A 144,179-nucleotide genomic window follows, 5' to 3' on the forward strand; every position below is an offset into this window, starting at 1 on the left:
GAAAGGGACAGAGTCTTGGTCACTAGCCAGTGACGGTGCTGGAACCAGGAGGGAACCAGGAGCTGTCGCCGAGTTCAGGTGAAGGAGGGGTCGCTTCTCTCTGTAGCTGCGAGGACCAGGAGCTGCTCTTCACAACCAGGCTGGAGGCACGAGCTGTCCCACGTAGTCTGCTGCTGTTGGCAGTGTTGGATCGTCGATCTGGACAACAGGCCTTGGCTAATGCAAGCCACGCGGTGGAACAAAGATGGCGTCTTGTGTGGACCAGGAGGGTCAGGGGTGCTCCTCTTTTACAAGGAAGCAAGGGCCAGTCTGGGGGACCTGACTAGCAGAGTCGAATTCTTTGGGTCGTCGTCTCAGAGGTCACTAGCCAGCCGGCAAGTGACCAGACAACAGGACAAGCAGCAACCAGGCAAAAGGGCCCCACGCAGATCACGTGGATGCTGGGGGGGCTGGTCTTTGGTGCAGGAGCTGCGTCGGTGTAGTGCTTCTCAAACCCTGATGCACTTACACGAGGGTCACTCGGGGGTCGTGCTGGAAGCGCTGTGCAGGTTTCTTCAAGATGGCCGTCTCCACATTGCTCGTCGCACCCACGGGTCTCAGCTGTGCTGTGGATGTGGGTAGAGGTCAGAGAGGTCTGGAGGTCCGGGTCTTGTCGAGCTGGGTCGTCGGATTCCTGGAAGGAAGGACTTTGCAGCAAACCGCACAGAAGCTTGATGGTGCCTACGAAGCAGGATGGTCACTCCCTGACCATAGGGGAGATTCTTCAGTCTTCTGATGATCAGGAGGTCGAAGGTCAAAAGTTCTTCGTGGAAGTTGTCAAGAGTAATCTAATCTGGAATGGGACCAGCTCCTACCTTTATTCTCCTAAAGGGGGCTGCACTACGGACTAGGTCCCTCCCCTGGGTGGGACCAGGAAGGGGGGTGGCTACACCCCCAATCCTTTGTCCAGTTTCCCACCAGAGCTGGGGCTGGAGTGTCCCTGCAACTGGTTGGAACCGGTGTATGCACAGGGCACCTTGTGTGCCCCAGGCATGTCTCATTCCTTTCAGCCTGGGCCTACCCAATACACAAAATCCTGTCTGGGGTGGTGCTAGCACCTCCCAAGGCAGGAAACCCTTTGTCCAAGCCTCCCTCGCTGGAAGGACTCCCAGCAGCAGGAGGTCAGACTTGTGTCTGTGGTGGCAGCATCCATTTTGTGATGCTGAGGCTTGAGTTAACTTTAACCGGGGTTCACAGTTACATACATGTCGTGTCCCTCTAGAAGGGTGGAATGCTACCCCCGTCGCCAGAATTGGCGAGGGGGTAGTATTCCAAATCGTATGACACCTTACTCGACATGTTTTGATAATGCTATGCCAAAGTTAGCATTTAACTGCGAGGATTATAATGCACTTAAGAGTATATGGTATAGCGTTATCATGGAACAGCTATTAGGACTTGGTTCCGCAAGCTGCAAACGGGCTCAGCTCATGCCAGAGCACCATCTCACATAATTCCAAGCACTCTGCCTTCAGGATTGATAAGGCCTGCCATAGAAGTGACTGATAGGAATATATGTGTCCATTTTAGGTTTAGATATAGGGAACTATATCTAAAGCAAAGGGTGTTTACACCACCTTGCCCCAGCTGTCGTGCAGCCAGTTGTGTCTGTTTAGTTGGCCAGCCAGGGGTGGCATAATACATGCTTCAACCCCTGGTAGGCCCTGGGTACACCTATGCCCTGGATACCTAAGGTATACTGTACAGGGACTGATAAGGTGGCCCAGTGCCAATTGGTAAAATGCACCTAGGGTACATGGTTGTAATTTAGAGAGAGAACGGCTAGGCTGTGGGTCTGATTAGCAGGCCCACAGCCAGGGAAAGTCGTAAATCAGTGAAGCAAAAAGCAAAAATCTGGGGTGGCCATGGGATTGCAGACCCCACTCTCCTACACCAGGGACCTGAGAGGTGAGGTTTTTGCCCATGCTCCCGGAGGTTCAAGTGTGAGCGGTCGGCCCCGGGTGGAGGGGGGGCACACAGCCCAGCTGTGGTCCCACTGCCAGGTGTGACAGTCGATCTCCCTTCCACTCCACGGATAATGGAAGGCGGGCATCACAAGGATATTAAACCGTGCCAGGTGTCGTCGGCTCCACAAGTGACTCCAGCAGGCCCAGGGCCTCAGGAGCCCCCCACCAGCTCAAAGAGCTCGAGTCTCCAGGCGAAAGGGGTTCAGGCACCCACGCGCGCCACCCGACTCAGCGGCCGATCTGCCTCCCATCAAGCCAGGGTGCTCCTCTCAACACACATTGGAAGGAAGGGGTCCTAAGACTTAGCACAAAGAAATTTACAAATTCATTCCATTATATTAAATTAATTCAAAAAAGCAAAGCTATTCGATGCAAAAGGAATTTAATTCAAAATTGCATATATCCTGTTCAATGGATTAGAACTTATATTACAATAAACACATTTTCATACATGTTTGTGCCCACATTCACAACAGGGAGGGGTGAAGTGAAGGAAGTGTCGGGGATAGGATAAATGTGATCTGAGTCATTCAGTGACAAATCTTATTCTTGTTCGAAAAAGTACATATAAGTGGTCCCTTAGGATAAAGGCCACATCACGAGGCTCATGGAGAGTCCAAATTAATACAAGCAAAACGAGCCTAACTCCGTTAGAACGATCAGTGTCTATTTTGGGACCGGAGTTGCTCGATGGTGTGTAGTCGTCTACGTTTCGACCAGAAAGAGCAGTAGGAATCTTTTCCTTACGAAAGGGTCTTCATCAGGACAAAGAAGTTGTGGGCGGGCAACCTCCTAGGGGACAATTGAAAAATTTATTAGAAACACACCCATCCAGTTATGATTTCAATGGAGGGTGGAACATATTAAGCAATTAAAACCGTGTTGTCTATCGGTGTCTAAATCCCACATTGTTAAATCTAACATTAAGCACAAGACTAGGTCTCACCTATCGCCGAGGGCGAGAGGAGTTTGATCTACTTAGAGATGGATTATCTGGTCCGGAGTAAAGATTTGTAGCTGTAGATGATCGGGTTGTTTCTACAGCTTATTTGATATCCGCTAATACAAACGGGAAATGAAGAGTAAATTAAGATAGTTAGATCATCTCTTGCCTTAGGTCGCGAAAGATATCTTGGCCAATTGGAACATGTGCGCACAAGTTGAAAAATGACACAATATAGTTTTACCTATTGGCCTCTACAAGTTCAGGTCTTAGCTGATTCTAACAAAGTTTCTTATCAGTAGGTTTAGCAGCCTACAAAGCAAAAGAAGTTGATTATTGTTTCATAGGCGTCATTATTATAACACCACATTATATTTAGCATGTCCGTACCAAAGAAAGGGCTCCGAAAAGACATCCAATGAGGCTTACCACTATTATGTAGTTTAATTTGGCAGTCCAAAAGGATTCTGCATAGAGTTATTTATTCCAGTGTATTCTATTCCAAAACGATTGTCAAGTGAAGAGTAGGCGAAACCCTAATCATAAAATGATAAACGAAATTGTTCATTAATTTTCATTGCATGCGTGATCACTTAAAAAAACACAACGGGGCTATTATTGTCCTTACTTATGGAAGTCACCGCTTCTCCTTGAGAAATGGTGGCTTCTGTCAGGTTGGAAGAATAATAGATTACTTATGGAAGGCACCGCTTCTCTCAGCGGTGCCTTCCATAAGTAATCTATTATTCTTCCAACCTGACAGAAGCCACCATTTCTCAAGGAGAAGCGGTGACTTCCATAAGTAAGGACAATAATAGCCCCGTTGTGTTTTTTTAAGTGATCACGCATGCAATGAAAATTAATGAACAATTTCGTTTATCATTTTATGATTAGGGTTTCGCCTACTCTTCACTTGACAATCGTTTTGGAATAGAATACACTGGAATAAATAACTCTATGCAGAATCCTTTTGGACTGCCAAATTAAACTACATAATAGTGGTAAGCCTCATTGGATGTCTTTTCGGAGCCCTTTCTTTGGTACGGACATGCTAAATATAATGTGGTGTTATAATAATGACGCCTATGAAACAATAATCAACTTCTTTTGCTTTGTAGGCTGCTAAACCTACTGATAAGAAACTTTGTTAGAATCAGCTAAGACCTGAACTTGTAGAGGCCAATAGGTAAAACTATATTGTGTCATTTTTCAACTTGTGCGCACATGTTCCAATTGGCCAAGATATCTTTCGCGACCTAAGGCAAGAGATGATCTAACTATCTTAATTTACTCTTCATTTCCCGTTTGTATTAGCGGATATCAAATAAGCTGTAGAAACAACCCGATCATCTACAGCTACAAATCTTTACTCCGGACCAGATAATCCATCTCTAAGTAGATCAAACTCCTCTCGCCCTCGGCGATAGGTGAGACCTAGTCTTGTGCTTAATGTTAGATTTAACAATGTGGGATTTAGACACCGATAGACAACACGGTTTTAATTGCTTAATATGTTCCACCTTCCATTGAAATCATAACTGGATGGGTGTGTTTCTAATTAATTTTTCAATTGTCCCCTAGGAGGTTGCCCGCCCACAACTTCTTTGTCCTGATGAAGACCCTTTCGTAAGGAAAAGATTCCTACTGCTCTTTCGGGTCGAAACGTAGACGACTACACACCATCGACCAACTCCGGTCCCAATATAGACACTGATCGTTCTAACGGAGTTAGGCTCGTTTTGCTTGTATTAATTTGGACTCTCCATGAGCCTCGTGATGTGGCCTTTATCCTAAGGGACCACTTATATGTACTTTTTCGAACAAGAATAAGATTTGTCACTGAATGACTCAGATCACATTTATCCTATCCCCGACACTTCCTTCACTTCACCCCTCCCTGTTGTGAATGTGGGCACAAACATGTATGAAAATGTGTTTATTGTAATATAAGTTCTAATCCATTGAACAGGATATATGCAATTTTGAATTAAATTCCTTTTGCATCGAATAGCTTTGCTTTTTTGAATTAATTTAATATAATGGAATGAATTTGTAAATTTCTTTGTGCTAAGTCTTAGGACCCCTTCCTTCCAATGCCATTGTTACCCAGGTCCTCAATGACTGTAATTTGGGTCTAACCCGTTTTTCATAAACACCTCTAAACACACAGGCAGCAAGAAGGCAGGGGGGGGGGGGCCCATCAGCCTGTAGGTCGAGGCCGGCCAGGAGACCCAGCGGGCCCTCAGAGTCGGGCACTCCCCCACCCCAGGACCTCGCTGTACACAGGCAGCCTCCTTCAATGCAGGTCTTGTCATCCGCCGCCCCCCAGCTCCATCGCAGGGGAAGAACATCCACAGACTCCGCTGACAGCCCCTCCGTCGCCCCGCTCCTCCACCCCCTTCAACTGGCAGGACGGCAACGGCCGCGGATCCAAGGCAGGTTGATGGGGGATGGAGGGGCGCCCCAACAGGGGACCACACCGAAGGCGCAATGGGGCCCGCACCAGCAGTACAGCGACTTCGAGCCTCAGTGGCAGCCCATTCGGCCCCCCAGCACCACCACACCTCGTCTACCACAGCCCATGCACCGGAGCTCGAAGCAGCACGGCTCGACACAGCCGCCGAAGGGTGCAGGGGGAGAGGAGGCCCACAGCGCGTTCCCCCGCCTACTCACCTCCTCCAGAGCGCCAGCTGCCAGCACCTCCACCGCCTCCTCGCTGGATCCACGCCAAGGGACAGGCCACAATCCGATCCCGCAGCAGGATACTGGGTATACTCCTCAGCCGCCGGCGAGCACAGAGGCGACACCACTCCTCCGCCGCCCGGGTTCCAGGCGCGCTCCGTTGACGAGTCCCGCCACTCGCTCCGGAGATGATCCAGCAACTCCACAGGCTCCAGGACGGGAGGGCACCCCTCAGTCTCCAGCCGCTGCTCGGCCGCACACCACAAGGATAGGTCAGCGCCCGCGGCGGAGTGCAGGTAAGCCGGGCAGGAAGGGGCGGCCAGGCGGGGACCCAGGCCACAGGAGCGGGAGCTACAGGGCCGCCATCTTAGGGTAGAAGAGGCCGTAAGGAGCCGAGAGCCCGCAGGAGATCACAGGCATCAGATCGACCCGCGAGGGGTCAGAGCGCTGCAGGTCGGGTACGGGAATCGTTCCCAGGACTCTGAGGCACCAATGGTCGCCAGCAGTGGGCTAAGATGAGGCGGATGACGGAGGGGGTCCGGAGCACTCTTAGAGTGCGACCGCCATCTTGATGCCTCAAGCCACGCCCCCCTTTCAGATTTATTGCCACTTTATGCAACAAAAGTATTTTGGAGGTTCGCCTTCATCATTGATGAAGACGGACTGCCAAAAAGCGTTTGTTGTGTAAAGTGCAGATAAATATGTAAGAGGATTAAACACTCCCATTAGTACTGGTCTGTTTGAAATTTGAGCATAGAGATATATGCTAGCCTTTCCACACACGATGGTGCACCCGCTAGTGAGTGCAGAGTAATAATAATAATCTTTATTTAGATATAAAACATATCTTTAAAAGAATTTACAAATTCACAGCCTGACCAAATATTAGGATAAAAACTTCTAGGAAATAACAACACAAATATAGATATAAAAGCACAATCCACTAACAATCATTATAAAAACAGGGATTTTTTCTCATAATATATTTTAAAATGTGAGTGCAGAGTAACCCTGGGTGGTGAACTTCGCTCCACTCAAGGAGTTTGCGGAGTTTCCTGCACTCTGCGTTAAGCGAAGATCACTGAATTCCGAAAAACTCCACTTTGCGTTCCGTAGCGGAGTTTTTTACCTAGTTTGCGATCTTTAACACCAAGTTGGCGAGCGCGAACTTGGAAAATCAACATCCTGGCGAGATTTCTCAATGCAGAGGGCATCAGGTTTCACTTGCAAGTTGTCGCAAATACTCATGACAGCTCACGTTGAGAAACTGTCTTTTCACGTTGAGAAAGCTGGTGCTCGAGTCAAAATCTACTTGAGCGGCACAAAAGGAATGCAGGGACCGCTTGCACTGTGCATGATGCCATTTGCAATGATTGCACAGTGCGGACAAGCATCCGGCACTGTGAAATCACTGCAAACGGCATTTTTCTATCATACTCCCCCTCTCACGTTGCTCTGCGTAATGTGGCTGAGATTTGTTTGCAGTTCGCATAGTGCCGTGTAGTGCAACTCCGCAAACTCCGCACAGGGTTAGTGCAGAGGCATTATCCAGGAAATAAAGCAAAGATATATCAAACAATGTTGGTATCAAAAATACTTCATAATAAAAGCAGCACTCCCTGTAAGCACCAGAAAATAGAGGCCAAAAATTATAACAACATGCAAAAAGCGTGCAAATTGATAGCCACTGTTTTCCAAATGGTTTAAAAAATGTTTTAAAAAAGTAGCAATACTCCACAAGAATTGACAACAAATATAACTGGAAATTAGGAAACCCTTCCCATGATGTACATGGTAAATAAACAATGTCTGCTTTTTCATTAAAGTGTACAGAAAAGTGATGCATGGAATGTTTGAATTAATCTCATTCATTGGTAATTACTCGGCCGCATCCCAATCCATAATTATTTTCCATACCATGCCACTTCAGTTTGGATCCAACCATACGCAAATCACTCTTGACTCTGCTCCAATGAGAAAAGGCTAAGTTCTCCCTTATCGGAACCAAGTAACACAGGACTGATTTTGCCCTGGTTAGAGCTCATAAAATAGGTATAGCTTCGTTCCTGTAACACAGTGTATGTCCAGACGTGGTTTCAGTGACTCTGTGCCACTGGAACAAAGCTTTACTTGAATTCGAAAGCTTGTGGGCATTCCAATATTGAGGAACGATGACCTTTTCTGCATTTTACTTAAGGATAATCCTGCTTCTTTTGATTGTTGGAATTTCCCACACACCAGGATTCTCAAATCATCTTCCAACCTCTCCAGATTCTGTGTGTGTGACATCATCAGACATTGCCAAGGAGCAGAAATAGAAACATAACAAACATATGGTTGCTGGTAGTGTCATAAGGGCTCCATTAGTGCTGCCTAGGAAACTGAGGCTGAGAGTTCTAGATCTCTGGCGCAGTGGTCACTTTCCTTGGAGACTTGGAAGGAGGCAGTTGGAGCTGTGTTAGCTTGTGAGAGCTGCAATTTCTTTAAACACTGACATTTATTAGTGAGCTTGAATACTGCTACAACTGGTAAGGTTATTTATGTGTTAGAATGCTTGACTGAGGATCTTATTTAGAGGTTTGTGGATGGGATACTTAGTCAAAATGTGACCGATACTTCTCCTATGTTACAAGTGCTTTAGATTATAATACACTTGGAATTTGATGGATGGGATATCTGTGATGTTTTGAATCTAAAACATTATGTTAATATTAAACTTAAATAGAATAAAGACATTGTGCTACCTCCAAAGGCCTGTGTATTTTCAGAATCCATGCGCACTTACATAAACACACACACATACTGGGGACAAATGCTGAAACTTTACGTTAAAGTTCAGGGACTAGTGTTTATGCATTAGGGGAATAGATGTGAGGTAATGTGGTTTTAGGCTAGAGGTTTAGGGGATAATAGTTAAGATTTTGAGGTACAGATTTAAGTGTTAAGGATTTTGGGTATAATGTTAAGGAGTGAAAAGGTTAGGAGTTAGGGTTATGACGGTTATAGGTGCTAGGGTTTAACATTGTGAGACATATGATATTAGGATTGACACTTCTCTGTGTAGGGTTAATGGATTAGGGGAATAGAGATTAACACATTGAGTATAAGGTATAGGGCTTAAGGGTATGAGTTAAGTATTTCAGGAATCTTCTAAAGGTTGTGGTGAAGAGGGTTAACATTGTGGATTTAGGATTAAAGAAACCCTGCTGTTACATTTCTTTAATAATATAGAGGAACATGTTTTACATATGCTAATGAGTATTTCTAGAAATTATATTTATCTGTATGAAAAATATGCAGGTTTACTTTTCATAGTAACATTGCACTCAATTTATTTCAATGGAACACACATGACTTTCCAGGCATGTATTTCTCAGTAAACAATATGAATTATCTAGGGACACAAACACATACACTCAAACACTCACCTCTTGAGTATGTAGTTTGATTGTTATCTATAATAATTCCTATGACAATCATAGATGTCTCGCTGATCCTCTTCTTTTTTAGCTTTAAACTAAGTACCCATAGAATTTTGTTCACTAAGCACCAGTTTAGATGATTTCTCATTTCAAAAAAAGTATATTATTTATGTTTGCATGTTTAATTTTTTTGTGATTGGTTGTGTTTGCTTGTGTATTTTCAAAACATCTATAAAGGTGGTAATTGAGCTTGAAGTGTTTTAATTGTTAGGGGCTGAAGTCTGTATATATTACAACATACCTAATTTATGGAATTCTTTCATTGTCAAACATTTCCTTAGTGGTTCAGAGGTGATGTTCTGAAGTGAAAACTACTTTTGTTGATTTATTGTCCTCAAAAGTTTACAGGCATCTCTAGTTTTTGCTAAGCTATTTTGTTTTCTGGTAAGTTGTGTTTGCTGCTGCACTGTTGGGCTGGTATTGTTGTTATTAAACTCTGCTCTTCCTTCTGTCTGTTCATGTGAGTCTTGTGTTTGAGGGCTGTCAGGCTGTACACCTGTGTTATGAACTTGGGTATTGGTATGGTATAGGAGAAAAAGGTACAGGCTGTGGGGAAAAGAAGAAGGATTATTTGTGTTCTGTTCAAACACTATTTACCATCTAGAGATATCTCATATGTGTTGACATTAAGGCTGGGCTTGTCGACCTTTCAATTAGAACAAGCATTTGCAATGCAATAGGTCTCGCATTAGGAAAGTTTGAGCTATTGGTATCGTAAATGACGATTTTTTTTATTTATGTTTTGTTTTTGAAAATAGCTAAATCAATAGCTGTGTCATTTACAATGCCAATAGTTATAACTTTTGCAAATGTGACACCTATAGCATTTGTAATGCAATATGTGTTGTATTTACGTGACTTACATGTATTGATATTTCAAATAACAATGGCTTTTAATTTTTTTTCAATAATTAATACTTAAATGAAAGTTATTGTAACTTATAATGGCAGTAGCTTAAAGTTTTGTAAATAACTTTTGTGAAGATTATGTTCAGTGCATTTTATTGTGGCGAAAATCCAAGAACAGAAGTGAAATATTAACATCTTGTTGTTACAATTGTAATAAAGCTTGAAACATTGAGCAAACATATTTGAACCAGGTGTTGTTGAATGGTTGCACAGATTCATGCTGTGGTGGCGCTGAGTGATGTTGTGATGGCGAACGAGTGATGCTGTGGCATTCAATGATGCTGTGGTAGCGCATAGTGATGTTGTGGTGCCCCTGAGTGATGCGGTGGTGGTGCGGAGTGATGCTGTATGCTATGCTATGTTTTGTTTTGCTATCCAATGTTTTGTTTTGTCATGCTATGCTATGTTTTGCTATCCTATGCTTTGATTTGTTATGCTATGCTAGGCTGTGTTTTTTATGCTATGCTATGTTTTGTTATGCTATGCTATGTTTTGCTATGCAATGCTTTGTTATGCTATGCTATGTTTTGTTATGCTATGCTATGTTTTGTTGTGTTTTATTATGCTATGCTTTGTTTTGCTATGCTATGTTTCGTTATACTATGCTATGCAGTGTTTTTTTGTGTTTGGTAAGCTATGTTTTGCTATGCTATTATATGTTTTGTTTTGCTATGCTATGTTTTGTTGTGTTTTGTTAAGCTATGCTATGTTTTGTTGTGTTTTGCTATGTTTTGTTATGCTATGTTTTGTTATGTTATGCTATGTTTTGTTATGCTACGCTATGTTTTGTTTTGCTATCCTATGCTTTGTTTTGTTATGCTATGCTGTTTAGTTTTGCTATCCTATGCTTTGTTTTGTTATGCTATGCGATGTTTAGTTTTGCTATCCTCTGCTTTCTTTTATTATGCTATGCTGTTTTGTTGTGTTTTGTTTTGTTGTGCTATGCTATGTTGTGTTATACTATGCTATGTTTTGTTGCGTTTTGTTATGCTATGCTATGCTATGTTTTGCTATGCTTTGCAATGCTATGTTTTGTTATGTATGCTATGTTTTGTGGTGTTTTGTTATGCTATGGTATGTTTTGTTGTGTTTTGCTATGTTTTGTTGTTATGCTATGTTTTGTTCTGCTATGATTTGTTGTGTTTTGTTATGCTATGCTATGTTTTGTTATACTATACTATGTTTTGTTGTGTTTTGCTATGCTATGTTTTGTTATGCTATGTTTTGTTATGCTATGCTACGTTTGTTGTGTTTTTCTATGCTATGTTTTGTTTTGTTATGCTATGCTTTGTTTTGCTATCCTATGATTTGTTTTGTTATGCTATGCTATGTTTTGGTATGCTGTGCTGGTGAGGGTGTGTGAGTGTGTGTGAAGGTGAGTGAGGGTGAAAGGGTGTGATGGTGAGGGTGTATGAGGGTGAGAGGGTGTGAGGGTGAGGGTGTGTGAGTGAGGGTGTGTGAGGGTGATGGGGTGTGAGGGTGTGAGGGTTAGGGGGTGTAAGGGTGAGGGGGTGAGGTTGTGTGAGGGTGAGGGTCTGAGAGTGAGTGAGGGTGTGTGAGGGTGAGAGGGGGTGAGGTGGTGTGAGGATATGTGAGAGTGAGCGGGTGAGGGTGTGAGGTTGAGGTGGTGTGAGGGTGAGTGAGGGGATGTGAGGGTGAGGGGTGTGAGGGTGAGTGAGGGTGTGTGCAGGTGTGTGAGGGTGTGTGAGGGTGAGAGTGTGTGTGGGTGAGGGGGTGTGAGGATGAGGGGGTGTGGGGGTATGAAGGTGAGGGGGTGTGAAGGGGTGTGGGGGTGTGAGGGTGAGGGGGTGTGAGGGTGAGGGGGTGTGAGGGTGAGGGTGTGTGTGAGGGTGAGGGGTGCGAGGGTGTGGGGATGTGGGGGTGAGAAGGTTAGGGGGTGAGGGTGGGGGTGAGGGGGTGAGGGGATGGGGTTGTGAGGGTGAGGGTGTGGGGTTTTGAGGGTGAGGGGGTGTGAGGGTTTGAGGGTGAGGGGGTGTGAGGGTGAGGGGGTGTGAGGGTGAGGAGGTGTGAGGGTGAGGGAGGGTGAGGATGACAGTCGTGAGGGGGTGTGAGGGTCAGGATGTGTGAGGGTGTGTGAGGGTGAGAGCGTTCGTAAGGGTGTGTGAGGGTGAGAGTTTGAGGGGTGTCAGGGTGAGGAGGTGTGAGGGTGAGGGGTGAGAGGGTGTGTGAGGGTGAGAGAGTGAGTGAGGGTGTGTGAGGGTGAGAGGGGGTGAGGTGGTGTGAGGATATGTGAGAGTGAGGGGATGAGGGTGTGAGGTTGAGGTGGTGTGAGGGTGAGTGAGGGGATGTGAGGGTGAGAGGGTGAGGGGTATGAGGGTGAGTGAGGGTGTGTGCAGGTGTGTGAGGGTGATGGTGTATGAGGGTGAGAGTGTGTGAGGGTGAGGGGGTGTGAGGGGGTGTGAGGGTGAGGGGGTGTGGGGGTATGAAGGTGAGGGGGTGTGAAGGGGTATGGGGGTGTGAGGGTGAGGGTGAGGGGGAGTGAGGGTGAGGGGGTGTGAGGGTGAGGGTGTGTGTGAGGGTGAGGGGTGCGAGGGTGTGGGGATGTGGGGGTGAGAAGGTTAGGGGGTGAGGGTGAGGGGGTGGGTTTGTGAGGGTGATGGTGTGGGGTTTTGAGGGTGAGGGGGTGTGAGGGTTTGAGGGTGAGGGGGTGTGAGGGTGAGGGGGTGTAAGGGTGAGGAGGTGTGAGGGTGAGGGAGGGTGAGGATGACAGGCGTGAGGGGGTGTGAGGGTCAGGATGTGTGAGGGTGAGGGTGTGTGAGGGTGAGAGCGTTCGTAAGGGTGTGTGAGGGTGAGAGTTTGAGGGGTGTCAGGGTGAGGAGGTGTGAGGGTGAGGGGTGAGAGGGTGTGTGAGGGTGAGGGTCTGGGGGTGTGAGGGTGAGATGTTGTGTGAGGGTGAGAGGGTGTGTGAGGGTGTGTGAGGGTGAGTGAAGGTGAGGGTGTGTGATGGTGAGGGTGTGTGAGGGTGAGGGGGTGTGAGGGTGAGGAGGGTGAGGGAGGGAGAGGGTGAAGGGGTGTGAGGGTGAGAAGGGGTGTGAGGGTGTGAGGGTGTGTGAGGGTGAGGGGTGTGAGGGTGAGAGGGTGTGTGAAGGTGAGAGGGTGTGTGAGGATGAGAGGGTGAATGAGGGTGTTTGAGGGTGTGGGTGTGTGAGGGTGAGGGTGTGTGAGGGTGAGGGGTGTGAGGGTGAGGGGATGTGAGGGTGAGGGTGTGAGGGAGGGTGAGGGGATGTGAGGCTGAGGGGATGTGAGGGTGAGAGGGTGTGAGGGTGAGAGGGTGTGTGAGGGTGAGAGGGTGTGTGAGGGTGAGGATGAGGGGGTGTGAGGGTGAGGGGGTGTGAGATTGAGGGGGTATGAGGGTGAGGAGGTGTGAGGGTGAGGGGGTGTGAGGGTGAGGGGGTGTGAGGGGTGAGGGTGAGTGAGGGTGAGAGTGTTAGGGTGAGGGCATGTGAGTGTGAGGGTGAGTCAGGGTGAGTGAGGGTGTGTGAGGGTGGGTGAGGGTGAGTGACGGTGTTTGAGGGTGAGAGAGTGTGAGGAGGTGTATGAGGGTGAGGGGGTGTGAGGGTGAGAGGGTTTGGGGGTCTGAGGGGGTGAGGGTGAGTGAAGGTGAGAGGGTTGTGAGGGTGAGGGGGTGAGGGTATGAGGGTGAGTGAGGGTGAGTGACAGTGTGTGAGGGTGCGTGAGGGTGAGGGTGTGTGAGGGTGAGGGTGTGTGAGGGTGTGTGATGGTGTGAGAGTGAGGGTGTGAGGGTGAGGGAGTGAGGGTGAGGGCGTGTGAGGGTGAGGATGAGGGTGTGTGAGGGGGTGAGGGTGTGTGAGGGTGAGGGTGTGAGGGTGAGGGGGTGTGAGGGTGAGGGAGGGTGAGGGTGAGGCTGATGGGGTGAGGGTGAGGGGGTATGAGGGTGAGGGGGTATGAGTGTGAGGGGGTGTGAGGGTGACTGGGTGTGGGGTTGAGGGGGGTGAGGGTGTGTGAGGGTGAGAGGGTGTTTGAGGGTGTGTGTGAGGGTGAGGGTGTGAGGGTGCGGGGGTGAGGGTGAGAGGGTGTGTGAGGGTGAGATGGTGTGTGAGAGGGTGTGTGAGGGTCATTAGGTATGTGAGGGTGAGTGAGGGTATGTGAGGGTGAGGGTTTGGGGTAAGAGGGTGTGGGGTTGTGAGTGGGAGGGTGAGGGGTTGTGAGGGGGAGGGGGTCTGAGGGGGAGGGTGTGAGGGTGAGTGGATGTGAGGGTGAGGGTGTGAGGGTGAGGGGCTGTGAGGGTGAGGCTGTATGAGGGTGAGGGAGGGTGAGGGTGACGGGGTAAGGGTGTTTGAGGGTGAGTCGGTGTGAGGGTGAGGGAGTGTGAGGGTGTGCAGGTTTGGGACGGGATGTGGGAGGTTGAGGGTATGAGGGGGTGTGAGGGGGTGTGAGGGTGTGAGGGTGAGGGTGTGTGAGGGTGAGAGAGTGGGTGAGGGTGAGAGGGTGTGTGAGGGTGAGAGGGGGAGTGAGGGTGAGAGGGGGGTGAGGGTGTGTGAGGGTGAGGGTGTGGGGTGTGATGGTGAGGGGGTGTGAGGGGCTGTGGGGGTGAGAGGGTGAGTGAGGGTGAGAGGGTATGTGAGGGTGAAATGGTGAGTGAGGGTGAGGGTGTGTGAGGGTGAGTGTGTGTGAGGGTGTGTGAGGGTGAGGGTGTGAGGGAGGGTGAGGGGATGTGAGGGTGAGGGTGTGTGAGGGTGAGAGGGTGTGTGATGGTGAGATGGTGTGTGAGGGAGAGAGGGCATGTGAGGGTGAGAGGTTGAGTGAGGGTGAGGGTGTGTGAGGGGGAGCGTGTGTGAGGGTGAGGGTATGTGAGGGTGAGGATGAGGGAGTGTGAGGGGGTGTGAGGGTGAGGGGATTTGAGGGTGAGGGGGTGTGACAGTATGAGGGTGAAGGGGTGTGAAGGTGAGGGGGTGTGAGGGGGAGGGGGGAGGGTGTGGGGTTGTGAGTGGGAGGGTGAGGGGTTGTGAGGGGGAGGGTGTGTGAGGGTGAGGGTGTGAGGGTGAGAGGGTGTGTGAGGGTGAGTGTGTGTGAGGGTGTGTGAGGGTGAGGGTGTGAGGGAGGGTGAGGGGATGTGAGGGTGAGGGTGTGTGAGGGTGAGAGGGTGTGTGATGGTGAGATGGTGTGTGAGGGTGAGAGGGCGTGTGAGGGTGAGAGGTTGAGTGAGGGTGAGTGAGGGGGAGCGTGTGTGAGGGTGAGGGTATGTGAGGGTGAGGGTGTGTGAGGGTGAGGATGAGGGGGTGAGGGGGTGTGAGAGTGAGGGGGTGTGAGGGTGAGGAGGTATGTGAGTGTGAGGGTGTGAGGGTGTGAGGTTGAGGGGGTGTGAGGGTGAGGGTGTGTTGGGGTGTGTACGGGTGAGGGTGAGTGAGGGTGAGAGGGTTGTGAGGGTGAGGGAGGTGAGGGTGTAAGGGTGAGTGAGGGTGAGCAAGGGTGTGTAAGGATGGGTGAGGGTGTGACAGTATGTGAGTGTTTGTGAGGGTGAGGGTGAGAGGGTGTGTGAGGGTGAGTGAGGGTGTGGGGTGTGATGGTGAGGGTGAGGGGGTGTGAAGGTGAGGGTGTGTGAGGGTGAGAGGGTGTGTGAGGTTGTGGGTGCATGAGGGTGTGTGAAGAGGTGTGAGGGTGAGGGGGTGTGAGGGTGAGGGAGGGTGAGGAGATGTGAGGGGATGTGAGGGTGTGTGCGGGTGAGGGGTGTGAGGGTAAGAGGGTGAGAGGGGATGTGGGCTTGAGAGGGTGTGTCAGGGTGAGAGTGGGTGAGGGTGAGGATGAGGGGGTGTGAGGATGAGGGGGTGTGAGAGTGAGGATGTGTGAGGCTGAGGAGGTTTGTGAGGGTGAGGGGGTGTGAGGGTGAGGGTGTGTTGGGGTTTGAGGGGGTGAGGGTGAGAGGGTTGTGAGGGTGAGGGTGTGAGGGTATGAGGGTGAGTGAGGGTCAGTGAGGGTGTGTGAGGGTGGGTGAGGGTGAGTGACAGTGTGTGAGAGTGTGTGAGGGTGAGAGGATGTGAGGGTGTGAGGGGGTGAGGGTGAGGAGGTGTATGAGGGTGAGGGGGTGAGCGAGAGGGGTTGTGAAGGTGAGGGGGTGTGAGTGTGAGGGTGTGTGGGGGTGTGAGGGGTGAGGGTGAGTGAGGGTGAGAGGGTTGTGAGGGTGAGGGTGTGAGTGGGTGAGGGTGTAAGGGTGAGTGAGGGTGGGTGAGGGTGAGTGACGATATGTGAGTGTGTGTGAGGGTGAGAGGGTGTGGGGGTGTGTGAGGGTGAGGAGGTGTGAGGGTGAGGGTCCGAAGTAAATGGTGGCAGGGCAGACATCATAAGACAGAGAGAAGAGACTGCGTGGTGACTGCGTTTGTCAGTTTCAGAATCAGGAGGGGCAGAGTCAGCACAGTCTGCGAGGGATCAACGTGTCTAGACGCAAAGCATAGCGGATGTAGCATTGCAGCTAGCAAGTCGAGTGTTTTCAAGCTGAGTGTCCCTAGAGAGATGGCAATACAGCAACAGCATTTGAAGAGCAAGGCTACTGTAAACAAGCATGGTAGGCGTTCACTTTCGTCCAGAAAGAAAACCGAGAAAGGTGCAGAGAACACCAAACAAAACATGGCTACCCCGCGAAATGGATGCAAAGAAAAACAAGAAAAGCGGACATCAAAGGAAGGGTCGGAGGGAACGAGCATATGGGGTGTGAGCGGTAACCAAAGTTAATTGTTGTGAGAGGGGAAGCAGGAAGTGAAGCAGAGCGCGCACTGGCGAAAGCAGTCTGCTGCTTTCAAGTCCGATGCCAGATGCCAGATGCCAGCTTTGCGCTTGAATGCCACACATGCACTGGCCATGAACCACATTTCAAAGGTCTCGCCAACAAGCATTGCTAAATCAATGCCTGAAGCTCGACCTAAAAAGGTGAGATACCCATGAGGTATATTTGCATCTAATCAATGTCAGTGGTGATGGTTTCAATATCTCTTGGTCTGCCTTACAACCTACAGAAATATTACTTTAGTGGGCTGGTAATATGAGTTCTAAATGTTAAAAGCAGCAACAGAATTAGTTGGTGTTCGACCTGGCCCTCTAAGCCAGGTCACCCCAGATGTTTGCCTTCCTTCGCTGAACACAGCTACGTTGGCTTTTAGGACTCTGTGCACATTCCTCCTGCTAATCACTGGTAAACTGAGTGTGCTTTCCCTTTAAAACAGGGTAAAATTGGCCTACACCTGACTGGTACATTTACTTTACTTGTAAAACCCTAGTACATGGTACTAAATGTACCCACTGCCTGTAAATTAAATGCTGCTAGTGGGCTGTAGCACTCATTGTGCCCCCCTGCCCCCCACTAAGGTAGCACTGCAAAACATATCTTACGTCTGCCACTAAATCTGTAGTATAATTTTTAACTAAACTGCCATTCCAACCAGGCACAATAAGCCTTTTGCTAGGCCTAAGCATTCCTGTTTAATACTTATAAGTCACCACTAAGGCAAGCCCTAATGGCACATAGGGCAGAGTGCAATTTATTTAAAAAGTAGCAAAGGCTTACTTCAGTTTTACATGCCCTGACAATGAGAATATCTTAAATGCATGACTCACTATCTCCCCCTTGTTACCCTAAGCAGTTTTGAGCAAATATAGGAAAGAGTGAAGTTTAGACAAAGGGGACATCCCTCACCTGCAGACTGGCACTGAAAATGTAAGTGCTACCTTCAAAACCTCTCATCAGAACACTCCTTGACCTGTGGAAGATTAAGAAGAAGAACTATCCTGCTATTTGAAGATGGAAGATTGGACCTGCTTGACTTGAGCTCAGGCTCCATGGAAATGACTCCAAGAGTTAGTTGACTGACCTCCTGCTTGAGCTACAGGGACAAGGCAACCTTCCAGGGGCCTCCCTGCAACTGCAAAGCTGATCAGCACCAACTGGGCCTGCCTGAGCCCTACTGCCGGCCTCTGCTGGAGTGAACTCTGATCCCTAATAGGTTCCCATCCAAGTCATGGACCCTTGGCTAGCATCAGAGTGTTCCCTCCTTATCTGAAACCACAAGTCCTAAGTTCCAGGTGAAGATTCTGAGGTTTTTGCCCACTCTGCGACTTTGAATGGACTCCTTCTGTCACACGACAACCATCTGCAATGCCTGCCAACTTGAATCTCCTGGGACGACTTTCTCCTCATGTCCGCTCCTAGATCCAGCACCACCCAAAGAAACGATGGATGGAATGCTGAATGAATCAAACATTGACCCCCCACTCAAGAGATCTGGGTTAAATTCATCGTTATTTTCCTCCCCATGCCATCCCAGTTTAGACACAGCGATATGCAAAACAGTCTTGACCCTGCTTTTCATGGGAACAGTCCTGTCGAATGGCCAAGCCAGGCCATCCTTGTAGCAGAAACAAGCATCTTAGTACCTGCTTAGGGGTATCACCCCTCGTCAGCCAGTCTAGCTTCAATCCAGTGGCACAGTGTGCAAGGGACCCATGCCTGGGCATACCCATCCTACTTATGGAGAAAAGTGCTATGGAAACAAATGATGGCTGGAAGGCTGAATTAATCTAAATCCATTGTTCCTTTGCTCACCATGCCACCTCAGCTTAGACCCAGCCATATACAAATCAGTCTTGATCCTGCTCCTCATGGAAACAGTCCAGCCTGAACTTGCTAAATGTAGTGCAATTCCGTTCAGGAGTTCAGGCTGTAGCCTTGTCTAAAGTTTCCTATGGAAATGAACATGGAGAAAATGGATTTTGGGCCCCTCCTTTTTTCTTGGCCCCCACTTGACGATTCACCCCAAACCTTTCAAGACAGTAGCTGAACAGAGCAACTCATTAGTTTTGAAAATTTTGCGAAGATTCATCAAAGGGCCCCAAAGATATTGTAAAAAAAAACCTCTTTTTTTAGCCCCAGCATGCGTCTGCCTGGTTGGTTTGAGTACAGGTCACCTGAACATCGTTAGGCTGAGGAGAGGCAAGAGACCACCTGATGGGGAGTGGTCACGATATTTAAATTTGTGCGTTTGACCCCCCTGGAAGAAGGAGCCCCTGAAACTGGCACTGATGAAGCCATTTGAAGGCTGAAACGCATCTGCCTAAGCGTTTCATGGACCTCAGATACTTGTGCAAAACAAGAGCTATTAAAGCCTTTTTAATCCCCGGAGCTGAGTCGTCCCTTTTTTCCTACCTGGGAGAAAGTTTTGGTGTCTATGTTTCGCCAGGAAGCAGGCGCTGGTTGACGTCCGCCCTCTCGGTCTGGAGCAACGCTGAGAGCCTGTGATTTCTTGTAGCTGCATGAAACTGCAATGCGTCGCCCCCCATACTTTGGGGGAGAGGAGGCAACACTGTTTGCTGAGAAGGAGACATAGGAAGGCAAAATCATTCCAAGTACATCTGGCGGTGTTGAGATCCTTAGCCAACCAGTTGGGACCCCACATGTTGTTAGGAGATGCCCCGTCACTGAATGGGCTTCGTCTGAGGACTCTCAGCCTCAGCATGCATCTGCCTGGTTGGTTTGAGCACAGGACACATGAACATCGTTGTGGTGAGGAGGTGGGAGAGACCACCTGATGGGGAGTGGCCACGGTATTTAAATCTGTGAATTTGGCCCCCCTGCAAGAAGGAGCCATTGAGACCGGCACTAATGAAGCCATTTGAAGGCTGAAACACGTCTGCGTAAGCGTTTCATGGACCTCACTTAATTGCGCAAAACAAGAGCTATTAAAGCCTTTTTAATCCCCGGAGCGGTGTCGTCCATTTTTCCCTACATGGGATAAAGTTTTGGTGTCTATGTTTCTGCAGCAAGCAGGCGCTGGCTGACCACCGCCCTCTCGGTCTGGACCAACGGTGAGAGCCTGTGAACTCTGGTAGCTGCATGAAACTGCAACACGTTGCCCTCCATACTTTGGGAGCGAGGAGACAACACTGTTTGTCTGAGAAGGGCACATAGGAAGGCAAAACCATTCCGGGTACCTCTGGCGGCTTTGGGATCCCTAACCAACCAGTTGGGACTTCATATGTTGTTAGGAGATGCCCCGTCACTGAAAGGGCTTCCTCTGAGTACTCCCAGCCCCAGCATGCATCTGCCTGGTTGGTTTGAGCGCAGGACACCATAAACATCGTCGGCCTGATGACGGGCGAGAGACCACCTGATGGGGAGTGGCCACGATATTTAAATCTGTGCGTTTGGCCCCCCTGGAAGAAGGAGCCATTGAAATCAGCACTGATGAAGCCATGTAAAGGCTGAAACGCGTCTTCCTAAGCGTTTCTTGAACCTCACTTTTCTTGCACTGAGTTCCAAAAAACTCCACTTCGCGTTGTGTAGCAGAGTTTTTTACCTCGTTAGCGATCATCAACATCAAGTTGGCGAGCGCGAGCTTGGCAAATCAACATCCCGGCAAGATTTCTCAATGCAGGGGGCTATAGGTTTCTCTTGCAAGTGGTCGCGAATGCTTGTAACAGCTCGCGTTGAGAAACTGCCCGTTCCCGTTAAGAAAGCTGGCGCTCGAGTAAAAATCTACATGAGCGGCACAAAAGGAAAGCAGGGACCACTTGCACTGTGCATGGTGTCGTTCGCAATGATTCACAGTGCGGACAAGCATTCGGCACTGTCCAATCACCCCAAACAGCATTTTCCTTTCATACTCCGCCACTCGCATAGCTCTGCGTAGTGCGGCGGAGATTTGTTTGCAGTTCGCATAGTGCCGCATAGTGCAACTCCGCAAACTCCGTCCAGGTTTAGTGCAGAGGCATTAGGCAGGAAATAAAGCAAAGATATATCAAACAATGTTGCTATCACAATACTTCATAATAAAAGCAATAGAAAATAGTGGCCAAAAATTATTACAACATGCAAAAAGTGTGAAAATTGCACACTGCACGCTTGGTTATTACAACCATTTTCAAATGGTTTAAAACATTGAAAAAAAATAGCAATACTCCACAAGAATTGACAACAAATATAACTGTACATTAGGAAACCCTTCCCATGATGTACATGGTTAATAAACAATGTATGCTTTTTCATTAAAGTGTACAGAAAAGTGATGCATGGAATGTTTGAATTAATCTCATTCATTGGTAATTACTTGGGCCACATCCCAATCCATCATTATTTTCCATACCATGCCACTTAAGTTTGGATCCAACCATATGCAAATCACTCTTGACTCTGCTCCAATGAGAACAGGCTAAGTTCTCCCTGAACCGGAACCAAGCAACCCAGGAGTGGTTTTACCCTGGTTGGGGCTCATCAAATAGGTATAGCTTTGTTCCTGTGACACAGTGTATGTCCAGACGTGGTTTCAGTGACAATGTGCCCCTGGAACAAAGCTTTACTTGAATTCGAAATCTTGTGGGCATTCCCATATTGAGGAACGATGACCTTTCTGCATTTTAAATAAGGATAATCCTGCTTCTTTTGTTTGTTGGAATTTCCCACACACCCGGATTCTCAACTCATCTTCCAACCTCTCCAGATTCTGTGTGTGTGACATCATCAGACATTGCCAAGGAGCAGAAATAGAAACATAACAAACATATGGTTGCTGATAGTGTCATAAGGGCTCCATTAGTGCTGCCTAGGAAACTGAGGCTGATAGTTCTAGATCTCTGACGCAGTGGTCACTTTCCTTGGAGACTTGGAAGGAGGCAGTTGGAGCTGTGTTAGCTTGTGAGAGCTGCAATTTCTTTAAACACTGACATTTATTAGTGAGCTTGAATACTACTACAACTGGTAAGGTCATTTATGTGTTAGAGTGCTTGACTGAGGGTCTTATTTAGAGGTTTGTGGATGGGATACTCAGTCAAAATGTGACAGATACTTCTTCCCCTATGTTACAAGTGCTTTAGATTATAATACACTTGGAATTTGATGGATGGAATATCTGTGATGTTTTTAATCTAAAACATTGTGTTAATATTAAACTTAAATAGAATATAGACATTGTTCTACCTCCAAAGGCCTGTGTATTTAAAGAATCCACGTGCACTTACATAAACACACACACACATACTGGGGACAAATGATGAAACTTTACGTTAAAGTTCAGGGACTAGTGTTTATTCATTAGGGGAATAGATGTGAGGTAATGTGGTTTTAGGTTAGAGGTTTAGGGTATAATAGTTAAGATTTTGAGGTACAGATTTAAGTGTTAAGGGTTTTGGGTATAATGTTAAGGAGTGAAAAGGTTAGGAGTGAGGGTTATGCCGGTTATAGGTACTAGGGTTTAATATTGTGGGATATACGGTATTAGGATTGATACTTTTGGGTATAGGGTTAATGGATTAAGGGAACAGAGATTAACACATTGAGTATAAGGTATAGGGCCTAAGGGTATGGCTTAAGTATTTCAGGAATCTTTTTAAGGTTATGATGAAGAGGGTTAAAAGTGTAGGTTTAGGAATAAAGAAACCCTGATATTACATCTCTTTAATAATATAGAGGAATATGTTCTACATATGAGTTATGCTAATGAGTATTTTTTAAATGTTATTAATCTGTATGAAAAATATGCAGGTTTACTTTTCATACTAACATTGCACTCAATTTATTTCAATGGAACACACATGACTTTCCAGCCATCTATTTCTCAGTAAACAACATGAATTATCTAGGTACACAAACACATACACACTAATAGTTAAGATTTTGAGGTACAGATTTAAGTGTTAAGGATTTTGGGTATAATGTTAAGGAGTGAAAAGGTTAGGAGTTAGGGTTATGACGGTTATAGGTGCTAGGGTTTAACATTGTGAGACATATGATATTAGGATTGACACTTCTCGGTGTAGGGTTAATGGATTAGGGGAATAGAGATTAACACATTGAGTATAAGGTATAGGGCTTAAGGGTATGAGTTAAGTATTTCAGGAATCTTCTAAAGGTTGTGGTGAAGAGGGTTAAAATTGTGGATTTAGGATTAAAGAAACCCTGCTGTTACATTTCTTTAATAATATAGAGGAACATGTTTTACATATGCTAATGAGTATTTCTAGAAATTATATTTATCTGTATGAAAAATATGCAGGTTTACTTTTCATAGTAACATTGCACTCAATTTATTTCAATGGAACACACATGACTTTCCAGGCATGTATTTCTCAGTAAACAATATGAATTATCTAGGGACACAAACACATACACTCAAACACACACCTCTTGAGTATGTAGTTTCATTGCTATCTATAATAGTTCCTACGACAATCATAGATGTCTCTCTGATCCTCTTCTTTCTTAGCTATAAACTAAGTACCCATAGAATTTTGTTCACTAAGTACCAGTTTAGATGATTTCTCATTTCAAAAAAAGATTACTATTTATGTTTACATGTTTAATGTGTTTATAATTGGTTGTGTTTGCTTGTATATTTTCAAAACATCTATAAATGTGGTAATTGAGCGTGAAGTGTTTTAATTGATAGGGGCTGAAGTCTGTACATATTACGACATACCTAATTTGTAAATTTCTTTCATTGTCAAACATTCTCTTAGTGGTTCAGAGTTGATGTTCTGAAGTGCAAAATACTTTTGTTGATTTATTGTCCTCAAACTGTTACAGGCATCTCTAGTTTTTGCTTAGCTATTTCGTTTTCTGGTAAGTTGTGTTTGTTGCTGCACTGTTGAGCTGGTATTGTTGTTATTAAACTCTGCTCTTCCTTCTGTCTGTTCATGTGAGTCTTGTGTTTGAGGGCTGTCAGGCTGTACACCCGTGTTATGAACCTGTGCATTGGTAAGGTATAGGAGAAAAACATATAGGCTGTGGGGAAAAGAAGAAAGATTACTTGTGTTCTGCTCAAACACTATTTACCATCTAGAGATATCTAATATATGTTGACGTTAGGGTTGGGCTTGTCGACCTATCAAATAGGAAAAGGTGAGATACCTATGAGGTATATTTGTATCTAATCAATGTCAGTGGTGATGGTTTCAATATCTCTTGGTCAGCCTTACAACCTGCAGAAATATTACTATTTAGTGGGCTGGTAATATGAGTTCTAAATGTTAAAAGCAGCAACAGAATGAGTTGGTGTTCGAACTTGCCCTCTAAGCCAGTTCACCCCAGATTTTTGCCTTCCTTAGCTGAACACAGTTATGTTGACTTTTAGGACTCAGTGCACATTGCGCCTGATAATCACTGGTAAACTGATTGTGCTTTCCCTTTAAAACAGAGTAAATTTGGCCTACACCTGACTGGTACATTTAATTGACTTGTAAAACCCTAATACATGGCACTAAATGTACCCACTACCTGCAAATTAAATGCTACTAGTGGGCTGCAGCACTCATTGTGCCCCCTCTCCCTAACTAAGGTAGCACTGCAAAACATATCTTACTTCTGCCCCTAAATCTGTAGTACAGTTTTTAACTAAACTGCCATTTCAACCAGGCACAACATGCCTTTTGCTAGGCCTAAGCATTCTTATTTAATACTTATAAGTCTCCCCTAAGGCAAGCCCTAAAAGCTCATATGGCAGGGTGCAGTGTATTTAAAAAGTAGCAAAGGTTTACTTCAGTTTTACATGCCCTGATAATGAGAATATCTTAAAGGCATGATTCACTGTCTCCCCTTTGTCACCCTGGACAGTTTTGAGCCAAATATAGGAAAGAGTGAAATTTAGACAAATGGGACGTCCCTCACCCGCAGACTGGCATTGAAAATAAAAGTGGTACCTTCAAAACCTCCCATCAGAACATTCCTTGACCTGTGTAAGATTAGGAAGAAGAACTATCCTGCCATTTGAAGATGGAAGATTGGACCTGCTTGACTTGGGCTCAGGCTCCATGGAAGTGACTCCAAGAGTTAGTTGACTGAACTCCTGTTTGAGCTAAAGGGGCAAGGCATGCTTCCAGGAGCCTCCCTGCAACTGCAAAGCTGACCAGCACCAATTGGGCTGCCTGAGCCCTGCTGCCGGCCTCTGGTGGAGTGAACTCTGATCCCTAATAGGTGCCCATCCAAGTCATGGACCCTTGCTAGCATTAGAGTGTTCCCTTCTTGTCTGAAACCGCACGGTCCTGAGTCCCAGGTGAAGATTCTAAAGTTTTTGGCCACTGTGCGACTGCGAATGGACTCCTCATGTCACCCGACAACCATCTGCAATGCCTGCCAGCGTGAATCTCCTGTGACGACCTGCTCTTCATGTCCGCTCCTAGATCCAGCACCACGCAAACAAATGATGGATGGACTGCTGAATGAATCAAACATTGACACCCACTCAAGAGATCTGGGTTAAATTTATCGATATTTTGCTCCCAATGCCATCCCAGTTTAGACACAGCCATATGCAAAATAGTCTTAACCCTGCTTATCATGGTAACAGTCTAGACCAAACTGAAAAGCCAGGCCATCCTTGGACCAGACACAAGCATCCTAAGACCGATTTTGGAGTATCACCCCTCATCAGCCATGCTAGCTTCAATCCAGTGCAACAGTGAGCAAGGGACCCATGTCTGGGCATACCCGTCCCACTTAGGGTGAAAAGTGCTATGCAAACAAATGATGGCTGGAATGCTGAATTAATCAAACATTCATCCCCAGTCAAGAGATCTGGGTTAAATCCGTTGTTCCTTTGATCACCATGCCACCCCAGCTTAGACCCAACCATATACAAATCAGTCTTGATCCTGCTCCGCATGGAAACAGTCCAGCCCGAACTGTCAAGCAAGGCCTTCTCTGGACCAGAAGCAAGCATCCTAGGACCGGTTTCGGGGCATCACCCCTCATCAGCCAGGCTAGCTTGAATCCAGTTCCACAGTCAGCAAGGAACACACATCTGAGCTTACTCATCCCACTTAACGTGAAAAGTTCAGAGCAAACAAATGATGGACGGAATGCTGAATGAATCAAATGTTGACCCCCAGTCAAGTGATCTGGGTTATAGCCATCATTATTGTGCTCACTATGTCATCCCAGTTTAGACCAAGCCAAATGCAAAACAGTCTTGAACCTGCGTCTCATGGTAACAGTCTAGACCGAACTGAAAAGCCAGGCCATCCTTGGACCAGACACAAGCATCCTAGGTCCGATTTCAGAGTATCACCCCTCATCAGCCATGGTAGCTTCAATCCAGTGCGACAGTGAGCAAAGGACCCATGTCTGGGCATAACCGTCTCACTTAGGGTGAAAAGTGCTATGCAAACAAATGATGGAAGGAATGCTGAATGAACCAAACATTCATCCCCAGTTAAGAAATGTGGGTTAAACCCATTGCTCTTTTGCTCTCCATGCCATGCCAGAGTAGTCCCAGCCATATACAAATCAGTGTTGATCCTGCTTCTCATGGGAACGGTCCAGCCTGTACTGTCAAGCAAGGCATTCATTGGACCAGAAAAAAGTATAATAGGACCAATTTCGGAGCATCACCCGTCATCAGCTAGGCTAGTTTAAATCCAGTGGCACAGTCAGTAAAGGACACACATCTAGGCTTACTCATCCCACTTACGCCAAAAGTGCTCAGCAAACAAATGATGGACTGAGAACTGAATGAATCAAACATTCACTCCCAGTCAAGATAACCAGCACCAGCACAGTAGACTGCAATGACTGCCAAAGAGAAGCTCTAGCAACATCAATAGATTTGGGATTTGTCTTGCGTTGTGTTATCACTTTATTACTTTGTTTGCGTGCTGCATAAGTACTATACACATTAACCCTATCTTAAGCATAAGTGATCTTGTGCCAAGGCACCAGAGGGTAAGCACAGGTTTACTTAGTGACTTTTGTGGTTGGTTAACCAGACAAGGATTATGTTTATTACTTGAGTGGTGCTTCCACCCCTCTCACCCAGTTTCTAACGCTTGGTCAGTTTAAATTAATTGTTTATGAATTAAGCCAAAGCAGAGTTATCAGTACATGCCTGGAAGGTCTCTCAGGTGCAAGGAATTCTTTTTAATGAGCCCACATGGATGACCTCAGAATTAATCTATCCTTTGTGGCAGAGGGGCCAGTGACGCAGGGTTTTCAATTATCTCTATCCAGACATTTTCAAATGATTGTCGCTAATGGTGCTTAAATCAGACATTTTAACATAACACTCTTAGGCTAAACAAGACCATGGGAATTTCATGTGCACCTTGCAAAAAAAAGTTATTGCAACAAAGTGCCATCATCAATTTTATATTTTCCCCAAAATAATTTAGCCATAAAGGACACTTTACAGATCTTCAAATTTGTTGAAAGTTGAACCACAAAGGGCCATCACCCTATACATGTTGTTTTGTTCCTATTAGCGGAATAATATTTATAGTGAAATTATCCGTTTAACCCACTAATACATTTTGAAGCTGATTATTGAATTAGATCTCTTGCAATTTCTCATGCATCAACTAAACATTTTGGACTAGCGATCATTTAACACAACTGCTATGTTTTGCACGCAGGGGTCCTAGGTAGCATCAAATGGATGATGAGATGGAAGCTTGAGTTGTCTATGATCAGGGCTGGACTGAGTACCAAAACAAGACCCGGCAAAGTGCTCGGCGGCCCGCCTGGGGGGTTAGGGGTGTGACCGAGCTGTTTGCCAGTGCCGGTTTCGGACGATTTTGGTACAGGGTCCGATATTATAGCTGTGATGCAAAAACGGCCCTGTAACAAAAACAACACCCCACAGGCCAAAAACCATCCCTCACACTGGCGGCCCACCGGGGAAAAACCTAGTGCCCGCTACGCCCAGTCTGGCCCTGTCTATGATGTATCTCAGAACCCTGAGGCAAAAGCCATTGCCTTACTCACTGATAAGCCTGGTATTTTGCCTCCCGCCACACCTCTCTTTAAATCTTTCTCCTGCCAAAATATAAAACCATTATTCCTGGCCTCTGGCTACCCTACCACATTTCTCTCTAGAGTTTTCCTTTCCTTCCTTGCTCCAAGTTGTGCTCTCTGCTCTTCATCCAATGCTGACAGGCTCTCTGAGAGCCATGGCAGGATAACTTGGAACTGATTTATCAGTTTGCAACAGTATGAAACAACTTTTTTCTCCCAGTTTTTCTGTCATAGCAATAACAGGATTTGGAATTCGGTATTCATGCTAATGGCTCTCCCTTATAGTCATACATAGCAAAATATTAATGGCTGGTGAACAAGTCACATAACAGACTAGATATTTCTCAGGTAAGCGGTAAAATGTTTGAGTCTGGTGCGCAAGGCACAAACATTTATTTATAAAGTTTTGTATAGCGCCAACGTGACCCTTATGGGTATCAGAGCGCTTCACAATTTTGGGTAAGAGGGATACAGTATTGGGAGGCAAAATAATCATTACATAATTATGCAAGACACGTGCAGGACTCCTGTAGGTGTTGGAACTCATCACATATGGGTACAGTAATGGGTGAGGAACATTCGAACATATGTATGTACAATGCATGTTAACGATGTTGTTCACTATGTGTGGGAGTAGCTTCTGAATGTAAGTCTGAATATCTTTTCCCACTCACGCAAGACCTTGAATCCTAATGTTGCAGCAAGTTGGGCTTTCCAGATCCCCTTACTCTAAAGCTTTTTACCCTTTGATAACACTACAGATTGGGCCGACTTCATCATTTATTGGTTAAAGAAACTTTTGGAGGAACTTGTGTGATATTTGACTTATATGATTGATTATCCAGCCAACGGTTGTTAGCCCAGCTGTTTAGTTTGTTGCCCACTACTAAGTTTGATTTTATCCGCGTTAAGCACTGGATAGGAAACAGACTCAAAAGAAGCCAAAAAGCCTAAAAGAATCAGGAATGCAACAGATGGAGGGCATCCAACAGGGACGTCAAGACTTAATCAGAGGATTGCATTGGTCTAAAACCTGATTGTTGCGGGCTGAGCAATTATTTTCCAAATAACTTGATAACTGATTATTAGCCAGACTTTGTATCAGTTTGGTGGCAAACGATAAAAATGATACAGGTCGGTAATTGACATAAACTTTAATTATGCTCCAAAGGCAGCAGTATTTTCCCACCCATTAGGTACCTGGCCTGATACATTAATTCTGTAAGTTTAATTCAAATAATTTCACAAACTGTGTGAATGATCTTCATCTTACAGATATCCCGAAGAGATCTTGATAATATCTCTTTCAGCTGCTCAATTAGCTCTTCCTATTTTATAGGCTTAAAACGCATAAAAGTGTTTCCTTGAGAAGTAGGGTCCAGTTAATATGTTATTGAGGGGTCTGCAGAGGGTGAGCTAATGCTTCCTGCAAAAAAAGTGATAGAGTTGGTTGTATAAAGTGTAGGAGGGCAGAGACTTACATCTTTCACAGTAAGTGGGCCAAACTCTCTAACATTCTCCAAAATCTGTCTAGTCCGAGAGGTGAACTGATTACTCTGAGCACAAATTGAGTTGAATGTTTTGTTTTAATGGCTATTTTATAGGTTTTAAAATCTGGAAATGGCATTCTTATTAGGGTTTGAGTTAAAACCTTTCCTCCAGTGTCTTTAGACTTTCTTACATGCTTTCTAGCAACATCAATTTGCTATTGATACACACTTCATGCAACTTTCAAGAGGACAACAGAATCAAGACCAGTCGGCACTACAATGTCTTAATCTGCCTTAAACAGATGCATCAGGTGGATGATTGAACAAGGGAGGGTTGAAATTTGCATGTTTGAGCCACAATCGACAGGAGTTTCCAATGGCACTAAAAGCCCTGGTAGTGGGAGCTAGATTGGACAACATTTTCAAGGATGTCAAGTGGTGTGGGTATTCTACGTTTAAGTGGTTTTATTTTAAAGCTGTGGAGTACAGTCGGTGGTGAGTATGCTTTAAATTATGCATAATCCTTCCCTACGGTCTTGACAAAAACTGAGATTTTCATAGACATTGCAGAAAGAAGCTCGGATAATTACCATTCTTTTCTTAAGATGATGAGACAAATAGTTCCTTAATGGAGTTCCACCTTTTACTGAATGGTTGGAAAGTATGACTTTGGGGTTCAATGAAAGCAACAGGTTGCTGTGACAGTCATGGCTACATGGATGATACTAGAGCAAATAAAATTGGCATGACATGCTGCTGTTTTAAGGCTTCTGGTAGGCATCAGACTGGATCCAGATATTTAAAAGCAGCAGTACTCTTGTATACCAGTAGATGGCGCTGTGCACCTCCGTGTTGACGTTGTTCCACTCCAGAAGACTTGGGTCCTTATTTATGAAGGCCTTGCGCCGCGTCACTTTTTCCCATGTTAAAAGTGACGCACCGGCGGCGCAAGGCCTTCATAAATAAGGCCCTTGGGTGTAAATAACCACCATCCAGGCGTGCTGATGCCAGTTCCTTTGTATACATGCTTTTTCGGGTGGAAACAGAGCTTACTCCTCCTCTCTTTGACAACTATTTTTCTCCCAAAACGTTCTTTTTCAGAGTCCCAGGGACAATATGTCACCTACCAAAACAACAGGGCTTAAACATTTCAGGGAATGTTGAAAACCAATGTCTGTGACAGATTCCCATGAACTATGTCTGTGGTGCCTAGGGTCTGAGGAGGTCCTTGACCTGACCCTACCTACAACAGAGGTGAAAACTAACATCTTGACAAACAAGTTACTTACATTCCATAACGCTTTAGCTGGTAGAGACTCTATCTAGATGCTGATTCTTTATATGAGAATATTCCCTAGTGTCGGACTGCATCCTGAATAATTTTTTGCAATTTCCCCTTGCATGCTGGTAGTTGGCATCGTTTGGCACTGCATCGTATTGTTGGCGTAGTAAGCAGCAGATGTGACATTCGCGGTGCCAACATAGGCCCCGCCCCAGGGAGCAAACCTCCGTTCATAACAGTCTTTTTTTATTTTTAATCCTTGCAATTTATTATGATATGAGCTTTGCAAAAGGAAGAAACGAAAAGAAGATGTGTACAAAGAATGTGTTTGTATTGTGGTAAATCTGGATATTATCTAAAAGATTGTCAGAGTAAACATAGAATTTTCAAGAGTCAAATATGGATGCCTTCAGTTAGAAAGGTTACAACCAGTGGAAAACTGAGCGCCTCGACAATAAATGGTGCTGCCTTGTTGAGTGAAGATAAGCAGTTTGTCACAAAATAGGCAGCTAATACTATGTAGTGATTGATTACTCATTTAGCAGTTCCTAACAAAATTATTTTATCCAATGAACAAGGTGCATTGGTTTCAGGACTTCAGGTCAGGTTTAGGTGTCTCAGGGAATTAAATGGTTATCAAGTTTGGTCAATCATTAGAGATACCTTTGATCACTAAGAATGTTCCTGCAGAGGTTAGAGCAGTAGATGGTTCAGCATTGCCTTCAATGTTAATATATGCACACAATCTTTGTGATGGGTTTTGCAAGTCACTATGAATAAAATAGTTTTGATCTGATTGATGCCCCTCATTAGGTCGAGCCTTGCTATTGCGTAAGCAATCGCTATGCGAGATTATAGTAAGGGGAAATGAAAAGTCTACCAAAGACCTCTGGAATGCGGTTTGTGGCCAGTGCATGTGAGGCATTAAAGTGCGAAGCAGGCATCTGGCATTGACTTGAAAGCAGCAGACTGCTTCGCCAGCGCACGCTTGACCTCCCTTCCTGCTCCCCCTCTTACAGCAATTAACTTTTGTTCACTCACACCCCATATGCTCGTTCCCTCCCACCCTTCCTTTGATATCCGCTTTTCTTGTTTTCTCCTCCCTACCCCTCTCCCTCCACCCTCCAACTCTACCCTCCAACTCCACCCTCCAACTCCAACTCCACCCTCCAACTGCAACCTCCAACTCCAACTCCACCCTCCAACTCCACCCTCCAACTCCTACTCCACCCTCCAACACCAACTCCACCCTCCAACTCCACCCTCCACCCTCCAACTCCACCCTCCAACTCCAACTCCACCCTCCACCCTCCAACTCCAACTCCACCTCCACCCTCCAACTCCAACTCCACCCTCCAACTCCACCCTCCAACTCCACCCTCCAACTCCAACTCCTCCCTCCAACTCCACCCTCCAACTCCACCCTCCAACTCCACCCACCAACCCCAACTCCACCCTCCAACTCCACCCTCCAAATCCAACTCCACCCTCCAACTCCACCCTCCAACTTCACCCTCCAACTTCACCCTCCACCCTCCAACTCCTCCCTCCAACTCCTACTCCAAACTCCACCCTCCAACTCCACCCTCCAACTCCAACCCCACCCTCCAACTTCAACTCCACCCTCCACCCTTCAACTCCACGCTCCAACTCCACCCACCAACTCCACCCTCCAACCTCAACTCCACCCTCTAACTCCACCCTCCAACTCCAACCCCACCCTCCAACTCCACCCTCAACTCCACCCTCCAACTCCACCCTCCACCATTCAACTCCATCCTCCAACTCCACCCTCCAACTCCAACTCCACCCTCCAACTCCACCTTCCAACTCCAACTCCAACTCCACCCTCCAACTCCACCCTCCAACTCCACCCTCCAACTCCAACTCTAACTACAACTCCACCCTGCAACTCCAACTCCACCCTCCAACTCCACCCTCCAACCCAACTCCACCCTCCAACTCCACCCTCCAACCCCACCCTCCAACTCCAAATTACCCTCCAACTCCACCCTCCAACTCCACCCTCCAACTACAACTCCAACATCCAACTCCACCCTCTACCTCCAACTCCACCCTCCAACTCCAGCTCCATCCTCCAACTCCACCCTCCAACTCCAACTCCACCCTCCAACTCCACCCTCCAACTCTACCCTCCAACTCCACCCTCCAACTCCACCCTCCAACTCCACCCTCCAACTCCATCCTCCAACTCCAACTCCACCCTCCAACTCCAAACCTACAACTCCAACTGCACCCTCCAACTCCAACTTCACCCTCCAAATCCACCCTCCAACTCAAACTCCACCCTCTAACTCCACCCTCCAACTCCACAATCCAACTCCAACTCCACCCTCCAACTCCACCCTTCAACTCCACCCTCCAACTCCACCCTCCAACTCCACCCTCCAACTCCGACTCCACCCACCAACTCCGAGTCCACCCACCAACTCCAACTCCACCCTCCAACTACAACTCCAACATCCAACTCCACCCTCTACCTCCAACTCCACCCTCCAACTCCAGCTCCATCCTCCAACTCCACCCTCCAACTCCAACTCCACCCTCCAACTCCACCCTCCAACTCTACCCTCCAACTCCACCCTCCAACTCCACCCTCCAACTCCACCCTCCAACTCCATCCTCCAACTCCAACTCCACCCTCCAACTCCAAACCTACAACTCCAACTGCACCCTCCAACTCCAACTTCACCCTCCAAATCCACCCTCCAACTCAAACTCCACCCTCTAACTCCACCCTCCAACTCCACAATCCAACTCCAACTCCACCCTCCAACTCCACCCTTCAACTCCACCCTCCAACTCCACCCTCCAACTCCACCCTCCAACTCCGACTCCACCCACCAACTCCGAGTCCACCCACCAACTCCAACTCCACCCTCCAACTCCACACTCCAACTCCACCCTCCAACTCTACCCTCCAACTCCACCCTCCAACTCCACCTCCACCTTCCAACTCCACCCTCCAACTCCATCCTCCAACTCCAACTCCACCCTCCAACTCCACCTTCCACCTCCACCCTCCAACTCCACCCTCCAACTCTACCCTCCAACTCTACTCTCCAACTCACAACCTCCAACTCCACCCTCCAATTGCAATTCCAACTCCACCCTCCAACTCCACCTGCCATCTCCAACTCCACCCTCCGACTCCAACTGTTCCCTTCAACTCCACCCTCCAACTCCACCCTCCACCTCCACCCTCCAACTACACCCTCCAACTACACCCTCCAACTACACCCTCCAACTCCACCCTCCAACTGCAACCTCCACCCTCCAACCCACCCACCACACTCCAACTCCACCCTCCAACTGCATCCTTCAACTCCACCCTCCAGCTCCACCCTCCAACTCCAACTCCACCCTCCAACTCCACCCTCCACCCTCCCACTCCACCCTACAACTCCACCCTCCAACTCCACCCTCCAACTCCATCTCCACCCTCCAACTCTACCCTCCAACTCCATCCTCCAACTCCAACTCCACCCTCCAACTCCAACTCCACCCTCCAACTCCAACTTCACCCTCCAACTCCACCATCCAACTCCACCCTCTAACTCCAACTCCACCCTCCAACTCCACCATCCACCCTTCAACTCCACCCTCCAACTCCACCCTCCAACTCCAACTCCACCCTCCAACTCCACCCTCCAACTCCAACTCCACCCTCTAACGCCACCCTCCAACTCCAACTCCACCTCCACCCTCCAACTCCACCCTCCAACTCCACCTCCACCCTCCAACTCCATCCTCCAACTCCACCCTCCAACCTCAGCTCCACCCTCCAACTCCACCCTCCTACTCCACCCTCAACTCCACCCTTCAATTCCACCCTCCAACTCCACCCTCCAACTCTATACTCCAACTCCAACTCCACCCTCCAACTCCACCTCCACCCTCTAACTCCAACTCCACCCTCCAACTCTGCCCTACAACTCCAACTCCACCCTACAACTCCAACTACACCCTCCAACTCCAACTACACCCTCCAACTCCAACTCCACCCTCCAACTCCACCCGCCAACTCCAACTCCACCCTCCAACTCCAACTCCACCCCCCAACTACACCCTCCAACTACACCCTCCAACTCCACCCTCCAACGCCACCCTCCAACTCCACCCTCCAACTCCACTCGCCAACTCCAACTCCACCCTCCAACTCCAACTGCACCCTTCAACTCCACCTTCCAACTCCACCCTCCAACTCCACCCTCCAACTACATCCTCCAACTACACCCTCCAACTCTACCCTCCAACTCCAACCTCCACCCACCAACCCGCCCTCCACCCTCCAACTCCACCCTCCAACTCCACCCTTCAACTCCACCCTCCAACTCCAACTTTACCCTCCAACTCCACACTCCAACTCCACCCTCCAACTCCACTCTCCAACTCCAACTCCACCCTCCAACTCCAACTCTACCCTCCAACTCCACCCTCCAACTCCAACTCCACCCTCCAACTCTAACTCCACCCTCCAACTCCACCCTCCAACTCCAACTCCACCCTCCAACTCCAACTCCACCCTCTGCCTCCACCCTCCAACTCCACCCTCCAACTCCACCTTCCAACTCCAACTCCACCCTCCAACTCCAACTCCACCCTCCAACTCCACCCTCCAACTCCAACTCCACCCTCCAACTCCACCCTCCAACTCCAACTCCACCGACTCCACCCTCCAACTCCACACTCCAACTCCAACTCCACCCTCCAACTCTACCCTCCAACTCCACCCAACTCCACCCTCCAACTCTACCCTCCAACTCCACCCTCCAACTCCAACTCTACCCGCCAACTCCAACCCACCCTCCACCCTCCAACTCCACCCTCCAATTCCACCCTTTAACTCCACCCTCCAACTCCACCCTCCAACTCCAACCCCACCCTCCAACTCCACCCTCCAACTCCACCCTCCAACTTCAACTCCACCCTCCAACTCCAACTCCACCTTCCAACTCTAACTTCACCTTCCAACTCCACCCTCCAACTCTACCCTCCAACTCCATCCTCCAACTCCAACTCCACCCTCCAACTCCAACTCCACCCTCCAACTCCAACTTCACCCTCCAACTCCACCATCCAACTCCACCCTCTAACTCCAACTCCACCCTCCAACTCCACCATCCACCCTTCAACTCCACCCTCCAACTCCACCCTCCAACTCCAACTCCACCCTCCAACTCCACCCTCCAACTCCAACTCCACCCTCTAACTCCACCCTCCAACTCCACCTCCACCCTCCAACTCCACCCTCCAACTCCACCTCCACCCTCCAACTCCACCCTCCAACTCCACCCTCAGCTCCACCCTCCAACTCCACCCTCCTACTCCACCCTCAACTCCACCCTTCAATTCCACCCTCCAACTCCACCCTCCAACTCTATACTCCAACTCCAACTCCACCCTCCAACTCCACCTCCACCTTCTAACTCCAACTCCACCCTCCAACTCTGCCCTACAACTCCAACTCCACCCTACAACTCCAACTCCACCCTCCAACTCCAACTCCACCCTCCAACTCCAACTCCACCCTCCAACTCCACCCGCCAACTCCAACTCCACCCTCCAACTCCAACTCCACCCCCCAACTACACCCTCCAACTACACCCTCCAACTCCACCCTCCAACGCCACCCTCCAACTCCAACTCCACCCTCCAACTCCACTCGCCAACTCCAACTCCACCCTCCAACTCCAACTGCACCCTTCAACTCCACCTTCCAACTCCACCCTCCAACTCCACCCTCCAACTACATCCTCCAACTACACCCTCCAACTCCAACTCTACCCTCCAACTCCAACCTCCACCCACCAACCCGCCCTCCACCCTCCAACTCCACCCTCCAACTCCACCCTTCAACTCCACCCTCCAACTCCAACTTTACCCTCCAACTCCACACTCCAACTCCACCCTCCAACTCCACTCTCCAACTCCAACTCCACCCTCCAACTCCAACTCTACCCTCCAACTCCAACTCCACCCTCCAACTCCACCCTCCAACTCCAACTCCACCAACTCCACCCTCCAACTCCACCCTCCAACTCCAACTCCACCCTCCAACTCTACCCTCCAACTCCACCCAACTCCACCCTCCAACTCTACCCTCCAACTCCACCCTCCAACTCCAACTCTACCCGCCAACTCCAACCCACCCTCCACCCTCCAACTCCACCCTCCAATTCCACCCTTTAACTCCACCCTCCAACTCCACCCTCCAACTCCAACCCCACCCTCCAACTCCACCCTCCAACTCCACCCTCCAACTTCAACTCCACCCTCCAACTCCAACTCCACCTTCCAACTCTAACTTCACCTTCCAACTCCACCCTCCAACTCTACCCTCCAACTCCATCCTCCAACTCCAACTCCACCCTCCAACTCCAACTCCACCCTCCAACTCCAACTTCACCCTCCAACTCCACCATCCAACTCCACCCTCTAACTCCAACTCCACCCTCCAACTCCACCATCCACCCTTCAACTCCACCCTCCAACTCCACCCTCCAACTCCAACTCCACCCTCCAACTCCACCCTCCAACTCCAACTCCACCCTCTAACTCCACCCTCCAACTCCACCTCCACCCTCCAACTCCACCCTCCAACTCCACCTCCACCCTCCAACTCCACCCTCCAACTCCACCCTCAGCTCCACCCTCCAACTCCACCCTCCTACTCCACCCTCAACTCCACCCTTCAATTCCACCCTCCAACTCCACCCTCCAACTCTATACTCCAACTCCAACTCCACCCTCCAACTCCACCTCCACCTTCTAACTCCAACTCCACCCTCCAACTCTGCCCTACAACTCCAACTCCACCCTACAACTCCAACTCCACCCTCCAACTCCAACTCCACCCTCCAACTCCAACTCCACCCTCCAACTCCACCCGCCAACTCCAACTCCACCCTCCAACTCCAACTCCACCCCCCAACTACACCCTCCAACTCCACCCTCCAACTCCACCCTCCAACGCCACCCTCCAACTCCAACTCCACCCTCCAACTCCACTCGCCAACTCCAACTCCACCCTCCAACTCCAACTGCACCCTTCAACTCCACCTTCCAACTCCACCCTCCAACTCCACCCTCCAACTACATCCTCCAACTACACCCTCCAACTCCAACTCTACCCTCCAACTCCAACCTCCACCCACCAACCCGCCCTCCACCCTCCAACTCCACCCTCCAACTCCACCCTTCAACTCCACCCTCCAACTCCAACTTTACCCTCCAACTCCACACTCCAACTCCACCCTCCCAACTCCACTCTCCAACTCCAACTCCACCCTCCAACTCCAACTCTACCCTCCAACTCCACCCTCCAACTCCAACTCCACCCTCCAACTCTAACTCCACCCTCCAACTCCACCCTCCAACTCCAACTCCACCCTCCAACTCCAACTCCACCCTCTGCCTCCACCCTCCAACTCCACCCTCCAACTCCACCCTCCAACTCCACCTTCCAACTCCAACTCCACCCTCCAACTCCAACTCCACCCTCCAACTCCAACTCCACCCTCCAACTCCACCCTCCAACTCCAACTCCACCAACTCCACCCTCCAACTCCACCCTCCAACTCCAACTCCACCCTCCAACTCCACCCTCCAACTCCACCCACTCCCCTCCAACTCTACCCTCCAACTCCACCCTCCAACTCCAACTCTACCCGCCAACTCCAACCCACCCTCCACCCTCCAACTCCACCCTCCAATTCCACCCTTTAACTCCACCCTCCAACTCCACCTCCAACTCCAACCCCACCCTCCAACTCCACCCTCCAACTCCACCCTCCAACTTCAACTCCACCCTCCAACTCCACCTTCCAACTCTAACTTCACCTTCCAACTCCACCCTCCAACTCCACCCTCCAACCCCACCCTCCAACTCCAACTGCACCCTTCAACTCCACCCTCCAACTCCACCCTCCAACTCCAACCTCCAACTCCAACCTCCACCCTCCAACCCACCCCCCACCCTCCAACTCCACCCTCCAATTCCACCCTTCAATTCCACCCTCCAACTCCACCCTCCAACTCCACCCTCCAACTACAACTCCACCCTCCAACTCCAACTCTGCCCTCCAACTCTACCCTCCAGCTCCAACTCCACCCTCCAACTCCAACCTCCAACTCCACCCTCCAACTCCACCCTCCAACTCTACCCTCCAACTCCACCCTCCAACTCCACCCTCCAACTCCAACTCCACCCTCCAACTCCACCCGCCAACTCCAACTCCACCCTCTAACTCCACCCCCCAACTCCACCCTCCAACTACACCCTCCAACTACACCCTCCAACTCCAACTCTACCCTCCAACTCCAACCTCCATCCTCCAACCCACCCTCCACCCTCCAACTCCACCCTCCAACTCCACCCTTTAACTATATCCTTCAACTCCACCCTCCAACTCCAACCCCACCCTCCAATTGCACAATCCAACTCCACCCTCCAACTCCACTCTCCAATTCCAACTCCACCCTCCAACTCCACCCTCCAACTCCACCCTCCAACTCCACCCTCCAACTCCAACTCCACCCTCCAACTCCAACTCCACCCTCCAACTCTTACTCCACCCTCCAACTCCGCTCTACAACTCCACCCTCCAACTCTTACTCCACCCTAAAACTCCACCCTACAACTCCACCCTTGAACTCAAACTCCACCCTCCAACTCTTACTCCACCCTCCAACTCCGCTCTACAACTCCAACTCCACCCTCCAACTCTTACTCCACCCTCCAACTCCACCCTCGAACTCCACCCTACAACTCCACCCTCCAACTCCACCCTCCAACTCCAACTCCACCCTCCAACTCCAACTCCACCCTCCAAATCCACCCTCCAACTCCAACTCCACCCTCCAACTCCACCCGCCAACTCCAACTCCACCCTCCAACTCCAACTCCACCCCCCAACTACACCCTCCAACTACACCCTCCAACTCCACCCTCCAACGCCACCCTCCAACTCCAACTCCAACTCCACCCTCCAACTCCACTCGCCAACTCCAACTCCACCCTCCAACTCCAACTGCACCCTTCAACTCCACCTTCCAACTCCACCCTCCAACTCCACCCTCCAACTACATCCTCCAACTACACCCTCCAACTCCAACTCTACCCTCCAACTCCAACCTCCACCCACCAACCCGCCCTCCACCCTCCAACTCCACCCTCCAACTCCACCCTTCAACTCCACCCTCCAACTCCAACTTTACCCTCCAACTCCACACTCCAACTCCACCCTCCAACTCCACTCTCCAACTCCAACTCCACCCTCCAACTCCAACTCTACCCTCCAACTCCAACTCCACCCTCCAACTCCACCCTCCAACTCCAACTCCACCAACTCCACCCTCCAACTCCACCCTCCAACTCCAACTCCACCCTCCAACTCTACCCTCCAACTCCACCCAACTCCACCCTCCAACTCTACCCTCCAACTCCACCCTCCAACTCCAACTCTACCCGCCAACTCCAACCCACCCTCCACCCTCCAACTCCACCCTCCAATTCCACCCTTTAACTCCACCCTCCAACTCCACCCTCCAACTCCAACCCCACCCTCCAACTCCACCCTCCAACTCCACCCTCCAACTTCAACTCCACCCTCCAACTCCAACTCCACCTTCCAACTCTAACTTCACCTTCCAACTCCACCCTCCAACTCTACCCTCCAACTCCATCCTCCAACTCCAACTCCACCCTCCAACTCCAACTCCACCCTCCAACTCCAACTTCACCCTCCAACTCCACCATCCAACTCCACCCTCTAACTCCAACTCCACCCTCCAACTCCACCATCCACCCTTCAACTCCACCCTCCAACTCCACCCTCCAACTCCAACTCCACCCTCCAACTCCACCCTCCAACTCCAACTCCACCCTCTAACTCCACCCTCCAACTCCACCTCCACCCTCCAACTCCACCCTCCAACTCCACCTCCACCCTCCAACTCCACCCTCCAACTCCACCCTCAGCTCCACCCTCCAACTCCACCCTCCTACTCCACCCTCAACTCCACCCTTCAATTCCACCCTCCAACTCCACCCTCCAACTCTATACTCCAACTCCAACTCCACCCTCCAACTCCACCTCCACCTTCTAACTCCAACTCCACCCTCCAACTCTGCCCTACAACTCCAACTCCACCCTACAACTCCAACTCCACCCTCCAACTCCAACTCCACCCTCCAACTCCAACTCCACCCTCCAACTCCACCCGCCAACTCCAACTCCACCCTCCAACTCCAACTCCACCCCCCAACTACACCCTCCAACTACACCCTCCAACTCCACCCTCCAACGCCACCCTCCAACTCCAACTCCACCCTCCAACTCCACTCGCCAACTCCAACTCCACCCTCCAACTCCAACTGCACCCTTCAACTCCACCTTCCAACTCCACCCTCCAACTCCACCCTCCAACTACATCCTCCAACTACACCCTCCAACTCCAACTCTACCCTCCAACTCCAACCTCCACCCACCAACCCGCCCTCCACCCTCCAACTCCACCCTCCAACTCCACCCTTCAACTCCACCCTCCAACTCCAACTTTACCCTCCAACTCCACACTCCAACTCCACCCTCCAACTCCACTCTCCAACTCCAACTCCACCCTCCAACTCCAACTCTACCCTCCAACTCCACCCTCCAACTCCAACTCCACCCTCCAACTCTAACTCCACCCTCCAACTCCACCCTCCAACTCCAACTCCACCCTCCAACTCCAACTCCACCCTCTGCCTCCACCCTCCAACTCCACCCTCCAACTCCACCCTCCAACTCCACCTTCCAACTCCAACTCCACCCTCCAACTCCAACTCCACCCTCCAACTCCAACTCCACCCTCCAACTCCACCCTCCAACTCCAACTCCACCAACTCCACCCTCCAACTCCACCCTCCAACTCCAACTCCACCCTCCAACTCCACCCTCCAACTCCACCCAACTCCACCCTCCAACTCTACCCTCCAACTCCACCCTCCAACTCCAACTCTACCCGCCAACTCCAACCCACCCTCCACCCTCCAACTCCACCCTCCAATTCCACCCTTTAACTCCACCCTCCAACTCCACCCTCCAACTCCAACCCCACCCTCCAACTCCACCCTCCAACTCCACCCTCCAACTTCAACTCCACCCTCCAACTCCACCTTCCAACTCTAACTTCACCTTCCAACTCCACCCTCCAACTCCACCCTCCAACCCCACCCTCCAACTCCAACTGCACCCTTCAACTCCACCCTCCAACTCCACCCTCCAACTCCAACCTCCAACTCCAACCTCCACCCTCCAACCCACCCCCCACCCTCCAACTCCACCCTCCAATTCCACCCTTCAATTCCACCCTCCAACTCCACCCTCCAACTCCACCCTCCAACTACAACTCCACCCTCCAACTCCAACTCTACCCTCCAACTCCAAACTCCATCCTCCAACCCACCCTCCACCCTCTAACTCCACCCTCCAACTCCACCCTTTAACTATATCCTTCAACTCCACCCTCCAACTCCAACCCCACCCTCCAATTGCACAATCCAACTCCACCCTCCAACTCCACTCTCCAATTCCAACTCCACCCTCCAACTCCACCCTCCAACTCCACCCTCCAACTCCACCCTCCAACTCCAACTCCACCCTCCAACTCCAACTCCACCCTCCAACTCTTACTCCACCCTCCAACTCCGCTCTACAACTCCACCCTCCAACTCTTACTCCACCCTAAAACTCCACCCTACAACTCCACCCTTGAACTCAAACTCCACCCTCCAACTCTTACTCCACCCTCCAACTCCGCTCTACAACTCCAACTCCACCCTCCAACTCTTACTCCACCCTCCAACTCCACCCTCGAACTCCACCCTACAACTCCACCCTCCAACTCCACCCTCCAACTCCAACTCCACCCTCCAACTCCAACTCCACCCTCCAAATCCACCCTCCAACTCCAACTCCACCCTCCAACTCCACCCGCCAACTCCAACTCCACCCTCCAACTCCAACTCCACCCCCCAACTACACCCTCCAACTACACCCTCCAACTCCACCCTCCAACGCCACCCTCCAACTCCAACTCCAACTCCACCCTCCAACTCCACTCGCCAACTCCAACTCCACCCTCCAACTCCAACTGCACCCTTCAACTCCACCTTCCAACTCCACCCTCCAACTCCACCCTCCAACTACACCCTCCAACTCCAACTCTACCCTCCAACTCCAACCTCCACCCTCCAACCCGCCCTCCAACTCCACCCTCCAACTCCACCCTCCAACTCCAACTTTACTCTCCAACTCCACACTCCAACTCCACCCTCCAACTCAACCCTCCAACTCCAACTCTACCCTCCAACTCCACCCTCCAACTCCAACTCCACCCTCCAACTCTAACTCCACCCTCCAACTCCGCCCTCCAACTCCAACTCCACCCTCCAACTCCAACTTCACCCTCCGCCTCCACCCTCCAACTCCACCCTCCAACTCCACCCTCCAACTCCACCTTCCAACTCCAACTCCACCCTCCAAGTCCAACTCCACCCTCCAACTCCACCCTCCAACTCCAACTCCACCCTCCAACTCCACCCTCCAACACCAACTCCACCCTCCAACTCCACCCTCCAACTCCACCCTCCAACTCCAACTCCACCCAACTCCACCCTCCAACTCTACCCTCCAACTCCAACTCCACCCTCCAACTCCAACTCTACCCACCAACTCCAACCCACCCTCCACCCTCCAACTCCACCCTCCAATTCCACCCTTTAACTCCACCCTCCAACTCCACCCTCCAACTCCAACCCCACCCTCCAACTCCAACTCCACCCTCCAACTCCAACTCCACCCTCCAACTTCAACTCCACCCTCCAACTCCAACTCCACCTTCCAACTCTAACTTCACCTTCCAACTCCACCCTCCAACTCCACCCTCCAACCCCACCCTCCAACTCCAACTGCACCCTTCAACTCCACCCTCCAACTCCACCCTCCAACTCCACCCTCCAACTCCAACTCCACCCTCCAACTCCAACCTCCAACCTCCACCCTCCAACCCACCCTCCACCCTCCAACTCTACCCTCCAATTCCACCCTTCAACTCCACCCTCCAACTCCACCCTCCAACTCCACCCTCCAACTACAACTCCACCCTCCAACTCCAACTCTGCCCTCCAACTCCACCCTACAACTCCAACTCCACCCTCCAACTCCAACCTCCAACTCCAACTCCACCCTCCAATTCCACCCTCCAACTCTACCCTCCAACTCCACCCTCCAACTCCACCCTCCAACTCCAACTCCACCCTCCAACTCCACCCGCCAACTCCAACTCCACCCTCCAACTCCAACTCCACCCCCCAACTACACCCTCCAACTACACCCTCCAACCACACCCTCCAACTACACCCTCCAACTCCAACTCTACCCTCCAACTCCAACCTCCATCCTCCAACCCACCCTCCACCCTCCAACTCCACCCTCCAACTCCACCCTTCAACTATATCCTTCAACTCCACCCTCCAACTCCAACTCCACCCTCCAATTGCACAATCCAACTCCACCCTCCAACTCCACTCTCCAATTCCAACTCCACCCTCCAACTCCAACTCCACCCTCCAACTCCACCCTCCAACTCCAACTCCACCCTCCAACTCTTACTCCACCCTCCAACTCCGCTCTACAACTCCAACTCCACCCTCCAACTCTTACTCCACCCTAAAACTCCACCCTCCAACTCCACCCTCCAACTCAAACTCCACCCTCCAACTCTTACTCCACCCTCCAACTCCGCTCTACAACTCCAACTCCACCCTCCAACTCTTACTCCACCCTCCAACTCCACCCTCCAACTCCACCCTACAACTCCACCCTCCAACTCCACCCTCCAACTCCAACTCCACCCTCCAACTCCATCCTCCAACTCTAACTCCACCCTCCAACTCCACCCTCAAACTCCAACTCCTCCCTCCAACTCCAACTCCACCCTCCAACTCCACCTTCCAACTCCACCCTCCAACTCCACCCTCCAACTACATCCTCCAACTCCACCCTCAAACTCCACCCTCTGACTCCACCCTCCCACTCCAACTCCACCCTCCAACTCCAACCTCCACGCTCCAAACCACCCTCCACCCTCCAACTCCACCCTCCAATTCCAGCCTTCAACTCCACCCTCCAACTCCACCCTCCAACTCCAACTCCACGCTCCAACTCCACCTCCACCCTCCAACTCCGCCCTCCAACTCCAACTCCACCCTCCAACTCCAACTCCACCCTCCAACTACAACAACACCCTCCAACTCCAATTCCACCCTCCAATTCCACCCTCCAACTCCACCCTCCAACTCCACCCTCCAACTCCACCCTCCAACTCCAACTCCACCCTCCAACTCCACCCGCCAATTCCAACTACACCCTCCAACTCCAACTGCACCCTTCAACTCCACCCTCCAACTCCACCCTCCTTCTCCAACTCTACCCTCCAACTCCAACCTCCACCCTCCAACTCACCCTCCACCCTCCAACTCCACCCTCCAATTCCACCCTTCAACTCCACCCTCCAACTCCAACTCCACCCTGCAACTCCAACTCCACCCTCCAACTCCAACTCCACCCTCCAACTCCACCCTCCAAATCCACTCTCGAACTCCACCCTCCATCACTCAGGAACACCACCACATCTCTCAGGGACACCACCACATCACTCGGGGACTCCCACATCACTCGGGGACACCACCACATCACTCAGGGACACCACCACATCACTCAGGGACACCACCACATCACTCGGGCGCACCACCACATCACTCAGGGGCACCACCACATCACTCCGGGAAACCACCACATCACTCAGGAACACCACCACATCATTCAGGGACACCACCACATCACTCGGGGACACCACCACATCACTCAGGGACACCACCACATCACTCTGGGAATACCACCACATCACTCAGGAACACCACCACCTCACTCAGGGACACCACCAAATCACTCGGGACTCCCACATCACTCGGGGACACCACCACATCACTCAGGGACACCACCACATCACTCTGGGACACCACCAATTCACTCTGGGACACCACCACATCACTCTAATACACCGCCACTTCACTCGGCCCATCCACATCATCACTCAGCACCACAACAGCACTGTCCTTACGGGCTACCAACAAGCATTGCCATAGCCAATAGGACGCTCCAACTCCAACTGCACCCTCCAACTCTAACTCCACCCTCCAACTCCAACTCCACCCTCCAACTCCAACTCCTCCCTCCAACTCCAACTCCACCCTCCAACTCCACCCTCCAACTCCAACTCATTGAACTCTCACAATACGTCTGTCCTCACATCCAGTTCAAAGATATACACACACACATAATCTATTACAAGGGCACTGGGTGGCCTGCATTCATGAAATATCACTGTCACCCACACATCCATTCTGCGAACTGGAGTGTAATGCTCCCCTGCAAGTCTCTTATGCCAACTACAATCCCTCCAAGAGACCTGCCCATTCCTTATTTTGATTCATCTACATACTTACTCCAGTAACTTATAAATTAGCTGATTAGTTAATTTTGAAGGATTTTTGAACAGCCTAGGTGCCATCTTGCAAAAAGCACAGTTGATGGACAGAATGTAGAACAATGTCATACATTCACCCCAGTACAAGAATCTGTGCCTAAGTCCATCATTTTTTTGACCTCCACACCACCCTGGGTTAGACACTGGCTATATGCAAATCAGCTCTGACCCTGTGCCTCATGGGAACAGTCCAGTCCGAACTACCAAGCCATGTCTTTCCCAGACCTGAATCAAGCATCCAAGGACCGGTTTCCGGCTATCATCCTTCATCAGCCTGGATAGCTTGACTCCAGTGGTGTGGAGAGCCTGGGACTCACGTCTGAGCATACCCAGCCCACTCGGGGTGAAAATTGCAAAAAACACAGTTGATGGACAGAATGTAGAACAATGTCATACATTCACCCCAGTACAAGGATCTGGGCCTAAATCCATCTTTTTTTGCACTCCACACCACCCTGGGTTAGACACTGGCTATATGCAAATCAGCTCTGAACCTGTGCCTCATGGGAACAGTCCAGTCCCAACTACCAAGCCATTTCTTTCCCAGACCGGAATCAAGCATCCAAGGACCGGTTTCTGGCTATCAGCCTTCATCAGCCTGGATAGCTTGACTCCAGTGGTGTGGAGAGCCTGGGACTCACGTCTGAGCATACCCAGCCCACTCGGGGTGAAAATTGCAAAAAACACAGTTGATGGACAGAATGTAGAACAATGTCATACATTCACCCCAGTACAAGGATCTGGGCTTAAATCCATCATTTTTTTGCACTCCACACCACCCTGGGTTAGACACTGGCTATATGCAAATCAGCTCTGACCCTGTGCCTCATGGGAACAGTCCAGTCCGAACTACCAAGCCATGTCTTTCCCAGACCGGAATCAAGCATCCAAGGACCGGTTTCTGGCTATCAGCCTTCATCAGCCTGGGTAGCTTGACTCTAGTGGTGTGGAGAGCCTGGGACTCACGTCTGAGCATACCCAGCCCACTCGGGGTGAAAATTGCAAAAAAAACAGTTGATGGACAGAATGTAGAACAATGTCATACATTCACCCTAGTACAAGGATCTGGGCCTAAATCCATCATTTTGGCAGTTCGGGCTGGACTGTTCCCATGAGGCACAGGGTCAGACTGATTTGCATATGGCCATGTCTGAACTGGGGTGGCAGAGTGGGCTAAAGAACGGTGATGGATTAAACCCAGATCTGTTGACTGGGTGTGAGTGTTTGATTGGTTCAGATGCTCCGTCCATCACCACCTCCTTTTGTACCGCTTTGTTCACCATAAGTTGGCAGGGTATGCTCAGACGTGAGTCCCTTGCTCACTTTGCCACTGGATTCAAGCAAGCCGGGCTGAAGACGGCTGAAATGCCAGACACCGGTCCACGGAAGCTTGTTTCCGGTCCAGGGAAGGCATGGCTTGGCAGTTCGGGCTGGACGGTTCCCATGAGTCACAGGGTCAGACTGATTTGCATATGGCCATGTCTGAACTGGGGTGGCAGAGTGGGCTAAAGAACGGAGATGGATTAAACCCAGATCTGTTGACTGGGTGTGAGTGTTTGATTGGTTCAGATGCTCCGTCCATCACCACTCCCTTTTGTACCGCTTTGTTCGCCATAAGTTGGCAGGGTATGCTCGGAGGTGAGTCCCTTGCTCACTTTGCCACTGCATTCAAGCAAGCTGGGCTGAAGACGGCTGAAATGCCAGAAACCGGTCCACGGAAGCTTGTTTCCGGTCCAGGGAAGGCATGGCTTGGCAGTTCGGGCTGGACTGTTCCCATGAGGCACAGGGTCAGACTGATTTGCATATGGCCATGTCTGAACTGGGGTGGCAGAGTGGGCTAAAGAACGGTGATGGATTAAACCCAGATCTGTTGACTGGGTGTGAGTGTTTGATTGGTTCAGATGCTCTGCCCATCACCACCCCCCTTTGTACCGCTTTGTTCGCCATAAATTGGCAGGGTATGCTCAGACATGAGTCCCTTGCTCACTTTGCCACTGGATTCAAGCAAGCCAGGTTGAAGACGGCTGAAATGCCAGAAACCGGTCCTCTGAAGCTTGTTTCCAGTCCAGGGAAGGCATGGCTTGGCAGTTCGGGCTGGACTGTTCCCATGAGGCACAGGGTCAGACTGATTTGCATATGGCCATGTCTGAACTGGGGTGGCAGAGTGGGCTAAAGAACGGTGATGGATTAAACCCAGATCTGTTGACTGGGTGTGAGTGTTTGATTGGTTCAGATGCTCTGTCCATCACCACCCCCTTTTGTACCGCTTTGTTCGCCATAAGTTGGCAGGGTATGCTCAGACATGAGTCCCTTGCTCACTTTGCCACTGGATTCAAGCAAGCGGGGCTGAAGACGGCTGAAATGCCAGAACCCGGTCCTCGGAAGCTTGTTTCCGGTCCAGGGAAGGCATGGCTTGGCAGTTCGGGCTGGACTGTTCCCATGAGGCACAGGGTCAGACTGGTTTGCATATGGCCATGTCTGAACTGGGGTGGCAGAGTGGGCTAAAGAACGGTGATGGATTAAACCCAGATCTGTTGACTGGGTGTGAGTGTTTGATTGGTTCAAATGCTCCGTCCATCACCACCCCCTTTTGTACCGCTTTGTTCGCCATAAGTTGGCAGGGTATGGTCAGACGTGAGTCCCTTGCTCACTTTGACACTGGATTCAAGCAAGCCGGGCTGAAGACGGCTGAAATGCCAGAAACCGGTCCTCAGAAGCTTGTTTCCGGTCCAGGGAAGGCATGGCTTGGCAGTTCGGGCTGGACTGTTCCCATGAGGCACAGGGTCAGACTGATTTGCATATGGCCATGTCTGAACTGGGGTGGCAGAGTGGGCTAAAGAACGGTTATGGATTAAACCCAGATCTGTTGACTGGGTGTGAGTGTTGGATTGGTTCAAATGCTCCGTCCATCACCACCCCCTTTTGTACCGCTAGGTGCCATCTTGAGCTGTTCTTACCATCTATTTTCTTCATACTTATACATTTAACTTGCAACTTGAAAAGCAACCAAAAATATGTTTAAACAATGACGCTGTAGTAGACAGAGAATAGTTGTGTCACAAGCAGGTGATGTTTTAGGGCATTATTCTCATAGAGCAAAATGAAGCTGATTCCATGTAACAAAAGCACTTTGGATAGTTAAAAATCATTTACAAGGTTCCATAGGGCCAACATGTTTCATCCCAAGTCTAGACAATTTTTTAGTAGTCACTTATAGAAAGGGAGTGTTACTTGATGAAAATGTGAATCCCCACAATTTCTGATATAGGCCAATCGTTTTATGAAAACAGTAACTTAAGGTCTGGGTTTTAGGGATGAGAAGTGAGGAATTCTTTTGTACAGCACATTGCAGTGAAGGTGTTTTCTCATTCTATTTGGCGAAATGATATTGAAATATTTTGGTATTTGGGATTTAGTATAACAACAGCATAGGTGAGAATCAAGTTTTCTTTTCTGCTCTCGCCTCCCCTGAACTGAACCCTGGATATAGACATAATGTTCTTTCTCTTATAATCCCTTTTAGACATCAGAAATTATTCATGTTAAAAAATAAGGTCGTAGTTCACAGACCCGTCCTGAATTTCCAGTGTTTATAAAGCATATATTGTATACTATTTCCTACTATGGGAGGCTATGCCACTGATCTCCGACTTTCACAGCTCATGGAATCCTTTGCTCTAAACTTATTGTGACAACTGAAGTTCTTGACTCAACTCATTACTTTTCTTTCTTGATTCCTAGTTAATTGTCTACAGTCTAGTTGAGTGAGCACCATCAACCACAGTTGAAATTTGAATTTCACTCAATTCAGGATGTCCAACAATGTGAGTTTTGATTTCATGCCTGTAAGTGTAAATGAGGTATTATGCTTAATTGTCATTATCAGGGTTTGAGTTTCTGAAATAGAGATGAGTACTGCTATTTGAGGGATAATTCACATGTTAAGTCCCGATTCTAAAAGAAGCTGCAGGTGAACAAGGTAAAACATAAGACATGCAATGTTTTAAAACAGGAGAGGAAACAATATAGTGTCACCTACTAAAAACAAAGGGAGCGAGAAGAGTTTTTGTAGTGACCTTTGAACTATGTTTTTGTTTGATGACTGAGAAATGATCGGACCTAAATATATGGGAGCAGATTTACAATCCCCATGTGCCGCGGTGCATCTAGTTGCATGAGGCAGTTGTGGCGTAGCCTGCTGAGTGATATTTACAAGCACAGGTAAAGTCATTCTGCGTGACTTAACCTGTGCTCGTAAGTATCGCCCCAGTTTATGCAACACTTTGCGTGTTAGGGGCGGGACATGGGTGTTGATATGGGTGTTCCCACGCAACACCCATGTCCACTGATGCATTTCCAGATTTACAAGAAATCGTAAATCTGGAAATGTGTCAGAATGTCAGAAGGTGCCCCTTCCTGCACAAGATCAATCTCCCTATGACGCAGGCATCCTTGCACCACTGTGCAAGGATGCCTGCGCCGACGCATGGCAGCTGTTTGTGTGCCAGCGCAAGGGGAAGCAGAGAGATGCAACATACTGTTGTAAATATGTTGCATCCCTGTGCTTTGAAACTAACGCAGTGCAGCACAGCAAAATGACTTGCTTCATCGCGCTGCGTTAGTTTCTTTTAGATATGCCCCGCGGTTTCTTCCCAACTTTACAAGAAATCGTAAATCTGGAAATGTGTCAGAATGTCAGAAGGTGCCCCTTCCTGCACAAGATCAATCTCCCTATGACGCAGGCATCCTTGCACCACTGTGAAAGGATGCCTGCGCCGACGCATGGCAGCTGTTTGTGTGCCAGCGCAAGGGGAAGCAGAGAGATGCAACATACTGTTGTAAATATGTTGCATCCCTGTGCTTTGAAACTAACGCAGTGCAGCACAGCAAAATGACTTGCTTCATCGCGCTGCGTTAGTTTCTTTTAGATATGCCCCGCGGTTTCTTCCCAACTTACAATGTTAGTTTAAAAGTTCAGGAGGATAAGCAGTGAGCAAATTACTGTGCCTACTTTAAAGTTTTCACTTTCATGAAAAGAGTTGTAATTTGAGATGTTCTCAATTTTGTTGACAATCAATTTAGTTTCTTCAAAAAAAAAGTAGGGGTGTGATCTCTTTCCCATAGTTGTACAAACATCATGTTTAGAGCTCGCTCCACTACAGGCCTTCAATGTGAAGTGAAAGAGTTACACTTGGTGAAACAATTTACTTCCCCTTCAAGGCAGGAGTGAGATATAGGGCAGCTCACCGAGGAGGCTCATAGAACGTGAAACAACACCGAATCAACCCCGGCCCACAAAACTACTCCTGACCCAACCACCAGCCAACAAACCAACCCAACCCACCCCCTCCAGCCGGCAAATCAAAATCTGACTCACCCTCAGCCTATAAAACTACCCCAACCCCACCAGCCTACTAAACTACAACAAAACAACCCCCAGCCCAAACTACACCCAGCACAAATAAACTCAATGCTTCCTGAAAGGTCTTCTTGCTTCTGTCCATAGCAGGCAGCAGTTAGTATGCATATTGCCTTAACCACACATATGCGTGCTTAGGGCATATGTGTGGTTAACGCATGTGCTGTAGATCTAGGGGAGTTGGAAAACTCATGGTTTAGACCACAGTGTTCCGACTGTTCCCCGACCATGGCATTTGAATATAGCGGATTCCCTTCAGTAGTTAGCTACTACATTTCAACAAGAAAATGGCTGAGCGGCATAGGGTGCAACATTGTATATCAATATGATGAAATGGTGAAATCTGGTTTTAGAGAGAAAGACCAAATGATTCTTTCTGTTTCTCTTGTAGTTCCGCATGCGAGCCCGCCTGAGGGCAGTAATCTGCTGCTGCAGACCAGTCCCTGAGGGAGGTAAGTGGTCGAAAGCAAAACCCCTCATTACCTCATGCCACTAGACATAAATGTACTCTGAGGGGCAGATTTACAAGCCCCTTGACACACCAGTTCATCATTTTTTGTGTTGTACCGGTGGCGCATGGTAACGCTCCATATTTACAAGGACAGGAAAAGCCACCCTGTGTGACTTTGCTTGTCCTTGTAAACATGACACCTTTACACGCAGCACTTTGCATGAAAGGCACTTTCCATGGGTGTTGCTATGGGTGTTGACACGCAGCACCCATGGAACCAGACACATTTTCAGATTCACAAGGAATCATAAATCTGGAAATGAGTGTGAATTCTACGCCTCCCCAGCGGAGGCGTAGGGAGGCGCAACAAGGAGAAATGTATTAATTTCCCCTCGTTTTCTTTTCCTCTTTCTCTGTGTACTGCATTTTGCAGCACACATAGAAAGAGGAAATCACCTCTAATGATTGTTTATGTACAGGAAGGGTTCCCTTCCGGCACATCAACAATCGTTGAAACAATGCAGTTTTTCAACTTCTATGGGTGCTAATGCAGCACACATAGAAGTTGAAAAAAGGCATTTCAGATTGTTTTTGTGCAGGAAGGGAACCCTTCCTGAACAAAAAGAGCAGAATGAAAACGAGTAAGATGATGGGACGAGGTAAGTACCAACCGAATGGCCTTATGATCAGAACATGGGATTGGCAACCTCTCCTGCACTTTCAATTGAGGATTAGATATGAATATTCCATCTAGGGTGTGTCCATCCTCGTGGGTAGGATGCATAATCAGTTGTTGAATCAAGACACTGGCCATCAGCTCTAGAAGCGAGATTGTATATTGGTCATTTATATTTTCTAAATGGTAGTTGAAGTCACCTAAGATAGAAAATTCCTGAAAGTCAACACTAGACTCGATGATATGACCTTTTGTCTCTACAAACTTGTTCGTAGCCCCTGGTGGTCTATACAGCAGTATACCGTTAAATATATAGTTTTCACTGATGGTGATTCCAAATGAAAGCAGTACACAATCAGGACCGCTTCCTGAAGTAGAGCTTTTCATCGACAAGGTGTCCTTGATAATAATCGCTATTTCCCCTCCCATGCTTATCCTGTCTGTCATTCCTGATTAATAAGTATCCTTGGGTAATGGCTAATGATAGCTCCGGATCAGATGTTCCATCTGCCCACGTCTCCGTGACAAATGCCATATCTATATTGTGAGCTTCCAGCAGCTCGGCGAATTCAATGTTGTGTTTAATTAAAGAGAGTGTATTCAGGAGTAGGCCCTGGAGGGACTTTTGCAAAACTGTTTGCGGGTAAAGGACTTGATGCGAGTTAAAGCTGCATTTTGTTTTGGTGAAGAGGAACTTCATGTCACACAGAGGGCACACCTTAGGCTCTTTCAAAGGATCGAGTTGCGGACAGGAATCCTTCATCTGGGAGTTAAGACTTACAAGAGTATCTCTTGTATATTTTAAACTTGGGCCGAAGATCAGTAGGGAACGGACAGGGGGGGTGGCCTTGGGCCCGATCTAAGCACGGATGGGCGCAGACGGGCTTGCCTTTGGCGTGCCAGCGGCGCGCCCTCTGTGCATCCGCTCTGGCATGCTGCTTAAATAGCCGTGAGTCAAGTGTCTCGCGCACACATCAGTTGTTTCCAACCCAGAAGTTTTAGTCAGGCATGTCCGGTCCCTTAGCCCTCCGCAACAAACGGCACAAGCCACGGCAGAATGGGGGCGGGGAGGGAAGATCACAACAGCTGCCACCCTGATTAGCAAGCTAAAACAAAGTGCCGGTAAGCATGTGGAGTGAGGTACAAAAACCAATTACGATCCCAGCAGGTGGAGTAAAAGTCTAAAATGAACACAAAGTGTCAATCTCAATGCGGTTTTTAAAAATAGCAGCAGGGCAAAATGATAGGTGACAAGACCTACTGCTGGTGTTCTCGCATCCGCGCCGGCATGCTGCTTAAATAGCAGTGAGTCAGGCGTCGCGCGCACACATCAGCTGTTCCGAACCCACAAGTGCTAGTCAGGTATGTCTGGACCTTTAGCCCTCCGCAACAAACGGCAAAAGCCACGGCGGAACGGGGCAGGGACGGAAGATCACAACAGCTGTCACCCTGAGTATCAAGCTAAAACGAAGCGCCTGTAAGTTTTGTGGAATGAGGTACAAAAACCAATTATGATCCTAACAGTTGGAGTAAAAGTCTAAAATGAACACAATGTGTCTATCTCAATGTGGCAAGACCTACCGCTGAATTCCAGATATGATCAATCTGTAAGAAAATAACATGAAACATAATTTGCACAAGCACCAATGCATCTTGGACAAGTGTCCTTTCTTTAGTATTTCATGCAAATTTTGCTGCAAGTTAAAAATATCTTGTGACACTTTTTTCTAAACTTCTAAAAAATGTCAAGTAACCTCTGTTTGGGCATTATTTGTACATGTGTCTGTTTCTCTGGGTTGTCATTACAGTTCGACTGATGGAATCTATCCGGCACATGGACATAAATATCCTTATGGCTTTTTTGCATACATCTGCTTCTGCAAATTCAAATGAGAACATCTTGTCATGTTGTAAAATCCTGGAACATCGAAAAAAGGTAACTGTGATTCTCCATTGCTTTACCGGGCATTCTAGGGAATAAAAGGCAATGTGCTTCATTTAAAATGTGGTTGTCTCATGGTATGATATATTATTTATGTGAGAATTTCAGAGTATTATATGATATGGCAGTAGAAGCCTTATCATGGAATACAGTCACAAAAACTGTCTTGGGTCCAGTGAAGCTTGTTTGTATCACCTTTGTTCAACCCTGGGTATCTGGGGCTTCGAGCAGCAAAGCTAGACAAAGGAACTTAGTGTAAATCATTTAAGAGCACCAAACAATGGAATAAGAAAGTCACACAAGAGATACAACAATACTTTATGAAAATAGAACCTTTTTTATACATTTTTAGAATCCATGTTCATCAAATTTAATTGGAGGTTCCAGAGATATGTATTTTGAAAACAATAAAAAAAACTTTCAATACAACCACAAAACAGAACTGGTCAACAAAAGTTTGTAATTTTTTAAAATGTTTAAAACAGTTAGTTTGTCAACTTCAGCCTGACTTAAGGTCACTTTGGGCAATGACCTGGCCACCAGACCCTTTTTCAGTTCAGTTCCAGCTTTAGAAAACAACCACCATATAGAACAATGAAGTGGTTTCAATGCTGGGGATGCAGGCAGAAAAGATGTTCAAATATCATCCTGGAGCTGTGCAGTCGACAAGGGTGAGCTGTGGGTGATTCCTTGGTGCATGGGTCAGATGGGGCAACTTTGGCCACTGCATGTGAGGTCCCATGGCATTCTCTTTGTGACAGTCGAAGGCAAGCAGCGGCTGGGCTACTGTGCTCCCGACACATCAATCACTGCTAATATCCTTGGTAGAGGCTAGTGTTCCTCTAAGGCAAGAAATCCTTTGATAGCAGTCCTGGGTCCAGCTGACTCGAGTGCAACATTTGGCTACATCGGAGATGTCTCTAGGAGCACCCAACAGCAGTCAGTGGTGATTCCTCTGAAGAGGATACTGCTTTGCCGGTTTCGGCTTTCTCAACTTTGGTATCCATGGTGCTGTTCCAGGGGGCCAACCAACTAACCCTTGGAGTCACTGCTTCAATCTGGCTCTGGGATCAATGTTTTCCCAAGCCGGGAGCCGCAGGCACAGTGCAAATGTTACTAGTCCAAAGTGCAGCAGGTGCAGTCCTTCCAACAGTGAATCCTCTCTTTGTGCTATTCCAAGGGCAGGAGGACAGTCTTTGTTGGGTTATTTTTCCAAATCCAATGTGTACTGAGGTTTAGCATGCCAGGGTTGCCTATTTTATCCTGGGAAAGTGCCTGGGGGACAACGTGGTCACTATTCAATGGGCTTGTAGGCCCACTCCTTTTTTGCGACAAAGTTCAAGTTATGTGTGGCATTTCGCAATCCCAGTGTGCAATGTTTTTGCTACTGTCAAGCCCACAGGAAAACAGGTTTGAGGACAGTGTTCTCCTCTACGTCCCTGCCTCCAACTTGTCTGCAGGAACAAAAGTCATCCTGCTCGGGTGTGTTGTCACCCTTTAAAGGGGGCATTTCCTTTGAGCCTGCCTTTTGGCCTTTCTGGGAGAGGAGGTGACACCTCAGTCTGCGGCAACTGCCTTTGTGCTTAAGCCTTGGAGTTGTTCACATGTCTCCCCAGGTGGGCAGAAAGCTGTCTGTTGGCCCGGGCCTGCACAAAGCCACTGGACTATCTAGGGCACAGAGTGTCAACTTTTTAAAAGCTGCCTAACTTTAACAGTGACATTAATTTCGATTTGGGCATCAAGTTGAATTTGATGTAAGGTAGTCCCATTCAGAAGTTAGCCGGACTAACTTTCCTCATTAAAACAACAACTTTAAGGGTTTTGCTGCTAAGGCTATATAAACTTATATGTCTTGCTTAACAATTTACAGCTCCCTGCCATAGGGGTCTATATGGCTTCCTTAGGGGTGAATTACATATATCATTAAGGGAACGGGTGGCTTTGTTATTAATGGCAATGCCATAGTCAAACTAGCATTGTGAACACTACCCTTATAGTCTGCAGTGGGAGGCTGGTAGCCTTCTTGTCTTTTGTCACACTCTGAACCATATACTAGGGTCTCACAAGTAAGTTAGTACTTGCAAATTGGGGTCATCCAATTCAAGAAATCTTTTATAATGGGTTTGTACACTGGCACTGGGGTCAGGTTAACAGGCCTAAGTGCACTGAGTCGAAAAAACAGCAACTAGTACTCAAATAGGGTCAAGAACTGGGATGGGAACATGCAAAAAGCCCGTTTCCTGACAGTGTAGGGTTGTAGTGTGATGTTTTTGGGCCCTAGGGTACTGCAAAGGACTACGTGGTGTGAAGTAGAGTTGTATAAGGTTAGGTTGTCTTGGCTTGTAGTCCAAAGTTTTGCTATAGCGTACAGAATAAGTAAGTTAGTGTGTTTTTGCAGTGTTATATCATATTTTTGTGCAGTGTACTATAGTCTTGTGTAGTTTGTCAGTGTCATGCTGTGCTGTAGTGCAGCTATGTGTGTTTTGTGGTGTTATGTTGTAGTATGATGCAGAGATGTATTGTAATGCATTACATCACTGTGTTGTGTTGCAAGTGCCTTGAATGACACATTTTCATCTAAAGCATCCATTAAGTATACATATTGATATTGTACTTCATGGATGAGTCATTAGAAAAAACTGTATTGTAACCTTTGTTTGAACATTTCAACTCTGTTCGGTCAGAGCCTGTGGGAGAAAATGGCAGACACTAACCTCTCACCGAAACATGTCATGGCAAATTCTTTCTTGGAGTGAAGAAAGAACAGTTACACTGCTAGTTCGCTGTAAAAATACTTCAGATCTTGGGGTCTACAACCTAGAACCAGAAAGACTGGATCATGCCAGGTATTCAAGATATCCCTGTAAAACAAATGTACTTAACCTCATCGAAATGAAGATCATTTAAACACTCTGGTTAATCCAGAAATGTAACCAGAATCTTGCTTTGAGGGACTTATTGTGAAATACCCTGATCCTGATTACAGCAAACCTGTGAATAGAAAGCTCTCATGTCAGCTACTTTTGTCCTGTTATGTTGAGTGTCATCTAAAGGATCCGTTTGTGAGACGTAAGCATGCCTGGCTAGTTTCTACTCTGGATAGGGATAATTGAGAAAAACGTGGCACAAGGAAAAGGTCAATAATTACAGGTCAAAAAAGACTATCATCCCTATTCACAAAAGTAGAAATACCGGCAAACGTGCACATTTACTCTTAGACTTTGTAGTAACTTTACTGCTTTTGGCTATTCACCGTTTTCACATGTAAAGTTACAACACAGTGGAAATGTGCATATCCTCGATCCCTGAAACTAGAGGGTGGAGGCAAATTTATAAGTGACTAGTTGCCACTGGTAACGTTTCACACTTATTTCACCAGGGCAGAGTTCTCCCTATGGTGTAGTATTGGGGATTTTTTATCTTTAAAATAAGTTAATGAAAATATTTTAATGTATTTTATATTTTTTTTAAACCTAAAAAAATTGAAAATAAATTCTACAGCAATACTATCTTGAAAGTATGTTAAAATATTTCCTGTAAATATAATAAGCTAATACAAAATTATTTATTTAAATATTTATTTAAAAAATCAACCAGAAAGTAAAATGTATATTTTATTTAATCTGAATTAAAAATTACTAATTGTTTGTTGTTAAATGTATTTAAATTATAATAACTGTAATTCGTATATATATATATATATATATATATATATATATATATATATATATATATATATATATATATATATACGTTTCCCACCAGTTCCTGTGACCCATTTCATTCAACAACCAAAAAAGCAACTGGAACACTCCCGGGGCTTTCAACATAACTTTATTGGCCACATACGCGTTTTAGCAATCAGCCTTCATCAGTGTGGCAAAAGTAAATGTTCGACATAGGCAGAAACATGAGAATGTAAGCAAAGGGACACGCTGGAGACGCTAGGCATTGTAGCAGCGCTCTGCTTCATGTTTTAACTCGTTTTCACATTGTGTGCTGTTTTTAAAACTTTCATTTGCATTTCCAAGTAAAAGCCTTCCAGTATCTTTCCCCGCTTCCACCTGGTCGCCGCCCCGTTCCACCACGGCTTGTGCCGATTGTGTGGAGGGCGTACCTGACCTTTGGCACGGCCCCCGAGGGCGTAACTCTACCGCCAGAGGCAGGACCGGTGCCTTTTTAGGCTCAGACAATCTCCCGCGCAGCTGACACACGCGGCGGGCCGCCGGCGGGTCGCCAAAGGCGAGCCCGTCTGCGCCTGTCCGCGCTGGTCCGTCGCCTGTTGCCACGACCCCTGGACGCCTGACTAGCGATGGCGCCCTATGCTAGGGCTGAGCTGTTTGCTCTTAGACCTCAGACTGACTGTTCGGCGCATGTGTGTCACCCTGGTTCCCCTACCATACACTGCAACCACTGCGGCTTTAAGGCTTCTGAGGCCTGCTCTTCGCTATCTCCCTCAGCCTCAGCTCCCATTCTTTTCTCTAAACTACATATACTGAGCCTCAATTGCAGGTCCCTGGTAAAGCACCACGAGGACGTCCATGAGCTTCTCTTAGATGAAAGCCCTGACGTTCTGTTTCTGACAGAAACATGGCTACCTGAGGACTCTGCGGCCATTTTAGCTCTGGCTCTTTCCCCAGGCTACCTTATATGTGTCCAAAATAGACCCATTGGTAGAGGTGGTGGATTAGGGGTGATCTACAAGTCCAAATACATTTGCAGCCTCAATGCCCCGGTAGGCACAGGCAGCCTGATAGCGTCAGACGCACAGTGTGAAGAACTATCGCGTTTCTTTATTAATAAAGTCAAAGGGATATACGACTTATTACAACTGGATAACTCCCCAGGGCTCCCCGATCCTGTTAGAGACAGTCTTGACCCCCCCTACTCCCTCCTGACCCTTCCACTCATAGAACAGCAAGGGATAGAACACTTAGCCCTTAGAGTTAAGTCAGGATCCCCCGACGATCCTATCAAACCGGAGCTGTTTAGATCACTTCATGACTCTGTCCTGCTGGAAGGGCGAGAGCTGATTAATCGATCTTTACAGCAAGCCGCCGTTCCTAAATCCTGGAAACATGCCAAAGTGCTACCCCTCTTGAAAAAACCTACTCTGGATCCTGCAAGGCCAGACAGCTTCCGACCTATTTCGCTGCTCCCATATCTTGCGAAAGTGGCGGAAGCCCATGTCAATTCTATTCTGACTGCCCACTTGGAGTCCAATGGGATTCTTGATGAGTCCCAGAATGGCTTCCGCGCCAATCATAGTACGGAGTCTGCCCTGATAACAGTTACAGAACATCTAAGGGCCTCCCTGGACACGGGTGCAACCTCTATCCTGGTTCTGCTGGATTTGAGTGCGGCCTTTGAGTCATTTCTATCTGCCGCTCCTTCCAGGTGCATGCCCCGCCGTACTCATCCAGCAGGCTCCCTCTTGAATGCGGGGCGCCCCAGGGGTCTGCGCTCAGCCCTACATTGTTCAATGTGTACGTCCGCCCCCTGGCCATGATGGCTCGGGAACGTTAGATCCAGTTAACATCATATGCGGACGACACACAACTTATTTTCAACTTTGCTAATAACAATGTAGGGGACCAAACTAAATTCCAAGAAGACATTCTGGCGATTTCAAGGTGGCTATCTAACAACTATCTGCATTTAAAACAGAGGTACTCCTGATTGGCAATGGCACGCAGACTTGGGATGAGCACTGGTGGCCTCCTGCGCTGGGATCAGCACCTATACCCAAGGAGTCAGTACAAAATCTGGGGGTGTTACTTGATAATTCACTCAACTTAGAGTCTCATGCCAAAAAAGTGGCAGGCACCTGCTACGGTCGTCTCCGCTCTCTTAAACCCATATTGGGTTTTTTGAGCCTCCTATTCGCCAGATCATAGTCCAGGCATCAGTTCTATCTCACCTGGACTATTGTAATGCCCTCATGCTAGGCTCCAACATGACTACAATAAACAGGCTGCAAAGAGCACAGAACGCTGCTGCCCGCGTTCTATTTGCCCTTCCCAAAACCTGCCACACGTCCCCCATCCTCAAACGATTACATTGGCTCCCAATACAACAGCGCATTCAATTTAAAACCCTCTGCCTTACCCACAAAATCCTGTATAAAGCTGGCCCCCAAATTCTGCAGGGACTGTGCTCTTTTTATACTCCCACGCGTGCACTTCGCTCAGCGGACCTTTCTCTAGCTTGTACAGTCAGGATTCGGAGGAGTAGAGCCGGTGGCCGCTCCTTCAGGTATTTGGCCCCCAAGCTCTGGAATTCTATTCCTTCTAAAGCTCGGGCCACTTCAAACCACCTGCAATTCCGAAAACTTATAAAAACTTGGCTGTTTGCATCCATCTAGCACTTCCTCTGCTGCACTAGCCTCTGGCATGTCCGTAAGCGCTGGGACGCCCCGTCGCTGGGGTAGCCATGCGCTATACAAGATAACATAACATAACATTTAATGTCACAATTTACTATTTTCTATCCTATCGGGAGACAGTAGTAGAGCCAGTAGGCAGATGGTGAACCAACATCTCCGTTTGTTATTTTAAGGACTGTGTGACTTGTATGCCCAATGGAAAATTTGAGATGTCATCAGTGATGTCACTGAGCATGTCACAAGTGATGTAATATGTGACGTCATCAGCAGTGCATTGCATGGGCACAAGTTAAAGTTAGGTCTACTGACTATTTCTATGGTTTTGTACGAGTGAAATCTCCAACTAACTATAACGCCCCTGAAACCTATGTTTTTTTCAGTGTGGGGTCCAACTAGCCCACTCAGTACATTCAGTAAGTGCCACAGTGGAGCTTGCCTCTGATTGGCTGCCAACACTTGTAACCAGGAAATGTTGACAGCCATCTTGTCACTTGGTATGAGGAGAAAGAAAAACGATTAAAAAAGAAGAAAAGGTGGCAGGGTAAAAACACCCTGACCGCATAGGCCTGATCAGAGGGCCCTACAGGGCCAAAAGAGCATTTTTTGGGGGGGCTGGATTTTCACACCCAGCGTGACTCCGGCCGAAAATATTTTAAAAAATGAAGCGAGGGAGCCTCATGTATGTGGTGGTCCAGAAGGTGGCAGACCAAAGGGTCCATTAAGGGAACCATTGACTCCCATGCGTGCCACAGGATTAGGATATAAGAGCATGACCAAGGAGATGAGCGCGGTAGGGATTCCCAGTTTGATCAGAGGTTCTTTCAAGAAGGGCCACTCCAAGGGGTCAAACGTCTTTTCGGCATCCGTTAGGGTAACTAAAGCAGGTGTTTGGCAGGAGATTCTGTTGACCACTGCAAAGAGATGTGGGTGACATGTTGTTTGAAAGCTTTATAGAAAGCTCTCGTAAGGCCATCAAGGCCAGGGCCATTGGACCTGTCTAAAGAGTCGATCACCTGGGTGACCTCCTTGCAAAAAATCATCTTGCTAAAAAATTGTCATTGGCCATCAGTGGGCCAGACCTATGGCGATTTCCACCAAGTATGATGGGATCTCTGGTGCATTGTCAGGCATGCAGGATGTATAAAGGAGTTCATAATAAAATTGGGACTCTGCCAGAACATCTTCGCCAGCAAAAACAGAGGACTCAGAGACGGTGCGCAATTCATTGACATAACTACCTAGGCGATTAGGGTGGATTATCCGCTCAAGAGTGCGGTCGGGTTCGCCCCCTCACCATAGCACGGAGCCCTAGTGTGTTTCCCTAGATATGCAATTTCCCTATCAGCCAGATCGCGAAATTCAGTCAACAATACTAAACGTCAATGGAGTTGGAGGTTTAAAAGCATTGCGGTTGGGAGAGGATATCTCATAGGATACTCAGATGCTTGGATATGCACACCCCACGGATATATGCTTTAAAGGCCTTCCAGAGGGTTGCCTGTTTGGAGACCATGCCCGAGTTCATTGCGAAGTAGTGGACGATGGAATGAAGGAGTTCGCTACAGAACACAGGATCATGTAGAGCCTAGTGATGGATACTCAAGGTGCGCTCTGACCTACATCCATAGGGGACCTGTAGGGTTAAGAGAACAGGGCTATGATCTGATAGAGTTTGCGGTAGAAGTTTTACCTTTGTAGTCCAGAGTGAACCATTAGCAGACAAGAACCAATAATTCAGCCATGTCAAAATATCATGTGGGGCAGAGTAAAAGGTATAACCAGGTGTGGATGGCTGTTAAGCACATCAGCTATCCTGTAGAGCATAAGCGTCTGCAATATAAGGTGGAGTACTTCCCATGATTGGGGATAACCACTCAGCTGGGTACTAGAGTCAATGCTAGAGTATGTACCATGTTGAAATCCCCACCCAGAAGAGCAAAGTTGGCATCTGCATGTCCCATATGGGCATAAAACTCCTGAAAGAATTGTGGATACTGTGTTCGGGGCGTATATGTTGACTAATGGAACTCGTTTGTCAGTGAGGCTGCCTTGTAGGATTAAATAGCATCCATTTGGGTCCGAGTGACATTTCTGGAGGGAATAGGGGCTACTTTTATGCATGAGGGGGCAGAATCCACAGGAATAGGAGCCATGACAGGAGAAATAGCGGGGGGGGCCCAAGTAGTCGCATATGATTGGGCGCCATTGGGTAGGAGACGTGTTTCCTGAAGGAAGGCGATGTCGCGACAGATATGAGTGGACTTGTTTGCCTTTACGTGGATTATTGATGCCACATATCTTTCATGTAAGGGAAGTAATGTCTATCACCTCTCCAGGCCCTTTCTGAGATGGCATTGAGTAAACAGGTGTGAAAAGAACAGCGCCATGTCATATGCTGGCATATAGGGTACCTGTTGTGCAAAGGGTAACAAACAAATACAAAACTGAAGAGAAAGCAGAAAGGGCCCACACCTATCCCCCCCCCCACCCCCACTATATAGGAAAACATCCAATAAAGCCCCGAAAAGGAGAAACAAAGAACTAAACAATCCCAATGAGGCTACTGCAGTGTTCTCCATGGGGGAGAGTTGACGTGTTTGCTTGGTGTGGCCCGTTCCTAGAGGAATAGCTGAAACAGAAAGGGAGAATCAACCACATATAAACAGCATTTGTATGGAAAAAGTAATAAGAAGGCAATGATGAGCAAAGCATACTGTCTGGGGCAGTCCACAGGTGTTATGCAGAAGTAGTCCCTATTTGAGGGAGAATCCAAATACTGCAGGCCATATCAGCTCTAAGGGGACTAAGGAGCAGGAGTCGGTGATCCAGTACTTTGTAGCGTGTTCTGTCTAGAAGAGGAGGACTTGAAAGCAAAGCGTTTGCAAAAGTTGTTTGCCTCTGCTGGGTTGTCAAAGGAGCGAGGCTTCCCATTGACCTCAACTCATAGACAGGCAGGGTAGAGCATATCATATTTAAAGCCCAACTTGCGGAGAGAGTTCTTAACATCGCTGAATTTCCACCAGTTTCAAAGCCTTCAAGGTGGGGAGTCATACCCTGGGTAAGGTCCCAGATTTCTCTTACCTGCTGGTGCTATTTGATGCTAATATGAGTTTTAAACCCCTAGTTGAGGGTAAGACTTGTGATTTGGTCAAGACCACGGGGACTGTAGCTAGCGTTGCACAGAGGTTGGGCTCATGGTGACTGGACCCTCTACTTAAGTATTTTAAGTCCAAGTGCATCTTCAAGGAGCTATATGACAGTGATGTATGGGGTTACATGTCGGTCGATAAAATTTAACTCACAGAAAATACATTTTAAGGTTTATTCTGCTGGCTTTTTTTGTTCGTCAGGAACTTTGTTTTAGATACATTGGTGACCTTGTTGCTCTCAGACCCTTGCTGTGCTTTATCAAGATATAGACTGGGGAGGGATGCCAAATAAATAGACTGATTTTGTCTGATTGTCTGACCCTTGACAACATGCATCAAATCCCTTGGATTGCTTATATGAAGGCAGCTTTTACCAGCATGGGTTGGGTGAACATATACTGCAATTATTAGTCCCCGTACCCCCTGGAACTCAAAAGAGGGAGAGACTTGTTTCTCAAAAGTCCCTTATTACAACATGAACACATAGAGCTTGTGAACCCATTGTATAGGGGCATTTATTTTTAAAAACTGTTCAGGGTATGGAGCTTTCCTTTCACTCCTATCTAATGAAAGGGATAGATTTCTGTTGGTACGATTCAAAGTTAATGTTAGACCTGTCAGGCCTAGGGTGGTCTTCCCTATTTTTTTTCGCCTTGGCCTCATTTTTCCCACCTACTTTTTGTTGGCCTTAGGTCTCTGGGCACCTTCCCATTGTTTCCCAATGTTAAGGTGCAGGTGCTCTCTTCCCCTAAGATGGCTGCCACTGACCCCTGCTACTGCAGCGTGGTCTTTTTAGGCGCACTCTAGTAGCCAAGAGCTGGCTGGAACCCTTAAACAATGTAGCAATGCCAGCCTTCCAGCCTGCCCATAGCTAGAATGAGGGAAGCTCCTGGAACCTTCTAGAACTGGGGAGGTGACACCAACTGCCACTGCCAACTGTCGCTATATAAGGAAAGGGAGGGAAACTTTCCAGTCAGAGCAGAGTAGAGAGTTGGGGCATCACTGACCTGGGGGACCCACACACGAGATTTAGCACTGGGAGTGACAGGGCTTAGGTGCTGCCTTCCAAGTAGAGTGAGGAACCCCAAACTAGCCCACTGATCTGGCCCGGCGGGAGGGGAACCCAGGGACCACCTGAAGTGACCTGCTGTCAAGCCTTCAACACAAACCCCCCCCCTCAAGAAACTACAAACAAAGGGCGTCAGAACCAACACGCGCCAAGAAGAAGCTTTCCCGCGCTAATCAGGAATCTTGGGGGATCAACCAGGTACTGATCTGCCTGCCAAGCGCTCTCCCCTCCCTGCGCCAACCCCCCCTGACTGAACTGCGAGCCTAAACCTGAAGTGACTTGGGCCACCTGAGAAGCGCTCTTCCCCCCCCCCCCCGCTAGAACACTGACCTGCCTGATAGCTGCGACGGCTATTTTGCCTGCATTATCTATCCAGCGCTCGTCAACTGTGCCCCCACTGGGAAGCGCTTGAGGCCAGAGCCCCTGTCTGTCACGAAGCGCTGTGAAGCCAGAGCCCCTTTATGTCACCAAGCGCTGTGAGGCCAGATCCCCTTTCTGTCACGAAGCGCTAGGGTTGAGACTGCCCCCTCAGCGCTGGAAAGACTGAGCGCGCTGCGGAACTCACCGTCGCAGCCTGGCTCTCCCTGGGCCGGTGCTACCTTCATCACCCCCTCGGCGGCCCCCGGGACCAGGAGAGGGCCGCCGCCACATTCCACAAAGCTGCTCCGGGCCCGAAGCTGTTGCCTCCCCTGTCACATGGTGAGGGGATGCCTGCCGCGCCCCCTCCACCACTTCCTGCTGTCGAGCGTGAGGCCTACACGCCCCCGCAGGCTGCTCTGAAACCGGCAGCTGCTTGCGCGCCTCCTCCCTGTCTCCTACGATTGGTCCTGGGCCCAGTGACACTCGGTAGGCCTGGGACCCGGGGCAGATCCCGCAGCAGCGCTCGACGAGAGCGAGAGATCCTCTCCTGCTTGCTGCACCCGTGGGGCCTCGTGAAGCCCGGCTGCACCTCGCGACTGCCCCCACAGTGCCAGACCACCGGAGAGCTCCCGAAGGAGCCCGAGCCCTCCTACACCAGTTGACCCGCCGCAAGGGCCCCGGAGGGCCGAAGATAGAAAGTAACCCCCAGGGGAGGAGGTCAGAAGGCCGGAGAAGGCCCCGAATTCGCCCCTCCCCCAGGGAACATCGTGGTTGGGCCCTGTTGGCCTTAGATGACTCTCGGTGGGGGAGAAGTTCCTGCGAGACTGCCAGGCCTCTGAACTGGGCCAAGACATTGGTTAACCCCTGCCTGGGGTCCAGACGAATGCCAGCTGGTGTAGGCCCTGATGCTTGGGTAATGGTGGTATAAGGAAGTGCTTTTGCTGAATACAGGGGTATCTGTGCCTTAATGAATGCCCAGTTCTCTCGCCTAATGAGCTGATGTTATGTTATGTTATGTTATTTATTTTCTTCTATAGCGCACGGCTACTCCAAAGGAGCATCCCGGCGCTTTAGCGAAGAGAACTTATGCAGAGTAACAAACATAACAACTAAAAGCTGGAAAGAAAAAAGAAACCAAAAAGGAAAACCCTATACAGAAAAGAGCTTCACTGTGATGTCCATTAATCTTCACTGTGATGTCCATTAATACAGAATGAAACGTTTTACTCCTACTTAATGGACGGTTTACTCTTGTCCAAGGCAAAGTTTCCTGGATGCTTTTAGTCACTAAATGAGATGGTTGCTTACATGAAGAAATAGTTATTGATGCTTGATGCAATGTTATTTGAATGTCTTTATAAAGATTTCCTTGCAGGTGCTGATTAGGAGCAAGGTTGTTGCCAAGCCCACGGTTATCTAATAATTAATATTTATTCATTTAAGTATTTATTGCCGAGTGATGAGACACATGTGCTTTTAGGGGAAACTAATAAGTTATTGCTACTGTGAATTTTTGATTGCCCTGATTCTAATCTTATATAAAAGCTTATTAATTTGAATCAAACGTAACTGGTGTGGTCTATGTCCTTGCGTGCACTTATTGTCTCAGTGGATGCGTGTGCTGTGTAGTCACTTAACCTGGCTCATGCCACGTAGGCACCTGGCATGAGCAGGTGCCTACCTGCTCATGCCAGGCTACACCCGGGGAACTGGTGACCTCAGTTCCTACATTTGGTGGCGAGCAGTGGGATCCAGGACCTGTGACTATACAGCACCCTCCAGTGGGACAGAGTGCGCTGCAATTAGACTGGACACCTATCGTGCCTACAACCTTTCTCAATTAACCCCTCCCACTGTTTAGCCTGTAGAGTGTGCAGAGACCTGTGTTGACCCAGTATTGTACCCACGTCCTAATAGCTTTCCTTGATTTTATCTGGGTCTCCACCTGGCAAAATGGAGTTCCAGCTAGCCGATCTGGAGGAGTACACAGTGGTGCAGCTTAGGGAATTTTGTCAGGGGATGGGGGTGCCGGTTGGGTGGAGAGCCGCAAAGGAAGAACTCCGTACCGCCTTGAGGGCATGGGTAAGGGCCCACCCAGAGGAAAGAGGGGATGGGGAGCAGGAGGGATGGCGGGCACTCCAGAAGACCCAGGCCTGCTCAACATTGATATGTCCGACAATGTGTTGCCAGGAAGACGTTCCAGCGCAGGGAGTAGTGTATCTGGGGGGAGTGCGTCATCGCAGGAGTATGAGGACAGGAGGGAGGAAAGGCGATTGAAGTGGGAGCTTGCCAAACTAGAGCACGAGAGGGAAAGAGAAAGGGAAGATAAGAAGCTTGCTTTGGAAGAAAAAAAGTTAGCTATGGAGGAAAGGAAGTTGGCGCACGAGCTCCAGCTTAAAGAAATGGAGCTGCGAGCATTGCAATTGGGTGCGCCAGGAAGTCCCAATGGTGGCAGCGTACAAGGGGTTAAACAGCAGCCCAGATTTTGGTTACCCAAGGAGGTGATCGCGAGCTACACACAGGGGGATGACATTGCTAGGTGGTTGAAGGCGTATGAAGTGGCTTTGACCACCCATGGGGTGCCTGAGAAACACTGGGGAGGTGGCCTGTATCGTTATATACCTCCCAACGTCAGGGACACCCTCCTGTACTTGGATAAGGCAGACCAGTTCAGGTATTCCCCCATGAAGGAGGCGCTCATTAAAAAGTTTGGCCTCAACCCTGAAAGGTATCGCCAAAAGTTCAGTGACAGCCATAAGCTGTCCACTCAGAATTGGGTGGATTTCTTTGACTATGCCCGTAAGGCTCTGGATGGTTGGGTGCGTGGCAGCGAGGTGCATGATTATGAGGGCCTGTACAATCTTTTTTTGAGAGAGCACCTCTTGGATATATGTTTTCTGGAGCTTCGCCAACATCTGGTGGACCGCAAGCTGACTGATCCCCGTGAGCTTGCGGAGGAGGCGGATACTTGGGTCAGCACCCAGGTGTCACACAAGGCCCCTGGGGGAGATGGCCTGAAAGGCGGACAGGGCGGCCCCCAAAAGAAAGAGGGGGGAGATAAAAAGAAGGAGTTCTCACGAGGCCCACAAACTAGACAGTTTGAGAGAGGAGTAGGTGCCCCACCTCAGTCCAGTTCCCCAAGAGTCAGCAGCCAAAAGTTGTCCGGTGCTATGAATGCGGGGAGGTTGGACACTACAAGGGAGATGCCCAGTGTCGCAAACGACCCCCAGCCCCCACAGGTGGCAAGAGTCCTGGGGTGGCTAGTGTAGCGCTTGGGATGGAGCTGCCCCTAGATAGGGAGGGGAAGTGGACAGGCCTGACCCTGGTTTCACTTGGGGATAGAGAGATGGTCCCAGTGACGCCCTTACCATGGAATACTGCTAAGTACCAGCAGAGGGTGAAGGTCAATGGGGAGGAGGTGGACGCTCTGAGGGACGCAGGTGCCAGCATGACCACTGTAGTGAGGCGGCTAGTGTCCCCTTAGCAAGTAGTACCTGATGTGTTCCATCCGGCCGTGTTGGCTGACGGCAGTCTGAGCTACTATCCCGTGGCTCAGGTTCCCTTTGAGTGGGGAGGAGTTCAAGGTCCGTTGAGAGTTGCGATAAGCCCTGCCTTGCCTGTGGACTGTCTGCTAGGAAACGACCTGGAACATACCACCTGGAAGGAAGTGGAGTTTAAGGCCCACACTGAGATGCTGGGGTTACCAGGGTGGACTTGCGTGGTCACGCGGTCCATGGCTGCCCGGCAAGAAACTCAACTCGGGTTGGAGCCTGAGACAATGGCCCAACCCAATGCTGGTCCTGAAGGGGAGAATGGAGTGGAGGGCACACCCCGTGTGATGAATGGGGAGCCTGTGGAGGTACCCCCGGAGTCCGTGGAGGTGGATGTTGTTCCCGTGGGGGACTTGCCGACCCTTGCCGAGTGGCATGTGGAAGGAGGGCCTACCCGGGAGGAATTCTGTCGGGCGCAAAAGGAGTGCCCCACGCTTGAAGGCATGCGGCGGCAGGCCGAAGCCCAAGCGATTCATCAGGAGACCGGCAGTTTTCACGTATACCTGGAGAATGGCCTCCTTTACACTGAGCCTAAGGTTCCGGTGCATGGATCCTCGAGGGCCTTAGTGGTCCCCCAATGCTACCGGGCCTTCTTATTGGAATTGGTGCATGAGATTCCTTTAGCTGGACACCTGGGCCAGGACAAGGCCTTTGCAAGGCTAGTCCCACATTTTTATTGGCCCAGGATGAGAGTTGCCTCTGACACCTACTACAAGACCTGCAAGACTTGCCAGGCAAGTGGCAAGACGGGGACCAAAGTGAAGGCCCCTTTGGAACCACTCCCGGTCGTCGGGACCCCTTTTGAGCGGGTCGGTATCGACATCGTTGGGCCGTTAGACCCTCCGACCTCTGTGGGACACTGGTTCATCTTGGTGTTAGTGGACCACACCACTCGGTACCCAGAGGCTATTCCTCTGAGGACCATCACTGCACCTAGGGAATTACACATCTGTGTACCCATGATGTGGACACAGGGGACAGTCCGCCCGTAAAAACCAAGTCTTACCGGCTGTCTGAGAAAGTGAAGAACAGCATCCAGGGTGATGTGGCCAAAATGCTGGAGCTGGGGGTGATCGAACCCTCCAGCAGCCCGTGGGCTAGTCCGGTCGTGTTGGTGCGGAAAGTGGCCCCACCGGGCACCACACCAGAACTTCGGTTCTGTGTGGACTATCGGGGATTGAACTCTGTCACCAAGACAGATGCTCACCCGATCCCACAGGCGGATAAGCTGATTGACCGGCTGGGAGCAGCCACGTACCTCAGCACCATCGACTTGACATCAGGGTACTGGCAGATTGCCATGGCCGATGGAGCGAAGGAGAAGACAGCGTTCTCCACCCCCGAGGGCCACTTCCAATTCAGAGTGATGCCCTTCGGGCTCAAGAATGCTCCGGCCACCTTCCAGCGGTTGGTGAACAAGGTGGTGTCTGGCCTGGAGTCCTTCTCAGCAGCGTACCTGGATGACATAGCTGTCTTCAGTAGCACCTGGGAGGACCATCTGCAGCATCTCCAGGAGGTGCTGCAGGCTCTGCAACGCGCTGGCCTCACCATCAAGGCTAGCAAGTGCCAGATTGGACAGGGATCTGTCGTGTACCTCGGAAACCTGGTGGGCGGGGGTAAGGTGCAACCCCTCCGGCCAAAATTGAGACCATCCCAAACTGAGGTCCGAGCTTTCCTCGGCCTCACGGGATACTACCGCAGGTTCGTCAAGGGATATGGTACCATTGTAGCCCCCTTGACTGAGCTAACGTCCAAGAAGCAGCCCCGCAAGGTGACCTGGAAGGCTGCTTGCCAGGAGGCATTCGAAACACTGAAGCGCGCGATGTGCACAGCTCCGGTGCTGGCCACTCCTGACTTCCAGAAAGAATTCATCGTGCAAACGGATGTCTCAGAGCACGCGTAGGCGCTGTGCTTTCGCAACTCAACGACGATGGCCAGGACCAACCTGTGGCCTTCATCTCCAGAAGACTCCTCCCTCGGGAACGGCGATGGAGTACCATCGAGCGAGACGCCTTCGCTGTGGTCTGGGCCTTCAAGAAGTTGAGGTCATACCTTTTTGGCTCTCACTTCCTCATTCAAACCGACCACAGACCCCTTCGCTGGCTCATGCAGATGAGAGGCGAAAACCCCAAGTTGCTAAGGTGGTCCATTTCCCTACAGGGGATGGACTTTCGGGTGGAACATCGGCCCGGAGTTGACCACGCCAATGCTGACGGTCTCTCCCGGTTTTTCCGCCTTAGTGACGAGAACGCCCTAGAGGTTGGGTAGCTCTCACCTCTTTCGGCAGGGGGGGGATGCATGTTAGACCTGTCAGCCCTAGGGTGGTCTTCCCTATTTTTTTTCACCCTGGCCTCATTTTTCCCAGCTACTTTTTGTTGGCCTTAGGTCTCTGGGCACCTTCCCATTGTTTCCCAATGTTAAGGTGCAGTTGCTCTCTTCCCCTAAGATGGCTGCCACTGACCCCTGCTACTGCAGAGTGGTCTTTTTAGGTGCACTCTAGTAGCCCGGAGCTGGCTGGAACCCTTAAACAATGTAGCAATGCCAGCCTGCCAGCCTGCCCATAGCTAGAATGTGGGAAGCTCCTGGAACCTTCTAGAACAGGGGAGGTGACACCAACTGCCACTGCCAACTGCCAACTGTCGCTATATAAGGAAAGGGAGGGAAACTTTCCAGTCAGAGCAGAGTAGAGAGTTGGGGCATCACTGACCCGGAGGACCCACGCAGGAGATTTAGGCGGTAGGGCCTAGTCAGGGGCATATGCCACTGGTAGTGACAGGGCTTAGGTGCTGCCTTCCAAGTAGAGTGAGGAACCCTGAACTAGCCAACTGATCTGGCCCGGCGGGAGGGGAACCCAGGGACCACCTGAAGTGACCTGCCGTCAAGCCTTCAACTCAAACCCCCCCCTCAAGAAACCAAGGAACTACAAAGAAAGGGCGTCAGAACCAACAAGCGCCAAGAAGAAGCTTTCCCGCGCTAACCAGGAATCTTGGGGGATCAACCAGGTACTGATCTGCCTGTCAAGCGCTCTCCCCTCTCTGCGCCAACCCCCCCTGACTGAACTGCGGGCCTAAACCTGAAGTGACTTGGGCCACCTTAGAAGCGCTCTTCCCCTCCCTCTCAGCGCTAGAACGCTGACCTGCCTGATAGCTGCAACGGCTATTTTGCCTGCATTATCTATCCAGCGCTCGTTAACTGTGCCCCCCCTGGGAAGCGCTGTGAGGCCAGAGCCCCTTTCTGTCATGAAGCGGTGTGAGGCCAGAGCCACTTTCTGTCACGAAACGCTAGAGTTGAGACTGCTCCCTCAGCGCTGGAAAGACTGAGCGCGCTGCGGAACTCACCGTCGCAGCCCGGCACTCCCTGGGCCGGTGCTGCCTTCATCACCCCCTCGGCGGCCCCCGGGACCAGGAGAGGGCCGCCGCCACATTCCACAAGGCCGCTCCGGGCCCGAAGCAGTTGCCTCCCCTGTCACATGGTGAGGGGACGCCTGCCGCGTCACTAGCCGTGCCCCCTCCACCACTGCCTGCTGTCGAGCGTGAGGCCTACACACCCCGCAGGCTGCTCTGCAACCGGCAGCTGCGGGCACACCTCCTCCCTGTCTCCTACGATTAGTCCTGGGCCCAGTGAGACTCGGTAGGCCTGGGACCCCGGGCAGATCCCGCAGCAGCGCTCGACGAGAGCGAGAGATCCCCTCCTGCTTGCTGCACCCGCGGGGCCTTGTGAAGCCCAGGTGTACCTGGCGACTGCCCCCACAGTGCCAGACCACCGGAGAGCTCCCGAAGGAGCCCGAGCCCTCCTACACCAGTTGACCCACCGCAAGGGCCCCGGAGGGCTGAAGATAGAAGGTAACCCCCAGGGGAGGAGGGCGGAAGGCCGGAGAAGGCCCCGACTTCGCCCCTCCCCCGGGGAACATCGTGGTTGGGCCCTGTTGGACTTAGATGACTCTGGGTGGGGGAGAAGTTCCTGCAAGACTGCCAGGCCTCTGAACTGGGCCGAGACATTGGTTAACCCCTGCCTGGGGTCCAGACGAATGCCAGCTGGTGTAGGCCCTGATGCTAGGGTAATGGTTGTATAAGGAAGTGCTTTGGCTGATTACAGGGGTATCTGTGCCTTAATGAATGCCCAGTTCTCTCGCCTAATGAGCTGATGCCCAATCTTCACTGTGATGTCCATTAATACCGAATGAAATATTTTACTCCTACTTAATGGACGGTTTACTCTTGTCCAAGGCAACGTTTCCTGGATGCTATTAGTCACTAAATGAGATGGTTGCTTACATGAAGAAATGGTCATTGATGCTTGATGCAATGTTATTTGAATGTCTTTATAAAGATTTCCTTGCAGGTGCTGGTTAGGAGCAAGGTTGTTGCCAAGCCCACGGTTATCTAATATTTAATATTTATTCATTTAAGTATTTATTGCCGAGTGATGAGACACATGTGCTTTTAAGGGAAACTAATAAGGTATTACTACTGTGAATTTTTGATTGCCCTGATTCTAATCTTATATAAAAGCTTATTAATTTGAATCAAACGTAACTGGTGTGGTCTATGTCCTTGTGTGCACTTATTGTCTCAGTGGATGCGTGTGCTGTGTAGTCACTTAACACCTGAGCTTTCGGGTGCCAACCTGCTCGTGCCAGGCTACCCCCGGGGAACTGGTGACCCTAGTTCCTACAGTTAACGTGCTACATCATCTTTTGACCACATCTAGTGGTCAGTCTCTTTCAGGCACTTAGGGCCCTGTGGATGCAACAATATGTCTCCACAGGCTACCCTACATTTTGTTTTGCAAATATTTGAGCCTGCCTAGGAAGCAGTTCCTTTTCCCGTTACTGAAAGTTCTGAACTTCTCACAAGGATACCTGGCACTTATGTATCTGCAGCGTCTGATGATCAAGCATTATCTTTTTGCTGTTTCATGCTTTCTACATGCTGCTTTGAGATCAAGACAATCTAGACCTGATTAACCTTGATGTGATGCATGAGATTATATAATGTATTGTTACTGTTGACACATTCGTATTTCTTTAAATAAAATGTTAAGCCCACTAGTTTTTACTATTTTATAAACATGTCATTTTATGTTCTTGTACGGTTGTGATCATAGCCGAATAAATATTTGTATGCTGACAATATGTATATATAGATGTATGCCATGTTACCTACTGGCGGATGCCAGTAGGTAGTTATAGTTTGGACATTGGACCATGTTTCCATAGGAAAAGGGTTTTGTAACTTGTTTATATCTTTGGCGTAGTTTGACGAATCTTCACTATAAGTGGGTGTGTGAGTGGCTTTATTGATGAGTAAGTGGTTGTGTGAGTACTTGTATGGGTCTGTGAGTGATTGTGTGGGTGTGTGAGTGGGTGCATGAGAGGTTATATAGGAGTGTGAGAGGGTGTGTGAGTAGTTCTGTGGATAATGTCATTAGTGATGTCCTCAGTGATGTCACTGACCATGTCATGAGTGATGTAATATGTGAGGTAATAAACAGTGTATTGCGGGCCCGTAAGTTATAGTTAGATCAGATTTTGTATAAGTGGAATCTGAGCCTAACTATAACGTTCCTGTACCCTTTGTTTTTATAGTGAATAATAGATCTATCTATAGACTATCCACTCTCCATATTCACTTGAGCAACAAAAAATGCCCAGAGACACTGCACGGCTTGAAATCTGAAGAGACAACCATTGCAAGAAGGACTGAGAGTATAGGGATCCTTTGTTTGTTTATTTACATATATTTTTAAATCACCTACTAGCAGTTGCCATTAGGTAGGAGGACCCAAAACAACTTTTCCTCATGTAATTTCCCATAGGAATTTTGAACGTAACTATAGCCCGAACTCTGAATGGAATTACACCAAATTTGACAGAAAGCATGCTCTCGTAATTTGGTTTAAATCTGTTTAGTAGTTTTTAAGTAAAACAAATATATATGTATATATAGAGACGCAGTGGTTCTGCAGATTCGACAGTTCTCATAGTGAGATCTGATTGGCTGCCAACACTTCTACTAGAAAGTAGTGGGAGACATCTTGGGACTCAGGACTTGGCCTGACTCACAAAAAAAACAGGAAAAAAATGCAATTGGGCGGGGTAGGAATACTCTGACCCCCTAGGACTGGTTGCGGGGGGGCCCAGGTAACCGTGTCTGGGCAAAAATGTTTAGATTTAAAATTTTCTCTGATTTTCCAGAGGATCTGTGGCCAAATCAAAAAAAAATAAACAAGTACAGTCTCCTGTGCTTGTTTTCTTTAATTCCCTGGGCGGGTAAGGTCCCATGTTTTTTTTTTTTACAGAGTTTTATATAGCGCAAACTTGACCCGAATCGGGTATCAAAGCGCTTTACATAGCACCAGTTGTATTACTTGAGGGCACATCAATTTTTGTATATGCATATAGGTCAGGGGAGTACGTGGCCCACTTCCCAAGGATGAGCCAACCCTGATGTCCCCATTTCCCGGGGCCCAGCTTTATAAAATATTGAGAGGGCAGCACATAGGCCCCTTACCGTTTTCAGCCTCGGACTCCATCTTCTGGGGTACAGATAAAGGTAAGAAGGGTGAGGGGGCTCGCAGACCCCCTCCCCGGGCTGATTCAAGCCCTAGGGACCCCATTCCCAATGGCCCGGCACTGTTACTAATGGGGAGTAACTATACCTTGTGCCCTAAGGCAACTATAACTCGCAAGGTCACCATGCACCTCACATTTTACTTCACTTGTGACATCTTCTCTGATATTATTGATAATATCAGTGCAACATTTGCTGTCAAATTGTTGATGAGATAACAGTTCATGGCGGGGTTGAGTTATAATTACCTTAGGCACAAGTTATAGTTACTTGAGATAACTCTAGCTATAACTGCTGAATTTCTATGGTTTCTATGGTTTTGAGTGTGGAAAATCTGAACTTAACTGTAACCTCCCTATAACCTTTAGTTTTTAATGAATATATATACCCAATCTACCTTTACCTAAAGCTCTCCCATTTAGTAATAACTATTACCTGTTTTCCAGCCACTCACTCCCATCCCTACCACGGGTAGTACAAAATTATAGTTGTATGTGTAGGGCAAAGATCTTGTAGTAAAGATAAGAGAGGTGGAGGCAGAGGTCTTCAGACAAAGGTTTTGAGATAAGCATTTTGCAGTATGTTTGTGAATAAGTTCCTGATTGACTCTGTTAATCACATGTATGACATTTACTTTTTCTTCCAGTTAACACTCCAGCAGGAACTAACCATTGTACATTGTATGTATACTACCATCACTCAAAGGGAGGTGACAATGAGCAACATGTTGGTGACTGCTGACACTCTGGATAGCATCTTGACGGACTCGGTAAGCAACAGGTTCTCACCGACAGATGGTGATCGTTCATTCAGTCTTGGAAAACCTCAGAACCTTCAGGGCAAAGCAGAATTACTTCTGATCATTCAGCCAGAACTTTTGTATTCCAGATAGTTCCTTCATGGTCTGCAGCCGGTATGGAAACTCGCAGTGATGCGATTGAATGGTTAACAGGGTTATACAGATGGCTCTCTCAAAGTATCTGAAAAATGTTGCACAGGATGATTAACTTGTCGCCACAATGGATGTGAGTAGAGAGCCTGGCAGAAGTAGTGCATGGGAGACGCAATGGGGCACAAAAAAAACAAGATATTACTGACATGAAAAAGTCTAATCAGTTTCCCAAAGGAAATAGAAGAGATTTTGTTGGATTGGGGATATCATGGGAGTTACAAGAAATATAGCAGCTCTTATAACGAGAACACTGTCTTAGTTTTACAGTGGGTGGGAATGTAGAAATCAACAGAACTATATATCAGAATATTACATATAGAATATCATTTGACAGAGGCAAGATGGCGGCCGCCAGCTCAGTCATGTGAGATGGTAGCCCTGTCCTCCTACACCCGTGAAGATGATGTGCTGTTAATAGTGAGAGGACAAGAGGCTGAAAGTGGGTCTGAGCACTTACCGAGGTGTGCGAAGCTCAGTCCTGGTACTATTGGCATGTTCAGGTTATCTCAGCAAAATCCGACTTGGATACATTGTAGCCGCAAGTGGCCTGGCGTAGACGCCGAGCCGAGCAGCAGCAACTGTTGCAGGCAAAACTACTGGAGAGTCGAGAACAGGATATTGCAGAACACCGATAATGCCGCCTAAAGGAGCTAGAGGGAAAGCCCAGGCCCTGGCTGATGGTGCTACCGCTGCTGCTACAGTGGCAGCCGTTGGAACTGTCTCCGGAACGGTAGGAAAAACCGCGGAGCCGCTGAGCCGTAAGTAGGCCTCTAATCTCAATGGTAAAACAAATAAAGGCCAGAGCTGTGCCCGTGGTAAGTCTACGGGCATGGTCAGTCCCGCAAAATGCACTATCCCGCAAATGTTCTCACAAGGTAAAGGTGGGAAGAGTGGGAAAACAGGGATCCGGGGTGTTCCGAATCCCCAAACAGACAAGCTCCTAGGAACATTGGGTGTTGAAGCTGTTGTTGGTTCCCCCGGTCATCATGAAGGAGAGTTCAGGTGCTCAGCAGATTTCTCTGTATGACGCTGTTGCCGTGGACAATTTAATATCTGGCAGCAATATGGATCTGGCTAACGGCGCTGGTAAAAAGGATGGGCGCAATCCTGCAGGAGTGAACAACAGTGGGGTGAACCCCTGGAACTGGGTTGCCAAGATACTGAACCAGTTGTACCACAGAAGCTTTGTAATGATAATAACATTGTGGTTAGAAGCAAAAATGGCTCGCTTGGCTTGGCTGGGGCTCTTAATGGGACAGAGTCACACAGTCTAGATTCACTAACGAAGGAGGCGGAGTTGGTGGATCTTGTGGATAAGTTCTTGTCATTATCAGAACATTCGGATATATCCAGTGAGGAGATGATGAGAAATGGGAAAACGCATATGGCTCAACATTGGGATGAACTGAGTGAGCATAGTACTACACCCCCTGAGGATACGCAAAGGGATTCATCGGAGGGGAGCCCCCAGACAATGCGGAAGAAAAGGGCTTTGACAGAGGAGTCTTGCTACTTTGCCAATTCCTCTTTACCGGTGCAAAAGTCAATGGTTAGAACCCCGGATAAATCTGACCCCTCTGTGCTGCGTAGAACACTAGAGCCATCAGAAGAGGTATCCTTGAGTCTTATATATCGAACAGTGATTACTACAGGGAGGAAACGCGATTAGAAAGCCAAAGGACACAGAATGTCTGTCGTAAATTACAAAATTCAGTACGGCGTATCGCCAAGACTTGCTCAGAGTTTACTGCAAGAATTACCGAGGCAGAAGCCTGTATTTCGTATTTGGAGGATAAACTAGCTTCACAAAAGACGATGCTATGGAAACTTATTGATTTGGAGAACAGAGCTCGGCGGAACAATCTGCGAGTCTTTCAAATTCCTGAGGGGGTTGAAGGACAGGACCCTCGTAATTTATTATTGAATTGTTTACTGAGGCGTTTCCAGAATGAACTCAATGGGACTGGCAGACAGAGGATTCAGAGGGCTCACCGTTTTCCCTTTTCTGTCCGGGCCCGGCCAGGTCAGTCGGCAGAAGTGGCTAAACCAAGGGCCATACTGATTTAATTTAACAACTTTTTGGCACGAGAAGCAGTTTCCGATCTTGCCCGCCTCGATAGGAAAAGAGTTGGCAAGGGGGTTGAATTTTTTGTTAGGCCAGATTACGGCCATCAGACGGTAGAGAAACGCTGGCAATTACCTCAGCTTATTCTACCATTTCAAACTAAGGGGGCCCAAGCTTTCTTACTACAACCGGCCAAACTTAAAATCATCCATAAAGGGAATACTAGGTTTTTCACCTCTGAAATTTTGACGAAAGAGTTTCTGCAAACACTCAAAGAAGGATAAGGAGGGATTAGGCTTATAGAATCATTATCAAATTGCAGCTTCCTTTTGTGCTCTTATTCTTAATTATTTGCATAACTCTTGTTTATGAAGTTGTATACCCCCCAGCTGTTGCAACAGGTTATGTCATGGGGGAAGAGAATGAGTATGCATACTGTCTGTGACCTATTGATCTGTAGGTTAATGGTTTTTTTGTTAGGTTCAATTGTTGGGGGACTTCACGGGTGTGGGAGGGACTTTTGGGTGTAGGGAGCATGTCACCACTAGGACTAACAGTCCTAAAGCCTCGAGGTAGTGGGGCTCTGGGGTGTGCTGTTGGGGTGGTGTTGGGGGTGAGGATGGTGGAGAGGGTAAGGAGGAGGGTGGGGGGTAAAAGTAAAAGAAAAAGGAAGATTCATAGCAGCAAAGAAAAGTACAGAGGGTTAAAAGGTTTGCTTATAGGCCTGTAGGTATGGCAACCTTGAATTTATGGCAAATTTAGGCCTTCGAATATGCACACTGAATGTGTGCGGGTTAAATAATTATAATAAAAGGCAGAGGGTCTCCAGAGAGCTTCGGGTGATTCAGCCCGATGTGGTGTATCCACATCGGGCTGATTTTGGGCCATTGTGGAATGTAGGACAGGGGGGGGTTATATTTACCCTCTGTACAATATAAGGCTCTAACCTTGATGAAGCCCCAATATTGGAATATTTGAATGGGGAGCTTGCTACATGGCCCATTCTGTTATTCTTGTGTGGGGATCTTAATATAAATTTGACCTCTGAAGCTTTTCAAAATTGGAGACGAAACTATAAAGGTAGGAAACCCCGGGTCATCAAGGCTCTATTTCAATTACTAAATCTGTGTATACCCAAGGGTGACCTTGAACCATGCACTTGTAGTAGTTGAAATCCTGGCACTTGCTCGGTGTGGCCCCGAGAACGTTTACATTTGACAGGAAGCATTTGATGGATGAAACATTTATTGAACACATGAAGGTGTGGATAAAGGAATTTTTGAAAATTAATAGACACTCCGCGTCCTGAGGGACTGCATGGGATACATCCAAAGCTGGATTTAGAGGGGAAACACAGAGCCTTGCGTATTTAAAATGTAAATTAGTGAAACAGGCATTGCAGGTTTTTTATGATGAGCTTAAGATTGTCGAAGAGGAATTAGTTAACGGGTTAGCTGCAGGATATAACACCACATCACTTCAGAATAATCTAGCGAGATGTAAGGCCAAAATTAATCTAGAATCGAGCAAGGAGAGCGCCATAAAATATCAAACATATAGAAAAGAGTGCCATGAGTATGGCGAGGCCACGGGCCGATGTTTAGCCTATAAATTGCAAATATAAGAGGACGAATAAAGAACGGATGGGGTTATTGTGTCTGATCCCTAGGAAATTCTTATAGTGTTTCATGATTTTTATACAGAATTATATACAGAGAACGATACTGGGGGCCTTTCTCCGACAGATATGGGACTTCCAGCCACTTTATGGGGCCAATTGGCTCAAACGGATGTTGAACCTATTAGGATGGGGGAATTAGAGCAGGCCATAAATTCTCTTGCAGTAGGGAAAGCTGCAGGACCAGACAGACCCTCCTTGGAAGTATTTAAGATCTTTTTTCAGGAGATAAAAAATGATATGCTAAAAGTTTATCAAACTTCACAAAAAGGGGAGATTCCACGAACCTGGTCCGAGGCCAATATTTGTGTGTTGAAGAAAAAGTGGAAACCATCTGAATTACCGGGGTCTTATCATCCAATCTCTCTTCTTAATGCCAAAGGTAAAATCTATGCTAAAATCTTGGCCACACGGTTGGCAAAAATTATACCATCAATAGTATTGTTAAAACAGCACAGCTTTATACCTGGGAGAGGGACCATAGACCATGTGCGTAGAGTAATTACTCTCCAAGATATCGTACAGGTAGAATCTCGAGAACTTGGCCTGATTTTACTCAATGCCTAAAAGGCGCTCGACCGGGTTTTGTGGCATTTCCTCTCATGGGGACTGCAACACATGGGTTTCGGGCAGGGCTATATACGTGCTTTAAACGCCCTTTATCATCTCCCCTCAGTGAAAATTTGCTCAATGGGATATCACTCAGAGACCATCGCGATTTCTAGAGGCACACGACAAGGCTGTCCTTGTTCACCACTTTTATCTGCGCTGTATATTAACCCTTTTATTCTTATGCTAGAACAAAGTAGAAATATTTTGCCTTGTAAAGTACAACAAGAACAGTATTCTGTAATGGTTTATGCCAATGATATAGCGATTGTTACTTGTAATCCCTGTCTCGCTATACCTGAAATAGAATCCCTGGCGCAGACTTTTGGGGCACTTTCTGGGTATAAACTTAATACTGCTAAAACCTAAATTTTATGTACAAGTCAAGCAATGGATGGGGATGCAAGGTGTATTAAGGAAGCTATCTATCTGGGTATTAAGATCCGTACCTCTGTTAAAGAGATCATTGAGGTTAATTGGGGCGATATTATTTGGGGAGTAAAATGCTCACTTGAAAGGTAGGAGAATCTCCATCTGTCATTAGTGGCAGAGCTAACGTTCTGAAAATGAATGTCTTACCGCGAGTTATGTATTTTTTTAGGGCTGTGCCCCTGGAGGTATCCTATAACAAATTCAATATTTACATATTTACAATCTCTCTGTAGTAAGTTTATGTGGGCCCTTTGGAAACCTCGTAGGGCTGCTCGATATATGACTCCTTCTTGAGAAAGAGGAGGATGGTCTATCCCTGACTTTGCTTTGTATTACTATTCCTGTATTTTGGTTAATGCACGTATTTTACGTACTGGAGAAGAGATTAGTAATCTGGCCAAAGCCCCCTCAATTTATCAGATGATTCTAGGGTCAAAGGTCAAGCATTGCCTATTCAAAAGAGTGGACAGCAGTTATTTTAAAAGAACACACTTCAAGGTATTAAATGCTGTGTTTAAAGTCTGGAAGACTGTAGGGAAAAGCTTCGAGATTCCAGTACTTTCCATGTATACCCCCACTAATGCCACAGGACTGCTGCCCCTGATCTTCTGCGACCAGGTGGCCTTAGGCTTGAGAAGGAAGGGGATTACCTGACTTGGCGACTTATATCATGATGATGGGAGATTACACTTATTTGCGGAGTTGGCGGATAAATTCCATCTACCCATAACTCAATTTTTTAAATACTTACAAGTAAGGGACTTTCTGGGAAAACACCCTATTTGCATTAAGAAGTTTAAAATTGTAGAATCTATTAGACAGCTGGGAAACATCAAGCTAATTTATAAAACACTGTTAGAGGGCAGAAAGGATGATCTAGAAAAATATAATATGAGATGGAGAACATGGTTGGGGAACCCTGAAATCTCATTGGAAAAATCAATTGATTTGACAGGGAGGATCTTTCCTGCAGCCAGCCTTAAAAGTCATCATTATAAAATGTTATTCAATTTGTATCATACCCCTCTTAAAATGATGAAGTGGGGGGGTCAGCATGGTGGGAAGTGTTGCCGCTGTGGAAAGGATAGTGCAGACATTGTGCACGTGTTTTTTGCATGTGCGGTATTGGACACTCTGATAGAATCTATAGAGAGGTTTTTGTCAGAAATAACCGGGGACTGTGTTAAAATTTCTCAGTCTATGATGTTGCTTGGTATTGGGGAAGATTTCCGCCAGGGGCAGCTATAAATGAACACCGTTATCCTATTTTTATGGCCACGGTGGTTGCTCAGTTGGCAATTGCATCACTTTAGCTACAGCAAGAGGCTCCGCCCTTTGAGATGTGGCGGGCCAAGTTTCTCAATGAGTACCACATAGAATACAGTTTATATCCTGTTAAAGGATATAGAAAAAGGAGATTAGGGTTAATGATTTGGGGGGTGGTGAGGGAGGGGGAACATCCTTTACGACGCGGATGTTACCCCGCAGTACCGTTACAACGCGTATTTTAGAACGCAAGTCTTAACCACGACTTGCGCTGGAGGGCGCTAAAGGACAAGGAATAGTAGATTTACTATTCCAACACCTTCCCTACTGTACATAGGCTGGTGTTGGAATAGTAAATTAAACTATTCCTAAGTCCACACCCCTACAGCGCAAGTCGTGGTAACTACTTGCGTTGTAAAATACGCGTTGTAACGGTACGCGTGGTAATACCACGCGTTGTAACAACGTACATCCGTGAGGGAGTATATGACGGGGTAATTTAGTCTATTATGTATCATATAGTTTGTACCTCATGTTAACTTGATGTCGAGGGCATTGGTTAGGATTGGGGCTTAAAATGGGCAATGATGGAAGTCTTGATGTATGTGTTCAGTTATGTATTATTTATTTTGCTGCTATGGAATTCTAATAAAATTTTAAAAATAGTCGATCGTTTGACATAAATATCATGTCCTAAATGTGGCAATAATGTTTATGAACAATGTTTAGTACAGAGTATTATGTTAGTCAATATTCTGACCATGCTATTCAGGTACAACACCTTCAATAGAATTTGACAAAGGATGACAGATGTAATAAAATAAGGGCTGTTAGCAGGAAAATCAGTAGCGCTCAGACAGGCTGATGTACCGTATGAAAATCCAGTATGTATGGCCACATGTTGACCTTGCACTTGGGGCCGTTCATTGAAGGCAGAGCAGAAAAACTCTATGTGCAGTACTGCATTGACACCAGCTGCAACTGTGTCATAACATTATGTCAGATGGACCTATATGATAGATAAGGTGCTAGTTCAGCTGTGTCTGCAGCAAGAAGTTATATTTGATTTCACAGAGTTTGAAATTCAGCGATAGTATTTCTATTTCAATTAAACTGCAAACACTTAACGTAACACTGTATCCATACACATTATTTTTACAATTGGCCTTATTAACTAAGTACGTTTAAGTAAGTCTGTTTTATTTGTAAAGTGCATAGTTAATTAAAACCATTGCACAGATAAAAAAGTAATTAACTATAAAATATGGCATGTTCCAAACAGTTTTGTTATGGACACACCGGTTTCTCATGTATTTCCATAAAGAATTCTTTAGGAAGGAGTAAAATGCAATGTGCTGAACTTTTTAACTACCATCTCTGATACTATTGTGGGTGTAATATTCAATTATTCCCTTTTAAAAGTTTTAGTAAGGAGTTTCTCTGCTGTTAGCACTCAAAAGACAACAGTTACATTTGTGTTATCTAGTGTTTGAATGTTGTGTTTTTTATCATTCCAGGTCCTTTAGTTTGGTGTAGTAGTACTTTAGAGTTGATAGTGATGAATTATTATATTGATATTAGGGTGTGTCCTGAGGAAGAAAGAAATAGTGTGCCTTAAATGGTCTGCCTGTAGAAAATGAGTGTACTGAACATCATTATGCAATGCACATTATGGTAAGCATGACACTCTCATACTTTTGTAGGGAAATCTGACACCACCAGCTAAACTATAACCTGCATCTACACTGCACTTCCATACCACACTTTCACTACCTACATCGTACATGAAACCTACATCCCAATGTTTGCTGTTCTACACTCCTGCATCACAAAAGACATCAGTTACAACAAGCTAGCATATACTTCTTTCCTAGAGTTCAATTACACTCTTTAAATCAGAAGTCTCAAACCTTCCCTGAGCTACTGTCTAATATAGGAATTTTATAAATGCACACAGAGACCAAATAACTTAAACACTGCCCCTAGAGTACCCTTAAGTTCTTCATTCCAGATACAGGGAGCATAAAGTATTAATAGAACAGGAGCTGTAACGCAAAGGTTTACAATTGGGGTCCCTGAGGATCAGTGTTGTCCCTTTGCTCTTGAAACACCTAAATAGAGAGAAAGAGAGATGAGTATAAGAGATGAAGATAAATAAAACAAAAATAAAGAATGACAAACTAAAGAAAGAAATCAGGAAAGAAAAACAGAAAGAAAGGAAGAAAGAAAGAAAGGAAGAAAGAATGAAAGAAAGAAAGAAGAAAGAAAGAAAGAAAGAAAGAAAGAAAGAAAGAAAGAGAAATATAGGGAAAGAAATAACAAAATAAAGGAAAAAAACAACGAGGACAAAATACCCAGAGAAAAGAGTCAAATGCAGGAATTGAAGGAAGAAAGCAATTAAGAAGACATGAAAGACGAAGAAACAAACTAGGAAAGGAATGAATGTAAATACAGGAAGAAAGAAGGCATGGTAAAAAAGAAGTACGCAAAAGAATGAAGAGCACAACAGAGAAAGAATAAAGGAAGAAGGTGAGAGAAAGAAAAAGACAGCGAGAAAACAATGGAAGGAAAGAAAGAAAAAAAAGAAGAGAAAAAAGTAGAAGAAAAAAGAAGGGAGAAGATCAGGTCAGAGGTGGAATTAAGAAAAGATCCTTGTGGATGAAGAAAGGAGAAAAAGAAAGAAACAGAACAATAAGTAATAACACCAAAAGGAGAAATACAGAAAAAGAATAACAGGGGAGGGAAGATGAAGGCAGAGAAAACAGATAAGACTGAAAAAAAGAAGGGGAGAAGGAAACAACCAAAGAAAGAAAAACATTGAGAAAGATGGAGATAGGACAAAAGAAAAGAAGGAGAGAAGGAGGAAAATTAAGTAAGAGTAGAAGAAAGAATAATAAACGAAGAAAAGAGAAAAACAGAAATTGGAGAAAAAAGAAAAAATTAAAGAAGAAAGGAAAGAATTACTGAGAGACACGAGATTGAAAAAGAGAAGAAAGAAATAGTAAGAAAGATACAAAAAACTGCAAAATGGAGGAAAAATTGAAAATAGAGGTTGAAATGAGAAAAAAGAAAGAAAAATATCAAGAAGACTATTAAGCCAATAAGAAAAAAAAAAGAGAACTGAAAAAGAATGCACAACAAAGGAGGGAAGGAAAGAGATAGTGTAAACAAATAGGGGGAAGCGGGAAAGAGGGAAAAATAAAGAAAGAGGACAGCAAGAAAGAGAGAATAAAATACATTGAGAAATGAAAGAGAGACATAAAAGCAAGGAAAACAGAAAGACATGTAAAATGAGGCTAGAAAGAAGTAGAAAAAGAAGAAATTATTTTCAGAAAAGGGTAGTCTGCATCCTCAAGCACTGTCAGCGTTTGAGTCTGCGAGCTACTAGTAACATGTGATTGATTAGTTGGAGACCATTGCTTTTAATCCACCAATAGGAAACACGCCATTTCCTACTCTTCAAGTCTCGCTTACTTCTGTAACTACATTCCACCTCCTTCAGAGCCCTACATTAACACCTGCACCAGACATTCTATAAGTTTTTAATTTTTTTTTAAAACATATTTTATTAGGTTTTCATGCAATGCACAAACAATTCACCGATACATGCAACTTCATTACCTTAGTCTCGCAACACTTGACCAATAATTGTATCCCCATCCAGATTTTGCCTCGCCCTGCCAAGTCTTTGTTAGTCCATCCATTTGTTCCACGTATAGAGGCCTTTCTAATAGCAAGGGTTATATCCCAGTGAACCCGAGACACAGTTCTACAGGGCTAAATTGTGTTGCTCTTAGCCTATGCAGGCACTGTCAGCCTCTATGTTTCAGCACGGATAAAAACGAACAAAATCCCCCCCTTCAACTCAAACTCCCTGCCCTCTACCCCCCGAACCCTACCACCTACCCCCCCTCAGACATGTCGCTTTCCCTAGCCACGCATGTAATGCTCATAATGTGTTCTGCTTACTCCACCCTAGTCCTATGTCAGTAGCCCACATCTCCGCCGGAGGGACACTCCCACTTCCACGCTCGCTCCTCCCATTCTCTCAACTCCCTAACTGTTGTTGCAGTCTCATATAATAAAGAGGGCACCCATAGCCGGCGAGGTCAGTCATCATCCACAGTCGGATTCTTGAGCAAATCCACCAACGCCACCCAGGCTCTCGCAGACTCCCAGAATTTGTCGTTGTCAGCCCTCCGAGCTAATTGGAGGTGGAGCGTCCCCTCGCAATCCGCCCACTTAGTAAAGTCACTTAGCCAGCGCGCAACGCTAGGGGCCGTGGCCGCCTTCCAATGGCTTGTGATTTCACGCTTGGCTAGAACTAACCCCAGGTCTAGGAACTTACTGGTGGTTTTGTTGTGGGAAGTGTGGGGAAACCAGTGCAACAGGCACACCACTGGAGTATTCTGCAGGTCCCTCTCCATCACCTCCGTCAGTTTGGCCAGTACCTCTCCCCAGAATCCCCGAAGCAGCGGACAATCCCATAACATGTGTATGCATACCGCACCCTCCAGACTGCATCGTGGGCAGGTAGCGTGGGAGCCAAAAAACACATTAATTTTGTGAGGCGTAAGATACGCCCGATGAAATACATAAAATTGAATAAGTTGGAATCTCGCGTTTCGGGAACATTTCCAGGCCCGTTCCATTAACAATTCCCAAGGTTTCTCCTGTATAGGCGTTCCCAGGTCAGTTTCCCACTTAATATGCAGTCCCTCCAGAGGTGTCCTCAAGCCCTGCGTCAACCTCCGATACAAGCACGTCACCGCCTTGATCCTACCTACAGAGGTGACCACATACTGGCAGGGAAGGAAGACCCGTGGTTTCTCTAACCCTTTTTTCCAGTGCTTGCGCACAGCAGCTGTTAATCCCGCGTGCAAGAGAAAGTCCTGAGCAGGAAGTTCGTGCCTCTGCATGAGGTCTTGAAATGGTAAAAGTGCACCATCTTCATACAGATCTCCAATGGAGGAGATCCCCGATTCCTCCCAGTCATGTAGCCGCTGTTAATCTCCTCCATGGGGGAGCTCCTCACAGAACCACACCGGGATCTCAGGGGCATATGCCGGGCTCCCTTTATTGCGTCGTATAGCCCTATACCAACATTGCCTCAGGACCCATAGATCCCTGGATACCTCACGTTCCCTCATAGGGAACGGTAGCAAAATCCGACTCAAGTGACGAAGCTCTAGGTCCCTTCTTCTCTGGTTTGTCTCCATTCCCAGCTTCTCTGCCAGCCGTTGTGTGAGCCATTGGAACTGGGCTGCATTGTAGTAAGCCTCAAATTCGGCATTGCAAAGCCTCCCTCCTGACGCGGGCGCATCATGGTCGGCAGAGACACTCTTCTTCGTCCTGTTCCCCACAGGAAGCTCGAAACCATGGAGTTGAATTGGGCAAAGCACTTTCCAGGTATCCAAATCGGCAGGGTAACAAAGTAATAGAGTAAACGGGGGAGGGTTATCATTTTTAATAATGCCACACGCCCCGCAACCGACAAAGGCAGGGAGGCCCAGAAGTCAAGGTTACTCCTGGTTGAGCGCAGAGCCCTCCCTATGTTACCCTCAAATAAATCAACTGCCTCATGGTAAATTCTAACCCACAGACCAGACATCCTATAATTTATACCTACATACTGACCAACAACTCCTGCACCACCACTGTCACTCTCAATACCCGCCAAATCATAAGTCTCACAAACTTTACTCTATACAGCTTATCTCAAACATAAACACAACATCCCACACCGATACCCATAACAAATGCAACAATAAAACTGTTCTGCTTTATCTCTGATTCTATTGCAAAATAATGGTATACTTGGTTGTGATTTTTGTAACTATTAAATACATTTTTTGCATATTGCGTTCAGAGGTTTTGAATTATGAATACATCTAACACACCTTATACATTAGAAAAACATTAATCTGGTCAAACGGAAAAAGTCATAACATCTCAAATGTTAACCACTCTATTTTTTCTACATTGACAGTAAAAGAAAGAGAGGTTTATTTCACAACTAGCGACAAAAGAAAGCTGTAAATACATAAATCAATTAAAAATTAAATGAGCATTCATCAAAGTAAATATTTCTTTGTAACAATATGATGCTCAATATATATCTAGGAGAGAAACCGGTGGATTTCAATGCAGGTCTATGATTGTTTCACCTCTTTATATATTTTGCAGAGCCTTTAATAAGACTATAACAAACATTAGGCCTCTGATTTGGAGGTTGGCGTACAGGTTATACCGTTGCAAATATGACAGAGTACCCTGCCCTCCAAGCTTTTGTCCACCTGCCTTATTTACAGGTGGGCAGACTACAACTTTTCAATCAGTGGATTTTTTGATGGCTCAGTCGACCAAAGCCTAGAATCATTTTCTTTTGCCAATCACTGCAAAAAAACTTGCCTGTGAGGGACAGGAAAAAACAATAATGATCTCCACACCTTGGGAGAAAACTCCCAGAGTGTGGAAGTCATGAATCTTTTGTTTTTCAGAAACTGCCGCTTCATGGGTTTCTGAAAAAAAAGTTCAATAGTTGGTGAACGGCTGTCAAACCGAGGATGGCCATCCACCAAACCTTTTGTACGTTGATGGAAACCGCTGTGACAGTGGTTCCTTTCAAAGTACAGAGATGATCGCTGGGGAAGAGGTCAGCTTGAAACATAACAACTCAAATACCATTGGGGGACGCAATGTCCTCTGACACCCTGGAGGACACTGCTTTGCCTGTCAAATACAAAATCAGGCCCCAAATTCCATATTTTCACTCCTAAAGAACTTCTGAAATATCTTAACAAAGGTAGCAATATTGTAACACCGAGAATCTGATTCTTCTTTACATTCCACAGGTAGGCAAGGGCTGAGAACACAAAATAGAGTCAATCTGTATATAACAAACTAATAGATTCAAAGGTAAAGCTCTCTCATAGATCTTGATTTGTATTTTGTAGAATGAATTGCCTATTTTAGTACCAGATTTGCACACAGAAATGTGTGTGCATGTCTGTACTGGTTTGTGTGTGTAGTTTTTTATGTGTGTGAGAAACTGAGAGAAGAGAGAGTAAGAAAGGGGATGAGAGTTCGGGGCTGCACTCATTTAAAATCATGGACTAGATTGGCAAAAACCACAGGAGGTAGGTGGTGTTTGTTTTGCAGCAGATTCTGCCAAGGCATGTGATGGGCCTTTTGTAACAAGCATTGTACTTGCACCCATTTCACCTCCCACACTGTGTCAAGATGCATTACACCATTTGCTAGGAGGCTAGGGCCCATACAAATGAGGGAACACTTTTGTCCAGGTGTTTCTGTCAAATTACTAAGCACTGGCAAAGGCAAACTGGATCGCAGAAGATGTCTAACTCTAAGGGAAGCGGTGCAAAGGTATCATGCCTACCGAGGCACACTTTGGGAGGTGCTACGGAGAGTCTCAGAAACCCAGTCATCCCCTTGAAAATGAGGTTAAGTAATATACCCACCTCCAAATGTGTTCCGATATGCTGGCAGTACAAAACAGAACAGCAGCTTGGAAGTGCCACACATCTTTCACTGTTGCACCCTCTCTGGCCTCTGAGACTTCAGGACTTCACTAGCAAGGTCATGTTTTTATCAAGATATACACGGAGATGAAACAACTGTAGACCTATTTCGTAACACACCACATTGTTATTAGTATGTAGTTCATGTATTATACCATTACAGTACTGTTGATTTATTGACATTGTGCTTTATCATGTATTTCCATGTATTTTTATCTAAGACAGTCCATCCTAATTAGAGTGTTTAAAATACATTTGTGTTAGACTTAAAATAGGTAAAATATTTGTAAATATAATCATTCAGTGTTTTTAAAGCCAGTTTACCTTTTGTTCCGCTCAAAAAGATATTGCAGTCTCTAAGGCCAGTATTGTGTTGAAAAGAAGTTAAATATTTCACAAACTACTAACCCTAGTATAGATATTTTATAAGTATAAAACACTAAGGTAATCCAGGTCTAGAGAATAGCCAAATACAATTAATTATTTCTGATGATATATGCCCCATGCCAATACAGAAAGCGACTAGGTCGAATAGCTCGCACCTCTCAGCCTGTACCAAGCAATACATTTGGTGCACATCCTAAATGGAATCAGTCACTTTTGGATACCTCTGCAGTGCAGAAAGACATTCATTTATTAAAAAAAAAGAAAAGCCTTTTTGATGTGAAATTAAGAAAAGACAAGAATTTCTGATATTTTGATGGACTTATTTATTCATTCATTGGGGGTACCAATATATTTATAATTTTATTATGACCCATTTTTATCCTGTAAACTTTCTTGCTGCTGGGGGTCAAGAAATCTCAGGCTGGGGGCGGAGCCAGACCGGCGGCCAAGATGGTCGCCCGGGCTCCCGGCTCCGTCGGCCCTCTTCCCCTACCGCCGGATCTCGCTATCTGTTCCGCGCTGCTGCCGGGGTTTCGAGCGTCGGAGAGAGCGCTGCCCCTCTGGGTGCGACTCGGGCTGATTTCCGAGCCCTGAGGATGAAGATATGCCCTCCTGCACACTGCGGCCTTCACGAGCCCCGGAGCCGTGACCCCACGTGATGCGGCTGCCGGCCGCGAGTTGAACAACAGCGGTCACACGGACCCGGAAGATGCCGGTCTACCACTATGGAGGCCCACCCACCTCTGAATATACACTCGGCACCCGCTCTGTTGAGCCCGATGTTTCTCTGCATCCTGCCCTCCATCTATGGATGTCGTGGCCCCCCCCCCCCCTCGATTGCTGCTTTGTGGGCCAGGAATATTTGGCGCCGCTCATTGTCTCCCTAACATGGCATGTGTAACCAGCGCGCAACTGCTTGTATCCCGCACTCTAGGGGATCGGAGCCGATGGATCCGCATCAGTTTTGACGGCGCCTTTGAGATCTTGGGGGTGAATATGTGACCTTCTACGGGGAAATGGAGATGGTACCCACGCTGTGTGCAACATGGAGGCGTTGGTATTGAGAACCCCCCCCCTTTTTTGTTTCTCGAGCTGGTTGCGTTGGTGAACATCTATGCGGCACTTATGCTGGGGGTCCCGGTTTATGCACTTGCCTTCACTGAGCCGTACCAGCCTGTGGTGATAGTGGCGCGCACTGAAGACTGGGGAGGGGGGATCAGAAGGCCCCCCCCCCATTGTTTGCCAGTAATTCACGGTCTGGATTGGGTGGCCGCTGTGTTCTAATCTTGGTCTATCCGACATGAAGGACAACCCGACGCCGGGATCATCTCTGGGGTCTTCGCTTGTGGTATCCCCCCCGCAGGTATTGGTGGAGACACTGCTGTGGAAGTGGCGCTGTGACTTTCACCGTGGCTGAGAAGCGAGAGTCGGTATTTTGGAAGTCTCCCGCTTGTACCGCTATGGATCGTCCCGTGGACACATTCTCACGCAACACAATGACTGTGCTCTTTTTGGATTGGACTTTGATTGTTTGCTTTGGAGCTGCCGGATGGGCTGTGGAGGGCCTTCGAGAGTGTCGTGTTCTGGTGTGCCGCAAGATTCCCTACCTTCCGTCGGACTTACCTGCCTGCATTATTTTTGGTACTTTGTTTGTCTGACCCTACGTAGGGCGGATTGAGATGTGTCTCCACTATGACTGGGTGGGTTGGAGCTGAGTGTTGGCTATCTGTTTATTGGGTTGCTGCACGGGGGGTTCTCATCTTAATTGTGCGACTTTTGGAACTGGAGTGGTGACCACTATCCTGTTTTAGATTGTCGCCTTTGACATCTTGGTAGCGGCGCTGAGGTGTTCGAATTGCTACGTGGCGGTGGGGGGGGGGGGCCGGGAGCCCGTACTGGGGACCCCTCAATGTTTTTTCTTACTTTATATTTCTCCTCCTTTCTATATTTCCTCTCTCTTCTATATTTCGGGTTTAGGTACTGGGCGACAGGCACGCTGCTGGGGGGTTAGGCCGTAGCCAACTGCAGGGGTGCGGGGTGGGGGGCTGGGGGGAAGGGTTTATTTTTTCTCTTTTTGTTTCTATGGCCTTTTTCTTCGCTCTTTTGGTTTTCCCTTTCCTTTTTCCTTTTTCTGTGTCTGGGATCAGTTTATTGTGTTGGTCTTTAAGTGTTCATTGATTTGTCGTATTCTGTGTCTGAGCTGTTGTTGCGCTTTACGTAAGACCTGGGCGGGCGTTTAATCGGTATTTACAGTAATTGTATGCGTGTATATCCTGTTCTTTGACAAAGTACCCATGCCTTATTTGTGAACGTCTTAAATCCTGCAAGAATTCTTGTCTGGCCCGCCCATACTATGACTATACTTTACGGCTCGGCACCTGGTCCCCACATTCCTTTATGTTATATTGCAGCTTTTTATGTTCCTGATGTCATCCTGTTTAAAATAAAATTGAACCTCACTTATCCGGAAATGTGATCGCTGTATGCCATATTGCTGTGTCTTTAACGTGCTGCCGTGCCCCAGGGATGTTCGGCTGAATAGCGGTGTACTCTTCTACGTCAATAAAGGTTTTAAAAAAAATAAAAATAAATAAAGAAAGAAATCTCAGGCTACAGCCTTATTTTCAATCTGTTTTGGCAACTGCTGGTTCTACTTGGTCTATTTCAAGGAGTGATTACATTGTTGTTATTTGCTCCGCTTCTATCTTATTGATAATTGAGTCTTAGGGCCTGATTAGGAGTTTGGAGGACAGGTTTACTCCATAACAAACATGAGGGATATCCCGACCTCCGTATTACAATTCCATTATATCTTATAGTTGGAACATGTAATATGGCGGACGGGATATCCGTCACGTTTGTGACGGCGTATCCCATCCGCCAAACTCATAATCAAGCCGTTATTGATTTGTTCAAGCATCTCCTGTTTCACAATATTCCCTCTATACCTGATCCATGGTACTTAATACTTGTTTTGGATTTGTTTTTCTCCTCTTGTTCGTCACAAATGTTTCAAATTACCAATATTTCCTATTTCTGCATATCTAGGAGAATTCGCCTGAAGTTGAAAGGATGGCTTTAATATGTCAAATTTCTCTTACCAAGTGGATACCACAGTCAATATCTTCTAAGATTGTAAATCTGTTTACGGTGCCTTCTATTCCAGAGGAGATTGTTTTTTGGGCCATTCATCAAATGACAATTCAATACGGTAATTTGAAAAAATGCTATGTTGTTGTCAAACACTGTGCTCTGTGGCAGTCTACCGGATTGTACATTCATTTTAGGTCTGTATGCAAATAGTTTTATCTGTCTATGGCTCATGTCATCACAACACTCAAATACACAGAGTGGGCTCTGAAGCATGTGGCAACATGTTCTTTCAGTTCCCTTACTCCATTGTTCTTTATGTTCCCTTACTCCATTGCTTGTTTAAAGTATTTCTACATTTTGTACAAAACCCATAACAGTATGGTGAATTTATGCATTTTACAGTGATAATTGAGAATGGATCAATCACTAGCATTGCATATACAATGCAAATTGAAAGTGGAAAGAAGCCACAGGGTATATTTAAGTTATTTTCTACATATATTTCAAACTGATTGTGGCATTCAGAATAGAGTCCCATGCCCATGCCTTTGCCATTTCAGCCCGCATAGGTAAAACAATTAATTTTTTACGGAAGTGACAATTAATTGGAAGGAAATACAACAGCACCACTATGTGTTGCAACCCCATGTCATAATGGTAATTCAAATAAGCTCTAAAACGATTACTTTCTGTACAGTGCTAATTAAAGAAACAAGCATCTCCGTGCTTATGCCATCAGAAGGCTTCAAAATATGGAACTCCAGCAAGAGGCCTTAGAAGTGAATGGTTGCATCTTAAATACAGGTCCACTGACAGCCACTTTTGAAAGATGCAAATGTATTGCTGCTATTTTGGTTATTATGTTCAAATGATACATATTGTTTTAGATTTGTTGAAATTTAGTAATTTCACATTTTAGATTCACATTTTAGCACCACATACCAGTACCAGATGTCCCTTACAGGTTTTGCTTCATTATGTCTCTTGAGGAAAAACTGTTAAAAACTAAAACAGCTCTACACCAACCAGCTACTTAACTATTAAGCCTTTATTTGTACAAGGATTTAGAATTTCTGTAAATGCAGCAACTCTGCTATAATGCCGAACTCCTTCATCACCGTCATAAAAAGGTGCGAGTGAATCCTGGGAAAAGACAATGTGAAACGGTCTTTTCCGCTTATTGCATTACGTTTTATGTTCTGCTGGGTGGAAAATATACAAAGCCAATCATCAAGATTTTTTTACAATATGTTTCATGACCAACCCCACCTTTGCAGCACACTCATCATCTTAAGTTGGTATTAGTGTTTAGTTTAATTAATATTGTTTATCCTATTTTCTCTTACAGGACCGGAAATGGAACCATATCTAGATCTGATTCTCAGAACGCTCTTTCCTGTAATGAAGACTGCTTCTACAATCAACCAGAAATATTGGTTTAGCCTTGGTGTGCACCTGCGCTTGTGGATCGGTCGGGTTTGGTTTGATGGTTGGGAGAGTGTTGGGACAGGACACCTTTATTAAGTTCACTTTTGTAACATTTCCTGAGAGCACCCTTCATGCAAAGAGATGCAATTTCTTATGTCTGATTGGTGCAGAGAATAACAGTCCCTATTCATCCCATTGTTTTCAACAACTGATTACTTATCTGCATTAAACTTTCATTTGTGGCACAAATCAGAACTCAACTGCAACAATGGTCTGCATAATGTGTAACTCCACTACTTTCTAGTACATTTGCCAATTGGACTGGCATGCTGAGCTGCTGTGTCAAGTTTGCCATGTAATGACTGGAACACATCTCTAGTCTGTATAGTGCACCTCCGGGAAAAACCCTATTCTTTTCAGTAATAAAAAACAAAGGGCTTGATTTAGAGTTCGGTGGACAAGTTGTATCCTATTGTATGTGTAATAAGAGGGACGGGCTATCCCATCACGTTTGTGATGGGATACCCATCTGCCACAGCCTGAATCAGGCCTTATGTTGTGAACTTACCTCCCTAGGAAGTGAAGCATTAAAACCTGTAGAAATTGTACATCATTTCCCAGAGGTAATTGTTCACTTCAATGGCACAGACATCTTGTTGCAACCTAGAGCTCGCACAATTGCAAATTAGTCACCGTGTTAAGTAAAGATTTAGACTGGTGCAAATCATGGAGTAAATATATTTTTACCATTTTTGCCTCTTGAAGAATAAAGAATGCAGGAAGCAAGATTTGCTCCCAACTAAACATTTTTAATATTAGGACAGAAAAAGGGGAAATGTGATTTCACACGTTTTGCTATGCTTAAAATCGGAAATTGAATCAATCAGTGTTTATTTAGATGTGAGATTAAAACCAGTGTAGTGTCTTCCTGCCTGATTAGCAGAAGAGTGCAAAATCATTACACCACTTTTTACTCTGGTGATATCTGAACCAGCACTTCTTTGTTAACCACATAAAATGATTCACAAAATTACTGATAAGGAATGCTCGGATGCATCATCTTTTATATTTTTACATACTTTTTTTTATTTTGCCAAGAGGGCAAATATCGTCATACAGTAATAACTTGTGCAAAATCTGATTTCTCCACTCTTATTTCATAAACAACAAAACTGTGCAAACTAAATTGCTTTGTTGCTAATTGAATGTAAAAAGTACTCTGGTGACACATATTCTGCCTTTCCTTCATTTTAGTGCAATACAATGAGTTGCAGTAATGTGGAATTATTACCATATATTGTCTAGAATGCTTCAAAAGTGCAATAGGATGCATGATCGAAATGGATACCATTACAGTATCTATGAGAGTCATAGAATACCTATGTGAATTGAGTCTAATACCTGCTAAAAATCATTTCCTATCAGCAGACGCATTGCACTGTTTTTGCTCAGTATGTCCTATGCACTACCAGACGAGGTGGTACATGTGTAGATTAATGCAACACTTAAGCCTTTGAACTTAACTGTAATTTTTTTATTTTTGTGCAGTCATTGAGATGTTATCAGGCCAGTTTGCTTCCAGTGTAGACACTCCTCTAGTCACACTTTTCTTTGAAGCCTACTCAACCTGTAAGGTATTTCTTCTTGAAACCATCCCCAGTCTCCAGGAGGTGAGTTGGTAAAGTGGGGAAAGAACAGAGTGCAGTGGATGAAGGTTTAGAGCTGTTACGTTTTGTGAGATAACTGATGCATACACATTGACTGCCCCTTCCTCTGCCTTTGCATATATACTTCATTTGATGAAATACAAAAAAATATGAAATTCATTCTCTTGACCCAGACTTGTGATCTCTATTTATGTAGATGAATAAAATGTGTAAAAACCTTTATTGTACCCGACCAAGTATCAAATTCCTATCAGGTCAGATATATAAAACACAATAAAAGCTAAACCATGCTATAATACTTAAGTATGTGGGAACAGTAAGTGTAATAAGTATTATTGAAAAAGAAAGTGACAGAATTAGATTCTAGGGCAATTTAATAAAATCGCAGCTGCAGTAGTGTATTTTCTATGTCTACCACAACCTGTCCATGAATAGGAGGCATGGGAAATATATATTTTTTAAAAGAGCTGGGGAGAGGGAGAAAATAGAGAGAGTGGGTGGGGAACCCTCGTCCAAATAAGACAAGAGCGAAACAAATTCATGGATAACATTTCTATTTTAGAGAATCATTTTGTCTATTGGAATATTCTGCCAGTGACAGAAACCACTACCTTTGCATGACAGAATCACTTCCTAGTGAACAGATGTCAAGTGCAGCTGCCTCTCCAGGGAACCCTCTACTTCCACATGTGGCTCATCTTTTCTTAGTAGTTAATGTCTAGTGTGTGGAACTGAAAACCTGGTGTAATTTATCTTAACAGGTCTGGGGGCAGGTCATCACCACTCTGGGACATTTGGCCTCCGTTCTGCCAGAGGAGCAACTAGATAAGGAGCTTCCTTGGTTGGTCAATGAAGTTGAAAGGCTCCAGCCCCAGCTGCCTGCTGATATGGCATTTCGTTTGCTCACGGTGAGTGTGACCTTTATTTGCTGTCCATGCTTGTCACTTCAACCAATCCCAAATGATCCACTCATAATGAACACTGTATCTCATAATGAGAGATTAGCTGCAATGAAACACTACATTATTGAGAAATGAGGGTTGAATACAGAACTACAGGATTCCATTGGTGAGTTCGTTACACCACAGGTGGAGTTGTGAGATGGTTCAGGCCTCCATCATGTGTACATTGGGCCAACATATTGGCATTCCGCTCCCAACAGTACCAATGTTGTGGGTATCAGAAATTTGGGGATGTAGGAAAAATGTATGATTCCAAGTTTGCCCCTTAGGTAACCCTGAGAAATAGAACCACCACACCTATTCGGACAGGAATTCCCCACTATTTGACACATTCACGCCTGGTAATTATTTCAGTTTTGAGCTGGTGTATTGTTTTGGGAGTTGAAGGGATTACAGGGAATATAGTTTTCCAACATTAATTCCAAATACTGAACCAGCTCAATTGTGATTAGTACACAATCCATGAAGGCAGCCAGAGAAGCAAAATGCACATTTGTATTTGTTACATATGAAATCGGGATTAATAAAGGAGAAATGTGGACCGAAGCAATTGTGCTAGATTTTAAATAAACATCAACAGTGCTGAAATTTGCTTCACCTGTTGTTGTGATACTGGGTAAGTAAAATTGGTTATAGAAGTGAAATTGAGCATACTGACGCTCCATCTTGATGCGTTAATCATAACAAAACAGCAGATCTTCAGTCACTAGAGCACTGACATAGGTCCCAAGCAGTAATTGGGCTTACTAAAGCCCTAGTGACCTCTTATAACAAACAGTGTGCCATTGCATTTTCTCTAGTCTGAGAGGCTGCTTACACCCTGTGAAATACAAGTACTTTTACAAATGACCTTCACTAAGGAGCCCCATGACTTTGCATTGCACTCCTGGTGACCGAACATACAGGTAAAACAGTGAAGTCTTAAGAGGAGCACTGGAAATGTATCATGTTGGTAATCAATAATGTGTTGGAATTATAGAATACTACTTTTAGTTGCTATAAAAACAAATATTAGCAAAGGAAAGAGTCCGTAGTTAGAGACGTGCGAACTGTATTAGCTGAAAAAGCAAGAGTGACGTAGACCTTGGTGGACACACTATTAGAATCATTACGTCTCCAATCTGCCAATTTTCATTTCCACAGAACTATTGTTTTTAAGGCTTGAGAATTGTAGATTAATGTTGAGGCTCTAAGTGGAACAGTTTCTGCTAGGTCTGAGCACTTACAGTTAAAAGGACAGGATGTTCAAATTTCCTTACAAGTCCTTCTTTTGACAGTCTCCACTTGTAATAAAAATTTGAATACCAGCTACAAACATAAAAACATGACAGAATTTTGTTGTATGGCATATTGACCATATACATAATTTGAGGTTGTTCCCCTAATGAGTCTTACAAGCCTTCATTGCAGGTGATCATTCTCCTCATTAGCATCTGTGTAGCTAAATGTGTTCCTAAAACTGCTTTTAGTCGTCACCCATCTTCTGTGTTGCAGCTCCTGCCTCCACGTTGCCTTTGATTCTCATAAGCGAACACTATCCTTTTAGGCTCCTCTGTACTCCCATGGTTCACAGTGTGCAGGGGTGCAAGAGGGACATTGAGCAATCCTGGTCCACAACTGTTAATAGTGAAACAGATGTAGTGGCGCATACATGGATCCAGGTTTTAGAGGAGCACCCCAATTATGTCTGTATTTTACTATCTAACAGGAAAAAATGGGAAAATGTATTTCCAATAGTGTTCATACACCCATGCTACATCTAAGTGTGCCCTTTGGCTTGAGGGTCTATTTTGCTGACTTTGGATGAGACTACATTAGTGCAGTGTGGATCACTTGGAGAAGCAGGCAGATAACTAGAGGACCTGTAGGATGAACAGGGAGAAACAGGAGGGTGAAAGGGAGGTCAAACAGAAGAGGAGGACAAGGGAACAAGACTCTTCAAAAAGTTCAGTAAAACTGAATGGAGGAGGAGGAGGAGGAGGAGGACCAAGATCACTAGCAGGATTAGGAACACACTGAACTGGATTTCCAAGATAATGAAGAGAAAGCAATAGCAGGAGGACCATGGAAAAACCTGGAGGATCAGGCAGCCAAAAACCACAGTCGACCAGGATGACTGAGACCCCAAGGACATAAGGCCCAGCATGCCTAAGACAAAGAGGAGGATCAGTAAAACCAGGAGAATCAGTAGAATGAAGTAGACCAGAAGGAGCAGAACCAGGAGGCCAAAGAGGAGAAGAGGTACAAGTAGCCACTTTATTAAGCGCCATAGAAGCCAGAAACTAGCTGACTCCAAACCTTTTCGGTGGTATAACAATGAATGTAGGCAAGCAAGAATTGCCCTTGGCAATGCTATCAGGGTTGGGGAAATGGGTACTGTCCGTACTGCAAGATATGAATACAAAAAAGCTATCCATAAAGCCAAGTGCCTATGGGATGAGCTTAGATGGCAGGACCTATAGAAGCTAATTTGCAGAATAATACCAAATTAGTCTGGAATATCATTAAGTGAGGCAGAGGGGTCAACCTGATCAGCCGCTAATTCATGTCTCTCATGAAGGATGGGTTAATTACTTTGGGCCCCAATATGCGCGTAACCCTTTAGATGATCAAATGGAAGAAGTTAGTTATGTTTTTTATATTGATGAGGCTTTTAATGACAAAGAAGTTTTAGCAGCTCTTAGTGCAGTTGCTGGAGGTAGAGTGCCAGGACCCGATGGTGTCCCTGCGGATGTGTTCCTCTATGACAAAATACGATGGAGTAGATACATCTTGTTGATGGCAAATGCAACGGCCCATGGTGCCCCGATCCCGGTTTCCTGGAAAGGGGCCGTGATAATTCCAGTATATAAAAAAGGAGATAAAACTCAACCAGGGAACTACAGACCTATCAGCTTGATGGATACAATTCAGAAGGTAGTTGGGAGGTTGATCCTGAACAAAATCTTAGACTGGATTGAAGAGAATAGTATATTGCCCCCATTCCAAGAGGGTTTCCTTAAATACACTAGCACCATTGATCAAGTCATTCATTTTATTCTTTCATAGTGGAAGACTGTGACATTGGGCAAGGGCAGCCTTTATGCTGCCTTTGTCGATCTACGTTCAGCTTTTGACCTTGTCCCCCGTTCCCGGTTATGGGTGACGTTGAGGGAATTAGGCCTTTCGGACGAGATCCTAACCTTCGTAATGAGGCTGCACGAGGGCAATCATGCTAGAATCCGCTGGGGAGGGCAGGGTAGGGTCACCACTCAGTTTCCGGTTGAACGAGGGGTACGGCAAGGCGGTACCATGGCACCAATGTTATTCTCTTTGTATATTAATGGAATAGTGGACCGCTTGTTGCCAGTGAATACAGGTGCCCCTTCTCTAGCAGGTGTAAAAATTCCGATTTTAATGTTTGCAGATTACACATTAATTATTTCCAAGACTCCTAGTGGCCTCCAGTGAGCTCTATCAATTTTTAAAGATTTTTGTGCTGCTCGAGGCCTGGAAGTTAATGTGTCAAAAGTGAAATTCATGGCTTTTAATCCGCATCGAAGTTTTAAGGGGAGGGTTTTTATGAATAAACAACCACTTGAACTGGTTAGGGCTTTTACCTATTTGGGTATACAGTTAGAGAAGAAACTTAAGTGGGACTGCCATATAGATTTAGCAGCCCTGATACATCGACAAGTTATGGGAGCTTTAAGTCTGGAGCATAAAAGGTCTCTAAAAAAACAATTAGACCAGTCCTCCAGGTTTATGAATCTAAATCTGTTAGCTCCGCTCTTTATGGCGCCGAATAATGGGTGTTTGAGAAAGCAGCACCTTTAACTCTTTCTGAAAATAAGTTCCTCCGTAGCATTACCAATCTCTCAAAAAGCACCCCTCTTAAGCCACTTAGATATGATTTGGGTAGAAAAGCTATTATTGATGTCGCCAAGTTGCGTCCGATTTTATATTGGCGCAGGTTGTGAACAACACATGAACTCTCATCATATGCCTCAGGTTTTCTGGATGTAATAATATCTGATGCCTTCCATAAAATTGGTTGGTTAAGAGGTGTTAGGAATAGCCTGATTGGCCTGGGAATGAGAATGCTATGGGAGAACCCATTAGAGGCTTCCCTCTGAAAACATCCTAAAAGAGAAGTATTGGGAGTGGGCTGCTTTTAATGCTTGGAGTAACTCTGACTCATCTTCTATGGTGGGAATCTTCTTAGAAACAAAACTCACACCCAGATTAGAATCCTATTGGGATAATATCACCAGGCCAAGAGATAGGAAGCTTTACTTCCAACTCAGGGCCGGCTCCTTACCTTTAAAGTCCCTTATGTCCAGGTAGACTCCCACAAGTTATACCATCTGTCCTGTCTGTGGGAGTCATAGCGAAACAGTTGCCCACCTGCTTATTGCCTGTCCCGCCTATGCACTCCCTAGGCGAGTTTGGCTGGCTCCAGTGTGCAAACTACTTTGCACATTTAGGTGCGTCGAAGCGGAAAGGCTTATGCGCACCAGCACTTTACCATTTATCACAATAGCGGTAGCCAAATACCTAGGATGGGCGTGGGCTATAAGGCTGAAACCTAAATCTGGGTAATTTTTTGGTGAGCATTAATTTGAACTTCCCTAGCCTGGCCACTGAATGTGATTGATTATTTTAACTGGGTGTAACTTTTATCTCGTCCATTTGCTCTGAGATCTAAGTTTTATCAAACATTTTTATCTATCCAGCCAAGGCATTTTTAACTGTATCTAAGTGTTGTTTGTTTTGTGCTTTTATGAGTATACTTCGAATAAAGCTACTTTGGAATGGAATGAAATGGAGAAGAAGGATGTGCAATTGGAAAAGGAGGGTCATCAGGAGGACCAGTACCACCAGAACAAGAAGGAAGAAGATGGGCAGGTCAACATGGAGAATCTACACCACTGTGAAGACCCTACACAGAATGAGGAGGAGGAAGATGGCCATGAGGATGAGTAGAAGGGGAGGTGAGGGTCCAGGACAGCCAAGAAGTTTAGAAACTCAAGGACCACCAGAAGGATTTTGAAAACTTGAACCAACAGGGGACCAATACCATGTCCAAGAACTAGGATAACCAAGAGGATCAACACCAGGAAGAATAGGAAAAGGATTTCTAAGAGGACTAGGAAAATAAGGAGGAAAACCAGGAGGAGGGAGACCAGTAAGAGGAAGAAGACCACAAAGAGAAAGCGGAGGCTAGGAGGTCCAGAACAGCAGCCACCACCATGACCACCATGAAAAACCTGAGGGCCAACACCATGATTGCTAGGAGTAACAGCACCAGAGGATCCAGAGGACCAGGAAGAGGATGACCAAGATTAGCTGGACCATGAACATAAGGACAATGAATATCATGAGGACCAGCAGGACTGGGACCAGAAGAATGAAAAGATTGAAGAACACCAGGGCAAGAGCACCAGAAGAACAACTAGGAGGGACACAGCAATAAGCACCATGGTAAAGATAATCCTTTTAACAGAAGTAGGATCTCAGGAGGATAAGGGCTACTTATGGCTAATGACCAATACCTAGAAGACCAGGGCCAAGAATATGTAGATGAAGACCAGGAGGATGATTTGGGGGAAAATATGAGTTGACAGAAGGGAAAGAAGAATAAGACGATGATCAGGAGGAAGAGACTTAGAAAAAGGATAACATGAAAATCAATACGAAGATTAGGAGAACTATTAAAAGGAAGACCTGGTAAACCAGGAGCATGAAGAGGAAAACCTATAGGTGGAAGACCAGCAAGAGGAGAATGACCAAGAGGAGTAGAGGGACCAGGGCAACCAGGAAGTCCAGGAGCACTAGGATTACCAGGTCCATCAAGAGGACACAGCCATCAAGGGAATCACAACGGGACACGCGTCAGGAGAACTAGAGACAGGAAAAGCAAAGGCAGAATGATGTTTTGAAAAGGAAAGAGAGATCAACACAACTGATGGGTACCATTAAGACCAAGACCAGCAGGAAGACCAGGAGCAGGAAGACCAAGGCCATGAAGGAACGGACTAAGATGGCCAAGAGGATCTAGACAGTGCCATAAGAAGAAGGAGTAGCAGACAACCAAGAGAACTAGAACCACCAAGAGAACTAGGACAACCAAGGCAAGGGCCATCATCAACAGTGGCTAAGAATACAGGGCCTACGATGACAAGTGAGTCTAGGCTACATGTGTTAGGGCATGCCCCTGTTAACTGCTGAACATGTTCTCTTCTGGTTCCTTGATGGACTAAAATCCAACATCTGACTCCAACAGATAACCTCTACAGAAATCACTACGTGGATCTGAGAGATCTTAAGGCACTGTGAGTCAAGAAAACAGAGCAACCAGGAAAGAAAAAAATGGACATAAGAACGGTCATCTGTCAAAATCTACTTGTGGTCATATGTGTTTAGAATTAGTACACAGGAGAGCTCATTCGCACACCAACTCACTCTTGCATTCAGACAGAATTTACACTTTGAAGTTTGTAATTCACCACTGACCATCATTTTTGCACAAACTGCCCTTTGGCCTCATCTCAATTTTCTTATCTCCTTGCAGACCCTTGAGTTATGCATCAAGGCAGCTGTTACTAAGAGTTGCAGAGCGCTGAATGGAACTGTGCCAACCGTGCTTGCCGTCCTGCATCACCTGGTAAGTATATACATGAGGACAAACAAAGTATTTCAGTGGGAGGCGACAGACATTTCCTGTGTAACATATTGTAACAAATAAAGTTTCTACCTTAATCCAATTTATAGTAGGAGTGTTTTTAAAGGGCAAAATTTGGGAACTCTCTTGCATAAACTATTCAATTATAATCCATAAAAATCCTATGTGAACCAATTTGCTTCTAGGATGCAAAGAAAGAAGACAATGGATATAAATCTGCCAGTGTTGGGAGCTCCTCTGCAAGAACCACCCATAAGTCTGCCTCCCGGCAGCTCTGGCTCTGATAATAGGTAACAGAGGAACAGAGTGACAGGGAAAGGGAAGGGACCCAGGGGTAACACCAAGGATGGAGACCTGACAGAAAAAAGCTGTACCCAATAACAATGGTTTACAACAGATACATAATACTAACAAAGCTTATCTCGGAGGTTCAATTGTCCAGTTAGACTTTACTATATAACATATACTGGACTCTTCATGACATTCCCAACAACAGTACACCCAATCTTAAATCTATATATTTAATAATAATAAGGCTATATCATATGCATTTGATTAATGCCATCAATCAAGGAAATTCAGTATTTATTCCACTAAGGTTCCTAAAGTCAATATGTACAGAAACTACCCCACAATTTAGTTCAAATAATCCAAATACACAACATTTCTGGAATATCCTTACAATCCAAACTTGAAGCATTCAAGACCCCAGTCCACATATAAGAAGGCCCTCTGAAAACAGGTGCACAACTTGACGGCCATAAGCATAAAATTCCAAATAGCAATGCTGGCACGTGGAATCTGGAATGAATGGGAAACAAAAGACAAGCATCTCTGATGAGGGCCAAAGTGCGAGAACTGAATGCCGGTAAAGAAAAAAAAATGAAGTGGTACAGCAGAAACAGCAAGTGGCGGCGAGAACAGAAAAAGGCCCTAATGAAGCCACTGACAGAAACACTCGCTCCCCACTCTGCTGACTAGAGACCTGGGACGCAAAATGGGCAAAAAGTGAAACAAAAAAGGCCTGCTCTGAAAAGCATGCAACCCACTATGCTGGCCAGACACCGTAGGACGCAAAAGGGGAACAGCTTTACCGTCCCCAGAGATAAACCAAGATGAAGTGTAACAACAGCCTTCGTCTTGATTACGTTGAATAGCTGCCACTAGTGCCAGCTCTGTTAAAAGCATTAAGTACCACTACCTTCTGCAATCTCGCCAGACTTCTGAGTCTACAAACTATCCTAAAGCCATGGGAAACTAAGGCATCCATCTTAGAGTGGTATCTGAGAATTTGCACTTCCACCAATATCGGGCACCCTGAATATGCTGTGTTCCACACAATTAATTTTACTGTAGCGTGGTATGGATCATGGCCCCACAAGTCCTGACACACTCCTATGCTATCATTCCCCCACTGGAAGTTATTTGCTGTCTGGATGTATGGGATTGGCTTTCAGATAGCCTAGCTTCCATTATTATTTATTATGGCTTTGTTATTGGCAGATCTGCACACCCTCAAGTGGGGTTTCCGATGAAACAGAAGAGCCACTCAAGCTGTCCACGGCTATTATCCTGTCACTGGGTGAGTTGGTCATAAATGTATGTATGTATGTATATATTTGTGATACTGCAAGTATATATTGGCCTTTACTAGGGATCAGGTCCTCTGTAACATTAATTTCTGTACACTGCCCTGCACGTAACTTGATCGTCTTAAAAGATACTATTGCTTCAGTATTTATCTCCTCACCCAGTTGGTTGGCTTGCTACTGGAATATGGTGCCCAGTTTACTATATACAGCTATAGTAGTCACATGAGTACCATGTGCTCGTAAGATCATAATTAAATGTTGCAGACCATTAATAACATACCTCCTGGACATGCGTTGAAGAATGGCCTTGATGGGCTGCTCCCCGGCGTTGAGTTCCTTCTTGCATAATTTTATGTTGTGTTATTTTTCAATTATGTCTATTTTTTCTTTTCACTTTACTCTTGCAGCCCATTCTCACTCTAGTGAGGTCCATAAATATTTCGAAAGTAGCTTGATGCAGATAGGTGCAGAGTCCCGTGCCACAACATTACAGCTGCTCTGCAAGCTCCTTTCGGAAACTGGTAAGACTGTCAGTGGGTGGGTGGCAGTGTGTGTTTTAGGCAGGGAGAATAGTTAAAGGGATATAATGCTTGTCATAGAATCCGGAGCCCTAAGTTGTATTCCCAACTTACTCCCTTACTTGTCCAACATGGTGCAGCTATAAGCAAAATACTTAAATTTTATATTCTTCAGCTACATTAACTGCCAACTTTTCCTGGTAGAGCACTGCAATTTACGAATAAAGTCTTGCTTACATCAACTTCAATTATGTGAATCATGGTGAAGAAATAAAGGAGTGCCACTGTTTTCTTTTCGGTTAATTGTTCCCATTGTGAGCCATTAATGGGACAGGGACACTGTGAAAACCGATCCTGACATAGACACTGGACAGGAACAAAAAGGGAAATAAAATATGGAGCAGGTCGACACAGACACGCTCAGTGGTACATGATGACACAGACATGCACGGCGAAACAGGAAGGCATTGATAGCCCCATGGGGCTCACAGTCACAGACTCACAAACCAAAACTGAAAGACAGGACCCTCAGGGTGGTAATCGCAGTTGATAGTTGAAACTTCACTACTTATGTATTAATCTTGATCTTAATAGACAAAGTCAATATCTATGTGTTATGAACATTTGGTGTATGGCTTTATTTAATAGATTCAGAAGGTGCCTTTTATCTGGATGCTGTCCGTCACGTGCTTGAGGATGACAATCGGAAGGTACCATCAAGCTATTATACGTGTGTTAAAGCACTTTCATAATTAGCAACTCAATCTAATTAAGTTATGCAGTTTTTGCATAGTGCAGTAGTCCTACTTACATGGACTCAGAGCTGTGGTTTGCACACCACAATCTGTTGACTTTCTCCAAGGCAAGTCTTCAGTGGAGGTGTTGGGTCATGCAACCTCCAGCCATTTCTGTCAGTTCAGTGTGTCTTGTGTTCCATTGTCTCCCTGTCCAAGTGTACATATCCCAGTTTTCCTGCCCTAGTCTGTGTCAATGCATTATTTTCAGACCCAATCCCAGAGGTTGCTGATCCCTAATTGTTTAATAAATGTGTGCTAAAAGAAAGTTTGTGTATGCTGTTAACATATTTGGTCTGTATTTTACATTGAGTTGATCTGTAATACCCCTCACTGAGGAGGAGAATGTTGATGATCAAATAAGGGGTTTTGAAGTTCAGAATATTAATATCTCCTCAAATCTTTCACAACCGTGGTGTAAAGTATTTCAAATGTCTCTACCAAGAATAATATTTGGGCTATGTCTCAGCGAAATCTCACCAAACGTGAATCGATAATACAGGATAATATTCAATGTGCACGTTTGAAAAGTCTGATTGTGATATAAAAGATGTATTTTATGTAGAAATTGGAATATATGTGACTTTCTTGATGCCATGTATGTCCACAATGTGCCTAACTTCAGTGCCATGGAGAAAGCAAGTAACTCAGTATCAGAATCACCATGTTCAGCATGTTAGCAAGCACAGGACATAGGCACAAAGGAAAATCAACAAAGCTGTTTTCTTTTGATAACGGACAAAAGGCTGTATTGCCAAAACTTTGTCTCTATTGGATTCTCTTTGAGAGGTGTATTGGGTTTGTCATTTTTAACATCAGGGCACGATATAAACCAAGTTATTCTTAGATATTTTACAGATTAAACCAGGAACAAGAGACAGGACTCTGCTAGGAATGTTAGAATCACAGAAATCAAGCATGGATGTATTCTTTGGCAGTTGAAGCCATTGTGGCCAGATTGTGCAAATATACAGCGTACAGAACCATGTTAGGGATGTGAATTTTAACTCAATGCTGGATACAGGAGACTGTGACTATTTACGGTCTTGAGCCAAAACGACTTCTTGAAAGTGATATGGATCAACCAAACAACAAGGTGTGGGACAATGAATTCTAAGTACTGCAACCCATTTGTTATCTGCTGTCTGTGTTGGGATGTCTGCTCAATCTTACAGGTGGAGTTAGACAGCGGCCATCATTCTTCCCACAGACAACTCTAGTTTTTTTTTAATTCCCTCAGCAGTGGAATCCACAGCCTATTGAATTCTCATTTGCATTTTTGTAATCAATATCAGGTCCTGAGAGCTTTTTTGTTGGTTGTAACCTACCTAGGCATATTTTGCTTTTTTTTTTTAATCTTTTATCAAATCTCAGGCACCTATAGAAGGTGTAGCCCATCTGGAATATTTGAATATTCCCTCAATCACACTTCAGTCAGACACTCTGTAAAAACAGTTTAATTAAATTGACTCTAATTTCATTCTCAGAGTGTCATAATAGCCCTTTTTGCAACATACTTTAAAAGGTTGTATCCAGGTACTGGCTTTCCACACATAAAAATGTATATCTGTCTACTCTGTGGACAAAAGGAAGGAGAGAATGCATGGTTTTCTCACACTCCCTTGCTACTTTCTCACTGGAATGTGTGATTTTCTCCTATTCATACACCAAAAGGGTTTCTCACTAACCATGCTTACCTTTTTTCTCAATTACAGGTTATTCTTGCCACTTTAAGTTTAATGTCCAGTTTAACAGCCAAAGGTTTTTATGATGTGAACGGAAGAGCTGTGATGGATTATGTGCTTAAAAAAACCAGCCTCCTTATCAAAGAGCAGGTAAGTGGCAGATGCACATATTTGGGGAGGTGAATGTGTTAGGGAACAGCAACAGTAGTCAGCACACAAGAATTAAGTGGACCTTTTAGCCCCCTTGTGTCCCAACGTAGTTACTTTGCCATATAATATACATCAGCAGTGTCACATATTTGCCCCTGATGGTGGAATATAGACCTCATGTCCCTCTCGTTAGTTCCCATAGTCTCACCTTGACATTCTATGTTCTTCATTTGAGCTTGATGTTCCCTACTTCCACTCCAGTGCGTCTTTCTCCCTCTGTCACTTTTATGGGTGTCCCTTATCCATTTGTCTGCTTACATTTGCACCTGAAATTCAGCAGCTGCCCATCAGTGCCAACACTGTACATGCCTTTTCTTCATGTCTTGCTATTCCAGGGGGCCCATGATGTGAACCAAACCACTCAAGTGAATTTACTTATAGATTTCACTTCAAGAGCCATTCTTCCAGTATACCCAATCTATGGTTTTTCCATTATTGTGAAAAGTTTAACCTAGTGTACCCTTACTATTGTGGGGTCTGAGTTAGTGATGTCAACTGCAAGTGGAGTCGTTATCCCGAAGTTCAACTATTGCAGCTGGTTTGATTTGTACTGTGGACCTTCTGCCAATTTTATAACTTTTATCCTGCTCTTATGTTGTGCAAAATCGTCCACTATTGTGAACAACAAGTTTCAGAAAGTGGTCTGATAATATCCTTTAGTTATTCTCTTTCTCCTTCATTGCCCTCCTCTTCCACAGGCCTCATGTATGATTTTGTATTGGGCACTTCTTCTGTTTCTTCTCTTTTCTTGGACCATCTCAAGTCCTTTGGGCACTTACACGTTGATCCTATCTCTAGTAGCTGGAGGAAACGCCTGTCATCTGACTAGGGGCCAGGAATGGGTGTTGGATCAGTGCTCTTCACTGGTGCTTGTGGGGCTGAAGGTGATATGTGGCAGCATGGGCAATGGCAGGTGGCATGGTGTCTGAAAACTGCAGTATTCATGGCTTTGGCAGTGTCTCTGGGAGAGTAGGCCACAGTGGTTTATGGTCCCACCAATTCCCCCATAACAGCAGAGGTGCCATGACCTTCTTGATCACTGTGAACCAGGTAGGACTTCCTCAAGCTTGGCCAATGCATCCATGTTACAGAGTAGTTGTACCAAGATGCACAACTCAAGTCCATGCTCAGTAATATGTGTGGGGATTGGGCACCACTGATGACGTCTGGTATCCATCTCCTTGGGGCCTGACCATAATCCAGAGTGTCTGCAGTCCATGCTTAGACTTACTCTTGGGTTCCCATTAAGCTCAACTAATAGATGAGCCAGACACTGTCCATAGTTTTTTTTTACCACAGGCCAGAGGCATCATGCCAGGAACAATTCAGATGCCTGTCCTTATGTTGCATCGCATTGTAACAATGGTGCTTGAATACCTAGATCCCATCTTAGTAACCAGATGCACATGTTGACTGGCATGAGTGCAAAGAAATAAGATGCTCAGACACTGTGAGAATGGGACTCGCTCCATACACGTCTCAACAGCAGTGCTCCCATGCAGTACATAGGCCTACCACACAATCCAGCCTATGTGAGACAACTGGCCCTTTGACTTTGCCGGGGCTAACTGCGAAATTTCTTGGGTGATTGGGCAAGGCACATGGGCATACAGCGAATGCACTGATAAGCTGTGTTTTTCACTGCTAATACATTATCTAGTGGGCTCCTTCCTGTTACATACCCCGCTTTATCGTTGAAATGCCTAACAGGGCAAATTACCAAATCCTACACAAAGTAGCACAAACATACTTCAAATCAGTATTTCATATCAACACTGCCTCCCAAAAATGCAGTTCCTGGTTTTGTCTTATTGAGTGTAAGAAGTACCATAATGTAGCACATACTTCCCCATCAAGCAGCAAGGGGAGGCCTCATGGGGCATCACAATCTTTGTAGTGAGCAAGAGAGACTACCTTGTGGTGCCAGAGGTGCAATGTGTCAGATGTAGTGCCCAGTGCATCAGAACCTTACATATTATAAGTGAGTCCACCGGTATTTTCACTGTATATGAATGCTATACACTTCTCCGCCAAATGACCATATACTTTTATTCTCTGTAGAGCGGAGCATGGGTGCATAACCTCATTAATACATTTTTATTTACATGTTTGCGGCTAGTGGTTTTAATTTCACATTTGAATTTAAGCCAAAAGGTTCTCTCTGTGCTTACAACCTTGATTTGAAAATTGTGATGTTTTCACTCTCAAATCTCTTGACCCTCCATGAGGAGAGAAAACACAGTGAAAATGTGGTGAAAATATATGTTACTTTACTTCTCTTGCTTTTCCACATTTTCACAGGGCATTAGTCACATAGATCCTGAATCTGATGTTGAAGAAGAGACCATCCACATCCAAATCTTTCAGCTCCTCAATAAAATTGCATTACGCCATAAAAATACTGACGAGGTAAGTGAGAAGGATGTGAAATAAGGTGGGTCAATAAACTAGAAGTGTACAAAATATAAATTGCAGAATGTCCAAAGACTCCTCAATTCCCAGGTTATCTTCATTATCCTCTAACTCACATAATAGCATGTTTTAGTAAAGCTCTCTCTGCTGCAGGTTTGTATGTGGGAAATATGCGCATAGTGATCTAAACCATGAATGCATGTTTAAAATGCATTCCTTTTTCACCCAAGTCGTTACCATGATTTGCCTTCGGGAAAGCACTGGACTTTGGAATAGTATCTACTATTCCAACTCCAGTCTGTGCAACTGTAGGGAAAGAGTTGGACTTAAAGAACAACATTAGTCCAACAACGCTTTCCTTCAGGGAAGTGGTTGTATTGGCTTGCTTGATAAAGGAATGCATTGAAAAGACACATTAGGGCACGTACAGCAATTACGAGTCTTGCAGGGCAATGTGTTGGGATCTTAAATACCTTAAAAACATCTTGTCTTCCTGCCAGAAGCTGCCAGAAAGACAGTGGTCCAGTCTTTAATCATGTTGAGACTGTATTACTGCATTGTTCTGTATCGCGGAGTGTCACAGACATGATGAAGAAGACGACAGTGGGTGCAGAATATGGCAGCTTGGCTGCTATTTCATCTGCCTAGACACTCACCATCATCCCCAGCTCTACCAATGCTGCTCTGGCTTCCGTTAAGGCATTGGGTATATTTCAAAGCCATGTGCTATTGTCACAAGTTTCTCAATCATAAAGGCCCTAAATATCTTCACCTCTGATCACACCTTATCTTCCTAAAAGAAATCTGAGATCAGCTGATGCCTCTCTTGCATCTATCCCCAGAATCAAAAATGCTCACATTGGAGGCCATTCCTTCAACTACTTGGCAGGCAAGATGTGGAACTCCCTACCACTTTGGCTTAGGCAAGAAAAATCTGAAATACGATATAGCAAGAATTTAAAAACATGTTTTTTCACGCTAACTTAGATTAGGGGAATTCATATTCTTACTCTGTATAATAGGACTGATACCCCAGTGCTGGGACACGCAGCTGACGCAGCTATGTGCTTTATAAATCTCATTATTATTATTATTATTAGTGGTTTGGACCAAGTTGTTAAGGCACAGCGTGATTTGAGACACGATGTAAAGTCTGTTTCCTCTGCTGCAGGGATAGAGGTCTGCTGTCCCATGCAGTCCTCATTCCCAGCATTTCCGGCATTCATAGAAGATCGTCGAATCCTACCTCATTTTTTTTAATGAGGCAGGTTTTCCAAAATAGTCTAAATAGCCACTTTGAAACGAGATTGAATGGCACATCAGTCACATTGCAAAACATAGCTACTCAATCTGCATCTCCTATTTGCTACTTGATACATCAAGCACCAATATTTCATATCAACAGGGTCGTTCATTCCCAGCCATAGCTTTGCACACTCTGGCACATTTATAAAGATAGTTCTGTTTTGTGATTGTTATGAGGATAACAGCAGATAATGAGATCATTTACAAAGCAGCTCACTCACAGGGTTTTTGGAGAATAAATGTTGCACTCATTCTCTGCAAATAATTGCTCGGATATAGAATCATGGATTGTAGCATTGAACAGGGTTGGTGCTACATCAGTGTAATACCAGCAATCTGTCTTGGACCCCATCAGCAAGGAATGGTATCAGGAAGGGGATAATTCAAATGTAGCCCCATCTCCAGAAGACCCACCAGAAACCCTCCCACCGGCTATGACTGTTTATCTGTGGGAATGCAGCCTTATTAAATGCTAATGATACTAATAACACATTCGTTGCTCTTTCTTGTAGGGATTTTGGAAAGAGATTGTGAGCTACATGCTGGATGATGACTATACTTCATCTGTGCCAGCACTGTGCCATATGCTACTTGTTGTAGATAAGAAAGCAAGCATCAACTTTCATGAATGTGGTGAGTGTTAAGCATCCTACTCATTGACACAGTGGGATCTACCATTGAAGGCGGTTAATGCTTCCTCCTCCACTCCCCAGATCCCCTCTTACTTTGTCATGATCAGGCATGAGTTGAAGAACCAGTCCATTAGCTCAGGATGTGATGGTTGAGTTACTATAGAATGTGGGTGTCAATATTTCAAATAACATTTATTGCTCTCCTTTTAGAGATAGATGTGTCTGTGCTGATGTTGCTGCTCGCTGTGAGCCTTATTCATAAGGAATTAACTAATTGCTGTGCCTCAAGCCATTTGGCTGTGCCACGCTGCGTTAATTCCGCAGCACCGGGATGCTTCATATCTACAATGATATAAGGGATCCCTTTGCTCTCCCAGTGCTGGTGCATAATTAGCTGCCATGCACCTATGAAGGCACCCTTGTACCATGGTGCAAGGGTGGCAGCGTCACAGGGATGATTGTTTTTGTGCACCAAGGCATATCTTTGTTTTTATGCAGTTAGGCATACCTTTGTGCACAAAAACAATCGCAATAGGTAATTTCCTCTTCCTAAATGTGCTGCAGTATGCGTAGAAAGAGGTAAACAACGAGGAGAAATAAAAATATGTGTTCTTGTTGCACCTCCCTATACCTCCCCCTGGGGAGGTGTAGCATTCTTACAGATTTCCAGGTGCACTATTTCTTGTAAATCTGGAAATGCGGCAGAAGCCTTGGTGTTGCGCAGGAAATCTCACAGCAAAACCCATGGCACAACTGTTCCACACCAAGTGTTGCGTGTAAAGGGGCCATATTTACAAGGGCATTAAAAGCCACGCAGGGTGGCTTTACCTGTCCTTGTAAATATGGAGCAGCAGGTTGCACTGCTGGTGTGTCTCAAAAAGTGATGCACAGGTGGCACAAGGGGCTTGTAAATAGTCCCTATATACTTTTTGTAGTTTGCCAGACATAAAGTGACTTTCCTGTTTGTTTCAGCTCTTAGTCTGGTTATTGCTCCTATCCCCTAAATGCAATGTACTAACTGTCCCAGGTTTCCACACACCATGAGGCTACTCAGGGCTCTAATGCTCCTCTTCAAACCTTGGAGTATTCTTGCTCTCCATGATGTTACTTCTGTCTAGTATGTTGATCATACCCTGCTGGGTATGGTACCTATTTATGTGTTGTTACTTTTGCCGACCGCAACAGGGATGTATTTTATTTCTCCATGGAGTTATTAGTTATGATATTTGTCTCTGCAATGTTTCTGGTTCAACATTTGGGACTTCAGCTCCATACATAGTTATTGGCCCTCACTTGTAAGCAGGGATGCATGCTCAATGGTGGTAAGTGAAAATAAATATTTTGACTGACTCCAAGGTTACGAAGGAGATTCGCATCTGGTGGTGAATACCTGTAATTGCTGTAATTCCAGGGAACCAATTAGCTCTCCCCACTCAACTTTCCAGTGGATGTGTTGATAAAGTGCAAGTGACCTGGGCAGATGGTATCATAGTCTATTTATTTGTCACTCATGTTAGGAGTCCTGAGCAGAATCGAACAGGCAAAATATGTGCTCGTTCTTGCTTGCCCCAGGTCGTTAACCTTATTAGAAAATAGATATGCAAGAACATGCTCTGGAGTCCTCTTTTCTTCTGGGGTATCCGCTGTCAGAAAATGGCTCCCATTTTTCCATGGTCCTTCAGGATGTAAAGCACGTCCACGGCTCATGACGCATCCTCTCTTATCCCACTGGAGTCTTCTATCCCTCAATGAAAGCTGTAGCGGGAACCTATGCATGGCAGCTTAGGTAGCTCCTCCTCCAGCTTTCATTTCTTGACAGCAACCACTAAGGGAGGGAGGAAGAGAATTGCAGCATAGGCTGTCAAGGTACTGTACACCCCTGGGCACTCCTTAGTGGTAAGGGTGCCTTTGCCAGTATTTGCAGGAATTTCAAAGCATCCTCATGACCGCTAGAGGCTCATTGAAATGCCTCCCATCACCCATCATCTTCTTTACAGGTACTACTGGGTGTCTTAAGTGTGTGTGTCAGCCATGTGTCTTCCTTTGGCAAGTATTGCTCAGTCATTTATGGATTGAGTATGACATATCTTCGTTCTTTTGTACCTAAACAGCTAAAGAAATTCCAATACACAGACTCTTCATAAGATTGCTGGTGAGTGAGTATCACATTCCACCCCCCATCATATTCCACCAGATCCCTCTTCCCAAGTGCTTTGCTGCCATTTCTATGCAACCTGCTAATAGAGATTTTAAATTCAACTCAGCTTTTTTCCTTTTGAATTTGATGGTTTTATTTCCAGTAAATTGGTTATCAGTACGACATGCTACTTACATTGAACAGAAACAGCCAAAATGTGGTTGGTACTAAGTACTGCGTAGAGACCAAGGTAGCATTTCCAGAAGTTTTAGGCTAGAGAATAGGAACTCATGACAGAATCACTTTCTGAATTCTTTGTTGTGGGTTTTCAGGTAATTTCTTCATATCCTCGCTGGGATGTCGAAAGGGGAACTTCAGTCTTGGCTCTTCTCGCACGGCTGATTCCTGCAAATTACCCATTTCTAGCAAAACTCCTCAGAAAGAAGATCCCCCCGCTGATAACATATTTAGAAGGTGAGACCCCAAAGCATGAACCAGTGAGCACACAATTTAAACAAGTATTAATGGCATTTCAAACAACCATTGACCAATGACAAAGCCATTAAGTCTGGTGTTGGCTGCTAGCTTTTAGACCTTGTCCACTCATGTTTTTTTCACGTTTTTATAAACTTGTATTGTGGTGGGAGATGATGCCAGGTTCATACCAAGATAATAAATACGGTTTTGGTCTCAAAAGGTCACATTCTTAATAAATGAAAATAATTTGTGTGTGGATGTGCTCCTTGTGAAAAAGCCGAATGCCATTGTTCACAGTGAAGTTAGCCAACGGCAGAATTGGCCCATGATGTATGCTGTGGAGGACAGAAGAGAATGTGAATGATAGGACACGTTAGACCAGCAGATGAGGAGGTCTGGCTGAAGGCTTGTACAAGGAAGCAAAAAAAGAAATAGTCACAGTTTTTCTTTGTAGCTTGCCGATGCCATACTCCAAACCGTATGAGGCAATAACTGAAATGGAGTCAGGTATCTTCTTGCAAGTTCTGGGTTACTTCCGCATATAACAGAAAGGCAGTTGACACATTGGTTTGCCGAAAAAATCTGTTTAATACAAAGCTTCTGCCATGAAGCGCTTCATCTGTCAGACGCAGCCTTGATCACATAAGAATGCGGCATCTTGATTCAGTATTTTAAAGTACATTTGTGCCAAAAAATTCCATAAACATAGAAAAAAATATTTCTTCAGTATATCCAAGGTCAACATTATTTTAGAGCACTACCTGTTTTGGCACCTTTTCTTTTATTTCAATTGTGACTTATTGTAACAACTCAGTAGCACCAACTCTTCTAATGACTAAACTTGAAACAAAAACTCCTGGTGGCCTCAATACAGAAGAGATTTTGCACACACATTTATAAACACCAAACGCTCTCTCTGCGTTTGTATTAGAAGTAGGTATTAGTCAGGGTACATGGTAGGTTAGATTAGTCTACTCGGGCATAACATTGTTTGTGTGATGACTAAGGATGAACAGGGTATTTCACAGCAATTAATATGAAAGAAAATGTTAGAACTCTGGTACAACCATATGTTGCAGTTAAAAGTAATGTTTTAAATGTTGCATAATTGAATCCTACTATGTGAGAAGTTCACATGGAGGAACATTTAGAAAAGTTGGTGATATTATGTTCTTAATAAATTGATTGATACATATTTCTGTAAGGTTAGTCACCCTTGTTTTCTTAAAAACAAGATTTATATTTCAGCCTGTGTAGCAGATATCATGCGGAAGTGTTTTATTGTGTTTTTAAGGTAGAATTAGTTGCAAATTATAATGTCACTTATGTGAATTAGTCGGGTAGTTCCTACAAATCTATAAAGGATCTCCACGTTTTAGACAACATAAACTAAGGGATTGGTGTCCAGACTGATTCCAGACACCCCCAAAGAATATGTTAGTATGTAGACCAGCTAGCTCACAGTGCCACTATAAGCCCCACAACCTTACCAAGGAGAGAATAGTTTCTGGCAACTATCGAACATGAGAACCCTGACCCCTCAGGGATCATGGAAACAGTACAATACTTTTTGCTTGGTCACTTGTGCTCACTTTATCTCAGAGAGATACACAGACTAAATGGTGGGGGTGTTTTCAATAAGTATTTATTGAACCAGAGTCATTCTAGCATAAAATACATGTGCTGCAATAACCACGAGACAGAAACAGATATAGACGATTACAAGCACCAATAGAGTAAATAAAAAGTAGAATTCTTCCATGGTGATAAAATAGTGAATATATGCAGACATATAAATACATAAAGTTAATAGTGCGTACTCCTACGATGCAAACCCTAACTAGATGTACCTAAGTGTACCTAGCATGTATGTTGGAGTATAGCAATTGTGACTTATTGTAACAACTCAGTAGCACCAACTCTTCTAATGACTAAACTTGAAACAAAAACTCCTGGTGGCCTCAATACAGAAGAGATTTTGCACACACATTTATAAACACCAAACGCTCTCTCTGCGTTTGTATTAGAAGTAGGTATTAGTCAGGGTACATGGTAGGTTAGCTTAGTCTACTCGGGCATAACATTGTTTGTGTGATGACTAAGGATGAACAGGGTATTTCACAGCAATTAATATGAAAGAAAATGTTAGAACTCTGGTACAACCATATGTTGCAGTTAAAAGTAATGTTTTAAATGTTGCATAATTGAATCCTACTATGTGAGAAGTTCACATGGAGGAACATTTAGAAAAGTTGGTGATATTATGTTCTTAATAAATTGATTGATACATATTTCTGTAAGGTTAGTCACCCTTGTTTTCTTAAAAACAAGATTTATATTTCAGCCTGTGTAGCAGATATCATGCGGAAGTGTTTTATTGTGTTTTTAAAGTAGAATTAATTGCAAATTATAATGTCACTTATGTGAATTAGTCGGGTAGTTCCTACAAATCTATAAAGGATCTCCACGTTTTAGACAACATAAACTAAGGGATTGGTGTCCAGACTGATTCCAGACACCCCCAAAGAATATGTTAGTATGTAGACCAGCTAGCTCACAGTGCCACTATAAGCCCCACAACCTTACCAAGGAGAGAATAGTTTCTGGCAACTATCGAACATGAGAACCCTGACCCCTCAGGGATCATGGAAACAGTACAATACTTTTTGCTTGGTCACTTGTGCTCACTTTATCTCAGAGAGATACACAGACTAAATGGTGGGGGTGTTTTCAATAAGTATTTATTGAACCAGAGTCATTCTAGCATAAAATACATGTGCTGCAATAACCACGAGACAGAAACAGATATAGACGATTACAAGCACCAATAGAGTAAATAAAAAGTAGAATTCTTCCATGGTGATAAAATAGTGAATATATGCAGACATATAAATACATAAAGTTAATAGTGCGTACTCCTACGATGCAAACCCTAACTAGATGTACCTAAGTGTACCTAGCATGTATGTTGGAGTATAGCCAAGAACCTCCTAGGAAAGAGCAAACCCCAATACCTGATGTGAGAAAGCAAAGGACCCCATCTTGGTCTCGAGTGGACAACCCACAAGTAATGTCAGACGACTGCTAACTGGAGTGTCTGCATGCAGGGACTTCAGCGTCTCGTGTCAGCATGTCAGCATAGAATCTTTTTCTCCTCCGGCTTGCCCAGCAAAGATGTGGTACTTATATACATGAACGGTACCATCAGGGGTTCTACCTAGATGTGCCATGGTTCTGTGGGCATGTAAGCCAAGGATGACGATAGTGGCGACCCTTATACAGAGTTATTATGCACAAGATTGTAATCCTGCTGTGATACTAAGAATCCTCATGCATAATAAATTAGGCTAGTTTTTTGAGAAAACTACACAACATTTATGCAGCACCTAACTAGGTAAAACGTCAGGGCCAGAACTGTTATGTAGAGCAAGGTAGGACAAATGTCGGTAAAAGCTTGTGCGACTACCTAGGACTATATTGGAGTACGTTGGGTATTATAGCAAATTAAGAATTGTTACAAAATATTTTGGTCTTTGATATAATAAAGGAGTATTTTTCTATGTGTGTGTAATTTTAGAGCACATATGCACTTTTTTACTCTGAACCACAACGGCGATCCCCTATGTGATCAAGGCTTAATCTGACAGCTGAAATGCATATTGGCAGTAGCTCTGTAATAAAATGATTTTCTGCAAACAAGTGGTGTGGTGACCTTTCTGTTATATAAGAAAGGAAACCAGAATATATAAACCTAAAATTACAACCAGATATAAGGACCTAAGAGTAACATCAAGGGCACATGAACAACTAATGACCTTGAACTCAATTCCCAGGACAGGCTAAGCCAACAAACACATTTTGCACACTTTGAATTGTGTGAATCTACTTCTGCTAGTGCTTGGTATGTAAGCACATTGCCTTTGAAATGATGCTTGCTATTCACTTTTACTTACATATATTTCTTTTTTACCAACTACTATTTCAGCTTCCACGGAAAGAAACTTTGACTTGGCAAAGTGGAAATGCACGCTTGTTTCAGTAAGGATGAATTGCTAATGAATGTCACACATGACGCTTGTCTCTTTGTTTTCCAAAGCCACTCATTCAGCGTGAATATATGCAGATATTAAATTCACCCCATCATAGTGCTGTTCTGCTATGAGGTTGCAATATTCTCACCATATCCCTATTATTTCTATGGATTATGATCGTTACTATGATGTTGATTATGATTGGGCACAGAGGTGGAGCAGCTGTACCCGGTACATAACATTTCCCTAATATGTAATGTTTACCAGAGGCATTAAAAACCTTATTGGCCCAAGTTGACATTCATAAAACTGGAAATTGCATGCTTACGACACCTAGTCCTACATGTATCAGAGTTTATCTGCATGTTTTATGCAGGTAAATTACAGGCTCCACAGTGATCATTGCATTACTCATAAATCTGACTGTTGTTGCACAGGGCTAAAAATGTAGCCCCTTACTGGTAATTGTTTCCTCCGACTCTTTTTTATCCCCCAGGATAGTCACACTAGCACAACGTTCTTCTTTCCCTGGATTGTCACACTATCACTCTTCCCACTGCATTCCACATTATCAGTAAATTCATATTCTGCAATCGGATAGGCACATGATCCATGCTCCCTATCTTCATTTGAATTGTCACTCTGTCACTGTATGTTTTGCCGGGCCGTCACACTCCACTGAGCTTCTATTGTGCTCCTGAGATGAAATTTTATGTTCCTTGTGTTCAGTCTTCACCCTTGTTAACACTAAATTTACATTCTGCTCCCTTGCTGGATACCCAAAATGTTTTTGCATTCTGCTTCTAAGTATGTGATATTGTTGCATAGTCCCAATGTGTTTTCTGTATGGATGGCTGCACTGTTGCTCTTTTCACAATAATTTGTGGGCAGCATGGTTTTGTTACATGTGTTTCTGTGTAAATCACGGCCACTGTCAAGGCCTCCTGTTTCTTCTCAGCACTGATATCACACCACACTATTTAAGCATTGCTGTATGTGTTCTCTGGTTCTTATGTCCAAATATAATTTCATTACAGAGGTTGTTAGCTGAAGTTTGTTTACCCTTATCTTCTCAAAATCACTGCAGACGTCAGCCATGGATACTGCATTTACGTTTCTATTACTGCATTAAAGTCTCTCACTGTTTTTCTTGCAGTTCCTGGGGACTATCCTAAAACAAGCCCCATACAGAGAATGGCATGTCTCTTTTATGGAAGAACTCACCGAACAGATTGACAGTTTTGCCCATCATGTGAATGAGGAGGTTAGTGCTCTCAAGGGTCAGTAGTGAACCATTGGAGAAGTCAATTTAACACAAAGTCGGAGAAGGGTAGAACTGTGTATTCCATTAGTAAAGGTAATTTTTATAATATGGGTACACAGCATTGGGCTTAGCCTGTAGGGAAAATCAGGTATGGTTCTCCCACTCCCTGGAAGGACTGACCTACTAAGAAGCAGATGGAGATGAACTCCCTGAGGTAATCCTCTCCACTTGAATCAATAAAAGCCACAACATTTCAGGGCTATACTCATTTCCCTAATGGATCTCCTTTAGCCAATAGGTAGTCTTCATGTTAGAGCCAATCCCCATTCAGGGGATGTGAGGCCATATTCATGCAAAAAGCAGTGGAGGTATTGTTCCTATCAAAAAGCAAAGAAGAAAGGAAGGCGGGCAAAGAAGGGGGAATCTTAAGGATTATTTTTGGTGCCCTCACACATCACTGAGGATGTAATGCTTCATAGTGGGCTTGCTTCTCATAGGTCCAGCGCTATAATGCCCTACGGGCCCCAAGAAGAGTCACTTTAGGGGAGATCTTTTTATTTTTGATGTCTGATGAGAAGTGCTTGTGTAAGGGCATTTTGTATGTGAGGGGTGATGTACATGTGGGTACACAGTCAAAATATCGAGTTGAAAATTTCGACCTACCAAAATATCGTGTTTAAAATTTCGAAGGTACAGAATATCGATGTCAAGAATATCGTAGGACAGAATATCAACCCTGAGGTAAGTAATATCGAATTAATTTATATCGATGTAAGTAATATCGAAGTTAGTAATATCGATAGCATATATATCGATGTAACTAATTTCGATGTTATTAATATCGATATTTGTATAATTTTTTTGATTTTTATTATGTATGTGTTATATGTTTTTGTAAAGTATTTAAATAAATTTTTATTATATGTGTATTATTTTTATATATTAATACATTTATTTTTAAGTAAATTATATGTTTTAGTACCGGAGCGGGTTGTGGGTTTATAGGGGAATAGGGTGGGAAGTAATTTTATTGTAATTATTAATTGGCAATTAATTATTTTATTTGATAAATTAATTATTTAATTGGTAATTAATGTTAAATTTTATTAAATGTTATGTTTTAGTACCAGGTCTGGTTATTGGTTTATAGGGGAATAGGGTGGGAAGTAATTTAATTGTAATTAATAAAATGTTTATTTAATTATTAATTGGCAATTAATTATTTTAATTGATAAATTAATTATTTAATTGGTAATTAATGTTAATTATTATTAAATGTTATGTTTTAGTACAAGAGTGGGTTGTGGGTTTATAGTGGAATAGGGTGGGAAGTAATTTAATTGTAATTATTAATTGGCAATTAATTATTTTATTTGATAAATTAAGTATTTAATTGGTAATTAATGTTAATTTTTATTAAATGTTATGTTTTAGTACCAGAGCGGGTTGTGGGTTTATAGGGGAATAGGGTGGGAAGTAATTTAATTGTAAATAATTAATTTTTTATGTAATTATTTATTGGCAATTCATTATTTTAATTGATAAAATATTTATTTAATTGGTAATTAATGTTAATTATTATTAAATGTTATGTTTTAGTACCAGAGTGGGTTGTGGGTTTATAGGGGAATAGGGTGGGAAGTAATTTAATTGTAATTAATTACATTTTTTTATGTGTAATATATTTTGTAAATATTTATTAATTGGCATTCCCTACTGTTGCACCCTTTGGAATTGGAATAGTAATTTTTCTCCCTACGCTATCCAACGCTTTCCCTACTGTTGCACTCTCTGGAGTGGGAATAGTAATTTTTCCCCCAACGCTATCCAAAGTTGTCCGTACTGTTGCAACCTCTGGAGTTGGAATAGTAATTTTCCCACCTACGCTATCCAACGCTTTCAATACTGTTGCACCCTTTGGAGTTGGAATATACATTTTTACCCATACGCTATCCAACGCTTTCCCTACTGCTCCACTCACTGGAGTTGGAATAGTAATTTTTACCTTTACGCTATCCAACACTTTCCCTAATGTTGCACTCATTGGAGTGGAAATAGTAATTTTTCTCCCTACGCTATCCAACACTTTCCCTACTGTTTCACTCTCTGGAGTGGGAATAGTAATTTTTCCCCCTACGCTATCCAACGTTTTCCCTACTGTTGCACCCTCTGGAGTTGGAATAGTAATTAGCCAATCTACGCTATCCAACGCTTTCCTTACTGTTGCACCCTTTGGAGTTGGAATATTAAATAATATTTTTACGCTATCCAATGCTTTTCTTACTGTTGCACCCTTTGGAGTTGGCATAGTAATTTTTACCCATACGCTATCCAACGCTTTCCCTACTGTTCCACTCACTGGAGTGGGTATAGTAATTTTTACCCACCCGTTATCCAACGTTTTCCCTACTGTTGCACTCTCTGGAGTTGGAATAGTAATTTTTACCCACCCGCTATCCAACGTTTTCCCTACTGTTGCACTCTCTGGAGTGGGAATAGTAATTTTTACTCTTACGCTATCCAACGCTTTCCCTAATGTTGCACTCATTGGAGTGGGAATAGCCATTTTTACATACCCGCTATCCAATGCTTTCCCTACTGTTCCACTTACTGGAGTTGGAATAGTAATTTTTACCCACCCGCTATCCAATGTTTTCCCTACTGTTGCACTCTCTGGAGTGGGAATAGTAATTTTTACTCTTAAGCTATCCAACGCTTTCCCTACTGTTCCACTCACTGGAGTGGGAATAGTAATTTTTAACCACCCGTTATCCAACGTTTTCCCTACTGTTGCACTCTCTGGAGTGGGAATAGTAATTTTCACTCTTACGCTATCCAACGTTTTCCCTAATGTTGCACTCATTGGGGTGGGAATAGTCATTTTTACATACCCGCTATCCAACGCTTTCCCTACTGTTCCACTCACTTGAGTTGGAATAGTAATTTTTACCCACCCGCTATCCAACGTTTTCCCTACTGTTGCACTCTCTGGAGTGGGAATAGTAATTTTTACTTTTACGCTATCCAACGCTTTCCCTAATGTTGCACTCTCTGGAGTGGGAATAGTAATTCCCCCCCCTACGCTATCCAACGTTTTCCCTACTGTTGCACCCTCTGGAGTTGGAATAGTAATTTGCCAATCTACGCTATCCAACGCTTTCCATACTGTTGCACTCTTTGGAGTTGGAATATTAAATATTATTTTTACGCTATCCAACGCTTTTCTTACTGTTGCACCCTTTGGAGTTGGCATAGTAATTTTTACCCATACGCTATCCAACGCTTTCCCTACTGTTCCACTCACTGGAGTGGGAATATTAATTTTTACCCACCCGTTAGCCAATGTTTTCCCTACTGTTGCACTCTCTGCAGTGGGAATAGTAATTTTTACTCTTACGCTATCCAATGCTTTCCCTAATGTTGCACTCATTGGAGTGGGAATAGTCATTTTTACATACCTGCTATCCAACACTTTCCCTATTGTTCCACTCACTGGAGTTGGAATAGTAATTTTTACCCACCCGCTATCCAACGTTTTCCCTACTGTTGCACTCTCTGGAGTGGAAATAGTAATTTTTACTCTTACGCTATCCAACGCTTTCCCTAATGTTGCACTCATTGGAGTGGGAATAGTCATTTTTACATATCCGCTATCCAATGCTTTCCCTACTGTTCCACTCACTGGAGTTGGAATAGTAATTTTTACCCACTTGCTATCCAATGCTTTCCCTACTGTTGCACTCTCTGGAGTGGGAATAGTAATTTTTACTCTTACGCGATCCAACGTTTTCCCTACTGTTGCACTCACTGGAGTTGGAATAGTAATCTTTACCCTTACGCTATCCAACGCTTTATCTACTGTTGCACCCTCTGGAGTTTGAATAGTAATTTTTACCCTTATGCTATTCAATATTATTTATATTTATTTATGTATTTAAGATGTTACATAACGTTGTATTTAATGAATTTTAAAAATATTGAAAGTATATTTAATTGTTGTTATTTATTAAATATAATTATTTATTATTATTTATGTTATTATTTTATGAGTGTTGATGTATTTTTAAATTGTAGTATTTGTTAATATTTTATAATTATTAAAAAAATTATGTATATATTTTAATTAATTAAGTATATATTATATATTGTATTATTAATTTTAATTAAATGTTTAATAGTAAATATGTATTATTTATTCATTTTAAACATTATAACACATTTTAACATAAGTTTAAAATATATATAAGTACTATTTCCTTAATTTTATCTTTTTTTTTTAAAACGATATTTTTAATTACGATATTTTTACCATCCATATTTTTGTTTCGATATTTTTGTACTTACCATGTTGTAGATAGGGTGTCGATATACTTGCCTTCGATATTCCAGCATCGATATTTTGTCTGTCGATATTTTCAGACTAGATATTCTGTCAGAGATTCGTAAATGTGTACAGTGAAGTAAAGGGAGACTAAAACTATCTAAGAGATACCGAACTGAACTGTAAAGTGATGGTTCCCTTGGTAGGATTAAAAAAATATAATTTGGTTGGGGCTAAGACAGGGGTGTGATGTATCCAAGTAGACTAAATCTGTGAGTGTGGTGTTTCGATGGCCTAAAAAGGTTCCACAAAGATTCGTCAGGACCAAAAATATGGGGGATTGTCTGACCCCACACCTAAGACATGATATGCTGCTATGGTATTCCTTTAGAAGAAAATACCTGGTTCAAAATGTTTAGAATTGATCATCTAACCTAGAAAATAAATGAAAAAATAAAGAAAACACTCAGTAAACAAATGTTTTGTATGTTTGGTTCAATGTGTCACCAGAATCAATTTTCCAACTCACTGTATCATAGTGTCTCTAAAGGTAGACATGTGCATGCTATTTTTGGCGCTGACCAGTCACCACAATGTGAAAGAAGTGAAAAACACACAAGTACATATAATATAACAGAATAAGCAAGTGAACATACACGGAACAGACAAAATAAACCAATCTGCGTTTGTGTTACTCAGCGTATCATAAGTGATTGGTTGTCCTCCATTGTATAGGTTAAAAGCAGAGGGTAGTGCTCAGCTGCTGACAGTGGAAAGAGCTATGATGGTCAGTAAAAAGAAACAGTAAATCAAGTGGACCCAAATGACTTAGGGCCAGATGTAGGTTGGTCGGTAATGTCCGAAAATCGGTATTTTCGGCTGTTACCGACCGGTATTTGAGAAATGGTATGTAGGGCCACATATTTTACAGAATCGGTAAATTTACCGATCGGTAAATTTACCGATTCTGTAAAATACCGAATCAGCATTTTTACCGATTCGGTAAATTTGATATGTAGGTGGGACTCTTCTGAGTCCCACAAGCCTTACTGAATCGGTATTTTACCATCAAATTCAATTTTATGGTAAAATACCGATTCCGGTGTGCATGCACATGTGTGCATGCACACCTGTGCCATATGACAGGCAGACCTGCCCATAGGGCATGTATGCCTGCCACATGGCACCCAAACCTGTTTTGGGGGTGCTAGAGGGTGTCAAAGTGACACCCCCTGCACCCTTGTGAAATTCGGTATTTACCGATTCGGTAAATACCGAATCGGTAATGCCCATTCATTCCTATGGGCTTCAAAGCCCATAGGAATGAATGGGCATTACCGGTCGGTATTTACCGAATCGGTAAATACCGAATTTTACCGATTCTGTAAATGCACATCTGGATTTACCTACATCTCAGTACTTCTATTTTACCGATTCATAAATACCGAATCGGTAAAATTCGGTATTTATGAGTCGGTAAAATAGATTTACCTACATCTGGCCCCTTAGTGTTAAAAGAAAAAGAAAACGTTTTCAAGAGAAGCAACCATACTCACATGGTTTCTGCACGGAGAGCACAAGAGACCTACCCACCTCTGCTTGCCTGGCTCGAGACTGAGCAGAGCAGAAGACCTGTCATTGAAGGTACGGGCAATTGGAGCGATTGTCCTCAGGTGTGGTGTGGGCAGCAGCTGGAAGGAGTGATGACCTAGTGGACAATGAGGAGAGGAGAGGAGGGGAGGGGCGAGTTTGAGCCAAAAGGAGTGAGCTTCTCACGTGCTGATGTAACAGAGGTATCATGCCTCAGTGGCGCCTATCTCAGAGTGTGCAGTGGTTAAAAGCTGGGCATCCCAAAGTCAACCATGGTTTTTGTAAGGTGGCCTCTAAGTAGTAAACTAAGACAGTTGAATGTTTTGTTAATCAAGGGTAATGGTCATAGAAAAGTATAGTAAAGCTAAGTACTCTTGCATATACAGTGATGGAGAGCAAATCAGGTGCACATAACTCCTAGGGATCCCTCATGGTGGAATCTAGGCATATTGCGATCTGTGTTCATGTTGGAAATCTAGGCCACCTCATGTAATAAGTAACACGAGGCGGCCAAGTGGTCTATTCCCAATGGATTAGGATGCTTGGTGAGCACTATTGGGAATTGTCAAATGAGGAGAAGAGGAAAGAGAAGAGGTAGGCTGGAGCCAATAGGAGCAAGCCCCTCATGTGCTTGTGTAGCAAAAGTATCATCCCTCTGTGGTGGACATCTTGGAGTGTGTAGCGGTCAAATGCAGGCCGACCAAAGTTGTCAACGGTATTAGTAAGGCGGCTTCTGATGGATACAACTGCCAGAGGATTCCTCACCTTGTGAATATCCCCCTGCGTCAGCAACGTTCGGAAAATTCTTTGTAGCTCGCCGGCGTGGATGACGTTACAGGAACGCACGACATCGTGCGCGGCTCCGCTGACGTCACCGACTCCATAATATGCCTACGCCGGCGTGATGACATCAGTTCCCTTTTTTCCACGTCGTCGACGCTAACGGTTTCGGAGAACCTCTGTAGCTGTTAGTAGCTTTGTTACTGTTTTTCTCTGTTTGGTGTCTTCTTGCTTCTTTGTTTCTCGCTGAAGATGTCGTCTAAGAAGACTGGGTTCAAGCCATGTGGGGAGTGCGGCAAGATGATGTCGATTACGGACCCGCGCGAGGATTGTATATGGTGCCTGAGTTCGGACCACGATGTCAAAGGCTGTTCTTTGTGTAAGAAGTTGAACCCGAAGGCTCTTTGAGAGAGGGAAGCAAAACTTCTGGTGGTGAAGTTGAAAGGTAGAAAGGAGAAGAAGACTTTGAGATTGCGTTCGAGTAGGGCGAGGTCGAAGTTGAGGTCGAGGTCCCGCACGGCGTCGCCTTCGAGGTCGTCATCTGGTCATGCTTCGAGGTCAACGAAGAAGACGCATAAGAAGTGAAGGCATGGATCTCGACATCACTCCGGTAAGGACTCGGAGTCGAGACCGAAGTCGCCTAAGAGGAGGCATAGAAAAGATGAGGTGTCTCCTTAACCTGGTGTTCCAGAAGGTGAGGCTTCACCCTTGAAGTTGCCAGTGCGTTCTCCGGCTCCGGTATCGGATCCCTCTCCACGCCGTCCCCGGCTCGAGAGGAAGAAGAGGCTCCATTACCTGAGGGCTCGATGACTCCAGTCCATCCGCCTGTGGAAGAGGAGGCGAATCTGGAACCTCCGAGAGAGCATCCTGTGGGTCCTTACCCGCCCTTCCCAGCTCCAGGTCAAGACCCTACTTCGTTTTGAAACGCAATGTATGGAGTCTACTCAAGAGCTTTGTACCCCTCTGGTGCACCTTCGGGTCCCATGGGTCCATTGGCATATAATTTAGTAGTTCCCCACTCCTATGCTCCAGCTCCTTTTATGCCATTTATGCCGGCGCCGGCTCCGCCTTGGCATTTCTCGGCGCCTCCGAGGTCATCGACGCCGGCTCCGACTCGACCTCGTGAGCAGCGACCTGGGCTTCCAGATCCGATCTCGACGCCGCACCGGCTCCATCGGAGTCGGTCACGGATCCGATGGCGCGACTCTTGAAGGAGAGATCGAGGCGAGAAGCTCAGCGCCTTATAGAGGAGCAAAGATTTAGAGAGGCTGAGGCTGAGGTGGAAGAAGGTGAGCTTCAGGAGGACTATTTTGATGATTTGAGGAATGTTAGTGGTTTGGAGCTTTCCCCTAGATGGGAGCTGTCCTCTGTATCTGATGCCCCTTCAAAGGACGTTGCACCATACCATGTGGTCATCAAAAAAGCTGCGGATCTTTTAAATTTGACTTTGCCTACAGCTGAATACAAGTCTAATCTTTTGACTTAGGTCCTCCATTCCCCATCTTCAGTTGTGGAACCATTGCTTCCTTTTAATGAGGCTTTGACAGAGCCTATATTGGAGGTTTGGAACAGGCCTCTTACAGCTCCTGCAGTGGCTAAGGGTGTTGCAAGGAGGTACAGGGTAGCACCTGGTGATCCTGAGTTTCTATCCTCACATCCTTTGGCTGTAAGTCTGGTTATACAGGCAGCCTGTTTGAAGGAAACTGTTGGTGCTTTCCCTCAAGTGCCTGGGAAAAGGAGTCCAAGAAACAGGATCAGACTGCGAACAAGATTTTCTCTTTGGCAAGTATGGCTCTAAAATCGACCAATGCCACATGTCTCTTGGGGAGATATATACATGCCCTGATGGACTCTGTACGGCAGTTGGCTCCTAAAATTCCTGAGGACAGCAGGAAGGATTTTAATGAGGTGTTGGCCGATACACAGGCGGCTGCATGTCAAGTGATTCAAAGTGGTCTTGACACTGCTGATTCAGTTGCTCGCATTATGGGAACTTCTGTTGCCTCTAAAAGGGCTGCCTGGCTGAAGTCATCTGACTTTTCTGCGGACGTTCAGGCAGCCTTGTTGGATTTCCCATTTGATGGTGCTGGACTATTTGGCAAAAAATCTGATGCAACTTTGGAAAGATTTAAGGACAGTAGGGCTAGTGCCAGATCTTTGGGGCTGCAGTCCAGAGGCTCTGCGACTAAGAGGTATAGAAGTTTTGGACGTTCGTCCTTTCGTCCCTACCGTCAAACTCAACAGCAGCAGCAAAAGCAAAATCCACTATATAAATCCTACAGGGGCAAACAAAGAGCTTGTCCTCGAGGACGTCAAGCCTCCTCCTCCTCTTCCCAACCCCCTTCACCATCAGCAAAGCAGCCCTAGATTTGCCTTTCCGGATCATGCGGGTCCTGTAGGGGGTCGGCTTACCCATTTTCTACTGGATTGGGAATTGGTTACATCAGATCTTTGGGTTCTCAATCTTGAAGAGAATGGGTATGCTCTTCCCTTTCTGGAATTTCCTCCAGATTACCCTCCTTGCCAAGGATTTTGCTCAGAGGACCGCCTACTTCTCCTGCAGGAGGAAGTCCTGTCACTGTTACGAAAGGGTGCGATAGAGGTGGTTCCGGAGCAGGAAAAGGGTCAGGGATGCTACTCCCGGTATTTCCTGATTCCCAAGAAGGGTGGCAGACTTCGTCCAATCTTGGATCTTAGGATCTTGAACCTTTACCTGAAACAGGAGAAGTTCACATGCTCACCCTTGCTCAGGTTCTTCAGGCGCTGCTAGAAGAGGACTGAATGGTGTTGATCGACTTGCAGGATACTTATTTCCATATTCCTATCCTGAAGTCGCACAGAAAGTATCTCCGTTTCACGGTGGGATCGCAACATTACCAGTTTGCGGTCCTTCCGTTTGGTCTTACTACTGCACCTCGAGTTTTCACCAAGGTGATGGCTGTGGTGGCAGCACATCTCAGAAGGTCGGGGATACCTGTATTCCCGTATCTGGGCGATTGGTTGATCAAAGCAGAATCTTCAGAGACAGTGCTCCATCATCTGCAAGTCACAACTCAGTTGTTGTACAGGTTGGGTTTTTCAATAAATGTACCCAAATCTCACCTGGTGCCCACCCAGCGCAACCTGTTCATAGGTGCGGTACTGGACACAACTGTATGTCGAGCATTCCCTCCACCTCAAAGGATTCTCGACATACAGGGAATGATTCCTTTATTTCACAATGGAGCGGTCGTTCCAGTCCTGAAGGTCCTTCGCCTGCTCGGTCTGATGCCTTCCTGCATTCTGTTGGTCAACCATGCACGCTGGCACATGAGGGCACTCCAGTGGTGTCTCCGCAGGCAGTGGTATCAACACAACAGGGATCTCAGGGAGTCTGTGAGGATTTCCAGAGAAGCTGCAGCGGATGTATCTTGGTGGAGCGTGGAAGGCAATCTGTCTCAAGGAAAGCCTTTCCATCTACCTCCATCGGTTGCCACGGTGATAACGGATGCATCCACTCTAGGGTGGGGTGCTCGTCTGGGGGATCTGGAGATCAAGAGGAAAGGTTGCTTCACATCAGCCTTCTAGAGTTGCGGGCGATACGTCTAGCACTCAAGGCCTTTCTCCCTTCCCTTCGCGGGTGGTCGGTTCAAGTCCTGACGGACAACACCACCGCGATGTGGTATGTCAACAAACAGGGAGGAGTGGGGTCGCAGTGTCTCTGCAGAGAGGCTCTGCGGCTCTGGTCCTGGGTTCTGGACCATCAGATTTGTCTGATGGCAAATCATCTGGCCGGAGTTCTCAACATGCGTGCAGACAGTCTCAGTCGGCAGTTCTTGGCCGACCACGAGTGGAGGCTTCATCCAGAGGTAGTTTGTCACGTCTTTCGGACGTGGGGAACTCCTCAGGTGGACCTGTTCGCCACTCACGAGAATGCTCACTGCCCGTCATTCTGCAGTCTTCAGTATCCGATGCTGGGAGCTTTGGGGGACGCGTTTCAGTTGAGTTGGGGCTCACAACTCCTTTACGCGTTTCCTCCCATACCATTGATTCCTCGGGTTCTGAGAAAGATTCGCCAAGACCGGGCCCAAGTCATATTGATCGCACCGGATTGGCCAAGAAGGGTGTGGTACACAGATCTTCTCCACCTCTCCTCGTGCCCGCCGCTCTGTCTCCCTCTCAGGGCAGATCTCCTCTCTCAGATGGAGGGGCAGGTTCTACACCCCCACCTCCAGACCTTACACCTTCATGCCTGGAGATTGAAAGGGGCAACCTGAATTCCTTTTCTCTCCCACATGATGTGGTGGATGTCATTCTATCGGCCAGACGTGACTCCACCAAGTCTATCTATTCTTATAGGTGGTCTCGGTTTGTTTCCTGGTGTGATGAGAAATCCATCGATCCTTTGAGGGCTCGTTTATCATCTATACTTCAATTTGCTCTTTCTTTAGCGCAGCAAGGGCTTGCTGTTCCTACAGTCAAAGGTTATCTTTCGGCTTTGTCGGCATTTCTCTGCCTGCCGGATCAGCCGTCCTTATTTGAGTCTCCTGTTGTTTTAAGATTTCTAAAGGGCCTTAGAATACATTTCCTCCTACTCCCTTTATTGTACCTCAATGGGACTTGAATCTGGTGCTTACTGGGTTCTCCTTTCGAACCTTTGCACAAGTGTCCCTTGAGACTCTTGTCTTTTAAGACGGTCTTCCTGGTTGCTATTACCTCGGCAAGGAGGGTAAGTGAGCTTCAAGCTAAGTTCGAAGCTCCCATTCTTGACCATTCATGCTGAACGAATGGTTCTTAGGACCAGGGCTGCTTTTCTGCCTAAGGTGGTAACTCCCTTCCATCTAGGACAGTCTATTACCCTTCCTACCTTCTATCCTCCCCCTCACCCTTCCAAGGAGGAGGAACAGCTTCACCGTCTGGACCCTAAGAGGGCGGTGAGCTTTTATCTTGATAAGACAAAGGACTATCGGGTGGATGACCAGTTGTTTGTTGGATTTGCTGGCAGTAGAAAAGGAAGAGCTGTGCACAAGCGCACACTTTCGAGATGGATTATTCTATGCATCAAGATCTGCTACGCCCTGGCTGGTAAGGAACCTCCAGAGGGTATAAGAGCTCATTCTACTAGAGCAAAGTCATCAACATCTGCTTTGTCTAGGGGTGTTCCTATAGAGGACATTTGTAGAGAGGCAACTTGGGCCTCCCTCCACACTTTCGCGAAGCATTACTGCTTGGATACCGAAGTGAGGAGGGACGGCCACTTTGCGCGTTCTGTCCTTCAGGACTTTCTGGTATAGAGGAGTAGACACCCTCCTCCAGGATTGGGGACTGCTGTGGGAATCTATTCACAAGGTGAGGAATCCACTGGCAGATGTATCCATCAGAAGAACAAATTACTTACCCTCGGTAACGCTTTTTCTGGTGGATACAGTATCTGCCTGTGGATTCCTCACATGCCCACCCACCTCCCCATTGTCCACTCTTCTATACCTGAATTTCTGGTAATGTTTTTTTTAATGTATACATGTTATCCTCAAAGGAAGTGTGTTCTTGTACATGATTTACTATGTTATATTCACACTATGTGTGTTAACTTGACTAGTTTGTACTGTGTATACTGTGTATATATCTATTGTTGTTGGTCCGTCCGTGTGCCTCGAAGGCACGGAAAAAAGGGCGGAACTGATGTCATCACGACGGAGTAGGCCTATTATGGAGTCGGTGACGTCAGCGCAGCCGCGCGCGATGTCGTGCGTTCCTGTGACGTTGTCCACGCCGGCGAGCTACAAAGAATTTTCCGAACGTTGCTGACTCAGGGGGATATTCACAAGGTGAGGAATCCACAGGCAGATACTGTATCCACCAGAAAAAGCGTTACCGAAGGTAAGTAACTTGTTCATCTCAAACAGTAGACTAAGACAGTTACATGGTTTCTTATTGGAGGGTACCACCTCATTGGTATCAACAGAATCATTTGTGTTACTGAAGAAGAGACCAATGCCAAGTCGCAAAATGCTTATCATAAGCACTGCTTAGTGTGGTGTCTGGGACTCCGTAGCCGGGCATTCCATATGTGACATGGTGTCAATGGTGATATGGTATATCAGGTCCCATGTATGAAGAAAATGTCAATCCAGCCATAGTAAGAGAGTATCTGATTTCACAGGGGACTGAATTACACCTCGCACTAGAGGATTTCATCTTTCAAACCTTTGCTGTTGGTGGAGAGGCATAAAATCCACCCTTGCTCCATTCTGAAAAGGTTTAAAGGGCTCCATGAATTAATAGCTTCCCAAATGATCTGCCGGAGGTCATCTGGAGAGTGGTTGGAGTTGGAAAAGTGATGGCACATTTTTGTAGTGCTGTGTCTGCAGCATATGTTGCTCCAGTGCTCCATTATTCTTGGTTCGATAGCGCTCGTGGTCATTCCCGCGTAATGAAGGCCACAAAGGCAGGTGATCAGGTAAACACAGTTTTATGTACTGCAGTTACTGTGACTTTTTTGTTTCCAGCGAATTGGGGACCCAACCTGACCTCTTAGGAATGTTTAGTCAGTGGGCATACCCCGTAGGACCCACAGGGATAGTGCCCTGTGACAGGTGGTAAGGCCCACAAGGTGTTCTGCATGTGGGACTGTTGAATATGAGGTCTGGTGTTTACCAGGAGGTCCTTCAGTTTCTGGGTACACTTAAAAGCGAATCATGGCTCTGGAATCTCAAGGGGCCCAGTGCGTCATCACTCCTTCCCACGGTCGCATGCACCCCACCCAAGGACAATCACTACAATTACCTGCACCTTAAAAGACGGGTCTTCTCCCCTGCTCAGTCTCAATCCAGATGAACAGAGGATGGTAGGTCTCCTGTGCTCTCTGCACAGAAACCACATGAGTATGGTTGCATCTCTTGAAAACTCTGTTTTTCTTTTTTTTCTCACCCCAAGGCAATTTGGGTCCCCTTGACTTGCTGTTTCTTTATGTTGACTATCATTGTTCTTTCCACAGTTAGCAGCTGAGTGCTACACTCTGCTTTTGACCTATGGGTCACTGATCCAAAGGATAAGACCCTTCACTCACTCCTGAGGACAACTTGTGATACACTGTGTAACAGCAACACAGATTGGTTTTATGTTATCTGTTGCCTGTATGTCCACTTGCCTGTTCTGTTATATTGCATGTACTAGTGTGTTTTTTACTTCCTTCACATTGTGGCGACTGATCAGCCATAACAATAGCATGCACATACAGTGTCCCGGAAAAGCGATCCTGGAGACACATTGGCCCATACATGCAAAACATTTGTTTACTGTGTGTTTTCTTCAATTTCTCATTTTTTTTCTAAGTTGGACGATCAATTTTAAACTTTTTGAACAAATGTATTTTTTTCTAGGGGATTACCTACACTTTATATCACATCTTAGATGTGGGGTAGGGTTAGCTCTCCCTTTTTTAGGTCCTGAAGAAGTGGTACAGATACTTTTTGGGCCAACAGGCAAGAAACACGTTGACCTGACCACATTCACAGATTTAGGCTACTTGGATACATTACCTCCCTGTAGTCGCCCGTACCAAATTATGTTTTTTTTAAACCTGCCAAGGAAGCCATCAGTTTAAAGTCCAGTTGAATACCTCTTTTTAGTCTCTCTTCATTTCACTATACACATTCACTCAACCTCACACATTCAAAACGCCCTCACACTGGCACTTTCATCAGATGGCAAAAATAAAAAGATCTCTGCTAAAGCGACCCTTCGTGGGGCCCATAGGGCATTGCATTGCCAGCCCTATGAAGAACACCCTTGATGATGAGACTTTACATGCTCATGGAAAATCCTTAGGATTCCCCTTTCTTTGTCCGCCTTTCTTTCTACTTTGCTTTCTGAAAGGAGCAGTATTTCCACTGGTTTCTGCATTAGCACTTTCAGAGCCTTGGTACTGGACCTTCATTGGCTCACATTACCCCTCACTTCCTTGTTTTGAGTCATATTAAGGCCATATACAAATCTCTACAATGTCCAGAAAATATAACTATACTATACATAAGATAACAAACATTTCACTCAACTTATTAAGTGCTATTTGAAAGTGGGAGACAAATATGTGTTCAGAGTGAATCAAAGATGAATACTCCAATATAAGTAAGACTTTCATAGAGTGAGCAGGAGATGCTGTTTATTCTTAACTCAGACTGTCTTTAATTCACTCCCATATTAGGGTTTTATTTTCCAGTGCCTTGGTAAGTGCATGGCCAGCTGTGATGATACTGCACTGATTTTACCCTTCCTTCGAAGCATGTTCGAATCTACTAGGTTCATCGCTACGCCTTACCATGCAGTAAGTATCAAGTGCATTTCTTACAATTTATCATAGATTTATTTCCCTGTACGACCACAACAAAAACAAGTTGAGAAGGTAGTCATATGGGCTGTGGAGCATCTGGATGTACATTGTGTAGGTTTGTAACTTCATTCATAGAGCTTGATGGTAAATTATTGATGACCGGTGAAACATTCCTCACTCAGTACTTCCTCTCACCCAAAAGTGTGATTTTGTACTCCGTGCATAGCCAAATTATAGTAGAGTGAAACCCCTCTACAGAGTAGATGAGGACTAAGTTAGCAGAAACTAAATGTAGAGCTCCTTTTTTCAGGTGACTAATAATGCATTTCATCAGGGATAGTTAGGAGCCTCTTTAGGTGATCTCTCTAGATAGAAGCCAGTGTTTGAACAAGATAAATCAAGTTTAATCAATGTTGCAGATAAAGTGGTGAAAGACATAAAGCTATGTGAAGGCTTTGAAACGACTCTCTCAGAAAGGCCTTCAAAATAGACAACAGTAGACATGAGGAAAAAAGGATAAGCACCGCTTCTAAAGAAATCGCACTCCTTTGTTGTAAAGAAGGCTTGTGTATTGAACTGTCCTTGCAGTTCCTTTATGTGAAACACCAGAGAGAACAATGTGACAGAAAACAAATAGTGACGTAACTCTCATCTTATTGTCCAAAGATGTTTTTTAAGTAGCATGGTATAGGCCCTCCAGCATAGCTGTATAAAGGTATGCTTAAATCATGCTTTCAGGCCACTGAATATATTTGCTTTACGGTTGTATGTTCTTACAACGCATTCCATTGCAACGCATGCCTTTACCACGCATGCGTTACAACGGAATGGTTTTTCAACGCATAACCCTTTCCTCTAATTCTTGCGTGGTGACGTTGTACGTCATTAAGAGGAAGCAAAATTTTCTTTCCGTTTCCTCTTAAACGACGCCGATTTCCTGCACTTTCTTACGTGATTTCAGGTGAGGGTTTTGTTTGGGGGGGAGACCCCCCCAAGCCCCCCTTTTTTATTTTGAACCTTTATCACATATGCCTTTACTACTTACCTCTTAGTAAAGGTATGCGTGGTAAAGGCTTTCGTGTTAACCACGCATGCGTTGTAATGCATGCGTGGTTAATGCATTCGTGGAAATGGCCGCGTTGTAGTGGCCGTTTCCCTTGCTTTACTAGTTGACAATCATTCACCAATACCAGCTGTAAACACTGAATGTGTAATCAAGAACCAGCTTTATCCTTTCTTTCAAATATGAAATCTCTTGTACTAAATGCCTGTGTTTGGTTAATGTCTATTGTCTCCCTGAGGCTGTGAGTTGTCTTTCCTTATTTGCAGGGCATAGTAATTGGTTTCCAAACATGTGCCAAGGTTCATCCTTTCGCATGCCGGCAGGTACTTGAAGCGTACAAGGGTTGTCTTTCTGATATTGAGCTGGTAAGAACCATGCATCTCTTTCTGTCTCATATTTCAAACTTTCCTCAGCAGCGGCGGTTCACATTTATTAAATGTATTTTACAATTAGATAAAGGTTTACGCGAAAGAAAAGCTAAAATATGTCTAAAGACGTAGGCAGTCTACAATTCCGAAAACAAAACTGTATCAAATAAATGGCCAGTGCAGCTTCCATTCCTCATGTGTATATACCATTTGTTGAAGAAATTTAGAAATTTGTTTAGAAAATTTATTTTGAAGGGGCTTATGATACCAAATGCAACACTTTCTTAAATTTACCATAAAAACAAGTCATTCAACCTTTACTTTCTCCTTTGATTTACTCATGACTTCAGAAGTAATAGAGCACCAACGGAAATGCCACCCTCCAAGACAACTTACATTTAGGAATGTGGGTGTTCAATACAAGACCAGGTCTAAGACCAGGCCATGGACTCAAGGGGGGAGTGGTACTCGATATCAAACAACAGGCCTGGGTAAAGGCTGGGCTCTGTATCTACAGAATACAGTTACATTGAGGAAAGGTATGCGGCTGAGTCCATATTCTATAGCACACAGCTTACTGTGCTCTAAACTCCTACTGAAATGGTGACTGGCCCGGGCCAGGAGGCAACCGGCACCAGCACTGGTGTGTTGTGTTAAAGGACTACCTCTCCTGTCTGAGGATGGGCCTTCATGAGGCCAACGTGAACAACCCACCCTGACACATGGGTAAGGCAGTGTGATTGCGTTGTAGGGGCAGAGAACCACACATATCCCCTATGCCTAGGACAAGGCCAGGGAGGATCATTGTATTTGGGGGCTGGGTGACACTGAGGCCAGGGTTGATTTAGGCAGCCGGGTAAGGCAATATTCACTGGATCATTGGTTTTGCAGGGCATTTTCTTCGTGGTGTTCCTGCCGCCTTTGAGGTTGTGTGTGTGTGTGTGAATAAGAGTTAGGGTAAGGGTAATGGTACACATTAAAGTTAGGTGTAGAGTTAATGTAAGCATAAAGGATAGATATTGACTTCAGGTTGCGTATATTGTGCCAGTTACGGAACAGTTCTTGATTAATGTTAGTCTTAGGTATAACTTTATGGCTAGAGATGAAGTATGGGCATGATACAGGGTTAGGGTAAAGAATTTTGCTCAGCATACTTTGCTGGAACAAACTAGGTTCAGGTCTGTGAAAAGTGGTGGGTATATTATCCTCCTAGTGTTAGGGGGTTTGGGTTTCGGTTATAGTACATAATAGTAATGGGCAAGTGATAGAGATAGCATTATGGTTAGACATAGGATTTTGGATTTGTGTACCTTACAACAAGAATAAAATCCTACAAAATCATTTTCAGATACTTATACAGCATTAAAATTTGAAATATCAGTTTCCCACTTTTCTTTTTGTATTTTTTTCCTCTATATTTAATTTCTAAATTTTAACCTAAATACCACTGGCAGGGGACAAGTGTCTTTTGAGCAGACAGGTGCACGAGGTAGTGCTGCCCAAAAGTTCTTTGACACCATAATTCAACTTTGAGTGAATAATTTATGTTGCCTGTGCCACCACAATTGTATAGCACAGAAAAAGAATTGTGTTTAAACTTTATCATAACCAACAGCCATTACACATCCCTCACTTATTTCACAGAACATTGCGTACCAGGGCAAGTGGAGCTGCACTCCAATAAATGCGCCAATAACTATGACAAAAAATGTGTTTGTTAAGGCATGAAACCTATGAGCTGCACCCTTTAAATGAAATTAAAATAAGCTGTATAAGTTTATAAATGATATTAAGTGTGATGGATCGATATCTGAAATTTAGGTTTTCGTTTGAAGTTTAGCAGTGCCCAGAAGCTGCATGAAGTCGTCACTAGATGGATGAAATTACTTTTTCCGACAGGTTAAAGATCCCCTTTCTGGCAAAGGTCTTAACTTACAAAAGTGGTTACTTCATAGGTCTTTGCTCTAGACAGCGCGTGTGCACTGCTCTAACCAATCCTGCTCATAGGCTTCCCTTTAGCTGCCCCAATCGTCACTCCATTCGTCCGTGGCATGAATACATCATGCCTCTTCCTGTATTGAACCCCCCCTGAAAGCACCAGCCAATTACCTATGTGAAAACACAGTGGCAAGTTTAGGTACTCATTTTGGGAATACTTTTTCAATTGGTTAGAACTACTGTGCACGGTAGTTACAGGCGCGCTCTCTCGTTGATCTTGGAAACGCTTGTTTTTTTATTGTTATCTTGTGCTTTTATCTCAAGACATTATTGGCTCAGGTTTGTTTTCCGTTTGTGGTGTTTCCGTTGTTCAGCAGGTGCCCCTTTATGGCCGCTGCTTCATTGATCTAAGGGGTATCGCAAAGAAATTGGAATTTCAACAGCACAATGCCTGTCGTGTAAAAAGCTGTTTTTCTGTAGTGAGAGCATAATTCTGACAATGCCCAATGCTGTGTTGGCTAAAACACCCATTCTAAGTTGTGAAAATCAAATAGGAGCGCTCAGTCAGATCACATTGGAAGCAAGCCTGCCTATAGGACCTGGCTGTAAGATCATAGATGGGACCAAGCAAGAAGTGAAAACATGGGGTACACTCTGCATAGGGCTGCAGTCTTCTCTGCAGGTTTCTTTCTCACCCAGCAGAAACATTCAGTTTACTCGTATACTTTCTTTCTGCTCCCCTCCTTCTGACTCTGCGCACATGTTCATGTTTAACAGCCTGAACACCGTAATAATAATAATGCATGTTTTCATTTATAGCTCATGTAACTGTATTTTTGTAGTTTCATAGCATTGCCGCACGTATTGCAGATAATGTTTTTAACAACCCTGGCACAAATAGATATCACATAGGCCGAGGGCTTTAAGTGGGCTGGGTCTTGTTGGTGCACCAGCAGTTCTAAAAAGCAAGTGCTGGGACGGGTCCTTAACGGGGTCTCCATTTTTGCCCGCACCCTCCAGGCAGAAAGCTCAGTTTTGTCTGATTCCTCTTTTTTGCTGGAATGTCTGCTCTGATCCCGCTGCTTAAGGGAAGTTCCTTGCTACAGGGAAGCATGGGTCTTTTACCATTGCAACATACTCTGCAGAACAGCAATATAATGCAGAGTACATTATTACAGTGTTCACTACAAATGACATTAACTGTCATTGTCCTCTACTAGGGAAGGTTTGTGCCCTTCATGTGCTTGTATGCTTCTGCAATTAAGGCAACGATTATGCTTACATGCTGTTGTTGCACAAAAGGACATATGACTAGCCAGGCCACACCAAGGTCACGTTATGCTTTTTTCTTTCTTTTTTTTCTGGCAGTTTATATAGTGTAAACTTGGCCCTAGGGCACTAAAGGGCTTTACAAGTAAACCATATATTTTTACATGACAACTGTTCTACAGGAAGAAATGCTTTGAGTGCATAATCGAGGTATTGAAGCATATATTTTGTTAAACACCAAGGTTGTTAAAAATAAGTTGTGCAGGAAAAAAAGTTTTGAGAGAAAGGCAAGGGCTTTACTTGGATATCCTGCGTTAAACTCAGGAAAAACAGAAGATGGCCTATTTAAACTAACCTCAATAGAGTCAAGTATACAATGCTGCTGTTTTCATGGAAGATCTCCAGTTTACAAGATTGATCTGTTTTAATGTGTTTGAAGAAATTGTACAAGCTTTGGCCAAGCTCAGTTACTGACCCTCAACCCTTCCGGTGCCCTTCAGGTAATTAAGGGTGCTTCAGTCAGATGGAGAAAATGTTTTTGAGGCACTCATCAAGCAGTTATTAATGATGATAAGTATTGATCTGGGAAATATTTGTAAACATTTTTATATATAATCCTTTTTGATGTACCTTGTAATGCAACGATCCTCTGGTTAAGCGCTCTGATACTTCCGGGTCAAGACAGTGCTATATAAACGTCGCAAATCAAATAAACTAAAAACTGGTTTTCCCTGAATGCTGAGACCTGAGTAACATGGCTGATGACCAATGGAGCTGCTAGACAGCTAATGAGGAGATTGCCTTGGTTTCCCCCTTGACCGTCACCTACCCAGCCGGACATTGAGCACAGTTCCTCCTCGTCTCCCTGCCATTACTCCTTCCTCCCCTTCTTCCTACGAATCTTGAAACATTGTTTATGTGTACTGTATCTTACTATGCTCTTGTATCTGATGTAAATTTTAACGCAACGATCCTAAATGTGAAGCGCTCTGATACCCTCATGGGTCAAGTTCGCGCTATATAAAACTTTATAAATAAATAAATAAATAAATAAAAGACTTAAATGAAACAAATTATTTGAAAAGGGCATGGAAATGTTCACCCTCAGATATAGCCAATGGAAATACACACCATTGACAAAGCTGACAACCTGGGCTTGTTGTATCAGCCATGTAACTTGCTGTAATATATATCTGGGTGCAATGACAGCAGCTCCAAAATACTAGTGGGGAGGCACACTATACAGAAGCACATATTATTAGCTTACATGTTTTAAGCCACATCCGTAATCTTCTTGCCACGCCCCTTTGAGGGACCCACCAGTTTTTCATACCACTTAAAGCCCTGCATAGGCCTTTCGTCGTAGGCCAGGGTTTATTTAATTAAGCATTCTACAAACAGTAACTTGCTACATTTAATTTTTTTTCTTTCTGAGCATGATGAGCTGCCAACTGTGGTAGACTTTTATGTTTATGGGAACTCAGCATTAGTCGTATCATGTTGGAAATTTGTATAACACGCCCTGGCAGCCGGGGCTGCCGCAAATTGTTGGAATCTTTTTTTCAATTCTTTTGAGGCTAGTCTTGTTCATTATTCTATGATTCTAACTCCTGTGGCCTTGCACCCCTCACACTGCAGTGGAATTGAAAGTGTGAGCATTTAATTGTCCCTTTCCACCGCCCACCTGGGCTCTTCAGGTAGGGCCTTTTCCTGAAAAGTGTGGCCCGCACTGAAGTGGCCTCCCACTCCGTGCACTGCCTGGTCAATAAAACATGAACATTACCTATTTTTCTCAGAAAGTAAATGTAGGTCAAACCGTTTGTATGTGTATGGAAATGAGTGGCAAACTGTAAGGGACTACACAATAAACATTTTGGTAACTGAAAAGAGGAAAGCCCGTCTGCGCCCGTCCGCGTCCAGGAGGCGGACGGGGCGGCGGGAGGCGCTACCTCCAGAATATCATATACGGCTGGTGAGCTGCTGGCTATTAGGGCGGGGAGGGGAGCATGTCGCACTGTTTTTCCGGGTAGACATTGTGGGAAGCGGCGCTGCCCTGGCTGCGGTTGGCTCCCAAGTAACATACGTGTAGGGCTACCTGTGGCCCCTGAGGTCACTAACAACTATCAGTGCTTGCTTCTCAATACACGTTCCATGGGCAGGCATGCGCTTAATATCTATGAGCTCCTTGTAACAGAGAGGCCGCTATGTTTAATGTTGACTGAAACCTGGCTGGGAGAAACATCGAATTCCGATATCGCAGCCGCCATCCCTGCTGACTACGTCATCTTACGGCAAGATAGAGTGAAAGGGAGAGGTGGTGGTGTGGCGATTGTGGTTAGGAGATCGGCCACCTGTGCTGTAGTCCCGATTGAGCCCATCTCGGGTTGTGAGGCCCTAGCTTTCTCCATGACTCTTTCTGCCCACCAATCTTTTTTGGGGCTTCTTGTCTATCGCCCCCCGGGGCCCCTTGGTTCTTTTTATGAAGATCTGCAGGCAAGGGCCATGGAACTTTGTTTGAAGGGTAAACATTGTCTGGTCTTGGGTGATTTTAACATCCATATGGATCAAGGAGATGAGGGTGACACGATTAGACTCTTGGATGTCACCGCTCCTCTTGGCCTTATCCCCCACTTGGCTGTACCAACCCATAATAGAGGTCATACTCTCGACCAGGTGTTTTCCACTCTGCCTCTCATCATGGCCCTTCCAATCCCTGTGCTCTGGTCAGATCACTTTCTGATATCTTTTCAGATTGTCGGGGTTGGTAAGCCCGTGTGTGCCGCCACTTGTCCATCGGGGCAGTCCCATCGAGCCTATCATAAGGTCTCTCTTGAAGATTTGGGACAGGCCTGCCGTGATTACCCCTGCCGGCTGTCTGGAAACTTGGAGTCTGACCTTGTTCAGTTGCAAGATTGGATCAGGGAGCGCCTAAATGAACTTGCTCCTGAATCCTCTCCTCGTAAAATTCCTAGGCGGTCATCTGCACCCTGGTTTACTGAGGCCCTGGCTTCG

General features: G+C 45.7%; 2 protein-coding genes across 3 annotated transcripts in view; both read left to right on the forward strand.

Annotated features, from left to right (window-relative positions):
* Positions 1-8,077: 8,077 nt before the first annotated feature.
* On the forward strand, positions 8,078-95,273 carry LOC144798692 (uncharacterized). 2 transcript variants are annotated; one of them, XM_078669691.1, is made up of 7 exons: positions 8,078-8,159; positions 49,894-49,976; positions 51,963-52,023; positions 54,507-54,634; positions 76,373-76,495; positions 93,705-93,867; positions 95,098-95,273. In XM_078669691.1, exons 2-7 carry the CDS (start codon positions 49,965-49,967, stop codon positions 95,271-95,273), a joined length of 663 nt encoding a protein of 220 aa, XP_078525817.1. In that variant the 5' UTR covers positions 8,078-8,159; positions 49,894-49,964. The 2 variants fall into 2 exon arrangements, with proteins under 2 accessions (XP_078525817.1, XP_078525818.1); XM_078669692.1 differs by lacking the exon at positions 8,078-8,159 and adding an exon at positions 21,646-21,741.
* A 1,407-nt stretch (positions 95,274-96,680) lies between these two features.
* LOC144798691 (maestro heat-like repeat-containing protein family member 1) overlaps positions 96,681-144,179 on the forward strand; it is a 63,364-nt gene continuing 15,865 nt past the window's right edge. The window contains exons 1-15 of the mRNA XM_078669689.1: positions 96,681-96,847; positions 97,606-97,752; positions 104,360-104,452; positions 105,974-106,052; positions 106,470-106,583; positions 107,229-107,290; positions 109,090-109,209; positions 111,571-111,678; positions 113,499-113,619; positions 115,730-115,770; positions 116,088-116,229; positions 120,218-120,270; positions 121,420-121,527; positions 136,404-136,523; positions 137,859-137,957. Of these exons, the coding sequence (XP_078525815.1) occupies positions 96,734-96,847; positions 97,606-97,752; positions 104,360-104,452; positions 105,974-106,052; positions 106,470-106,583; positions 107,229-107,290; positions 109,090-109,209; positions 111,571-111,678; positions 113,499-113,619; positions 115,730-115,770; positions 116,088-116,229; positions 120,218-120,270; positions 121,420-121,527; positions 136,404-136,523; positions 137,859-137,957 (1,521 nt within the window). The 5' untranslated portion in view covers positions 96,681-96,733. The remainder of the gene's footprint in view (positions 96,848-97,605; positions 97,753-104,359; positions 104,453-105,973; positions 106,053-106,469; positions 106,584-107,228; positions 107,291-109,089; positions 109,210-111,570; positions 111,679-113,498; positions 113,620-115,729; positions 115,771-116,087; positions 116,230-120,217; positions 120,271-121,419; positions 121,528-136,403; positions 136,524-137,858; positions 137,958-144,179) is intronic.

The sequence above is a fragment of the Lissotriton helveticus genome, chromosome 12 (assembly GCF_964261635.1).
Source record: "Lissotriton helveticus chromosome 12, aLisHel1.1, whole genome shotgun sequence".
Lineage (NCBI taxonomy): Eukaryota > Metazoa > Chordata > Amphibia > Caudata > Salamandridae > Lissotriton > Lissotriton helveticus.

Bases quoted from the DNA above. Each gene is read 5' to 3' on its own strand.
- LOC144798692 (XM_078669691.1), top strand. The intron at 52,024-54,506 runs GTAAGTGGTCGA...TTGTCATTACAG, and splicing joins CAGACCAGTCCCTGAGGGAG to TTCGACTGATGGAATCTATC. The intron at 76,496-93,704 runs GTAAGCAACAGG...CTGCATATCTAG, and splicing joins ATAGCATCTTGACGGACTCG to GAGAATTCGCCTGAAGTTGA.